The sequence below is a fragment of the Tyto alba genome, unplaced genomic scaffold, assembly GCF_018691265.1.
Source record: "Tyto alba isolate M040663 unplaced genomic scaffold, T.alba_DEE_v4.0 Super-Scaffold_45, whole genome shotgun sequence".
NCBI lineage: Eukaryota > Metazoa > Chordata > Aves > Strigiformes > Tytonidae > Tyto > Tyto alba.
The window spans coordinates 27,463,612-27,594,197 of record NW_024881321.1 but is presented as its reverse complement, the minus strand read 5'-3'; the positions used below and the strand labels follow the sequence as shown (position 1 = coordinate 27,594,197).

The 130,586-nt window shown below is 41.5% G+C and overlaps 4 protein-coding genes and 1 non-coding gene across 7 annotated transcripts in view; 3 read left to right on the top strand and 2 right to left on the bottom strand.

Moving 5' to 3' along the window:
* Positions 1-15,886: 15,886 nt before the first annotated feature.
* Positions 15,887-41,748, bottom strand: GPR180 (G protein-coupled receptor 180). The gene is made up of 9 exons (XM_032997108.2): positions 41,513-41,748; positions 39,089-39,247; positions 35,623-35,817; positions 32,489-32,669; positions 32,233-32,282; positions 28,555-28,712; positions 22,131-22,322; positions 21,696-21,773; positions 15,887-20,008 (listed from the first exon to the last, which is right to left on the bottom strand). The coding sequence occupies exons 1-9, from the start codon at positions 41,658-41,660 to the stop codon at positions 19,850-19,852; spliced, it is 1,320 nt and encodes a 439-aa protein (XP_032852999.2). The 5' UTR covers positions 41,661-41,748; the 3' UTR covers positions 15,887-19,849.
* Positions 41,749-42,011: 263 nt separating this feature from the next.
* On the top strand, positions 42,012-57,758 carry TGDS (TDP-glucose 4,6-dehydratase). Of its 2 annotated transcripts, XM_042805923.1 has the most exons (12): positions 42,013-42,304; positions 43,213-43,279; positions 43,706-43,774; positions 47,439-47,529; positions 48,568-48,710; positions 50,379-50,477; positions 51,309-51,368; positions 53,135-53,178; positions 53,455-53,620; positions 54,149-54,207; positions 56,105-56,202; positions 56,613-57,758. In XM_042805923.1, exons 1-12 carry the CDS (start codon positions 42,228-42,230, stop codon positions 56,711-56,713), a joined length of 1,074 nt encoding a protein of 357 aa, XP_042661857.1. In that variant the 5' UTR covers positions 42,013-42,227; the 3' UTR covers positions 56,714-57,758. The 2 variants fall into 2 exon arrangements, with proteins under 2 accessions (XP_042661858.1, XP_042661857.1); XM_042805924.1 differs by lacking the exon at positions 51,309-51,368 and having other exon boundaries at positions 42,012-42,304.
* Positions 57,759-61,711: 3,953 nt separating this feature from the next.
* On the top strand, positions 61,712-61,784 carry TRNAF-GAA. Its single transcript has one exon. It is a non-coding gene; the product is annotated as a tRNA-Phe (tRNA).
* A 9,292-nt stretch (positions 61,785-71,076) lies between these two features.
* On the top strand, positions 71,077-90,644 carry DCT (dopachrome tautomerase). 2 transcript variants are annotated; one of them, XM_033002008.2, is made up of 8 exons: positions 71,077-71,584; positions 79,393-79,692; positions 81,156-81,256; positions 82,293-82,459; positions 84,077-84,256; positions 84,364-84,499; positions 85,914-86,115; positions 89,398-90,644. In XM_033002008.2, exons 1-8 carry the CDS (start codon positions 71,188-71,190, stop codon positions 89,577-89,579), a joined length of 1,665 nt encoding a protein of 554 aa, XP_032857899.2. In that variant the 5' UTR covers positions 71,077-71,187; the 3' UTR covers positions 89,580-90,644. The 2 variants fall into 2 exon arrangements, with proteins under 2 accessions (XP_032857899.2, XP_032857909.2); XM_033002018.2 differs by lacking the exon at positions 79,393-79,692.
* A 22,549-nt stretch (positions 90,645-113,193) lies between these two features.
* GPC6 (glypican 6) overlaps positions 113,194-130,586 on the bottom strand; it is a 792,969-nt gene continuing 775,576 nt past the window's right edge. The window contains exons 7-9 of the mRNA XM_042806027.1: positions 122,979-123,115; positions 113,842-114,017; positions 113,194-113,396 (exon numbers count right to left, since the gene is read on the bottom strand). Coding sequence (XP_042661961.1) covers positions 113,194-113,396; positions 113,842-114,017; positions 122,979-123,115 — 516 coding nt within the window. The remainder of the gene's footprint in view (positions 113,397-113,841; positions 114,018-122,978; positions 123,116-130,586) is intronic.

Sequence of the window (130,586 nt, the reverse complement as noted above, 5' to 3'; positions counted from 1 at the left end):
TGACATGCGTGGGCAGTAACTGCTGATTCCCAGCTCGGGAGAGCTTCGGTAGAGCCTGCTCGTTTATTTCGGACTGAAGAAGAGCTTACCTCTCTGGAGAAAAAGGGTGTCTATTAACTGTTTATTAATGCGTCTTAATAACCCAAATTATCTCTATAGCGTAGAGCTCAGGAGTAAGAACCATTAAATCTGTTCATGTTTTAAGAGGGATCAGCCTGAACAGAAATCAATTAGCACCGCAGACAAAACCAAGCCCTTCTTAAGACAAGTGACACTGCATTTTCAACATACTTCGGGAGTTAATCGTGAGCGCCGATGCTGTTTCCTCCGATGTTCCAACATTTCAGCATGACGAGGCGCAGACACTCGTCCCCTGGCTCACGTTAGGCGAAGTCCCCATCACCAGGAAGGAATTACCACTCCTTGGCCTCTACTGCTGAGGAAATCCCACTCGATCCCATCCCACAGGTTGGGGCCGGCAGCAGAGCCGGGTGGGCGTCCCGGGGCGGGGGTAGGAGTGGGGAAGCGATCCCACCCGCGGCTGCTCGCCCCGCCGTGGCCGGGCACGGGGACCGGTCCCGGCGCTCCTGGCCGCAGTTCCCGGCATCGTTCTCTCACTGGCGGGGTGGGGTGTGAAGCAGCCCCGGGGCCGGGACCATCCCCCCTCTGCCCTTCCCCGGGCAGCCCGGCGGGGCGGCTGCGGGCCGCTCTCCCGCCCAGACGGGGCTGGCAACCGGACCCTCACCCCGCACCTCCGGTCCCCCCCGGCCCGGGCTGTGGCAGCCTGGGCGCGTCCCCCCCACCGCCCCCTCCTCGTACGATCCCCCTGGCCCCCCCGCAGCGGCTGCAGCCGGCAGCGCCTCCCCCCTCGACGCCGCCCCGGCGCGTCCCCGTGTGTCCCCGGTGCCTCCGTGCCACCCTCGGCCCCGTGAAATCCACCCCGGGGACAGACCGTGAGGACCGGGGAATTTAGGGGGGAAGTCGGGGGGAAGCCGACGACAGAGCTCCGTGGGGTTTTGCCTCTCTCCACCCCGCTGTGGGGGACCGCTGAGGGTCTCGGGGGTGCATTCAGCATCGCGGGGGTCCCGCCTTCCCGGCGCCGTGCCGAGGTGCTGAGTCCCCTCCCGGGGGTGCCGCGCTGCCCCGAGTTGCAGCCGAGGAACCCCCACTCCTTCGGGGGCTTCAACCAGCATGGGATTGATTTATTTTCTCAGAAAACAACAACAAAAAAACCCCCAAACCAACCCGCCCCAAAAAAAAACAACCCTGAAAGGGAGGGGACACACCTGTGGGGTCACTCCCTCTCGGGACCTGTTGACTATTTTAATAGCTCAAGTCAACAGGGCGGCCTGAAACCGTGGGGGAAAACCCCTCTGCGGCAGTCAGGGCTCCCCGCAGACCTGACCCCTCCATCGCCAGACTCTCGCCTGCCTACAGGCACCTGGGACCCCAAATCAGGCAACTCCGCGGCGTACCCGTGTGCTCCCCGCCTTTGCTCCTTGCTTGGCAAAGTACCTCTCGCCCAGGAGGTGGGTGTCCAGCTCCTTGGCCATGCCTCCCCTAGGAAGGATTCCCACCTCCCGCCCCGCGGTGTAACCCACCCCCCCCCCGGCCATGGGGCAGTGGAGGTGAGGGCTCTGCCCTCCCCGGGACACTCTGTGGGCTGGAGGGTGAGATTTGTAGAGAGAGGATGTGGAAAAATTTCGAGACTAAGGGAATTTAAGGCATTCCTGCTGCAGGAGTTGGAGGAGTTGTCCCGGGGTTCTGCTCCGTGGGTCCTTTACTTTCACGTCTTATCTTAGAGACTTTCGGGGTAAAATGCAGACGCTGTTCAGCATGCAGAACTCCAGTGGAAGCCTCGGATCTGGGTGAAACAAGTGATTTCAGGCTCTGATGCTCAGCTTCAAAAAGACGCCCAGCTACACCCTAGGGACAGCTACAGGAGAGGGACATGAGACACATCTTTTTCCCCGGGAACCCCCTTTGCAAATCCCGGGGTGCGCATCTGGCGTGGTTTGCGCCTGGCCAGCCCCGTGGGACTCCATCGCCAGCTTTGGCCCCAGACTTCCGTGTGCTCCTGAGCCAGTTTTCCAGTTTCTCGGGTGTCACTGGGCAACGACATTTCATTCGAACCTGCTGTAATTGCCCAAGTCCGGCTGGTGGTTGGGCTATGGTCATTTTTTGACCAGCTTTTCTTGACCTTGTTACTGTAATTACTGAAGAATAAAGGTATGTTTGAAACTTGTTTTTATGGCCTCAGTGTTCTGCATACAGGATAAACAATACTTGCTCTTGCATCTCATCAGCTAAATTAAACAATTAGCAAGCCACCATTCAAATAGTCCAGGAACCGGTATAGCTGGTCAATATTTACCAAAACATTTTGTATAAACAATGTCCATTCATGCATATCTGCACAAATCTAATTATATTGTCATGTCCAGATTCTTGTATTAAAAATCAACGATATTAACATTGAAATTTTACTGTAGTTTGAACATAATCTCAGCAATTTAAATAGAAAACAGTCCCAAATTTAAAAACAGTCAGAAAGCAACTGCACTAGGTTTGTATTGGTCACAGATACTGGGGAAAATCCAGACGACACTAAGGAGAATGACATCTCTACCACGGATTTCACTAGGACCAGGCTTTTATCCAACTTTTTTTTTTTTTTTTTTTTTTTTCCAGTTGATGCTTTGCAATAAATTAATTAGTTTCTGGGCTCCAAACTCTTCAGTGGGTCATAAATCCTGATGAAAACAAGCTTCCTCTTGAAGTTGCACCTGGAGCACTTTTAGGAACATTTTTTTAAATTCATCTAAAAGTTTCTTTCTGCTTAATAACATGAAAAGTTGAAGAGGATAGCGGATTACATGAAAATTTAGTATTTAATTTACATCTCATAAGTATGCTTGAAAATGCTCTTTTTCTGACATAAGTTAATGACAAACTTAGCTCCTGGATGACCGACTGGGACACGTTATTTAGACTATTAATCAAAACAATTGCTGAAGACATATTTACAGGGGTTTTTTGCCTGATTTATTTGCTCTGAAATCCTCAGTACCAACTTTTAATACATCAAATAAGAGGTACCCAAGGCAAGTTCCTTCTAAATGAGCAGAATATTTTACCTCTAGCTTGTAGTGAAGAAGATCTCTCACTTTTGAAGGATTCGGGTGTAAGATTACAAGGTTTTAGGGAAAGAGTACTCTTTATGAGGCACTGGTTTTGTAGGTATTGTTTCCATATGACCAGTTAAATTTTTGCCAGCCTCCAAAACCCACACTTAAAAGAAAACATTAATTCTCTCCTCTGCTACCTTTCTATAAATTGAAAGGAGGGGAATTAAGTCACCTACTGAAATATTTATTTATGATCAGCTGTGGAGAAGTAATGATAACCTCAGAGCCAGTCTGCCTTAGCCAGGTATTCTAATACTTCTGACAAATATGCCTGTCACCTGGGAGCACACCACAAAGCTCTGATAGAGCTGAACATCTAGTAGCAAACTAATACTAGTTGCAGCCACAAGATGGGCCAACATCCCACCTCGCTAAACACCTCCAGCCGATGGCAGAAGGTATCCCAACCAACCTCCTCCTTTGGACATGCCACCTGTGCTTGCTCTCTCCAGGTTTTCCATCCAGCTCTTTCAAGTTCTGGCCCATGGTTTTTCCTCATCCTCTTCAAACTCTCAGCTGCCTCCAACACCTGCAGCCATGCTCTTCAGCGTTCATTTCTTTTGGGCTTTTGAGGGCATCTTTTCCACATCTACTTCTTCTAGCTCAGAGATGTGACAGCTCCCTGGTGCTATTAACACTGTCTTTTTAGCTAAATCCCAATGATTTGCCTCTTTCACTCTCTCCTTCCCTTACTTTTCCCTTCCCTGGTGACTCTAGAGGAGAAGACGGCTTCATCTACCACTTTCACTGTGACAGCACAGAATATCCCTCTTTGCTCAGGTTCTGTCTTTGTAGTTGTTCTCAAAATGTCTTATCTTCATGATTTTTAACATACCAGCATTAATCCATCATATCTCAGAGTGAGGCCCTAGTTTCTCAGGCTTCCAATAGTTTCTTCCACTCCTCCCTTGCTTAATATTCCTACCAATATCTCCGAGCCTTGACTTTCCCTTACTGTCCTTCAAATCAAACCCTGGTCAAGTCTTACATAATTTAGATTAATGTAAATTCATTTGACAAATATCTTTCGTCCATCTTCTCTCTGTCCTTTTATAACAGTGCCTGGGCCTCCTTCACCCACATGACCACCTCCTGCTGTGCTTTCCTCCTTTGCTCTCCTTTTTGCCACACAGCTTTCAGCAGTTTCAAGGCAACCGTTGTGCTAGCATTGACAACTGCGTGTCTTACCTCATCTTATTTCTTAACTACAGTGTTGCTATATGTGCTTCTGCCTGCCTTGTGCTTTTGATACCATCTTCATGGTCTATTGATTCAGCTTCCCCCTCAAGCATCTCCTGCTTTGCCCAGTTCAGTGTGTAAGGAGTTTCCTATGAGGTTAGCTGTATAGTGTACTCCTTCTAATCTCTCCTTAAAGTTGACCTCTCCAATTGCACCAACAAAACACTCAACAAAATCAAGGCCGTTGGCAGGCTGGATGGCTGCTTATTCTGATATGGGTGATGATTCTACCCTTTCCTCATCCCGTTCACATGTTGGATTATCTCTTGTCTTGTATCACACATTCGACTTGCTCACTCTTCAGTCACAGGAATGTATCTCAGCCTGCATGCACAGCATAGCTGGCTGAAGAGCATAGTTTTAATTCGTCAGGACTTAAAATAAGTGTACTCTCACACATATATACAATTAATTTTATATATATTTATATATACCTTTCATTTCAGTAGAATTTTTTTTTCCACTGCCTGGACATTTTTAGAGAAATAAATTCAGTTTAGAACACCAAAATGTAATATTTCCAAATAAAATACATACCTTACATCTTTCAGTTGATGAGGTAAGTGCTGTTCTGTCATGAGCCTTCTTTAAGGCACTGTCACCAGGCACCTTGTTGAAGCTCCCGGAACATGTAAGACATTTCCAGCACCCAAACTGGCCCAGGACTATGGACCCTGAGACATCACCCTAAATCTTGGGCTCTGAATCCCAGCATTGCAGTAGGCAGCTGGGAAGCTCATAAAGACAACTTACAGGGAGCCTGTGTTCAGGTCAGTGTTTTCAGGGTGGAATTCCAGGGAAGGTCCACCAGAGATTTCTTCCAGGATTTCACACCAGGGACAAATCTTCTCCACGGCACCATATAAGCTCTGTGGGGCAAGCATTCATATTCTGTATGAAGATACAGTATGAAACATACTCGTAACATTTTTGCACAAGTGGATCAAAACGAGTTTCTGAGATGCAGTGTTGGCTACCGACCATGAAATGTCCATTCCCATTTCCAAGGGCAAGAAGTAACAGCTCCTTCCCAACGTAAGTCAAGACTATTTAAGTGGTTTTAAGGAATTCTGACCATAGACTGAAGTGCCAGCTCAAGTCCAAGGTTATTTTGCATCCAACTCTTTGGATATGAATTCTGGGATCAAGCATGGGCTTTAGGCAAACTCAAGAAAGCACTGAGACAGAAAGCTGAAGATGTGTGAGATTCTTCTGATGGACCAATACACAAGAGAAATAGATCCATCTCTGAGCTGAATGGGACGCCATGTAGTCACATAGCTGTGATCCTGTTACAAATTTGGGGAATATGTACAGCATCAATGGATGCTGGAGAAGAAGGGGAGATAAAGCTCCCTTCAGCCCCCCAAGAAATCCATACTCTCGTGAGCAAATATTCTATTACTTTGACATTGTCATTTTACTCGCTCCCCCTGGTTTATCAAAATTTACACTTTGGTGGTTCTGCAGGACATATCCATTTTCTACCTCTAGATTTTCAACAAATCTAAATGAAGACTCTTTCAACAGTAAAGCTCACAATAGTGAGCTCTCGTTGTCATGCTGTTACTCAAAGGACCAACATTCCCATGGAAAGTGGGGACCTCTGAGGAAACACGCATGTACCATATATGAAAATTGGACTTATATATGTAAATGGTTACATATGTAAACGATTTTCACGAATAAGTTGGTGTAAATAGCAATATCCAGTGAGGATATTAATCTCATGGATGTTTCCAGGGTATGTTTGAATATAATGGCAATACAAAACAAAATACAAAAGCGTCAACATTACTTAAATATCATTTCTGAAGACTGAGCAAATTGTGTTACTTTTCCTTCGTATTCTTTACTCCTATCCATTTATTTGTCACTACTTCTATCCCCCTTATTTGCACTGCTATTACTTTTAGCAATCACAATCATCCCTGACATCTGCAGAAGAGGGAAAGGTATAAGAAGTTGAAATGCACAGTGCTCCTCTTGGGACCCCATATAGGTGACAATGTCCATGTGCTGGAGCTCCCCAAGCAGTTTCAGGCTAAGCAAGCCTACATTTCCATGGAGTTGTGGATTGCAGCTGGAAATAGGTCTAATTTGGGGAATTATGTTCAAGATCTGTCTGAAACTTTTCCTTGGGTTGAGACGCTCATCATCTCTATGTCTGATTCATAGGATTGAGCTTGTGTTGGAGTCTTTCCCTCTGGAATCACTAGACTGGGTTTTCCTTCTATACTCAGATGTCCATTTCCATAATAAAAGGCTGCCAGTCCATTTTCCCTCAGCCAGATTTGCCTGAATTTGGCCAAAGACATAAGCAGTTTTCCGTAGGGGACCACTAGAGAGCCCTATATAAGCATGCTGACTGGTAGTGCAACCTTCTCTCCATTAGGAAACCAGCCTGAAAATCACAGTGCATGTCCATGGGCTGACAAATCTGCCAGGGATGGAAGAAGAAACACTCCGTCTATCAGCAATGATCTGGTTGAGAGTGAACATGTTCTTTTTTTCTTTTTTTTTTTTTTTTTGCACGGGATTGTTTTGAAGCTGGATCATTTTGACAGAACTAGGCTGGGGATGAGGAGGTTTTTCACGAACTACACAAGGAAATGCGTGGGGCTGTTGCCCCCCGCCGTGGGATGGCTGGCAGTATCTGGCCAGCGCAAGGGCCAGGCCTTACAGCCCACGCTATCAGACTGTGCCGGCTCACGTCTCAAACCCAGATGTCCACACGGTGCCACAAAGATGCTACCGGGGGGGTGTTGGCTTCCCGGGAAGCTGGCCGTGCATGGCAGAGCGTGGGCAAGGAGAGCCCTGTGGCTTCGGGGACTCAGCCCCACTGCTCAGAGCTCAGCCCCGTGGCTCAGGGAAGACGGGGAAGATGCTGGGGGGTGCCGGGATGGAGGGGCTGAGCCCCAGCCCACCCCCCCCGGGACCGGGGAGCCGCCCCAAGGGCCGCTGCCTCTGCGCCGCGGGTCCCACCCGGCTCTGAGCCCGGCCCCGCGTGTCCGTGGCGGGCAAGAGGGGCGCTCAGCCGCCGGGTGAGGGGCAGCCCGAGTCTGAGCTTGTGAGTAAAGGTCTCAGCAGTCTGCGCGGTTGGAGGGTAGGACACCGAAAAAGTGCGTTTGGGTGCGGCGGGAGTCGCGATTCGAAAAGGTGACCCGCGTGTGAGGACACGAGTGTCTGGGACGAAGTCGTCCTTTTCTCTCCTCATCCCTCCTCTCCCCTGGAAGAACTGGAACAGATGCGCCAAGGGGCTCGCCGGTACAGCCCCCCCCCCCCCCCGCCCCGCGGAGGCAGCGCCGGTGCGCAGCTGGCGAGGGGCTGCCCAGGGATGCGCTGCAGCCGCCGGCCCTGCCACGGCCACGGGGGGACTGTCCACGGGCAGCGAGGGGGAGGCTTGCAGCGTAATGAGCAGCCTTATCGTCGCCGGTATCTTTACAACTGCTTTAGATGACTTTTTAATTGTGGCTTAATGCGTTTAATTATGACAACTCTCGCCCGTTTTCAAGTATGATGTATTAATATTACAGATCATTAACATTGCTAAATTGCTGTAATGACAGAGAGTCCTCAGTGTCCCAGTTAGACGGAGAAAAGACCCGCTCTTCTCATTTGGCTCTTTTGTTACTTGCCTTATAGGAAATTCATGCACGATTCTCGAGTCTTTAAAGCATGTAGGAGCGGCTGCTGCTGCTGCTGCTGTACCCTCCTTATTAAATTATTGATAGAGAAAATCCCCCATGTAAAACTTCCCGAGCCCGAGACGGCACAGGAGCTAATACTGTCTTTCTAATATCCACTTCATCAATGTAAAAGTTAGAAAGCCTCGGCTCTTGAGTGGGTCCCCCCCTCCCCTCGTTCATAATTAGAGCAGACCGTATTTAACATCTGCAAAATAGTCATGCTTATAAGGAATGAGAAATGCGAGATGTTCCATTCTGTTTGCAATGGTTAGACCGTTTTAATCTCTTAACTTCAATATATGTCCTCTAGCAGGCTATACTTCTTGGATTTCATTTTTAGATCCTTAAGGCTGCATATATCTGTCAAACAGACATAATGAATTTAAAGTGCTAATGCCTAGAAGACCAGAAAAAACATTGAAATATATCCTCGGTTGATTAAATTACCACCTCTAGCTACTTTACCTCCTTATGTCCAAACAGATTTCCCTTTTTACTTACCAAGTACCGGATCTGGGAGATGTGGAAGATGTAATTTCATGGTTAAAAATAATAATAAAAAAAATAAAAATAATACTAATTAAGAAAAGCAAACCAGAAGACAACCCCACGCACGGGTCTCTAGACAAGTGCATTTTTTTTCCTTAAACATCTTTTGAGATATGTGCCTATCCGATGGGGCTTGCCACTGACTGGAGGTATTTTTCAATTACACCCAACCCCCGGGGAAACCCTCGGGTGGGAGCCGCTGACTTCGCTGCGCTCTCCTCGGCACCTCTCGCCTGGGGAAATCGCGGGGGGGAGTGGGGCGGGGGGGGGACAAGACGAAGGCGCATCCGACTGCGGCACCCCCTGCCCCCCTCCCCCCCCCGGGGCTCCCCCTGCTCCCCCCCGGGCCTCTGCTGCGGTAGGGGGGTACGGGGGGGGTGACCCGGGGTGAGGTGGGGGGAATGGGAATTGGGGTGGGTGTGGGTGTGTGTGTGGAAGGGGGGATGATGATCCCGGCCCCGAGTTGTGCCGCGCATCTGCGAGGGACCGGCAAGCCCGGGGAGAGCCGGAGACAGAGGGAAGGCGAACAGATTTGTCGTGCTTTGAAATGAAACGTTATAATCCCTCCAACAATCCTGTTGACTGTGAGCTCTAGCGCCGGGAGTACAACACGGCGCAAAAAAAAAAAAAAAAAAAAAAAAAAAAAAAAAAAAAAAAGAAAGAAGATACATTGTTGGATAAACAGCTCCTTATAGGTAAAAACTGAATGGGCCAAATAGATGAATAAGGCGACACAATGGGGGGGGGGGGGGGTTGGTGGTGGTGGTGGTGAAAGGAAACGAGTCGGTGGCAGTGGAAGAAAAAGGTAAAAGTGAACAGAGGAGAGAAAAGGAGAAAAAAGAAAAAAATGTAAATGAGTGAGACAAAAAAGCAAAGAGAAAAAGAAAAGAGAACAAGAGGGGGAAAGAAGTAATATTTTCCTTGATAAAAATGCACAAAAGGGAAGATGAACTTTGTTCTTTTTCTCTTTCTACTCTCCTCTCTCTTTCTGCTTTTCGCCTCGCAGCACGCCAGCCTAAGCTGAGAGCTGTAATGTCATTAAATTGCAAATGCTTTTTCATTTCCGACACACACTGTTTACTTATCTGGCAAAAACATATGTTGGAAGGAATCCGTTAAATTCTGCCCATTGCCTTGGGTAAAAGTGCAATGGAAACGGACCCACTGAGCTTCTTCTTTCTTCTTCTTTTAGCACTTCCCTTATCTACAAGACTGCTTCGCAGAAAACTGGCTAGTTCAATGAAAAATGAAGATACAGCAGGAGATTAGAGAAGAACACTGAGCAAAAAATTCCTGGAGAGAGGGTCACTCCATTGCAAATGATTTCACTCCTCTAGATCTGCATAAATTACTATTTTTAAGGCATCTCCAAAGTCTGTATATTTTTCTCACTCTGTCAAACATTTAATTTCACGCCCCGTGTTCTGAATATGCTAAAATGCATATCTCTGATGCACCTTTAAGCCAGAAAAACGAATGCAAAATTGAAGATAAAATGATGTGATTTGCACTACAAGCCTATTACTTGAGGTATTTACATATAGTTTACCTCTGCAGTTCTGAGAATGATTTATTAAAAAAAAATCTGGATTAAGCTCATATAAATATGTATAAATCTTTGTTTAGAAAATAGATTTTGCAGCTGTTGTGTCAAAAAGTTCTTTAAGATTCTGTGAAGAATTTTCCTTTTAGGCTGCTTTAAAAAAGAGGGGAAAAGGACAGTATTTGACATCCTGCTTTGGCAGGAAGGAAAACACATACGCATACACACACATACACACGTTCAGACATTCAGGATTTTTCTAAAGGCTCGTGTTGGGTGGTTTTTTTTTTGTTTGTTTGTTTGTTTTGGGGTTTTTGTGTTTTTGTTTATTTATTTATTTATTTATGTCACACTTTTCTTCCTAAACTTTTCCGGCTCCCTTCCTCTCCCCTCGCCTCGTTTCGCTGGGACTGGCTATCACCCGCGCTCTCGGTTTTCCCCAGCGTGGGAAATAGCGGGCCAGGTGTATTAAAACAACTGTAGGCTGGGGCGGCGAGGGCGAAAAAAAAAAAAAAAAAAAAAAAAAGAAAAGAAAATCAAACGAAAGCCCCGAAGCCAAGGGGAAGCGGCCGGAGGGGGCTGTCCGCCCCGCCCGGCGGTGCCGGCCCCGCTCCCGCCGCCGGCGGAGGCCCGGCCCGGCCCGGCCCGGCCCGGCCCGGCCCGGCCCGGCCCGGCGGGCGTACCCTGGCGTCCCGGGGCTCGTCCCCCGCCGGCTGCCGCTGCTGGAGGAGCCGCGCCGCAGCTGTGGCCTCTTCGGCCCCTCTCCTTGTCGCCACGCTAAGCAACGCGAAGGAAAATGTCCACCCCCGCTCCTTCCCCCCGCCCCGCCCGGCGGGTCGCAGGTGGGTTGGGTAGGGAAGGGCCGGGCGGCGGCGGGACCGAGGGGCTGGGCTCGCTCCCCGGCCTGGCCTGCCCGGCCGCCCCGGGAGACACTGCTTCGGCGGGCGGGCACCGGGCGGAGACGCTACTTCTGAGGCGACCTAGGTGCGGCGGCAGCAGGCCAGGCCGGGCCGGGCCGGGCCGGGCCGGGCCGGGCCGGGGCCCCTGGCCGGGCGGCCGCCGGGGCCGGGAGAACTCGCAGCCCGTTTCCCCGGGCGGAGCGGAGCGGCCCGAGGGCCCCCCCTGGCGGCACCGGCCCGGGCCTGGCCCCGCAGCCCCTCCGCGCCCCGCCCGGCCTCCCCGCTGAGGGGGGAACCGGGGCGGGCCCCGAGGCGTCTCGGCGAGATTTCTCCCTTCCATCCTGAGCCGCCTTCCCCGGCGGAGAAACTTCCACCCTCCCTGGAGGGGGCCGGCGGCGCCCAGCGCGTCGTCCAGGCACGGCGTCCATCACTCCTTGGAGAGAGAAACCCGCAGTCATCACCCCTGACGCCGAGGAGGGGTGGAGGTCCTCACAAGCCCTGCACTGTCTACGATTGTACTTCACGGAATTATTAACCCGAATAAACTTCTAAACCGCCTTGCGAGACGCTGCTCGCATCGGCTTTCTCTAGCGCGCGTAACAGCCGTGGCTGGGGCGTGAGATGTGTAAGGAGCGAGGGCACCTGCTTGGGATAACCACATACTCGATAGGGAGGAAGAGACTTTTCAGATAACTTCAAGGTTAATTTAAGACTTAGCCGCACAATCTACACTTTGAATAATACATGAATTGCAACGATTCCACCAGGATAGGGTGCCCGGGAAGTGATTTACCTTCACCCTGGTCCTATCATCCTATTTTAATCTCCAGAACAGAAGCCCCAGATTTGCTGCTTCCCCCAACAAAGAAACGTGCTGCAACGGCGCCATCCGTATAGACACACCGCTGCACGTTTTGGTCTCCAGTAAGAGACCTCAGAGATAAGGAATTGAAACTCACAGTCTGTACATCACAAACTCAGCAGTAGAAAACTCTTTTTTTTTTTTTTTTTTTTTTTTTTTCTTTGAAGTCGGTCAGCTCTTCTGGTAAGTGCAAGGCAATTCCTCCCTTGCAGAAATACATCGGGGCTGATGGCAGCTGTCAGCTCCTCTCCTGTCACTGGATAAACTGTTTTGTGCTTTGTCCATCTGTCAGTCCCACAGTCTCTCCAGCCATTGAGAGTGCCAGAAGAGATTGCTGTGTTGGAGGGATAGAGACCACGGTCTGAGCTCATCCCTTGTCCCCACAAAAATCAGAAGGAAGGATCAAATGTTTTAAATTCTTGAGGAGAAGCAGCAATGATCCTCATGTGCCGATGACATCAGTGGCAACAGCACGGCAGTAGAGATTCCTGAAGGCCATCACTTCACATTTAAACACTGGAAAAGTGGAGACATGAAGGAAAGAAAGATGGTCTTGAGAAGAGCTTTATTTTGGCCAGCAAAGGTTAATTTCACAGACTTCTCAGAAACAGATCTGCCAAGCATCAGGTATGTAGTAGCCAAAACCAGTTACTTGTAAGAGGCAGCAGGATGGAACCAAGACGTACAGAGGGCATCCAAGCCTCGTGTGCCATATTAACTTTTAAAACAGTGGGATAGAAGTAGGGTCTCCCCTACAACAAGTACTGTGTGAGGGACATCTAAGCAGTGTCCCCTCTTCAGACAGGGCCAGTTTGCTGAAGCTCCACAGGCTTGATAGTCAAGTGAAACCCTGTAATCCATCACCTCCATTCAATGCCACTGTTTCAAAAGGCATTTATTAATTTCTAGCAACTCCGCGGCATATTCTGCTCTTCATGTGTCAGGACTTTGGGTCTGCACCATCGTTACTACACTAAGAATAGCGTTCTGGGAGTCTTAATCCCCACTAAAACCAACTGGAAGAGCTATGGTTTGCCAGGGCAGGGATGGCACTAAGTAAAGTTTCTGTCCTTTTAAGTTGCTGTTATCTTGATCAAATTCACCACCACACAAACTGGCTTTGTGCTGGGGGAACAAATGCAGATCATGGCACTTTGCACTGAAGGGACAGCTGCACACATGCATGTGGGGAGAGGAACTTTCAGGAACTAAAGCAGCTCTATAAAGACACGCGAGAGACCGGATCATGGTACCGAACATACATTTGCAAAACTGTTGCATTTATCAGAGACTTGAAAGCAGCAAATTCAGCCCCAAGGCACCCCAAGGGGATGCATCAGTGATGGGGGTACAGATGCTTTCTCTCCCCTTACCACTTCGCTAGCAAAACCAGGGTGACGGAAATAACAGATGACCCTGGTGATTCTCGGTTTAAGGCATAGTCCTATCCCATCCTTCACCACTTTCAGGGTCAGTGGTAACTTTAGGGAGCTTGTCACCACTTGCTTGGTCTTCCAGGAGTCAGTAGAGGCTTCCTCTCCTTGGCATGAAGGCTGGAGATGAGCAGCTGCTACCAGGGAAGTGCTGGAGACATGACCGCATGGGAATCAAGGGTAACAAGGAAGGCACAGAGAAGATGAAATATCCATAGCTCTAGATGATGAAATATTTTAAAAGTATCTGTTGATACTGCTCACCTTTATATCTTGCACAGTATAGACACTATATGAATTGTATCCCTTCCCCAAATTCCTCCTCACTTCCTGGCCCGGCACTACCTCCAAGCAATTTTAGTTCCTTTTTATGAAAAAGGAGCACTGCAGCCCCATCACTGTGATCTTCCTGTGTTTTACACACCAAACTCATTACCCTGCATTGCTTCGGTACAGTATTATCTGAATGTATACATTAAAATCCCTGACCCGAATGGATCCTGTGTAGTCTATCGCAGGAATACATATCTGAGCTCTGGGTAGCATTGCCATATGCAGTGTAGGGAACCTTCCATATGGTTTCTGAAAAGTGGTTACAGCACACGTGCACCAGGCACTTTTCAAAGTAAAACAGATCTGTTCATTTTTATTTTCAAAATACCAAAGCAGTAAAATCATGTAATTGAGTAATCACTTGCCAAATTTCCTTTTTTAATCTAATCTATTTTGAATTACATCAGAGCCAAAATGCAAATTAAACTGGTAAGGTTCCAAGATTTCTTTTTTCCCTTTTAGAAAACACAATTTAAGGTACTCATAAGTAAGGATATTTTAAAAACCATTTGTTTTGTATGCTGTAAACTTTGGAAAACAAGTTTCAGCCTGAAGTAAATTTTCATAGGTAATAGGTTAAATAGAAGTCTTACGTAAATTTTGATCTCTTCTTAACCACTCCAATTTTCATTTTATAAAATTCAATTTGAAAATAATACCATTGTTTTAAAAGAGGCTCAAAGGGTCAGAAACCAGGCAAAAAAAGTATCCGCTCTAACAAGGCACAGGCACAGCCATTCAGCTCTAACGTATCAAAAAAGGACAGATTCCTGAGATTGCTCATTTGCAGTCTCCATCAATTCATTTTTTTGGAGGGTGGCTGTTGCAGCAGCATTAAAATCCGAACTCACTCGCCAGCCTGGGCAAACTCGTCAGCACTTGACCACGAAGCGAGACAGATCCTCGCTATCCTACCACAGCCTCACAAAGTCACACAGCTCAGCAGATTAACAAACCGATAGATAAAAGTGGCCTTCCAGAGTACCCGCTGCTGGAAACCTTTGCTCTTTGGGTTGCAGTTGTTCAGATTAAGTCTCTCCCTACCCCCAGGCAGACCTTGCGGAAAGCCGTGTGACCTCGTGGGTTGCCTCCTACCACGGTGCTGCCATCCGTTGCAAAAACTGGCACCCACTCAAGTCACGGCTGTTTTCATGGTGCTTGTCTTTTCTCCCCTAAAGCTCCTTCCTCAAACTGGGATCTGCTCCTGACACCTCCCAGCCCCTTTTGTAAGGCTGCAAAGGCACAACTGACCCTGTTCATTTTAAAATACTTTAAAGTGCCCAGTTCATATTTACCCCTGACACTATGTTGAAAGAGAACTCTTAAAGGAAGAGACTGGCCAATCCTGAGCGTGCAAAGTGCAGCCGAAGACATACAGGAGAGAGAGATGGAGGAGTTAAAAGGCCGATGATAGTTTGCAAAAGACCAACTGACCTTGCAGCTGCCCTTCTAAAGGGGATCTTGCTCCTCTTCAATGTGCCTTTTCTACCCCATCCCCAGCAGTGCCACTGGTACTCATCAAATCCTGATGACCTGGTTCAGTGAGCTAAAACCATTGAGAATGAACTTGGTTTTCCTTCTGCTGCTGCTAGAGGCTGGTTTTTCCACCAAGTTTAACTCCTCAACTCCATCTCACTTAAACTGCTAGGTGACAGCCATTGTCAGGTCAAGGGAAGCCAGAGCAGCGTGCAGTCAGGGGAACAGGGACACTCTTTTTTTGGCAGCTAACAGCCCAAACTAGCTGCAATGTCACACCACACCCTCAGGTCTCCGATGGCTAGGGAGACTGAACACACAGTAGAGAGGGCAAAGGAGAGACAGGAAAAGTGCGAAATCAAAACAGACCAAGGATAAAGAGAATAAGCATACTAGATGCAAAGTAGGGGCTGGACTGTGAGCGTTGATCGTGGGAACAGATGGAGAGATAGAGAAATGACACCCATTACACTCAAAATCATATGTATGAGAGAGCGGGGAGAGGGGAGGGCAGAGACCGAGCGTGGTGGGAGAGATGGAATTTGCAAGACACGAAAAAGATCTGCAGAAAATAATGGTGTAAGAAAAACTGGAATCAGAACTTACTGTTCACTGGAAAATCACAGTCTAGTTGTATCAGCGCAGCTAGGAAAGAACGATCCTTTGAAAAACAGCTTAATACTTTCTCTTTTAATGTTTAACATTTGCAAGGATCACCTGCTCTTTATACATTGCATAGTCGCACAAAAAGAGCTAAAAGGTACAGCATAACATCAGCTTTGGCCAGCCCAATAAACATTTATTGTGTCAACTTGAGGCATAACATTGCACAGAATAAACTAGAGCCAAATCAAATAAAATATTCTTCCAGTTCTGTAGAGGATCGAGATGCAAACAAGAAGATTTTGATACTTCCATGGCTCTCCACTGGCACAGGAACCAGAAAGGAATATTCATTAGATTTGACTATAAATGTTTGTCTTGTGTGGGAGGCCTTAGTATAGTAATATGTATTAGAAACTTGATATTTTTCCAATCAAGCCTTTCCACTTCCATTTACATATATTTAATGGTAAATATTAATTTTCCTACCTGAAGCACTTTACATAAACGTACAATAAACACATTGTACACAGAAGGGGAGCAAATAGCTTAGGGGACTTGTGATAAGCCCTAGAACTGCTCCAGCCTCCACATTGCTGGTCGGGAACAACACAAGATGATCCCTCTGCACAGATTGTGGGGGGGTTTCCTAGACTGAGTTGGTGATCTCATCCTCATTCCTCCTGAACCCGGATCCTCCCCCCTCAACCAGTAAATTGTAATTGATGCCAACTGGAATCTGTGCCAGTAGAAAAGGTGACAGATAGCAAGGAGATGCCCTCTCACATGTAGAAGTGGATTGCTTCAGATGACAACCAACTTCAGTTTGCAGTTGTGTCAACACACACTTATCTTTCCCGAGCACCGAAATGTGTGGGCAATAGTATAGTCTGCAACTGCAGCTTCGCTTAACACAGAACCACATAATGCACAGAAACTCTCAGGTGAGCTGTCTTCCTTCGCCCTCAATGGAACAGTGCTGCTCACCACTGGGGAACACGCTTCAGCCCCTTGCAGGGGGGAGGCAGGAGGGGGCCCGGAGCTGCCATCGCCCTCCCCAAGAACTCCTGGGGTACGCGGCAGCTCTCGGCGGGCACAAGCCTGCACCGAAGCCTTGGGCGTACCGCAGGGGGGCTGCTGTCCCCTGCCATCCCCTAACGCACAGCTGATGTAGGGTGCAGCCTGAGTTCCTCATATGTATGCAGGAGCCCATTTGTGACAGAAAAACTTACACCCCCCCCCCCCCCCCCCCCCCCCGCCCCCCCGGAAAGCACGTTTTAGAAAAGGAGAAAGAAAAAGTTTTCCAGCCAGGATGCACTGATCGAAGACAACTGAAAGAAGGCTGGAAGCTATTCTTTCAAGATGAGGTTATGAAACCACATTGATAAAATGAGTAACTGTGTGAATAAGCATGAAAAAAGCAAGTCTTATCAGCTAGTCTCTTAGAAGAGGTAAGTTAGGAAAGAGAGATAGGCTTTCAGATACTCAAACCACTCTTCAGGCATGATCCAGAGGCAGTAAGATTCAAGCTAGAGTACAGGTAAGTATGAAGCTTTGTAAATTAGTCATACTTGAAGTCTCCCCCAGAAGATATCCAGTACTGAATTAAGTGACATCTTGAATATTATTGTACTCATAGGTGACCTACTGCTACAGTATGCATTAATGATTTAGTAACATAAAATTGGTGAGTGTTGGCTACAAAAGAACGCTAATAGACCTGGGTAGATGTGCATGTCCTTGGTACCACTTACCATGAGAAAGTGATACTTAATTGCTACAGTTACACTAATAGCAAAGTTAAAATTTTATTTTCAAATCATTGGGTTCAATGGCAAACAGAGGATAATGCTACCTGTTGATTTACAGGGCAATCTGAAACAGATTAGGAGACAACATCTTATGCTTCATATTTACACTCAGGTTAACTATGAATTCATGTTATGAATTGTTGTAGAGTATATTTATAGGGTGAAATTAAAATACCATTTACCTTAATACTGACCGATTGAAGTCAGAGGGACTGCAGGAAGAAAGAAAATACTTCTGGAGAATAAAACAAAGAGCGTGCCTATTCTGAAAGTAACACAGAGGTTTTTCTGCATATATTAAAACTTCTATCGTGATGGATCATAAACTGTAAAGCAGTTCTTGTATCTATTAGAAGATTCTATTTTATGTGCGAATTTTATGTCTTATACATGAGGACAGATAGAGCTCTTCTACTGCATTATTGGAGACTTATCAAAAACAGGATACTTTTTTCTTGAGAAGATGAAAAGCACAGAGATAAGCAGGGAAATAAAGACGAAAGTTTTAACCAATAATATTTTTGTGTGGTTATCAGAGGAATGTAATAATTAATCTTTTAATCATTCTGAAGATTGTGTGAAATCATAATATCTCATCTTTTCCAGCCTCAACCTGCCATTCTTGATCTGAATTACAAACAATAAGAAAGGAGATGATTTAATGAGCAACTTTGTCATGTTGCCATTTTGCCTTAGTCAAAGGGAAATATCTAGTTTTGCCTCTAAACTAAAATGGAATAGACTTATGTTTCAACTATGCTCACAACTGAGGCAAACATGAATAGAAAAGTTAGGGCTATTTTAAAGCTAGAACCCCAGTGTCTTCACATTTTCACAGAGATAATTAAATGCATACTGTTAAGAAGAAACAAACATTCATTTACTAGAAAATAAAATCCACGTTGTGAAGAAACACACATGTATGAGAAGTCTAAAATTTGACGAATACTAAACTAAATCCAAAAAGAAAGATTTCAGTCACAATGGCAATAGGTATGTTCTTATTACGAAGGAAAAAAAAAGTCAGCATGATTTAATCGTACTCAATAAATAGGCACTTCAACAAAGTATATATTTACACTGGCTTTCTGAATGCTAGGGCATCACAAAGTAGTATGGCTTTATTACAATGGATGGAAGATGGCAACTACTTAGAACCCAGTGCCAACATGGATTATAACAAATCCAGTGAGTATTTTGTTTTTCAATTATTCATAGAAAATTTAATCCTGATTAAGTATCCTTGGGCAGGAATTCATGGGTAGTTGATGACTGAAACCAACATTTATTTGAAATGCTTCTGTTAATTTAATCTGTGTATATGGCTTAATTATGATTGAATCCTCAATGTAACAGAAATGAATTATATCAGGATTAAAATTCTAGTACCACATCACCCATTCCATTTTCTTTGCCCCTTTTTTTTTTTTCTTTAAAAGATGCAAGCCTGCTGTTTTCATTACCTTTATGTTGCTGTGTTTTCTAAGCCTCCAATACAGCTCATTAGTGGATGAAATTTTTAGTTACATTTATTTATTTACAAAAAAGAAAAAAAAAGGCAGATAAGGCAGATATAAACCCTATTTTCATTCCCATTAAAATTTTAACCAGCATGAACATTAGTTGCAAAAAAGGCTTTTCTTTTACACCAGTAATAAAGGACAGTTTCTCGTGGTCAGTTGTGAACATTTTACATGTGTTTTCTAGAGGACTCTTTTTTTTTTCCCCTTCTTTTATACTTGTACATAAAATGCATTTTCTCTAAAGCATAAAAATAAAAGAACTTGTACTCATCGTTACGCATCACACCAATTTCACAACTGGCCTATTTCAGACTTGTTTGAGCTTGTAGATGTTTTAAGAACTGCATTTTATAACACCTTCAAACCTGGTATTGATATAAAGCGAGGACATTTTTTTGTGTCTGTGAATGGGAGAGAAAAGATTCATTGTACTTTTCCATGATACAGCTCAGTACCACATGCTACACATAAACAATATCTATAAAATTATCCAAATGATGGATTTTTCCACTCCACAGTACTTTTAACAGATTAATCTAGGATCCTCGTCAGACCAGGTCTGTGACCAGGTCTGTGAAGTGCTCTGATATTATTACTCAGTTTTCCAGTGAAACCAATGTATCACACACCTGTGACAAAAATACCTGTATATTTATGTCATTATTGCACATTTATTACATAATGTATTCTTCCTAAACATCTCAGAAGTGATGTCGATTTTTATGTCCAGAGGATACTGTTAGTGGCAACGTCACTGATGACAGCGAAGACACTTCCCAATATAGACTATGAGATAGAAAAAGTCTGTAGAGGATAACCATGGAGATGCACTGACAGAGGATAACACCTATGGTAATAATCTAGAGGCAAAAAAGAGAGAAAATTAAAAAGTAAGCAAAAAAAACCCCACCACCAAACAACCACAATAAATTTCTATCAGCATACTGTGTAAGTGCTTGAGGTTTAACTTTAAAGCTTTTAATACTGCTGCAGTTACAGAAGATTCGAACATGAATCTCAAGTCCAGGATTCAGACTCTCACACCTGGGTGTTTTTAAATCACTAGATAGCCCTGGGCAAGTCACATAAGCCTTCTGGCAGTTTCTGTTCTGGGGAATTTCAGACTTGCAATTCACCACCCATGCAGTTTCACAAGCAGAGGTGATGTTTAGATATTATATTCTTACAACAAACAGTGTGTAAAAAAACAAAGCCTGGAAACACTTTGCACTAGCACAGTCATGGAGCTGTAAGGATAGCGATTTATCACTCTCACTTAGCCAGACCTCTTTTTTTTAGTGCAAGTCTCTTCATCTGTGAAAGATGTGTAAAGTATCAACTGTGTAAAGGTAGCTACTGTTTCTGAGAAAGCAAAAGTCTAAGTTTATGTATAGAGAGTCTTTTAAAATACATGTTTTTCTTAAATAAATATGGTATTTATTGATCATGCACTTTACTGTATTGAAGTGCATTTAAAGAAGGAAACAACTAAATTATCATGAAGTAGGAACTGTAGCTGCACATAATGGTTAAACTTGTTCAAATGCAAGAGCAGAACTATTGTACTCTCCCTTCAGTAAGCTCAAAATCTCAAAATATTGCAAAAATTTCCTTTACTGATTCGACCTCTAGAGATTGTCCTCCTGCCCTGATGATGTTTTCATCAAGCAACAACAAAAAGTCTCTTCAATAGCAGCTCTAGGAGTCTTTTTTTATCCCTAGATTTTTCTTTTCTTTTTCTTTTTTTTTTTTTTTTTTTTTAATCAAATGTAACATTTCATTTACTATGTATTTTTAGTGGAACTTTTTCTTTCCCTTACGTATCCTCTACACAAATAAAAGCTCAATTTCTGAAAATATTTGCATAGAAATGCACAGATGGTTATAGCCATAAAAAAAAAAACAAACTCTACCCTGGAATGAGGTAGTCAATCACCTGAGAATAGTAGTGCACTTTATCTGAACATGGCAGGCTCCACACTCTAGTTCTCTAGTTCCCAATATGTTTAAGCAATCGAGAAGCCCGGTGAGTCCACCTTTGTTTTTAACTGCTCAGGGCTAACAAACCAAACTACATATTTGGACAGAATTCTTAATCTAAAGAATACAGTTCAGGTACAGGTTCCCTGACCTATTTAGCCACATAAAGCTTTTAAAGGGTGAAGACTAAAAAGTAAACAACAAAATAAATTCACTGATTTATCTTTCTACTAGCTTTGTTAAAAGAATCCCCAAGGTGTTTTTAATTAAAAAACAAACAAGCAAACAATAAAACAAAACACCCCCTCCACATTTTCCTTTGACTTAACAATCTCCCCCTCTCCCTCCCTTAACCTAGGAATGATTACCCTTAGATGATTCAAACCCCGTATGCCTTTGTAAAATATGACTCACATTAGCATCAATGAGAGCTGTGTGACTAAGACTTTTCAAGTTGCTTTGGGGTCATAAGATTAACAGCCTAAGAGCATGAGTTTGCTAACAAACACTGAACATGCAGAACAACTACTATTCAAATTCCATCTCTTTTATCTTGCCTGTACATACCTTTTCTCTTTGATATTCTCTGAATATTACAGCAATGGTTGCAAGACATGGGTGGCACAAAAACCAGAGAATGCAGGCCTGAAAGAGAAGATGAGTAGAAGTTATAAAATGACTACATGCCAGCTTAGAAGAAAGAGATGACAGTTAGAGGAACTGCATTTACATTTCTGTCTATTTTATGAACCCATTGTTTAATTTTCAATCAACAGAACGAAAACCACACAAAGAAAGGTGGGATTTCTGTTTAAAAAAGCTCTATACTCCTTGTCAAATTAAAATGACTACTCAGAGTACGATGACAGGGTGCAATTTAATCAAATCAGACACTTAAATGTTAACTTTCTTATGGAGGAAAAGAGTTTAGTGCTTCAGTCAACTGCATGCCATGATTATATTTACAGCAGAAGGGATCAGTTTCCCTGGTGTAACCCATACTTTGGCAAAGGTGATATAGAACTCCCTTTTCAGTGTGCTTCTCTCCACTGTGATGATCTGGTAAAGACCAGCAGCCAGTGACAAAGCTAGGCAAACTCTGAGGCCAATAAGCAGTCCACTTGCTAAGCCATGGTGTGAATGGTAGCTGTGGTGATTCGTATCTTCAAACTGCTCCCAAATTAATAAAAAGCTCTGGAAAAGAACAACAACAGCACAAGGTTACACTAAATCTCAACTACCCTTTCCATCACAGATTAAATTATCCACACAACCGGTCATGCTCTATTCTGCCTGTTGGAGACCACCATGTTACACAAAAACACCCTAGCCTGAACTGCTTTTTGGCACTAGCTATTACTCCAAGTGCAACTGGCAAGTCTCGCTTCTTGTATTCCGTAACTTTCAGAAAGTTTGATAAGTTAAAGTTTCCTCTAATTTGGACAGAAGGAATGTGGCACCTTAGCATAAGATCCAAAATAATCATCTAGTTAAACAGTCGGCCTACTCAGCAGGAAGCCCACTGAAACGATTCCACAGAACAACAGGGAGGTGTCTCCTTCCACTTGGGATCCACAACCTGTAAAGCTTGTTTCAAAGGCAGGAGACTACGCCTTTTCTTTCAAAATCCTAACAGGATTCACTTTTCTTTTCAAAGATGGGGAAGTAAGAGGGTGGTGCTGCTGCCCCTTTTATACAATAGCCTAAAGGCTCAAGCGTTCACCCAGGTTGAACTTGGATCTCCCACAATTCCCTTCTTTGCCTACAGGATATCCAACTCGCATCTCCCACCTCCTTGGAGAGTGCCGCAACTGCCAGGCTATAGGCTGTTCTTGGGTGGGCCACTCTCCACCCCTTCTATTGAAGCTGTGCCATTGTGGAGGAAAGAATTCAAGATCAGCTAGGTCAGAAACTGCGAGCGAACCTGACTCTGCAAGCAAGCGGCTCAGAAACCTCCTAGGGTCTACAAAAGGGAGCGTCACAGGTTCCAAATGCTGTTCCGACATCTGGACAAATGCTCTAGCCAACAGATAACTACATGAAAGATAGTAATCCTCCTTAACTGCACTGCATCCATTTGCTGCAGAATCCAATTCTGTAGCAGTACTGTGAGCAAGAATATTGATAGATTCTCCAAGGAAAAACAGACTAAGAAGTGCCTAGATTCTGAATCTTAGTTAGCTAGAAGGCAGGCGCCTACTTGCTGCATAAAAAAAAAAGTGGGTCTTGCTGAAGAGTATCTTTTTAAGACTTTGGGAATGTTAACGTTATAAATTAGAATGCCCATAAAGTTTAGGTTCTCCTGGCATCACGTATCAGCTGCATGGCATTTTAAGATTTGAATATACACTGGAATCCAGTCCACCTACTGCACACATCTAACTTGCGCTTAGGTTTCAGGTGCCTAATGAAGCAGGCTTTCTGAAGAAAGGTAGGCAAATTTGATTTATATGAGTGAGGTAGCTCTGAAGGCCTTCAGAAACAGACATTGTATGCCTCAATTTAGAAATCTAAATTAGTCAGATTCCTTTCTGAACACATTCAAAGGCTCTCTCACTACATTAACTACATAAAGACAAAAAGGCTACTGAGAATAATTTTTTTTTTTTTAAAAGACATGTAATCCACCTGTGCCTTTCAAAGGTGAGTGTCCTTGAGTCTCATCAGACGAGACAGGATCATTTTCGTTTATAATATCCTCGGAGAGTACTCTCATACTCTTCCCCTACCTTACCTAGGCCATGACACAGCAAACATGCCTGATGTCATTTCAGTCACTCTTGAACTACCAGGACAGAAAATGGAAGGATGGGAGAAATACAGACAAGAAGCATGCACATCTTGAACATCACTGATTACTAGTAAACAATCTGACCAACAGGCTTCAAGTGTTCCCATGATAACATTCTGAGTCACTCCAAGCAAACGTCTTCAAATCATCAAATTACTTGACTGAGAATTCTGTCAAGGAGTAAGACTGAAATAATGCTCCTGAAACCCTGAGATATAGCCGAGTGTTTGGTAAAGTTGTGTGTACAGCACTAGTTTTGGCATGAAATCAATTATTTCCTATCACAGAAGTTATTTCTGTCCAGGTAGAACATGCTCAGGCAACAAATAAGGGTTCTACCAGTTACAGAATCACTGCAGCCTTGTACAGAGCGTTTTCCCTTTTGATATTTACACTTGGGAATGGCCAAAGTATTTTTTCTCTGGACTGGACATAAGCTTTCTGAGAAAATAAAAAAAATCCAACCACCTACGTATAGAATCTTCCTAACTAAAGCATGCATCTGGGGGCAAGAAATATAGGCTGATGGAGATGGAACTGTGATACTGCTTTAAGAAGAAATTTAACCTTAAAGAACAGCACTCATGAGGGTTTGAATTTTCCTTAACGTACACTAATAGTAGCAGCAATGAAGGAAGCCACTTTCATGAGAAGATGACAAAGAGCTGGAGTAAAGGAATTGTGAGAACAAAGTCAAAATCCTCATGGGAAAATAGTGTCTGACAGCAGGGTACGCTCTGGACTAGTCCTTTAAAGAGTGCAAACAGCACAGGAATCAGTTGATCAAAGACTGTGTGTAGTGACAGCAATGTAAGATCACAGACGTCCAGCTTCTTTCAGTTTCATTAGATTATTCCAAAATAAGCAGAAGGCAGAGGCATTAGAGACAGAGATGGAACCATCAGAGCAACACACTGGAAATGTGGACAAGGTGAACATGTGTCATTGTTCTTACCATGAACTGGGACTGCTCTCTCACACCAGAGAAGAGCAGGATCCTATAAATGATAAATCTGTGCTACGGATGTTTCTAGTTTACAATGGAGGAAGAGCTTTCACAGACAAGTGTGATCTTGAAGTTAAAATCTCTTTGGCTGGCTATGCCTGAGAAATTAAGGTCGATAAACCCTGAAGTCCTTTATCTTGACCACAGAAAGGCATCTATCAGCTCACTTAGCTGCAACATCAGGAACAAACTGAAAAAACACCCAGACACCAACCCACTGAAGTGGATATCAGAGACATTGTTTTGTTGGAAGTGAGCAGAACTATGTTTGAACTCTGAGAAGAAATCAGGGGGGGAAATTCTGTTATCCCAAAGAATAGCTCTGCTTAGGCTGTAGACAAAAGAACTGGATGAGCTAGGCAGCTGAAGAGCTGACTTGCACTAGCTATATCCAACATTAAAGTCACAACTGCTTCTTCATAAAGGAGAATGACCATCTTCTTGTTTACAAAATACACTGTTCAAAATATCTGACTTCAAAATGGACATACTTATGACCCATCGCAGTTCACAGTGGACACCAACCACTGTCCAGTACTGGTCTTCCTCTTCAAACGCTAGAAGAATGTTTGCCATGGACATCATCCTGATGTTCCAGATATACAAGCTGAACCTCCACATCCATACAATGCAGAACCAGACACTCTTCTTTTTTTGTCATGAGGAAACAATTATGGTAGAACCCCTCCTCCCCTTCGCTATGCCAACACCAACTTTATGGCAAGCCAAGATAACATATCAATCTCCAGTAAAGGCAGGTTCTCATGGGACAAATGATCTCTGAGAGGCAAAGGGAAGGGGTAAGCAAAAGGGAAATTAAAAGTAACAGCAAGGCAAAGTGGATTAACTAGCTGCTTCTAACCATATCTAGTACTTTGGTATCTGATGTCATCCAATGCCAAAAAATAGTTTTCATCTAAAGTCAGAGGTAGAGCTCATTCTAAGCACACCTTTGGGGTGTACCTAAGAACACTTGTGAAGTGTGACGTCTAATGCAGTAAGATTCTATGTCATTTTGGTCAGGTTCAAAGTGATAAGATATCTTTCTAAAAATCACTGCCTCCACTCTGATCAGCCCTGAAAGTTGAAACTGCTCAGGTCTATTTGATGGGAAAGGTCTGCCATCAATAAAGTTTCGAACAAGGTCTGTGTCTCAGCAGCAGAGCATGGAATCTTTAATGAATACAGAGCAGCCTGGGAATTTTTTGTTCTGAGGCTAAAATAAAGAACAAGTTAAGGCAAAAGGAGATATTGAATAGCATCTCAAAGGAGGGACAAGTCTGCCACCTCTTTGCAGCCGCAGAGACCACAAGAGATTTGCTGACTAGGAGGCTGTGTCCACACTACACTGACGGTAACCTGTAAACACAGCCTGAGAAATTGCTGGTGTTTCTGAAAGAACAAAAAGAAAGAATCCATAGCATCAGTACAAAGAGAAGAAAAAACCCCTGAAAATTTGCTGAGTAATTTGAACTAGTAGCAGGCAAACAGGGTCAGATAGTTTGCCAGTCAAAACTGCAGTGAAGTTGAAGAATAACATTTTTTTCCCAGGCTGTCTACTTGCTTGACTTCTCTGAAGATGAAATGAGGACAGGTAGTGTAGAACACCAATAAAACTAACATGGTTCAATCTCTACCCGCAGCATCAGAGTAATGCATGTAGTTTCCAGCACCCTCCACAGCAAGTCCTCAGAACATCTCTGATTATCCAAGTAAGTCTGTCCAACCTCTGCTATGGGAGGAAACTGACTCTCCCATCTCTGGGAAAGAGCAGGACCAAGAGGAGGTGGTTATAGGTTTTTAGTCATTAAAAGTGTTCGTTGATTGCCCTATTACAGCAGGTCCAACACCCACATCAATCTAGACAGACCAGTGAACAACAGACTAATCCAGAGAATGAAGTCTCGAGCTCACCACCTTTGACAGAGGCGATACAGTCTGGATCCTGCTCCCCTGAGCTCAACAGCCACATTCTGTATTGAAAAGAACCCTGGCCGGAGGTATGTCTTGGATATATTGGACCATGAGATGGAAAACATCCTCTCCAGAAGGGGCAAGGATACTGCTGGTGGTGTCAGGGAACCTTTTCTGGAGACAGGAGACACTGAGATAGGGGTGTGAAACCACCCAGGCAATGACATATTATGATGTCCTTATTCTGTTCCTACAAGACTCCTGCCAAACCTGACATTCCCAATGGTACCACGAGGAGAGATGTGGCAGAGCTGTGTCTTCATGGTGAAAAGGTAGATAGGCAACTTTGTGCCAGTGCTCCCGTGGTACTCAAAGAGCCAATGCAAATGTGTAATGGACCAGTACTGGGGGAAGCAGCATATATGTACGATACCTGTCCCAATTTTTACCACAAGTAACAACCAAAAAAAATCAAGCTGATGATATGGAGTGTCCCTTCTTTGTACAATGAAAAGGAAACAACAACAAAAAAACTTTCCAGTCTCAAGTGACAGAACACTAACACACCCATATGTACGTACAAGTGGAGAGGCATGAATAAAATTAAATACTTCAGAAGTCTTTTTTACTACCAGCATATAAAATTTCTGGTACTAGATGGGTGTCACAAGTAAGGTGGAATGAACCTATCTTTAAATTTCAGCAGTCCCATTGACCTTAATAGCCTTTGGTTTATATTCTTAATTAGCAAGAAATGTCAGCTCCCAGCTACTCTTAATGTTTTAGCAGTCCACTTATTTAGTTTGGAAGCAGCACTAATTACAGATACTACTTAAATGGCACAAAATCTTCAGTATAATCTCTTCCTCATTACTGTCTCCAGTTTCTCCCCACTCTTCTCTTTCTCAATGGCTTTCAGATTCCCTTGTCTTTATGCTGTGATTTAAAAAAATTTGTTTACAAAAGGCACCACCAGGATGGGATCATCTCCATTACAATTTACTTTTAAGTTACTGGTTTACTTGACTTTCTAATTTATACTAATGGAATATGTTTGAATGAAATTATGTGTCAGACCATTTGTATATTTGCAAGACCAATCCTGCACATGAATCTTTCAAGAATTCCCTTATATCGATTGAAAAGACCATTAAACATCCTATTTGAGTGATTCTAAGGGGAGGACACTGATGATTTAAATATATTTTTTTTTGTGACTAAATTTCTCACAGCAGCTTTTCTCATCTTTCCTCTCATGCTACCTGTTGCCACCCCCCACAATGTAGTTCACAACCCCTCAGTTGTACCAATTACATGTTTACAACTATTTATAGGACCACATTATAAATCTGATCAGTAAAATGATCATGCTGAAATGTCTTTTTTCTTCCAATCTAGATCATTTCACTGATCTGGTTTACAGTATAATGCTATGAACAATTGGTGCAACCAGGAGTTTGGAAAACTGTGGGAACTTCTTAAATGGTTTTACTGCTGAACAAAAACATACTGTGGAGCTACACCTTAAATTGTTAAAGTAAAGAGAAGGTGTTGTTACCCATTAGACATACTGGGTGCACATTATGCTGCGGGTTTTTTTTTTCCAGTCTTGATACTCCCTCCCTCATAAAATATTGAAATTAGTTGGTTCACAGTTCTGTCATACTTAATACCAGCTGTATATTTCAGTATAAGAATGAATATAAAATACAAACCTGTGTAACAACAACTATTACAGCAATGCCAGTAGATGTTGGAGTGGAATCCCACTGAAGAGGTCTGCCATGAGATTTCTTCAATCTGCCTATCGTCCAACCCATACACAGACTCAACAATAAATATAGCATTTGTACCTGTGAGACTATGTCACACACTATTGAAAACAAAAGAAAAATAGAGTCACAACATAAATGAAGTACTTCCTAAAGCAAAGAGATATGTTCTATATACCCACAAATGAAGGGTGGACATTTATGTCTTGGTATCAACTTCAGTTATAATTTTGATGATTGTTTGACTAGATGAGGTTGTTTTGCCACAAAATGTGGCTATTTTGAGTAGTTTCCAGTCACCAAATAGATCACCATCAGCTTTCCTCTAGTTATGCTGCAGTTCTGCAACAACACGGGCACAGTGCCACATCCTTCCAAATCCCACTCTTGTGTCAAAGAAGTCTGGGCTCAGGAGTCCATCTACATAAATAGACTTGTAAATGCTAAAGAACTAAAATCATATGTATGTTAATCACATTGCAAATATGAAGCATGATGAAATGAACTCCTTTATTTGCTCTGAAAAACTTTTGTTCAAAAAAATCACATAGTTGCATTGTACTTTAAATTAATTGTACTTTGTCTTAAGGATGCACTACCTTGCAATAGAAAGCTCAAATATTTAGGACAAGTTCCACTCTCAGATACTTAAAGGGTAAAATATAATGAATAACCCTAACACAAACTTCATTTGGAACAACAACTTGTCTGTATTTCATTTTATTAAATGCAAACTACCTTTGCCTCATTTTGCTATGTCTATTTTTTTTTCTCTGTTTGGGAACAACACATACTCCATAAAGTCACATTCTTAATCAGCATCTCAAATCTGTGTTTGAAGCTGTATCTGAATAAAGAAAACTTCAAGCTAGAATATATTAAAGCCTTTACTTGTTGGCCTTGCCAAAGTGCTACTGACAGGAGAAAGAACTGAAGATTTCTTTCTGGGTGATTAATAGCTTTAGACCTGACAAGTTTTTGACTGAAACTTATAAAACAATTTTTAAGTTAATGTTTGAACTTAAGAGTACTCATTGTACTGGCATAGCAGAGATGTACAAGAAAAAGTGATTCTTATATATTGCAAATTTGGTTCAGAAACTAGAGATGGGGCACTACATGCAACAATGCTTTCTTTTTCACTTGATCAATATTTTAGTTCAATTAAATTTTATCCTTATTTGTAATTTTCTCTTACGCTATCAGGTACAAGAAAAGTATTTCTCTGTCACAAAAGTAAACTTCTATTTTTATACAACTGGACTGTATTATAAAAGATAAGTGTACTTCCACATTTACTAAAAATATTGGCACAGAAAATGTTGCCACTGTACAGAAATTAATAGGCACACAAAGGAAGTATGTCAAATGAAGATCAGCTACAATATTTCCCTGACACTCAGCAATACTAGCAAAATATGGGTGTAAACAGACTCCAACACATTTTTCCTGGGGTATATCTGGTATTCTCAGTTTATATGCCTAAATACTTCCTAATGTATTCAGACACCTTTGCTGTTTAAGAAATGTCAAAAGCTTTTAGTAAATACAAACTTGCTCATTCTTTAATAAAATGAACTGGCATTCATTTTTGGCAAAATGATCTTGGAATTACTTTACAATGCTACCTATGGACATATAGTACTCACTAGCAAAAATCATTACGTGAACCCATGGCATGCCAAACCAGTGTCACAAATCCAAGCTAGAGAGATGACTGAACAAATCTGGATGTTCTAGAAAGCATTTTATTTTCTGTCACTCCTTAAGATAACCTGCCCTATAAGTTATAGCCAGACATCATCTCTCAATCACATATTTGATATAGATATCACTCTGCTTCAGTGTGGCAAGAATTCAAATGGATTCCCAGACAAAATGGTGTAAGATAAAATTTAGTACTGGCTTTAATCTTTGACATCTCACATACCTTATCAGAAAGTAGGAAGGTTGAGAGAAATTTCTAATATTATCAATAATCCCACAATATCCAGGGTCAGTGCAAAGTCACATGCTACTGAGCTGATACCATATTTGTCTGATTTCACCACAATTCACCTTTTTTGGCTGTTCAAGGGGCATAATAATATTCTTTGACTTTTCACATTTAGATCTTACAAAAAGTTAGAAGATGACTATTTGTGATTCTTTTGAGTACCAGCATTATTTGTGTGATTTATGTGATTAACTTGGGTAATAAATTAGTCTGAGGGTCAGCTCTTTATACATGGTAAAGACTAAATGATGGCAGGAAAAGAATAATTGCTTAGTATCTGAACAGGTTCCTACACAGAAATTCTGGCCCTACTGTGCTCGACAGAAATTTTACTCTTTGCTTTTAACTCAGATTTCTGTTCTGATATAGAAAAAACGGTAGCACCTTCCGTCTTTCTTCAGAATTGCGATTGACACGGAAGCTTTTCACATTTCTATTACTTCTGCTTTTTTATTGTTTTGGGAACCATGAACCTTAAAACAATAAGAAAGGAAAACTCTTTCAGCTGAATTTCTTAAATTCAGTTATTAATTAAAAAATTATTTTATTCTTAAAACCCTGTGCTTTAAGCAAATAAAAGTGGGCTTTTCACTACAATACATATGCAGAAAATCTAACGTGCAGCTACTCTTTCTGAAGCTCTGGCTGGGTAGTTAATGCTGGGTTTCTCACTGGGGAGGAGTTATGACTACCTCCATATTCTCTATTTAATTTCACTTCAGGAGATGAGAAGGAAAGTTTAATAATACAGTTGCTAGAGAGGCTGAAAGGAGCTGCTAACTCAAATGGTTAAAACAAGAAAGAGGCAATTACTGTGGTGCCAAGTGCCATCAAGAGGCTGTTAATTCCAACTGCAAGCGTCTAAATTAACTCTAGGAAGGGAAATATTTATCTATATAGGCTGTTACTCTCCAACACTGTCTCTCTACCACAGTACTACTCTCTTGGGGTGCTTCAAGCCAAGCAAAAGGCAATGTATTTGCTTGGAAAGAACCCCCCAATGCTTCAAATGTGAACTACAGTTAAACAGCCTGTAAGAATCCAGGAGGAGCATATTAGTGTGTTTTGGGAAGGGATGTTAAAGGAATTCAGTTCCAGTGAGAACTCAAGAGTATCTACAGAGAGTGGAGAAAAATGTATTGTTAACATCAATTCTTCATGTAAGCATTTTTTTTCACTAATCGTATCACTTGTGCTGTAAAACACTCACTTTTTCATATAATCAATGTTAAATTTGCTAGTGAAATGACACTCCCTAAAATGTGATTAAGTTTCCTAAAAAGCTTCACAACTCTAGATCATGCAAACTCCTCTAAACCTTTCATTGTAGTGAAACACTTACTCATGTTATAAGCACGTATTTAAATGTTTGTAGGAAGGAATCTTCAGGCAAGAAAATCCTTTTAAAAATCCTAAGCAATATCAAAATTGTATAACTTTAAATACAGTTATTGTAATCATCCAGAATAAAACCTGTTTTTCAGAAGAGCAACTTTTAGCATTTTATATTAAAAATCCAGTGATATGGTCCAAGATCATAATACAGTCCAACAACAGTATTCACTAATGTATTATACAGATTAATGTGTAAGAATATGTAAGAAACAATAGACAAGCCTACTCACATTCTGCCAGACTTCCCATAAAAGGCGCTCCTATTCCATCTTTAGAGTAACTGATAAAAGAATAAAAAGACAGTATCTTTAAGTGAGTGAGTCTTAAATGTGTGTTCTCCCTTAAAAGTACATTTTGGCAATGACGTAGCTCTAAAAAGTCAGTCCTAGGTTTTGTCACAATCACCACAGGAAAGATCATGTACTGATCTTTACAACACAATGTTCTTCAAGTATTAAGACTGACAGCAAAAATAAGCAAAGATACCTTGAGAAATGCAGATAGTTGGCAAAAGCTGAACCAGCCTGCAACACTAATGCAATCGTCAACACCTTTAATACAGTATGCATAGGTCCACGCTTCTTAATTGTTTGCCATAGGGACTGTGCATATATGCAAGCAGTTATAAAGTATGCTAGGACAAGCAGGAAAAAGAATTCATGTAATCCTGTGGAAAAAAAAAAAGAAATACAGCTTAGTTTTTATAAAGAAACATTGCTACATTGCTACTAGGAGTAAACAAAAAAAAAGGGATTTTTTATATAATCACTGGGAAATACTTAGTAACTGTCACTCAAAAGTGGTAGTACAGATAAAATGAGTAAAGCCTAGCCTATTTTATCCAAGGAAGTCAGTGAACTTTTTCAGAGAGCTGATTATTATTTGACATGACTGGGTATTTTTTATTCACCAATACCTTTTCCAAGTGTAGGAGAGATTCTGTTCAAATATAAATAGCTTTGTAGCAATTACTGAAATACTGCAAAGTGGCATACAGTTTCTTGATAAACAGAAAATAATTGTAGCACCCTTAATCAGTCAGAAACATATTTATTAGAGGGCTCAATTTTAGCTCTTTTTTTGCTTCAATTTTTAAACGCACAATCTGAGATGAGAGAAACCCAGAACAGACTTCTGCTGAATCTATTTAACCGCTGGGTGTCACTCTTGCTCCATATAAAGTAGTTAGTCCAAGAAGCACAGTTGACTGAGACAGAAAACTTTAAAGAAAAATGGAAAGAAAAATAGCAGAGAGAACATTAGTAAGTTCATAGAGTGGATTTTTTTCACCAATCTGAAAAAATGCCCAGAGTTTTTGATATTATTAAAAAACAGAATTCCTCTAATTTTCAGTCTGGCAGTAGTCCAGTAAAGTGCTTCCCTGAAGACCTGGATCCCAGAAACCTTTCCTATCATCCGGAAGTTCTGGAAACCATCATATGAGCTCCCACAGGGTCAAAGCCAGTGAGCTGTAAACAAAAATGGGTAAACAGACGTTTCTCACAGAAAACTTATGTTTTCCTTCTCCAACCTTCCTTGAAACCAAGTGGTGCCCACAGAAGCAGGTTCTGAACAATGTTATTCCTCCAGCAGCAAAACAACTCTGCTAAAAACTTTCCACCAGCTCCACCCAGAGATTAGAAACGGAGCAATTACATATATTTCAATATCTAAGCAGAAAAACATTAGAACTGGGTAAGTTCTGAACAGCTGCTAGCGCTACAACTTCTGTGGCTAAAATTAATCATTTTGGACATACATACAGTGAAATGGGAGAAAGAGCATAAGATAATAAGGACTCATAAGATAAAAATTTCAGGGCCACTCTGCTTCTCTTGTATACTTATACAAAAGCATGATTTATGAATGACAAAAATATTCATTTTAGATCAAATCTCTTAGCCTCCTCCTCTCTCAAGGCAAACGTCTTAATCACAAGGTTACAGTCTCAAGTTCTTTCCTATACTTTCCTTACTATAGTCCATTTAATTTCGATATCTCCTGTGTCAGGCCATAACTTTAGTAACTAAAGTGAAGAATCACCTAACTAGAACCATCCATAACTAGTTTTTAGTCACCTAAAAGAAAGAATCAAGAAATGGAGCTGGATCTTGTCTCTGATACTCTAATGCTGTAAACTGCACACCTCTATGGAAAAACAAGCAGCATTATTCCCCAAAGATGCCTTAACCAAAAAAAAAAAAAAAAAAAGGGACATAGATATGAAATCCTTCTCAGCCTTTTGAAAATAGACACAGGCATGTAAAGTCAGGATTCATGGCAGCAATGCAGGTTTTAATTCTGAATAAACAGGTGCTGCTCTGCAACTGTGGAAGACATGACATGTACAGCTCACCCTGTTTCCTACTTTTTACATTTGAATATGTACATTCAACACATTTACACACCTCTTTACTCACTATGCAAGGTGTTCAGAGTTCTGCTTCCAAGTGCTCAAAGTCTTTCTACAAAATTAATATAGAGTCGAGATGCCTCTCGAGGAGGTCTGTATATCACTTCTAAGGGCCACAAGACATCTTATAGCTGCTTTGCCCATTGTTTTATCAGAAGAATGCTACTACTGCTTTTTGAGAATAAGTGAATTAGCCTAGAATTCACTTCTGGATACAAAATTCACCAAATAAAACCTGCCAACTAAGTTTGTAGATTAAGAAGTTAAAGAGACAGGTAAATCCATTTATAAACCTTGAAAAATAGAGGAGTAACAGTGATACTTTCTTACAGATTCTGCTAAATGTTTCAATTAACATTTTTTTCCTTTCAAAAAGGGAGCTGCCTTTGTTCCCTCTGTATCCCCTTGAGACCAAAAATAACAGCAGGGCATATGATTCTGAGCATAGCAATTAGGCTCATTCTGGATATGTAGGTTAAATCTGCAGATGAAGGCAGACTAAGCCTATTGGGCTCTTCCCTTAAAACAGACCTAGGTCACTGATGTGCTGACAAGGCCTCCCAGAGCAGCGAAGCTGAGCACTGCAATGAAGCATACGTTAGGTTGTTTTGGACTGTCCAAAGCATACAGTTTTATGCAGGCATTTCTTTAGCTGCTGTCTTGAGTCACTTCTAGACGTTTTTCCTTGCACATTTAAAGATTTAAAATTGCATTTCTTAAATAAAATCAGGACTGACAAATATGTGATCTGTGGACTATGACTAAGATACTTATAAAGACCTAAACACTGAACTCAAATTGCACTGGCAAGAAGTCTTGTTGTGTATGTACTTGTGTTGCACAGAATCAAATTTTACCTAGCTAAAGAATTTAATGAATTCATTAAAATCAGGGATTATATTCACATTCAAGCAGAAGCTTATGATTTCAACATGGGAAAAACACCTATCAGCAAAGATGTTAACACTAACTGTCCTTCTGTATTTCTACTTCCAGCTAGGCAAGTTTTGGAAAGTCTAGAGAAAGGGAAGGATTTTTCTGTAATGCCAGAAAATGAATTAAAGTTTACTATCTGTGAGAAAGTAGAATATGAAATATAAGAGACTGCCATCCATTCCCCATACTTTTCCAAACATAGTAAGTATTGATTTGTTTGGGTGATCACATCCTTAACTTACAAATCTAATTTTAAGAAAAAAAGTCTTACCAGATTCCCCTGCGCTAAAGTGATCTAATGGATTCCCTTCTGCATCTGGGTTTAGTAAGACCATTTCAAACTGAATATCCTCGGATTCAGAATAATTCTCCTCGCAGGTAAACTTGTCTACATAAAACACATACCATGTTTCCGGATAAGGAATCTGGGACACTGTCAGATTTTGCTCTGTGAGGTTCACAGTCACTTTGGAAGAAAAGAAACAAACAAAAATAGGAGTAAATACTTATTAGCTTGTTTTTAGAAAACTCAACTTTGAATGAAGGTAAAATTTAAATCTACAACATCACATGCTGGTTACAAACTACATACAGTACAAAACAGTCTTTGTTCTGAAAGCTAGCCATAACACCAGAGACTAGACTTTCAACTTCATCTTTTGTTTCAAGTAGGTGCAGGCAAGGGCTGGTGAGGATATGCACCACACTCCATCTCCCAGCTTTTGGGTTCACTGCAAGGGCTTCCTTCTGCCAGAAGCCAGTAACAGCAAAATGTGTCTCCTATGCTTCGCATACTTCCGTCATCTAGTACAGAATTGATAGTATTAACTACTCTGTACCAGCCAACAGATACTTCTGCAGTATGAAAAGTACCTTTGTGAAACTACTTCTACTCTGTTTTCAAAGGTATTTAGAGCACCAAACAGGAACAGCCACATGTGAACTCGGTAAACAACAGTGTGCATGCTTCACAGGTGCCACTTAGCATATTTTACAGCATCTTCTCCAAACCATAATAAGACTTAATTTCAATTGACAGATAAGGGCTGAGACACCATTGTCTAATAAAATTGCATGTTTCAAATCAGATTTCATTTAAAACCAACTATGTAAGAGACTGAGGTTTCATCTGCCCACTGATCTGACCACTATTTTTCCTAAAACCAACTGTTAACCAAGCACAATCTCTCCAAAATAAACATTTGCTGTAAATTAAATTTGTGGCTCTGCATGTGTGGGTGAAACTGCAAGAACTGTAAGTACTATTACTGAACTTATTACTGAACTTGAGTGCTAATCAGCTCAACCATAAATGAAAGCCATGCCTGTAGAAGAAATAACAATATAATGACTGGACTGTAGATTAATTCTCATTAATTAAGATGACAATGACTAAGGATGAGGAAAAAGAAAAATTTATAAAAAAAAATTTACAAAACAAGCTATTTCTGGGTTTTATGCAAAGGTCTTTCTAAATGAAAAAGCTGCAAACATACATATAAAACAACCTTTAACAAACTCATTATCCCTACATACTCTGTAGACAAAACTTAGAACTAATTTCTAACTTGAAGCCTATGTGTGAAAAACATATATGTAATTTAAATAAACTTGTTTAAACTTCAGGAAGTTATTTTCTGTATTCTGAAGGCATGAACCCACAGTCAACATTAGGATCCAGGAAGCAACCTATGATATGTTTCTTTGTAGCGACTGTCATGAAGTACAAATTTGGACAACACAGGAAACTGGAAAAAAAAAAAAAGTGTTCTAACACAGGCAATTTGCCTTGTGCGGGTAATGGTAAGTACACACTCCACTGTGGACCTACAGACCTTATCAATCAACTATACAAAGTGAAACAGCTCCCTTCAAAAAACCTTAGGATTTTTAAAACCACAGATTTAGGATTTCATATGGTGCTTAATCCAAATGAAAGGCAAACCGCAGCTGAGGGGTGGCTTTACTCTCCACCTCCACTAGGTCAGCTGAGTTCTGACACTGTTACTTCCATCAAAACTAAGGATCACACAGAGCACCTTTAATCAGTTTCCCATCAAATCTGCAAGCTAACTCACAGGAAATTAAAATAAAATTAAAATGCAACTGATTTTGCCCAAGATCAGCAAACAGATCCAACTCCCCCTGTGGCCACATGATTCCTAAACACAGCAGAAATCAGGGAGTACACTGCTGGGACAGACAGGAGCGACGGACCAACTGCCAGTCATTTCAGCAGCGCTTCATGTTCAGCTCAGACCAAGTATAAGGGAAACTACATCCTTAGAAGTGACATCTGCTTAAGATTTTGTTATGACAGTGTTCTGGGATATCAATTCGTTATGCTAAGGATGCTGGCCACATAGAGGAAATGTATTTAAAAAAGAAGCTGCATTCACTTAAGATGTATTTGAATTAAATTTCTAATACTAATTTAATTTTTTAAAGGAAAATTTAGGCTTTAAGTAGGTTTTGTAATACTACAATCAATAAATGGTGCAAAAATTATTATCTCAGTATGTTTATCTTCCAGTTACATAACTGAGTGCTTCAGTATTTTACTGTTCTTTTACATTTAGATGGATACTCAAGCTCTATCCTGATTAGCTTATCTTTAATACTGTATTAAAAAATTTCTAACATGTTTTGTACATCAAAGTGTGACAGGTTTGTGCTATCATTAAAATGAAAATACGTGGGGTTTTTTTGTTTTCTTGTCTTTGAAAATGCCATTTCCATGCAACTGGTAAACAGGAGACTCCTGACAAATGAGAAATGTTCCTTCATAAACACAAGACAACAAGATAACCTACATATTCTGTACTGGTATAATTGTCAGCTCAAATATTAAATACATTTGAATGTGAGATTCAGTGAGGAATACCAAATTACAGGCAAGTTATAAAGTAAAATGGCATAACCCAGATTAATTTTTGCAGATGACTTTAGAGACAGGAAAAAAAAAAAAAACAAACCAACAGAAAACCCCTAATGATTATGAGGTTGTAAAAGAAAAAAAAAAAGAGAGAAAATAGCTTTGCAGGTACAAAGTTACCCTTCTACTGTGTACTTAGGCTACATACTCCCATCTTAAAAGCATTCACTTCAGAAGTTTAGAGGTAACTGCAGCTGGCTCCATCAGTTTGCCTCTAATTTTTTTTTATTCCACTGCAATAAAAGTCACAATTCAAACTGTATGTTTGACTGTCCTAACTATTCAGATTCTCAAATTTTTCAGTTCCCTATTACAATGGTATTCCTTGTAAATTCTTTCAAATATTCAACATAAATTTTTAATAGAAATTTTGAGATTGAAAAAAAAAAAAAGGACTTTTAATCCAAGCAAAGTTAAAGAAAATCTCTGTGCTGAATGAGTAAATGAAAACTTCACCCAAACGTGTATCCTTTCCATGTTGTGTATAAGTGGAGAGCATGAGACTAGAACTGGTCATAAAATCTGGCTGTTTGCATTAAATTTAACATTTGTCAAGGACTGTTCCATTTTCCAGCATTATGCTAAATCATAGCTTACAAAGTCTTCTGAAGCGATGCAAACAAAGCAATTTTATTTCCTTGTAATCATTTTTAATTACAGAAGACCAAAGTCCTGCTTTTACTTAAGTTGATACAAAGTCCAAATTCACTGAAATAAATATTCTACATAAACAGCTAACTTAACAGGGTTCTAAATACACAGATAACTTAATTTGTAAGGGGAAAAAGAAGTAGCAACTCACTTGTCAGCTGAGCTTTAGAGAACATCTCTGTACAGCTGTGATGTTGGATACTGTTCTGTAGCTTCTGCCACTCCTGTGCTTGAAAGAGGTGAAGTCTAGCTGCTTTTGTCACAGCTACTGCAATGTTCTTGATTCTGACACACAGAACAGCATGGTCACCTTGATATTTAAAAAATAAAATCAACTACTTTGCCTTGATGTCAATTAAAAGCAAAAAGTTAGCATGGCATAATTTTTTCCTTAAGTAGCAGCACTAAAGCATCACTTTGTTTCTTCAACTTTTACCACTACTTCCCATAAAAGCCTTTACAGTCTTTCAGAAACAACTTCCATACATCTCATCAACTCAACACTGCATGCATGATTCTCTCTGATGGTACTTAAATAAATCTGCACCATAACCTTTTCAACTACAAACAGCCTTCTCCCCCCCCTTTTTTTTTTGTTTTTTAAACAGAGTTCTTTTTTCCTTCCTCCCACTCCAAATTTTATTTTCTCAAGTTTAAGCAAAGACAGTGCCTCAATCAGTTTAAATAACTGGTTCAAAGTCTAATATTTTATGACCTTTGTAGCACGATTATGAGCATCATAGGGTAGCTCTTGAGTCTAATACCAGAAGGACTTATGTAAATGGACCTTCATGTTGCGGACTGATTAGAGCCAAAATACTTAATTATAGATGACAGACGTCAAATTGATAAAAAGAAAATCAAACTTCAAAGGTGTTCTCTAATGTGTCAGTCTACCTAGAGGCTGCATCTTGACATAGAGAAATATTTTAGCTATGTTAGAACTAACTCATTTGACACAATTTATCTTGTCTGGGTAATTCTACAATCCTCAAGCTTATTTTGAGAAATTCTTTCATTATATATTGCCACAGACTTCTTCAACATAACAGCATCCTAAATTAATGGAGAAGAAAAGTCAATCGCTACTGCGAGAGCATGAACTCATTCAAATTTAAGCAATCTTTGTATATTTTTTAAACTGTCAGACTAATCTTTCCCACCTGACCTAGGCACCAGCTGGATAAGAGTCAATAGACTACCACCAGCTTTAAGTAAGGCTTTGCCATAACAGGTTTAATTGTTTAGAGCCAGTTACAAGATACTGGTCCTGCAATAAAACCTCAAAAAAGGTGATCTCTTGGGATCTGTAAAATATTATATGGACTACAGTTTACTGAAGTTGCTAAGAAAAGATTTTGAAAAACTATCACAAGATTCTAAAAAAAGCCATATGGCTTCATTAAGACCCAAAATACATATAGTTGTGGGTATTCATGCAGAAAGAGGTGTATTTCTAAGGAAATAAGCAACATCAACTTGTAGAATAAATTATATCTGAACACCTAAACCACTTGTCTTGAATCTTAACATTCTTTTATCAGATTTAAGCAGTGCACCTTTTTTTTTTTTTTTTTCCCCCCTTTAGATCTATTTAGAGCATTTCTACAATTATCTTCTGGGACAGTGATAATTAACTGCTTTCAAGTCACTCCACAAACTGTCCCCACCCTATCTATCATCTCTCATTCAGCGCTGGAAGGTCACATTCCAAGTCTTCTTGGCTTATTTTCCTTCACTGGATTTTTTTCTTGCAAACGTTTTTGTTTTCCTCACACTACTCCAGTCTGGGAGGAAGCCTGCGTAAGTATTATCTTCATGGTTGTCTTTTGAAACATTCCGCAGAACTCTTCTGCCATGAAGCTAACTGAGAAAGAAAACAAGTCTAAGCCACAGAAATGCTGAGCATATAGATAGGAAAAGCATGCTGACCAGCACAGCCTCGTTGTATACGGCACTCACCGTGGGGGCATATATCTCTTTTTGCAAAGTAAAACTTCCGTAGCAAGGAGAGTAATTTCCAACCTGTATTTCTGCAGCGGCCATTCTAATAGGATTCTAGCCCATTGCTAAGCGCCTTATGTAACAGTCAGGAATTATTACTAACAAGGCGCTAGTAACACGGGAAAGACGAGCCATTAGGAACAATTAGGTGAGGATTCACATCCTGATGCACGGCGACACCAGAAGCACCAGGGATGCGAAACAGACCCGCGCAGCTTGAAGCCCTGCTCTCAGCTGGCGGGGCTCCGTGAGGGGGGAGAGAGAGCGCGTGGGCAAGTTAGAATGCCGCTGCTCTCCCGGACACTCCCGTGGGACTGGCGGGGGGGGGGGAAGCACAGCGCCGAGCACCCACGCTCCGAGGAGCAGCCACGCTCGCCCACGCAGCGCAACGGGCGGCCACCACCTCCCGCTGCCGCCGCCTCCCACCGCCCCTCCGGGCTCCTCACCCCCCGCGGAGCCGCCCACACCCGTTACAGGGCCCGGCGGCGGGCGGGCTGCCGTGCCGGCCCCTCAGGACGCCGCCCTAACGGCCGCCCCCCCCCCCCTTTCCCCTCCTCCTTGGGGCACCCACCGTGGAACTGGAACCGCGCCACGGGCCGCCACGGCTCCAGCCGGGCGGCGGCGCTGGCGAAGCCGCCCCGCAGCGTCTTGCCCCCGGCGCCCCACCAGCCGGCGGCGCACAGGAGCCACAGCAGCCGCCGCAGCAGCGGCCACCGCATCCCGGGGCCGCCGCCACCCCCCCCGCCTTCTTTTTTTTTTTCTTCGTCTTCTTCTTCCTCCTCCTCCTCCGCCGGCGGGCACCGCTGCGTCACGTGACACCCCCCCGCCGCGGGTTACAAGCGGGCGCGGGACGGGACGGTGGGAGGGCGGGACCAGAAAGAGAACCAATGGGAGCCGCGCACGAGGAGGGGGGCTCGCCCACTCCCTCCACGCCTCGGCGGGGGGGCGGGGCCAACAGAGCCGGCCCCGCCTCTGCCACCGTGCCCCGCACCGCCCCTACTACAACGTGTCCGTCGTTGGGCTCGGCCGTAAGTTGAGACCCAGCCGTCGTAAAAGGCGCCGGTCGGCGGTGAGGGCGGGTGCCGAGCCTCTTCAGAGGCAACGGGCTCCGGTGTTGGTGGCCGCGGGGAGGGAAGGGAGGAAGGCTAGGCGTTTTGTCACGCGGGTTCCCTCTGCGGCCCTTGCCCGTGGAGCACTCCGGCAGAGCTACAGCGTCCGTCGCGCACGCGTGGCCGTGAGGTCGCGGCGCGGGGGGGCGGAAGGGCTGTCGCCGTAAAGCGCGGAGGATGGCGGTGCCGCCGGGCGCCGCGGAGCTCCCGGTGTTCGAGAAGCGGCTGCTGGTGACGGGCGGCGCCGGGTTCATGTGAGCGGCGACCACCCCCCCACCCCCCTCCCCCCCGGGTTTGGGGGGCGCGGGTGGGGTCCGGCGGTGCCCCCTCCGTTGGGCCTGTCCGGGGCCGGTTCGGCGGGGGCGGGGGGGGGGGGCTGTGCTTCGAGCCGACTGTCGTTTCTCCTCTCCGCTCCCCGGTGCTGCGGGCTCTGCTCGAGGCAGAGAAAAATTCGGGTCCGTCTTAAGCGTGAGCCCTTCAGCGTGCTCGGAGTCTGGAGCTGGGGGAGGGTTAGATTCCTGCGTGCGCCTCTCCAGCTTTGGCGGGGTGTTGTGTCTGTGTGTGTCTGTGTGTGTCTGTGTGTGTCTGTGTGTGTCTGTGTGTGTCTGTGTGTGTCTGTGTGTGTCTGTGTGTGTCTGTGTGAATAAGCCCTGAACTCTCAGGGCGAGCTTCTTGTACAGGAGACTGTGCCCAAGGAAGTGCCGCCCGGTGCTCAGGCTGTCATTTCTTGCACCTGGCAGCGCTGTCGGAGAGTTGAGTGTGGAGAGTTAGTATTGTGACTTCAGAGAGTTGGCTGTTTAGTTCTCCCCAATACCCGGTGTATAAACTTAAGTGCATAAAAGTATTTTAGAGTGGCGAGTGAATGTAGCACAGAATAATTTATTTTTGAGTTTTTTTTTTTTTTCGGTGGCTGCTTTTGTTACAGTATGAACTTTAATCTGATCTTTAGTTTCATAACAGTATACAGTTATGGGTATTATTAATAGAATAATATTGACGTTCCTTAAAATATATCTGTGAATTCTTCTTTCTCCTGTATTGAGTACAGCCCCCTCTTCCCCCAAAGCCTTTTGATATTGCTAAACATTTATAATTTGTCATCCCTTTGTTACCTTAAAGCTAACTGTATAATTGTAAAATATGTTTTTCTTCTGTCACACAGTGCTTCACATGTAGTTGTCTCTCTTGTGAAAAACTACCCAAACTATCTGATTATAAATCTGGATAAGGTAAGCAGCTTATTTTCTTTCTTGGTGTGGAAAACTGTTTTTAATGTTTTTAATGCAATCTGTAGAATATTGAAATTTGTATGGATTACTGTAATTTATTAAATTGTTGACTATCAATTTGTTCCTGTGCAAAAAAAAAAAAAATCAACTATTGTTCATGCTTACAGACCTATTCCCATCACAAACAATTATTTTAAAAACAGGAAGCTTTTGAAGGTCTAAACTTCTGTTTAAGAATTTTTGCAGTTAGATTATCTTTGAGTTGTGTGTGTTTAAAGCTTCGTTATGTCTGCTTGCAAAATAGCTTTTCTTTTGAAATAAATTTAAACTTTTTTCTCAAACTTCCTAGTGATTAGGCTGGATCTGAGTTAGCTTATTTGCTTTCACAAGCCCACTTAATGATGCTGTGTGGGTATTTCTCTTTAGCTCGACTACTGTGCAAGCTTGAAGAATCTTGAAACCGTCTCTGAGAAGGAAAACTACAAGTTTATCCAGGTGATAAAGCCTTCTCTCCTAAGAAACTTGCCTTTTACCGATTTTTATGCTTTCATATCAAGGCCTCCTTTCATAACATGGTCTCCAGAGCTCCCCAAACTAGAAGCTACTGCTTTCATTTATGGTAAAGTTCAAATTACTTCTGCTAATTTATTGTCAGAAATGAGCCAGTGTATGTAATGTGACAATCAGGTGGGCATAACAGCATTTACTTTATCTGTTCACCTTATTAACAGACTCCATATTTCAGTCACAGAAATCTTTGACAATATGCAGTATGTTCTGCCTCTTACATGAAGTAGTCTTTTGAAATTTGATATATTTTATTGCATAAAAATATAGAATTGGTAAAAGCCTGATGATGGAGATGAGTGGTCTTAGGGATGATTGTTTCCCTTTTGATTGGTGGTACGGACAAGATGGACTCAGGTTTGGCTTCTCTCTGCTGCTTTGATGCTATCTTAGATTTTGCACCTTCAAACGCTGCCACTTGTCATATTCCATGGTGTGCAGCACACTCGTTCTGTTAGCACCAGACATCGGGCTACATTTTTGCTTTTGCTGCTGTTGATGCTGTGTAGTTCACAGCTGTTTTGGAACAGGGTCTCATGGGAACATTCAAGGTATGCCTTTTCTTAAAATTTTGCCAATTGAATTAGTTTACTGTTTCCACAGTGTTGTCTTCAGACAGGAGATGGATTTTGATTTATTGTTCAGATTCTCACTGCTGCATTTGTATGCTGACTCTACAAAAGTCAGTACTGATGCTGCTGTCTCTGTGCAGCTGGGCTGCCTGAGGTTGCAGGACACGAGAGAAATGCATATAGTTTAATTTTGTGAAATAACAACTTTGGGGCAACTTTGTCAGAAGTAATGGATGTAAATTAAGCATATCTCTTAGATTTGGGCAGGACTGGGACTTGAACTTGTCCTCACCTGTTTGGTGACCCCCATGGCTGTTTACATTTCTGTGAACCTACTTCTTTATTTCAGTAAGTGATTATGTCTGAGCTATTAGGATAAAAGTTGCATGAAGGCAAAGTGGATGTCTACTGAGGAAATGTGTGTCGTTTTGGCATGCCCAAACTGGGTTTTTGGTTATTCTTCCTAATGTTTTTGATGGCTTCTGGTATGTGACATGAAATGTATGAATGCTGTAGAAAAGCCTCGTTACCTCTCTATATATTAACATTCAACTGCATTAAATGTTTAGCGTGGAGTTCTGGAAGGCATCCTGTAAACAGTCAAGCCCCTCTGTGAAGCAGGGGAATAGGTGCAGGAAATGATGTAGCTATATGGCTTGTGAACTAGAGTAGGAATATGTTCTCACAAAACTTACACCAGTATAATAAATTCCAACTTTTCAGCATTGTTTGTTTGCTTTGTAAGGAAGGTGGATCAGAGCTTAATATGCAGCCAAGCACTTTACACTGATAAAGAAAAAATGCACTGGAAAAAATCATCTCTAGTGGACAGGCTGTATGATTAGAACTGTAAAACTGTTACTGCCCTTAGGAGAGAGCAGGAAGGAGAAACACTCTAGTGGTGCCATAGGAAAGAAACCTGTTTTGGAAGGCAGAGAAGTTTAGCAAATTTGTGTAAGGTGCTGTATGAAAGATACAATTTTATCACAATTTCTGTCGTTGCTTAGCACAGATGTATCGAGTTTGAATTTCAGTTTTTAAAAAGAAGTCAATAATCATAGTCATATAGTTCAAAAGAATGTATGAGTCTGAAGTGTTATATTGAGTTTGCATGGCAAGGTTTTGGTATCAGGTGGGGCTACAGGGGTGGCTTCTGTGAGAAGCTGCTGGAAGCTTCCCCCATGCCTGATGGAGTCAGTGCCAGCCAGCTCTGAGATGGACCCACCAGTGGCCAAGGCTGAGCCCATCAGAGACAGTGGTAGCACCTCTGCGATAATGTATTTGAGAAGCTGGGGAAAAAAAACCCTGTGCAATACCAGCAGCAGACAGAAGAGAGGAGTGAGAACATGTGAGAGAAACAGCCCTGCAGACACCAAGGTGAAGAAGTGGGAGGAGGTGCTCCTAGCACTGGAGCAGAGATTCTCCTGCAGCCCCTGAAGACCATGGTGAGGCAGGCTGTGCCCCTGCAGCCCGTGGAGGTTAACAGTGGAGCAGATGCCCACCTGCAGCCTGTGGAGGACCCCACACTGGAGCAGGTGGATGTGCCTGAAGGAGGCTGGGACCCCATGGGAAGCCTGCACTGGAGCAGGTTTTCTGGCAGGACTTGTGACCCCGTGGGGGACCCAGGCTGGAACAGGCTGTGCCTGAAGGACTGCACCCTGCAGAAGGGACCCACGCTGGAGCAGTTCGTGAAGAACTGCAGCCTGTGGGAAGGGCTCATGTTGGGTAAGGTCATGGAGGACTGTCTCCTGTGGGAGGGACCCCACGCTGGAGCAGGGGGAGTGTGTGAGAAGTCCCTCCACCTTGAGGAGGAAGGAGAGTGGCAGAGGTGCTGTGTGATGAACTGACCATAACACCCATTCCACGTCCACCTGTGATGCTGAGAGGGAGGAGGTAGAGAAATCGAAAGTGAAGTTAAGTTGGAGAAGGGAAGGTGTTTTTAAGACTTAGTTTTATTTTCTCATTATCCAACTCTGATTTGATTAGTAATAAATTAAATTAATTTTTCCCCAAGTCAAGACTGTTTTGCCTGTGATGGTAATTGGTGGGTGACCTCTTTTTGTCCTTATCTTAACCCATGAGTTTTTTGTTACACTTTTTCTCTCTCCTGTCCAGCTGAGGAAGGGGAGTGATAGAGTGGCTTTGGTGGGACTCTGACATCCATCCAGGGTCAGCCCACCACCAGTGTATTTACTGGAGTGTTTCAGTTCTGTTCAGTCATGAGAAATAAGAAAATCAGTTCATATTCCTCACATTTCTGACATACAGTACTTCTTTGAAGCTGCTGTTCAGAGTTGTTGCTTGAGAACTTAAAGCATAGGTGCATTTGAATTATTTTTATATAACTGCTTTGTTAATGAAAATACAGAAATCTTCCTCCCCAAGACACCTGTTCTCAGGTACTGTCTTGCTTGAGCCAACAGATAAATAGCAACAGCTTTTTCTCAGCTTGCATTTACATTTAAAAGCTGCTGTTGCTTCTGTGCCACGCTAAAGAATGCCTTGTGTGTCGATGCCTGACTCTCTTCTAAATATATCAAGTAAGAAAAAAAAAATGATGAGAACAAACAACGGAAACCAAAATCCTTGCAAGACATCCAGCTGTCTATTTTGACAAAAGTGGAAATCCGCTTCAGCTTTTATAATGCCACTAGGTGTCACTGTCCGTTATCTGGACTCCAGTAACTCTACCGTGGCAACTTGTCATTTCAACCTCAGCATTCAAGCTACACACCATACTTCTGATGGGTATATTTTGGGGGTGATGCCGTTTCTAATGTTAAATGGTAATATAGATACTAAAATAAGTTTTGCTGAGGCTGTTGCTCAAAATGTGTGAAATTTGTATCTGGACGTATTTTAGAGATGGCATTGATAAATTGCCCAAAACTCAGTTGATAGTGCTACTTGTATCCTGTGCTTCCTTTGCAATGGCTTGTTATGTGATGCTTGGTACAAATGAAAGCTTACTATTTTCTATTGAAACTAATTTGTTAATGAATTATTTTTTTCCTGTTTAGGGAGATATTTGTGAACCTGATTTTATAAAACAGCTCTTCGAAACTGAAAAAATAGATATAGTCCTTCATTTTGCAGCCCAAACACATGTAGGTGAGGATTGTTGCATTTTTTTGGTGGTATTTTCCATTAATATATTTGTTTGAAATATATACTGATGTTTTTTGTCTTTTCCCATCATATAAGAGAAGGATATTGTTTGTCTGTACAAACTACATGATTCAGTGTCTGATGGCCTTTTAAACTTAAAGGGGTTCACAGCCTTAATTTAAAAAGTGCTTCATCTGGCTTGTCTATTTTCATTGCACATAAATGGTCGTGCCCCATTTTTTTTTTTTTTTTTTTGCATTAACATTTTTAAATTACATCTAGACACACATATAACTGTGTACTGATGGAGTCATGAAGACAAGGGAAAAAGAGTTTGTACATAGTCTTAAGTTTTTAGTTGATTTGGCTTCAACCTTGCAGGAAAAAACATGGTGTGGAAGCTGAAGGATTAGGCATAGCTCCCTTCAAAATCCTACATGGAGTCTAAAAAGACAGAATGAATTACACTTCAAAGTGCATATTTCAGATTAACCCTCTTCAGTAATACTGTTAATGAACAGTATCCCTACCATACTCCTTTCATCATGAGAAGAAATCCTCAAAGAATTCTCCACGAAAATGCTTCTCAAAATTGTCAGATTTGGTATGCACAAAGTCATTAGGTCAGTGGGACAATTCTAAGAATTAAGACAGGTGCTAGTTAATTAACAGTAATAGGTATATATTACTGATTCTTACAGCTGTCTTTGAACAATGCTTTTATTACTGAGCTTGGCCCTTCCTATTGGAGAGGGGAAGTAGTTGTGCTGCTTCTTAAATAAACTTAGATAATCCTATTTCAAATGGAACTGTCTGTAGCCAACAAGCTTTTGCTTCTGATTCCAGCCTGTTGTTGAGAGCAAGGATTTTGACTTCAATTAAGTATAGAAAGTATCAGATAGCAAGGTCATTATTAAATGAAGACAATCAAAGAACTAGTGGTAAAGTCCCAGTCTATACTGGAGCCTCTAATATTATGGCTCAATAGGAAGCCATGTCTTGCTTAAAATTAATCAGAATTGTTTGAAATTTTTAATGTAGATCTCTCATTTTGGCACGCCCTGGAATTCACCTATGTGAATGTTTATGGCACTAATGTGCTGGTTGCTGCTGCACATGAAGCCAACGTGGAGAAGTTTGTCTATGTTAGTACAGATGAAGTATATGGAGGTAGCACTGACAAGGTGAGTTTGAAAGTGCATGAGGGTTTTCCTAGCTTTACTTGCTTTTAATAGTGAAAACAAAATGAGTCTTAAGTTTCCTTGGCCTCTGTAAATGTATGACTTTCAAGCTATTTCTGATAACACTGGAACTTACAAAGAAGCACTGGTTGCTTCTAGAAAGCTAAGTATCAATATTGTCCTGAATTTTTTTGTAGCATGTTTTATATTGGATGTATATTACTTAAAGCACTGAGATTAAGGTCATTAATGACATGTGTATACTCCTCAGAGATAGTATCAGAGAGAATGTATTATACAAGTTTTGCCTTGGAGCATTCGTGACACTTCAGTAATGCACAGAGTATGTTGTTTGTTTGTTTGTTTTTTGTTTTTTACCTGCTCTACCTTGACTATGAACTTGACAGGCAGGGAACTGTTTTATACTCTGGCTAAAATACTAACAGAACTGTAGGTACCAACAATTTGAACAGGAAGCAGTTCCTGTATTACTGGAAGAAATATGCAGATGTATCTTGTTGTTCTTTGGAAATCTTTTTGATTCTTGTCAATTTATGCCTGACCTTAGTCAGGAAATGTAATTGAGCTCAGTAAAAAGACAGTTTATATAAATGCTTGTCTTTCTAAAGGTGTTAATAATGACCAAGGAGTCCTGTGCCATAATCCATGAAAATACAAATGTATTTCAGAAAAGACATGTGCACTTTGTTATTGTTGCAATGTCTTTATCAGTTCCTTCAACACAACTTCAATCTGTAGACTTTTATGATGCCAAGGATGTTGTTTTCCTGCATGTAGACCAGTGATTTGGCTGAGACAGCTTCAAGTGAACTTTTTCTGCTTCTGGGCCTTGAAAAGAGCGCTTCTGTTTAATCTGTTTTTTTTGCTCTCTTTGTGAGTCCTAGTAGAAGTTCTTGAAGAGAGTTGTTTTTTGGGGGAGGAAGGTCAAAAAGTAAATCAGGTCAATGAATTTCAGAGGTAAAGGTCAGACAAGAACAGTGAGTCTTTTAATCACATGTTAAGGTGATTGTTATGAATTGCACCTCAGGCAGTGTAGAATCCCTCCTTCCTTTGGTTCATTATTGCTGGTTTTGGGTTTGTTGGGTTTTGGATTTTCCCCCCCCCCCCCCCCCCCCCCCCCAAGTGAGAAGTAGATAGAAGTTGCAGGATAGCCATGAAGCTGCCTGTTCTGGAACTGGTCAGAATTGTTGCAGCCTTGCTTTGAAGGGCTTTAGGTTGAAATTCTACTTTCCTTATAGAAATAAAGTTTATAGAAAAGGGAGAATGGACCCCTTTTATTTCAGACTGAAAGGTCAGTTAGCTAGCTGTGGTGCAATGGCACTCTGAGGCAATATGAGCCTGGAAAGGATTGAACCTCCTTGTGGCAACAGTGCTTATTTTACAAGATAAAATTCTAAGGGCCTGCTACTGTAAGGTACTCTGCTAGAGTTATAAAAATATGACTGATGGTATTCTAGCTGCTTCCTGTGTTTGATAAATAGACTGTCTTTTGTTATCGGTCTTCTGCTGTAAGTGGAAGGCTGACTTTCTCAGACTGGTGTGCTTGGATACATAGGGATTTTTATTTCGGTTGCAACTGCAGCTTTTGTAACTTTCAGAGGTATCTGGGCAAGAGAAATCGAGTAATGCAAATTTTTCTTTTCCTTTTAGGAATTTGATGAATCCTCACCAAAACGTCCAACAAATCCCTATGCCTCCTCTAAAGCAGCTGCAGAGTGTTTTGTTCAGTCTTACTGGGAAAGGTACCAAGTAAGTTGATGCAAGCTTCAAAAACTCTGAAGTCTATACCTTAGTGTCTGTATTACAAAAATAAAAGAAAAATCAGTACTAGTCCACACAATGCCACCTCTTTCCTGATTGACAGTCTTGTAGTTTGAGTGTCTTGGAGGATGTCCACCACTTACTGGTGGAGATATACTGCAAGACAGTGGGGAGAGGTCAAATGTTTTTCAACTTTTTTGGAAATCTGAACTGTAATGTCTAAAAATATTCTTTGATAAAATGGTCAAAGAGAATATTAGCAATTTAAAAAACAGCATTAAGCTTGAAGGAAATATATTTGTACAGAAAGAGAACATGCAAAGTTCAAATTGTATTAAGACTAGGCTTATAGTGAAAGTGGGAAAAAAAAAAGGAATAAACCCCTATTACTCAGATTTGCTTAAGCAAAAATATTTAAAATTTTGAATACTTTTATCTTTTGTTCTCGACATGTTCTTCTGCAGAGTTGTTTTTGGCATAAAGTTTACTTGAATATGGTGTTAATTGGAATAGTAAGTAGTAAGCCAGCCTTCAGTCAACCAAATACAAGTCTGTAACATCCTGTGGTGGTTCCAGAACAAGACTGATTACACCACTTGTAACTTGTGGTGGTTCTAACAGACTGAAAAGGCTGGAGGCCCTTGCCTGTTTGTCAGAAGTATGGCTACCTTAATAATTCATTAACGTTTGTACGGGCTTGCAGATTTTTGAATAAGCACTGTGGGTGTGTCAGTTTATTTATCGATCAGCAAGAAGCCCACAGGTTTTTACTGGTATATATTTTCTTATATAATCACATGCATGTTTAATGCTCTTAAGTTCCCAGTCGTTATCACACGGAGCAGTAACGTTTATGGACCACACCAGTATCCAGAAAAAGTAAGTTAAACCTATGCTTTATTCTGAACTTCAGTATACCATAATTTAGGGTTGTAGTGATCTTACTTTTTTCTCGTAAGAATGGACTGCCTTTTGAAAAAAGCACTGTCTTGCAAGTATGTTTGTCCACACCTGTGATTCTATATTTTGATCTTATGCTAACATGTCTTACCATCAACACAATGAACACATGTCTTTTTGCTTGTCAATAAAGCATCAATGAGAGATTTCTAGTTATTTACACAAATTTTACTACAATGATTTTGTTTTCTAAATTTTTTAGCTTTTAAAGGATATTTAACTGCCTTGTGTCTGGCACAGTTCCCCTACAAATTACATTAACTCACATGTCATCTGCTGTAATTAGGAATGTTTAATAACGAAGGTAAACATTTCAAAAAGTAAACTGTGAGAGAGCAGTGTGTCTGATACAGAAAAGGATGTTTTAGCCTGTACAGAAAATGGGTTAAGATGAAGCTATAGCAATCAGATATATGGTGAGAAGTAGTGCAGAATGACTTGTTGTTTGCGTGTGTCCATACATACCTTGTGGGGTAACTATTTAAAATGGTTATTAGTGAGAGGGAGTTGCCTTTGTAGGCAATACCAAAATTTGCTGTGCTAGTGAATGGAAATACACTGATGGAATGTTAGTGATAATCATAGGTACTCTTTAGAGTTCAGAGCGTGTGTGAAATACAGTTGTATTTAGCAGTTCTAGGGAGGTGTTTTTTAATTTGAATTGCTTTTTATGTGTTGTTTTTTTTTTTTTTTTTTTCCCCAAATTTATTTTTCCCTACATTATTACAGGTGGGTAAGCAGTGGTTCAGTGGTTTTTAAAGCATGTTTTTCACTGATCTGTGTCTTGGAAAATGTCTGGCTACAGGTTGCATGATGTTGGGAGTGTATTCAGGGGATGTATCACTGTTGCTTTCATCTTGTATTCGTTCTCAAGTATCTGCTTTGACTTACTGCTTAAGAACATAATACTAATCTGGGTGGATCTTTAGTTTTACCTAGCACGTCTGCTGCTATGTTTAGAGTAGTACGTTAACAAAATTAGAAGTATTGGAACAGCTTTCTAATGGCTTCAGTTTAAAAGCTTTAATAGCAGGGTCAACTGTTCTGAAGTTTCTGGGTCGTCATGAATGGATCTATGCTTGTAGCCGAATGTAATATTGTAAATCTTTATGCTGCAAGCTAGTGGCTATCACTTGATCTGTGTTTACTTGAAATTCTTTATTGATTCTCTTCCAAATTTAACTATTTTAATGACTCTTACTTTTTGATTTTAGATTTACTGCAACTTGCTGGATGTTTAAACCATGTTCTAAACTGTTGTCAATAGTTATCCCTGGTTAGGCTCTAGTGCACTTCTGTGTGTGAAAAGTAATGGAACCATTTTCTTTTGTAAAAATGTTATATTTGTAGTGGTCAACCAGAAAGATAAGCTTTCCAACACAGTAGAGGCATCTGCTCTTAATTAAAAAAACAAAACAAAACAAAAAAACAACCACCAAAAAAACAACAAACAAAACAAAACAACAACAACAACAACAAAAAACCAACCAAAAAAAAAAAACAACAAACCACCAAAACCTCTCAGTTTCTAGGCTTGATGCATTCTTTGATTAGACTTAAGAAAACTTAAAAGTATTTGAAGGGTTTTATTGAAGTACTTGATACTTATTGGTGAAGCCCCATGTTCTTTGCAGAATAACAGCTTCTAAAATAGTGTTGTAATGTTTTTTTGTTCAATTCCATAGGTTATTCCAAAGTTTATATCTTTGTTGCAACAGAACAGAAAATGGTATGTAATTTGCTGTTTTGTTTGTGGTATTTGTGCTATAAAACTGTAATTACAGTTATAAAAATACGTAGTACAGTTTGTAAAATAAACAATTCATAACTTATTACATTAGTTTAAGGAAATCCTATTATTAAAATACAGGATTGTTTGCATGTCAGCTACTTAAGGTACCTTTAGATTATGGCTAACAGTAAAATTGCTTAAAACACAGCCTGATAAATTAAATGCTTTTATTTAAGGATTAACAAAAATTTCTTGCCTTTTCCTGGTTTTAAGCTGTATTCATGGTTCTGGACTTCAAAGAAGGAATTTCCTTTATGCAACTGATGTGGTAGAAGCATTCCTTACCGTCCTGAAGGAGGGGAAGCCAGGTGAAATTTATAACATTGGAACTAACTTTGAGATGTCCATTGCCCAGCTTGCTAAGGAGTTAATCCATTTAGTGAGTAAATGGTTATGATGCTTTGCTTTATCAGTCGTTGCACAGATGAACAATTCTACTATAAGCCTTTTGTAGCTCTGAGAGAGTTTAGGCTTACAGTGGGTCTTAGAAGATAATTGTAGCAGAATGATGTGCTACCCTTTCTGTGGCGGTTGTACTAAGTAAGCTTGCTGTACAGGCTGTCGTGCGTTGCACTGCTCCATCAGTTATCTTGACTGGGACATAACTGGCATAATGATTAAATACCATTTGGTAGTTTTTTTTCACGCTGCTTCTGTTTTGATCTTGGGAATGTGGCACTAGTAAAACGTAACAATTTCATTATGAATGGTTAGGCAGTGCTCAGATGAAGAAGTATTGTTCTAGATAGTTTTGATAATTTCAATAGTTTGAAAAATCAGTTTAGACAAAAGACCATTAGGTTTTTTTCTAACAGACTTGAATCTTGTTTAGAAAAAAAATCTTTTAAATTTTCAAATGTAAAGACAGTGCAAGATGTGTGGGGTTGATTTTTTTTCTCTTTGATAGATAAAGAGGACCAGTTCAGAATCTGAAATGGAGCACTGGATGGATTATGTCAAAGACAGGTAAGAAAATAGTAAAGCATGTGCAGGATAGCTTTATCCTGAAGGTTTCTGGAACTCTTGCCATATGTCTTTTTATGAAAGTGCTTCTGATTTGCAGGAGGGAAAATTTTGAAGAAGTAAGAGCTGTTTTGCTTTCTTAACTTTTTATTTTTGCTAGTGGATTTGACATCTATGATCTGTACGGAACATTGTATTGAAAACCAGGATTTCCATTTATTATTTGATTCTTTAGGTCAGAGTATATGTCTGGAAGGGGAATGTGTAATGCTAATCTGGCTGCCTTCAAACTTTCTTCATACTTTTCATTACTTAGGTCTGTTCTGGGAAACGGACAGGTTTTATACAGTAGCTAAATCTTAAGGGTAGTTTAGGTAGTTTTAGTCCTTTGTATTCAACATCACTTGAGTGAGATAAATCCCATCATCTCTCATTTAGCTTTAGTATTTTGATGTTCATCTGACTAGTACAGACTTTACTGTGCTTTATAGGTAAAACCCACTCTCCACAGGCAGAAATACAGACCTACGGAGTGTAGTTGATTTTAGATTCCTATCTTAAGTTGAAACTGCTATCTCAAAAGTAGGTGTAAAACTCTGAGGTGTCAAAGTTAGGGCGGGGGCAAAAATGGATAGCTTTTATAAATATGCTTTTGCTATGTGCTTCCGTCCTTAATTTCAGGCTTGGTTTGGCTCTGTTCTTTTATCACCGTTTCTTTTCTGCAGCAACAATGAGTCTGCTTACTTTAGATATCACTCTCTCCGAGTGATTAGAAATGACGTATCTACTGGTAGCAGTTAAGTATTATTATGGCCTTTAGAATTCTCACTTTCTGTTCACATTTGGATTGTTATCATGGCAACACAAGTGTCTTTAAATATACTATTTTTTCTTTTTTTAAAAGAAAATGTTCTTCAGAATCCTATCTGAGTGTATCACAGGACTTTGAACAAATTGCCTTTGGCTCACATGATGTGATTGGTCAGTAGGTCTCAGTGTAATTCAGATCGAGATGTTCCTTCATGTGTATTGGGCCCTGTCTGCTAATGTTTAAACATAAACGGGCTTAGGAAAATTGACCACATAGGAATACATGTTTCAAAAAATGTTGAAGTCTTACAAAAGATTCTTAAGATACCTGACTAATTATTATTTAATTCTGTAATGAGTGACTTAAAGGACATGGGGGTTACTTGCCATGGAAAAATTAGTTTTGTTTCTGCTTGAGACGAGCATGTTTTAATAATGGTGGTAAGTAGATGGTTTCTGTCTGCACATGTAGTTTAACTACTCGGTATGCTAGTGCCAGTAATGCTGGACTAGGCTATCTAACTGCCAGATTGTGGAAGTAAAAATCTGTGCCATGTTTAAATGTAGAGAATCCTTTTCTGTGTTGAATCTTGCAGCCTGAGATTCTCCATATTCAGTATTACTAAGTTTGGGTAGCTAACAAGGCAGTTTAATGGTAGTACTTTGGAAGTCTATGTATTTCACATCTGAAGTATGTGAAAATTTTGGGGCTTTTAGGATGAAAAATGTGAATGCTGATATTAGAAAACACTGGCTTGCATGTGAACGTCTAAAGAGTTGCAAATGCAGTGATTTGCCCAATTTCATTGGCAGTGATTGGAATTTTGCATTTGTTTTTGTGCCAATAAAATATGAATTCATATTTCTTCTAGTCAATTCCAAATAGTTGACTGTACAAACTGAATTGTATTGTTGTAGCTGCACTCAACTGCTGTGTATTTTTTTGAAGGCAATATAATCTGTTTGTGTTGATGGGGAATTTTAAAAATTGAAGCATACCTAATATTGGTTTGAAGACAATGTGAGGTATTGCATCTCTAATGAAAAGTCTAATCAAATTGTTTTCCATGTGCATTTTATATTTCATCAGACCTACCAATGACCTGAGATACCCAATGAATTCAGAAAAGATGCACAACTTAGGATGGAGACCTAAAGTCCCTTGGAAGGAAGGAATAAAGCAAACAAGTAAGACTGGCTTTTACACTAATTGATTTAGAAGTGGTGGGAGGAGGGAAAGGTAGGGAAATAGGTATATAGGCTAGTTAATGAGAAGTTAAAGAGAATTAATTTAATGTTTTCACTTTACATAGATTTGACTGCTTTTTCAGTAGTGTATTTTCCAGATTTAAAAAAAAAAAGTTAATCACAATACAGTAGCGGCGGGTACTAGAATCAATTACTACTTAATGCTAGAAAAAGTCTTGCATGAAGAATCTATAAAATCTAAACTAGATTTTTTTTTTTGTTTATAATATTATAGGTTAAAATGTTGCATAATGAACTACTAGCATGTTAGTCTTATGATGTCTGTGGAATATCTGAATTTCCCTGTTATCTCTGGTCAGCTTGACTCATGAACATTCTCTTCATACTAGTTGAATGGTACAAAGAAAACTTTCACAACTGGAAAAACTCAGAGAAAGCTTTAGAGCCCTTTCCTGTGACAGAGCCATTTGCACAGCTCAGCGGTCCGTAGGGTGGAGGAAAACCTGAAGGAGTTTATTCTACCTCATACAGTCTTTTCTTGGAAGCCTGCAATCAAGTGGCCACATTGAACTCTTAATGTATTCAAGATATATGAACCACGATGAAAACAGAGCTACAGCACGGCACAACTTTGGAAGGCCTTCAGCACTTTATAAGTGGAATCTGTTAATTTCAGCTTTTGGTGCAATACTATATTCTCACTAGGTACTGATTTTAAAGAACTGTACAGGGTGAAGAATATTTATAGTGCTATACATCAGTGTAACTGAAGTCAAATATGTGTTATTAATCAAGGATAATTGTGATTACAGTTTTGGGGACTTTCAATTAAATTTGTTTTAGTTTTGGAATCATTAATCTGTATTAGTTTGTTTTTTTTTTACAGTGTAATATATTGTTTTTGTCACTGTAAAGAGTTGCGTTGTTATAAATCAAGGTGAAAAATGCTGTATTTTCTGGAGAGTATAAATCAGTTGATGAAAGCCAGATAGAGCACCCATATGGTTCAGTCCTTTTCTCTGTTGATGCAGCATTACCTTCTGTAGATGACTCATTGAACTGTTACCTACTCTGTAAGTTAAATGCTCCTTTTTTAAGGGGTGTGAGTGGGACAGGTATGAAGAAGTAGTAGGTGTTCTTGCCGATATTTCTAGAAGCATTTCCTTAAACTTTGCTCTGTTTTACTGTTTTAGATGTTATCTTTTTACTGTATTACTGTCTTTTACGTGTTAATTTCCTTAACTGCAATTGTAACAAACTTGAAATACCGTAACACAGTTAACATTCCAGTGATGTTATTTCCTGTGATATGAAGGCTATGGAGAAAAATGTTAAACACTTCTTTTCATGTGAATTGTGGGTTGGCAGACCTTATTCAATGCAGTGTTTCAGAATTATTATTTTTTTTTTTGGTGACAAACATTTTAAACATGAAACAATATTCGAGTTCTACTGTAGAGTTTGGGGGGGAAACTTTAAAAATATGTCAGTGAATCTTTTTCAAAGCTGATTTAGTAATAAAAGTTACATTGTAACTGGTTTCTTTTAAGTGAACATGCTGAAGAAGTAGATGGTGAGGGGGATTTTTTTTATATTTTTTTTTTTAGTTCTTCCCTTATCCTGAAAAAATTATCTTCACTGTTTTGGCTTTGAGGTGGCAGACATAGAAGGGAAAACTCCTCATGGTTTTACCACTTTAGCTTCTGTACTTGGCACAGGCCCAGACCCTTCTGTTGCCCCTGGGCAGAGCTGCAGAAGCATAGGACTAGGATGCTCTGGTGTACTCAGAAATTGCTGCAACTTCCAAAGTCTCTCAGAAATTGCAAGTGAACTCTCAAAACACAGGTATGTGCAGAAGTCCATTCCTCATCACCCTAAGTGCAGGAAGAATAGAGCTTGGGGCATTTGCTTCAGCTTTGCCTCTGCTAGAGTTTTGGTAGTAACCGAGCGTAAAACTGATTAGAACTGACCCAGGTAGCCTACAGGTAGTGCTGCCTTTGGACCCACAGTGCTCCCAACTTGATCCCAGTTTTTCTGTGTTGCGTGGTGCTGTTGATAAAATGGCACTTCTGGTTGGTAAGAATCATCTTAAAAGGAGACTAAACTAAATGCTTAGGCTTAGCTTGGCACCAAGTATGTGCTCTAAAGTCTAGGAATGGGTTATTGAAAATGAGTTTTCTGTGGCAAAGTAGGATCATATTACTGTAGTAGAAGTGTGTTGCACTTGTATTTCAGGGGTTTCTGATACCTGATTTGGTAGTAATAAACCTCCATTTGGGGAGGACAGAAGTTAAATGATGTAATATGTACTAGTCTATTAGAATACTTGGCTTACCAGATACTTCAGATTCTACTGATGAATCACTTCAATTTCATTGTCAAACACACATTGCTGGTAACATTCAAATTACTTTCTTTTTTTACAAAACTCAATACCAGAAATAGCTAAGTACTCCGAAGATCTGTTTTAGCTGCATTTATGCTTATTGTGGCAGCTGCTCTGGGTGAGCCACATGAAAGTGTGTATCCTTCACATCTGCTTATGCTGGAATGCTGGCGATGTGATGTGTTTTTAATGTTAGGAATAGAAATTATAGATTATTAAATAATTATTTTAAACCTTACAAATAGGTACAGTGTCTCCTGGAATGTTAGAGATCAATTAATTTGTGATTGTGCTATCAGATCAGAAACACACATAAGAAAGCAGTAGTGTATAATTGGTTTATTGAACAGATCTTTTCAAAGTTGTTTTGAATGCTGATGGTGTGAGCTTTGATGTTTATGTAACTATCCAAATGAGTGGTATTACTGGGAGTGGATTTTTCAAAAGGATCTATTTTTAGTGGAAGCTGTTCTAGTTTATTTAGATGTTTTTTAAAGAATTCATTGAATTCATCCTTCTAAGTATTTGAGATTTTTGGTCAGTGTTCCTACTTTTATTTTTATACAAAAATAAATATATATACACATTTTAAAAATACATCAGTATATTTAAAAAAAAAAATGAACCCAGGAGGCTTTTGCTTTGAGCTACTTTGCTGTAGATCAGGTTACCTTAGCAGGGAAATGCTGTGGTAGGATCATTTCTTTCAGAGGGAAAAGTCTTTTTGCTGTTAAAGAAAACAGCTTATTTTGCCATTAACCTGACTTCTGTAGGAAGAAAGGGATGAATGATTGACTAGTGAACTGTTAATGTGGAGAAGCATAATGCTTTTAGTTTTTATTTCTCACTGGTTTTACTTGCAGAAGGCAAAGGTGGTGATGTAAGATACTGTGAACACAGCGGTCTTTCAGTCCACTTTCCTCAAGGTATGTGTCACAGAAAGAAGTGAGGTTACACCAATAAGAAAATAAACGGAGTAAATGTATATGTCACTTAAATTGCTAAAGCTTTCTAAGGGAGAAGGGCTGGCCTTCAGCAAAGGATTTCTGTCCAGGTTCCATCGTGGACAAGAGGCTTACCCTTGGGAAATGATGTGGGGGCAGCTATCAGTTCTGCATCTCTTTCTGGGGTTACTGTTGTGGGTTGGGTTGGATCTTCAGGAGCCAACTCCTGTAATCCCTTGGGTGTTGGGGAAAAGCAGCATTGCTACCCTGTTACCTCGGTGCATTCCTCGCACGCAGCAAATGGAAGAATCTGGAAGGCGGTGGTGAAGGGGGCAGCTGAGGCAGGGCTGGCTGCAGCCCCCCCCCCGGCGAGTCGTGGCCCCTGGGGCCTCCGTGTCGCTATTGCCTCCAGTTTGCAGGGTGGAAATGCTCCTTGCTTTCTTCCTCCGCGGCTTTCTCGGTCTGGCCTTGGCCCTTGCTTGCTCCCAGTTGTGTGCTGCTTGGCATTAAGGGCTCCCAGCTGTGATTGAGGCTGATGTACATTGTCATAATGTGATGGACTAGAAAATAACTTTTGTCCAATCCCTATTCTGGAGGTGTACAAAATAGCACAGATTTATACCACATTTGACACTGAATCATCCTTCTGTTTTTGTTTAATTTTGTTTTACGTTACCTTTAGTTTTTATTTCCATTTCACCTGACAAAACGAAGGTTTCTAAAACCAGCAAAAATTAGAATAACCTCTTGGTCCACAGTTGCTCTGATTTTTGTGGTAATGTGTGAAAACTCTGAAGTCAGTAGTGTTTTGACTTCTACGCATGTCATCACACATTTGGAGTTTATCTGCAGCAAAGATCACAAGATTATGTTCGCTGCATCAGTAGGAGACATGCTTGTTAAGTGATTACATTCATCATTTCTCAGCAAAACAATCATTGCCAGTGGCAATGGAAAGTCATGAGAATATGAGATTTTGTATCAGTATGTTGTTAGCACATGTCTTAAGTACAATGGTGCGTTTTTTTTTTTTTTTTAACCTCTCCCTAACCAAAATTTTTTGTTTAAGAGATTTTGGTTTCAGTCACTAAAATGCTGCCTCAGTCCTCAGCATTTTGACTTGTGAAAATATGTCAACTCCTGAAGAACAGTGGTTGCTCACAAAAGACTTTCCAAAAGCGGGAAAACTTGAGGAAAAATACACTCAAACAACAACAAAGAAAGTAAAAGGCTCAAATGACAACAGAAAGTAAAAGGAAATACGGGGGTGTATGCCACCAAAGATTCATAGGGCTAGCTGGAGAAAAGGCTGCTTCTTCCACGCTCAAAAAAGGAGGTGTTTGTTAAAATCCTGTGTTACTGTGGAAGACAGAGAGGTTTGGTTTTGATTTTTTTTTTTTTGTCTAACAGGAAGGTGAAGGAGTGGACAATCTTGCAAAGCAGCATTTCTCCTCACACAGCATGCAGGGAGCACGAGTAGGGGATGCGCTCACATCTGTAGACCCATGCGATGTGCAAATAAACGTGAATTTGAGATGTGAGTGCCCAGCACCAGTGCCACATCTGCTAACGTGTGTGCTTGGGTGCATCCCCCGCCTTTGACCTGTAGCCACCGGAATGTGATAACAGTTGCTTGTCAAAATAAATGCCTAACTGGCCAGGTGAGAATAAACTATTTTTTCTTATAACTGTGTTTAGATAGGATTTTTGATTTATGCAGGCACAGAGAGCTTCTCCTGTGGAGTGTATATCTCCGAGCAAGGCGATGGTAAACCGAGGATGGAAGGTGCCCTTTCTATTCATGTCTATTTGTGGTACGACAGCTCTGTACAGAATTTGTCAGACTTCAAAATAAAGTCTCTGAAAACGGAAGCAAAAATACTGCCAATTTAATGCTCCTGAACCCCACAGAACGTTCTAGTTCTTGTTACCCCCCCCCAGATAATCCAGGGAGCCGCAGCCGAAACACCTTGATCCTGATACTAAATGCATGTAGGTTACGGGTACACGTAGTTTTGCGCTGCTGCTGCCTCTTGTTTTTGCCTGAATAACGCTGTTCGCGCGGAGCCGCCGTCGGTTCGTTTGTGCCGCTCGTTTGCGCCAATCAGCGCGCCCCCAGCCGCCTTAGTAGCGCCGCTGCGGCGCCGCCACTCCAGGAGCCGAAATAGCTCAGTTGGGAGAGCGTTAGACTGAAGATCTAAAGGTCCCTGGTTCGATCCCGGGTTTCGGCAAAAACAACTTTTCATTCTTCTTTTTTTTTTCTTTTCTTTTTTCTCTCGCGTTCACGTCATATCGTACACGTCGTTCGTGACCACTCGTGAGGAGCTGGTGGCGGCGCGCGCCGTTAAATGGCCCCGCCAGGGTCGCTCTGATACCTGCAAACTAAGATTATTAGAAAACAGATACCTGTGGAATAGAATTACTAAAATCAGTTTAAGATGTTTTAACCATTTAACAATTGTGCTGCAGAACAAATACTGATATTTTGAGGAATTGTTGGAATAACTGTAGGATAAGGCACTCGTAAATAATCTTACTGGAGACAATTTGGCCTTGTGGTGGCAGGCGTAAAGAAACATAAGAAGCTGCAAATTAGCAACAAAACCAGAGCAGGCCAGCCTTGAAGGACAAGGTGTACGTGACCACAGGACTGAGTTTGCACAGAAGTAAGGGTCAGCTGGCGAACACAGTGAAGAAGACTACGAGCCTTCATCTGAAGACCCCCGACGACCATCTGAAGACTCCAACTGACATGCACAAGAGACATTAACATATGCTAATGAGTTCCCAGAAAAAGTTATGAATATGATAAAAATGCAATGAATATGTATGATTAAGGTAGTATAAATGCTTGTTGATTTCATTCTCACACACACACATTAGGAGGAGCTATCCCCTGTGTGTCCAACACCGTATTAAAGAATGTCTGCTTTCTAAAACTCCAAAAATTGAGTAATAGTGAATTAATTACCACTTTCCGGTAACAGGTCTGCCAGGGCATTTGACTGCAGGGCCTGAAATTCTCTGTGCTACTCAGCTGTCTTACATAATACTACTACTACTACTACTACTACTACTACTAATAGCGATGTAGACATTTCCAGTGCTGAAGTTCAGGTAAAAAAATGCCATTTCACCTCTGTTAAAAGTTCATGTGTTGATGCCAGCTGGGTGATATACACGTGGCGTGAAAAAAGCCACGCGGAGGTGATTTGCGAAGGAGGTGGTGTGGGGAATGAGCCTCCCCGTCCTTTCTTCTAGTGCTTCGTGCCGGGGAGCTGAGGGGGGACACGCTGCGAAGCAAGCCCTGAAATCACCGAAAGGCCGTGCAGCTCACGCCGACCCAACGCTGTGTGGGCCCGCCGTCCTCCTCAGCAACTGGCAATGCAGTGTCTGTGAGGGTTTGCCTTCCAGTTGCTCTTTTTAGCTCTTCTAACTTCAGTTTTTTTAATTTAGGGTGGAGGAACTGAAAGCAAAAAGCTTCATTCGCGGTCGCTTCTTGGCCCCCCACTGCCTCCTGCTATAGATGAGGGGAGTGGTGCTAGAAAAGAAAGCAAAACTGTGCGGAGAGGAGCGGGATGGCGCAGGAGGGCAGGGGCTCTCAAGAGGACAGAGACAGAGGCAGAGACAGAAGGATAAGAGATTGCTTCTCACCAGTCCAGAGCAGAGGCAAAAATTTCTGGACCTCAGTATTCCTCTGCTGTCAACAGCTGAAACTACTTCTGGTTCGCAGAAAGCCTATGGAACAGCTTGAAGGCCAGAACTCTGGTAATTAATGTCATCTATCTTTATTTTTCATGTATTTCCCTTAATTTTAATTTTTTTTCCAAGGCATATTTTCAAGGAGGGCATCTGATTTTGGTCTGAAGACATGAAGAAGCAGAAAATTCGTTAGTTCACTTTCTATTTGTTGCAACTGTTCCAAATATATTCCTTACTTTAATCTGGACCTGTCCTCTGTTAAATTCTAGCTATTATTTCTGTTAAACCTTTTCTCTGTTAGATCAAAGACCTTCTCAGTATCTGGCATTTGGGCATCATGAAGCAGGCAAGTCAACACCCAGCTTTGTTTTGATAAACCAAAGAAATCAAACTCTTTGAGTCTCTCATTTTAAGATACTTTCTCCTGCCTTCAGATGATTTTCTGTAACCTTTTTAATATATTGGCACCAGAAAAATGCACAGAAAAAGGTCTTTAAGTACTGGTGTCACCAGTGCAAAACACATCAGTAAATCAGCTCCTTACCTCTATTCAGCATCTTTTATCTATTCATGAGGAGGTATCACTGGTCCTTTTTAAATCACAGCATCACATCAAGCATTGCTGCTGAATCGCTTGTCCGATACAAGGAACACTCACTGCTGATGAATATCCTATTAGTACAGACAGCAGAAGTGTTACTTAGAACCCTACTAATAAGACAGGTAAGAGATAGTATAACTGCTTATATTACTATTTTTTCCTAAAGATTTTTTTATTATTTTATTATTTATTATTTATTATTTCAAAAGAATATTAAGAATGCATACTTTAGTACTCCGGGACAGAAGGAAATGTTAAAATGAAGATTACTTCTCATCTGTATTTTTGTGCATGTAATACCAGAAATAGATACTGGTTTTGCAAAAAACTTTTAATTATTCATCAAAGACTTTAATGGTGCTTTGGGAATGAATTAGGAAGGTATTAATTTCCTGCAGATGTGTAACCAAAGAGGCAAAAGAGGGAACAACTGTTTACTTTTCAGCCTTTTCCATACTGCTGAATAAAAGAGGGTCATGGAGCAAGCTTGGATGTTGGACCTCTGACTGTCTGCTTGGCTTGTGCACTAGCACCCTGGTAGCCAACTCTTTCCAAGGGCTGTTTGCTATGGAGGGACCAGCCCTATGCCGTGCAGACACCAGCCAGCTGGTGCTGCTCAGCTGGGGGGGCCAGGCCATGGCCCCAAGACTGCCTTTAGGGATCAGTCTGGCCATACACCCTCAGAGTTGCACTGGAGGCTGGATCCGCTCTGCCATTGAGTTCCTCAAAGGCCAGGAAAGCTGTGGGTCACTCTTGCCCTCTCCAAGTGCCTGATTTTCATTAGGAGTACCCAGGCACATGGATGATGGAGGGAAGGGATGCCATCCAGAGGGACCTTGACAGGCTAGAGAGGTGCACCCATGTGAACCTCACGAAGCTCAACAAAGCTGAGGCCAAGTTGCTGCACATGGGTTGAGGCAATCCCAAGCACACATACAGGCTGGGCGATGAGTGGATTGAGAGCAGCTCTGCAGAGAAGAATTTAAGAGTAGTAGTGGTTGGAAAACTGAGTATGAGCCAGCAATGTGTGCTCTCATCCCAGAAAGCCATCTGTATCTTGGGCTTCATCAAGAAAAGTGTGGCCAGCAGGTCTAGGGAGCGGGATTCTCCCCTTCTACTCCCCTCTCATGAGACCCCACCTGGAGTGCTGTGTCCAGTTCTGGGGCCTCCATCATAAGAAGGACATGGACCTGTTGGAGCAGTCCAGAGGAGGCCATGAAGATGATCAGGGGGCTGGAACACATCCCCTATGAGGACAGGCTGAGAGTTAGGGTTGTTCAGCCTGGAGAAGAGAAGGCTCCAGGGAGACCTTATAGCAGCCTTCCAGTACTTAAAGGGGGCTACAGGGAAGATGGGGAGGGACTCTTTGTCAGGGACTGTAGGGATAGGACAAGGGGTAATGGTTTTAAACTGAAAGAGGGTAGACTTATATTAGATATAGGGAAGAAATACTTTGATGTGAGTGTGGTGAGACCCTGGCACAGGGTGCCCAGAGAAGCTGTGGCTGCCCCCTCCCTGGAAGGGTTCAAGGCCAGGTTGGACGGGGCTGGGAGCACCCTGGGCTGGGGGAAGGTGCCCCTGCCCCTGGCAGGGGGGTTGGAACTAGATGATCTCTAAGGTCCCTTCTAACCCAAACCATTCTATGCTACGATTCTACGCACGACAGTTATGTGCTGTGATAGTGTCTGAAATGTCTATTTTTAAGCTAAGGATAATGTTACCTGTAATAGCAATTCCTTTCTCAGAGGTTTTGTGACGTTAAACAGAAATTTTGTGGAGCACACTGAAATACTAAGGGTGATAGCCGTGGGGACACTGAGAAGAGAATCTCATTTTTGTTTGCTATGGGATTTGGATAGCATGCACTTAATAAGGCCTTGGGTCTTATGTGGAAGAATAGGATAAAATTAAGAGATAACCTTAATTCTGGTATTTTTAAACTTCTGTCTGTTTGATTTTGCAGGCTTGATGTAGGTTTCTAATGTGATTTGGCAGATTCTGGTAAAATAACCCCGAGTGTTGTTGCTTTATTGCTTTTATGTCACACAGCATTCAGGCATTTTTCATTCAGCTGTATCTTCTTTACACCATGTGTTTGTTAGCATTGCTGCTTTCTAGGTTTCCTCTTGCCAGCAAGCATCTCTATGTCCATTTATTTTTCTATTACCTTGTGCTGGGGTTTAGGCCTAATTGGCAGCCAACCACAATGCAGCAGCTCTCTCTCCCTTCCCCTCCGGCAATGAGAAGGGACAGAGAGCCAGGCTTGGGGTTCAAGATAGGACTGGGATGGGGAAAAATCCCCCTTTTGTGATCACGAGCAAAAGGCAGACTCGTTAGGGGAAGAAAAAAAAGAACATACATTTATTACAGACACTAACAACACATAACAGAGTAGGACAGTGAGAAGCATTGCCACATCTTGAGAACACCTTCCCCCCACCCCTCCCTTCTTCCCGGGCTCAGTTCTGCTCCTGATGTCTCTACCTCCTCCCCCAGCGGTGCCGGGGCAGGGAATGGGGGGTGCAGTCAGGGCTGCTGCTCCTCCCATCTTCGGTGGGAGGAGCTTCTGGAACTTCTTCCCCTGCTCCATCGTGGTCCCCCTCTCACAGGAGACAGTCCTCCACAAACATTCTCTGACATTAATTCCTCCCATGGGCCGCAGCGTTCCCCACACTGCTCTGTCATGGGTCACTAACTTCCTCCGACTGGATTCCCTCCCACGGCTGCAGCCCTTCCCGAGCTGCTCCGGCGTGGGACACCCCCACATGCTGCAATCCTCCCAGCACTGAATTACAGCAGCGGGGCTGCCTTTTCCCATGAGACCCCAGCCTTCTTCGGGCACAGAACCTTGATCAGCTGAGCAGGAGCAACAGGCCATAAATCAATGTCTGCTCCACCGTAGATCTTCATGGGTGGTGGGGGGGGCCGCCCTGCCGTCTCACCACAGGATACAGGGGGGTCTCTGCTCCGGCACACCTCCCCCCTCCTTTCTTCCTCCGTTCCTCCACTGACCTTGGTGTTCACGCAGCTGCCGCGACTCCTCCTCACAAGTCCGACTGCCCATCACCACGTCCCTTCTTAAATACGTTATCGCAGAGGCGCAGCTGATGGGCTCAATTTCCCAAACAGAAGTGGAGCTGACGTAGAGCTGGGGGAGCTTCGAGAAGCTTCTCACAGGGGGCCGCCCCGATAGCCCCCTCCCCTGCCACCAAAAAATTCCACCACTCACTCAACCCAGGACACCTTGTTCCCTCAAGATGAACCCTCTGCTAGGAAGCAAATCCAGGCTACTTTCATGTCTGTCTAACTACAGATGCCTTAGATCATGCCTCTTACTCTATGAGCTCTGGAGCACATAAGTTCACACCAGTTAAAATCAACAGCCAAAATACTTATCTGTTACTTAAAATACAAACAAAAAGGTGTATTTGATGAAAGCTTTGGGTAAAGATTAGCATGGTTTCATTTCCATTCAGATCATTCTGATTATGACCAGTTTCATGTCACGCATATGTCATAGGTCTGTTACCTGGTCTTTGGAGCAATGAAAAATGTACTAAAGTATTATAATATTAGTTTCTTGCTAAGTACTTTTTGTCCAGACTTGAAAGTTGGCTCCACAGAATTAGAATCTGTTCTTTCTCAGGTGAGGTTTAAGACAATGTAAATGCCCTTAAATTAATGTAAAGGTAGTTTGGCAGAACAAAGAATCAGAGGTGTAATATTTTCTTCAAAGAAAAGAAAAAGAAGAATATTCACAATGGCCAAAATTTCCAGAAGTGCTCATCACTTTTGAGTGCTCAGCTTGAGAAATCATAGATTCACTTGGTGAGTTTGCTTCCTATCATATGCTGTCTTTCTTTTCTATGCATTTTTTTTTTTTTTTAATTTGAAAATGCTTTTGTCTGTGGAACACTTACTTGGTTGCTGCTTCTTATGTCTCTTCTTTCCACTTTGACCTTGTCTGGAGTTTTTCTTACAAAATTATCTTTCTTCTTCTATCTCCACAGTTATCACCTGACATTATGAATTACCATGTGGTTTATTCTTCCTACTGGTACATTGATTTCCACATAAATTTATATGTAGAATGTTGTATTTTGGCTAGAATTCTTTCCAGAATTCCAAAAGCTAAATACTTTTCTAGCTTGATGCTAGTCTGTACTTGAGTATAGTAGAAGGAGCCTGAGAAGAAGGAGCCTGAGAAAAAATACTGTAATTGAGAAAAAAAATGTGAACCCCATGCCTACTTACTGCTCAGAAATTCTGTATTACTCAGGTGAGTTGTGTTTAGTGATTACTTTGCCTATACATTTGAGTATTCTTCTTCTTTATTACCTTTCTTGTCAAAAAATTACGCGAGCATATTAATCCCCAAAATGTGTTGGCATCCATATGGATATATTTCTATGGCAACCTTTGATGATAGGCTGAGAAATTTGCTGTTGGGGGTGAACCTGAGCATCAATCTAGACTACAGGGTTGCTGAAGTACTGTTTTCCTGTCTTTTCAGAGTAAAGCCTAAATATTTGAACTAAAATTTAACAGAGTTTCAGGTGTGGTAGCCTGACCTGGTAGCTCAGAAGCGTAGCCAAGGCAGTGCGGTCACAATTTGGGTCACCGGGGCTTTGGCCACTACTCATGTGCTAACATTTGCTACCCGAAAAGTTTCTGATAGCTGCAGACAAGCCATTTTGGGCCGCAGTGCCAACACACAGCACTGCTCATTTTTCACGAGATAGTAAAACCTCATAGTAAATAAAAAGTCATTCAGCATGCTATTTTGTAAACCAGTATAGTGCCCATATTGTACGGCCCTACCAGCAGCTCCTTTATTTAAGCACAGTAGCCGTGGGGAAGCTGTGGGAACTTCTCAACAGCAAGGCACTAAGGAACATTCCGTTCCTGCTGTTTTCGTAATGACTAGTTGAGAGACAACTGTCTTTTTGTACTTTTGCTCAGTGTCACCCGCACGGCGTGTCATGCAGCGGCATGCGGCTGCCGGTGCTGGCAGGCCTGCAACGGGCAGCGACACGGTGATGCCAGGATGCGGGATCTGTCTGTCCTTTTTCTGTCCCTCCAGGTGCTCCCCCCTGGCCAGGGAGGGGTCTCCTAAAATGTTGATGCATTACTGAGGACTGGAGGCTAGGGCTACATCTGCGCTAGTACTACATGCTGTAGTGTGCTCCCAGTTTTGTAAAATTCTGTGGTTGTGATGGAGGGCAGTAATCATAAGAAAAACTATATGTGTGCCACTCTTCTACTCACAGTTTTTTTCCCCTGCTAACTAGGTAATCTCTGTATTATCATCTAACCGCTATGCCTTTTCTCCACACTCTAACTCCTCTGAAAATGACAGATTTCTCCTTCCTCATGTACTACCTTAGAAGCACTTTTCCTTGCCTTATCTTGCCTTGCCTGCCTCAGCACCTCGCCTTTCTTTGTGCCTATTCTTTCTTATCTCATGTAGGCTCACAAATGGCAGTAGCTACCTTCTTCTGGGTGTCTGAGCTGAGCCGGCTTTGATTATAATGGTTGTATAAACACATATTTTAGATAGAGACACTTCAGTTCAGGGGTTTAATCAGCTAGCTGAATCCCATCCATATATTTTGATGGCTCTTTTTGGTGATGCCGATGTGTGTTCACTTTAATTGCTTTCAGATGGTACGTTGCTAACTTTGGTTCAAGACATTGTCTAACTTAATTCCAAGAGTGATCTTTCTCACACCAGAGAGTAGTGTTGAGTAGTATGGAGAGGTGTGTTGTTCAGAGTGGTTTTGAGGCAGTGCCTCCATTTATAACTCGTGAGCTTCTTAAACATATTTTTCCATCAGCTAGACCTACCTACTTTCTGTCTCTTTCACATGTTGTCAAGAGCAGCAGGCAAGAGCCAGCTCCAGGTAAACTGAAACCTAAGGGAGATGAGTTGAAACCCATTTCAGACTACTTGGTAGTGCTAATTGTCTTTGTGCTTCTACATAAATGAAGTAGCATCGTATTTTAGTTTGTCTGGCAAGTAATAAATTTTTTATATAAAGACTGGAGAACCTGAAAGTGCTGATGATGGTGTCTGCAGTGTGGATGAACTCCTTCGCTGCATGATGGCAGTAAGTTTCCTGCATAGATAATAGACTTCTTGTGCCAGAATGGTGTGGTTGAACATCCACGAAAATACAGAATAGTACAGACACAACCACAGCTTTTTTCATGATACTTACTTACAGAAATGGCTAAACAATAGAAATGGGGAGGAGGGAGGTAGAGAAAACTTTCAGTGAAGCAGAGGGAGTTGCCACTTTTTATTCAGTATGGTGGAACTGAACTAATAGCTATTGCTTCAGACTCCTCTCATGATTTATCACTACTTTATTTTGATTTATTCGTTTTATTCCTCTAGCACATAGGATTTGCACTGTGGGCAGCTTTTTAAAGTAATTTTTGTCAATGTCCTGAACAAAACCACTTGTCTGCATGTCTGGTGTGTGTATTGATCTTACAGACTGTCTCCTGCCAGGTGGGTAATAAATGCTCAGCTGTGACAGTTCTGAGAGTCTAGCCGCCAGACCAGCCCCAAAACAACCTCTGGGTAATAATGGGGAAAGGATTAGAACGCAAACAAGGACCACTCACCCTTTAAAAACAATTACATCATTCATTCTGCATGCAAAATGTCTATTAAGAAGGGAACCCTTCTCCACTTGCCACTCAGATATTCACAGTACAAGCACTGGAGTTCTGTGGTCAGCAGGTGAAGTCTCCATCCTAAACTGTTACTACCAGGTTTATTAATTTTTGTTAATGATGCACCTATATCCTCTGTGCTTCTAGTTCATTTTCCACTGCTACTGCTTCAGTGGAAAGTATTTTCTTGCAGTGAATGAACTGAAAAGAGAAGGGGTTTCCTCTTCTATTTATCATCTGTCTACAGGGTTTTGATTAAAAGAATAAACGTGTTTCTTCAGCCACCTCAACTAAAACGAGACCATCAATTTCTTAAAGCTCATGAAAGACTTGGAGAAGTAAATCCGAGGCATTCACTTGCCTGACAAGCTGCCAGAGCCCACAGAACTTGCTCTCACACTGGCATCTTTTCTGCCCTTGATGTCATGTGCAAAACACGAGGATTTGTGCCGTGCTAATCCCTCTAATGAGGGTTTCTCCCAACCTCTATATAAACCCTGCTCAAAGCCGTGGCTGCTGGGCAGGCACCCCAGAGCCAAAGCGCCTGTCTTTTTCACCGCATTCAAGGCAATTAGAGAGCGGGATTAAACAAACACTCAACACCAGCACCCTCAGCAGCGACAGGGATTATCCCGCTTACCCGGGGCATGGAGCCGTGGCAAGGCCATGCTGTCCCGTGGCAGAGATCTCCCTGCTCCGCTCGCTCAGGTTCAGCAGAGGGGCAGAGCCTGCACCCAGCCGTAATGGGTGCCCTGAGGTGGCTCTTCTGGGCTGGGCTGGGCTACCTGAGCTGCTGCTGGCCCCCCCAGGCACAGGCACAGTTCCCCCGCGCCTGCATGACGGTGGATGCCCTTCACTTGAAGCGCTGCTGCCCGCCCTTGGGGACAGAGCCAGGCAACGTCTGTGGGTCCCTGCAGGGCAGGGGACGGTGTCAGGGGGTGCAGGCAGATACTCAGCCCTGGAGTGGCCCCTACACCCTTCGAAATGTGGATGACCGGGAACGGTGGCCCCTCAAGTTCTTCAACCAGAGCTGTCGGTGCACAGGTGAGAGCGGTGCTGGGGCGAGGGGATGGGGATGGATGGGTCTGCTAACCTTGCTCTGAAGGCCAGAAACGTCCCCGGTGGTGTAAGGCATCAAGAAGCCTCCAAATGTATCAGTTTCCTAAAATACTGTCATGTTCAAGATACTATCAGCACTTTTTCAGGGCAACAGAGTCAAAAAAGCATTTTCTCTCATGCAAGATTTTGGGTTTTCCTCTTTGTTCCTGTAGCCACCCATCACCTTTCTCACCAGGTTTTTGGATGTTTCAGTGCTGCGTTCAAACCTCTGTCACTGCTAATCACGGTGCAGCAAACCTGGATCAGTGTGCACTGATCAGAGATTTATTCCTCTCGGTGCAGTACTTTGCAGCACGATATACCCCCGTGCACTGAAAATGTGTGGATGTCTGGCCAGGGTATTTCCCGGGGTTGTTATCTAAGTCTACAGCTCACTTTGATCCAAAATGGGTCTGTACAACCACCAGAGGCCATCCTGTCATTTTCTTCCCCATCTCCAGCCGCTCCTTCTCACCCGTGACTTTACATGGGCTTCTGTGTTCACCTGCTGGAGGTGAAATGGATGAGGGAGGAGATGTGCTTGAAGGCTAACCTGTACAGAAGGATCAGGTCTTAAGAAGACCAGTTCACTAGTGCTGGCAGGAGGGAGGGAGTATGAAGGCAAGGTCAGGGTAGGATAAGGCAACAGGACCCTTTTTCAGCAATAGCCCTGGTTGAAGGAGGGTTAAGATGAGCAGGAACTGCAGCCTCAGCCCAGCCTGCTTCTCACAGCTGGCAGGAGGTGGTACCAGGAGTCAGGCAAAAAGCACATCTCAATCACTAAAGTCACTTGCTAGGCAGATTTCAAATGCAGCCTGGGATTTCTTGTTGGAAACATAAAGTTGTTTGAATTTTCTAACGTGGGAAGAACAGCCTGTTTTCCTTCAACCTGATTCTTAGGACTAGCTGAACTGTTTTGTCTAAAGCACTGCAGTGCTTTCAGCAAGTGCGGATAAGTTCGCAATGCTGTTATCAACTGAGAGCAGAGAGGTAGTGGCAGATGACTTAAATGGAAACATGGAGTCACTGAAGCTCCTCAAAATAACAACAACAGACTTGAGAGTATAAATTGGTTTTTATCTCTTCCTTTGACTAGATTTCAAATGCTTGCGTGGAAGTACTTTTCCAGACACTTAAAAAAAAAAAAAAAGAAAGAAAAAAATTTGGTGTAGGTTTCTTTCATTTTAAAGGTTATTATATACCTCCAAAACTAAAGTCAGGTATCACGTACAGGCACAGACTCAGAGTAAGAAGAACACTGAAGCACATGGGCATACACCAATATTTACACAGTCTAAGTAACGAGGGCACCAAGACCTGGGAGTAAATTGAAGAGTGGTGAAGACAGACATGGTCTGCATAGGCAGACATTAATTTGCTTGGCCAAGTAGAGATAAGCACCGGTACTTGATATTTGCAGGGCTGGGTCCCAGGTTACATGACCAGAATGTAGTGTCCTTTCTTCAGCCTTTCTTCTGCTGAGCTGTCGCTCTCAGCTCTTTAAATGTGTTTTTCTTGCTGCATTTTTATTTCTTGTATTCCTCTTTCTCATTGCAGTCTTTTTTATCTAAATAGACCCGTGATAAAATATTAAGGTGGAAGGCATGCTTAAGGATGATTTTTAGGAAAGTTTCCTGGACTCCACTCTGCCTGATGCTGCATGCAAAGGAATTTCTAGTCTAGGAGAATGCTAAGAAGTTCACAACTGCATGGCATTTGAATTGGATCTGATGTTTTTACAATGCTGGTAATTGTATGTCTGTGTCTGTTAGTATTTTACTGTATTTTTTTTACTCTGTTTTAGACACTGGTTGGCTGGCTGCACGTGAGTGTTTTAAATGGTGTGACATGTGGTCTTTGTTAGGCATCTAGGGCTATGGTACCTATGATAGGTAACATAAATTAAATATGCTCATTGAAAGGGAAATGGAGCAGTGCACATCCCTACTATTAAGGTATCTTACTCCCCAAATGAATGTTATGTGAAAACTGCCTATTTGAAATGGTTCCTTGCTTGTGCAAACTCCAGCCCATGCCAAGGGTCTTTCTAGCATTTTAACAATATAAATGGTTGTGTTCCAGAGTCGTCTTAGCACTGTTTAATTTGTAGTTTAGACATGGTGTAAACAATAATCTATGGGACCTCCAACTGCCATGTAGCTGATTATATTTGGTTAGATAGTGCCATTTAAACCTGTCACATAGCTGATGGCTGTACGGTAGGAAACCTGGAGGAGCTGTGAGGAACAGGGGACAGGATTTTCCAAAGGGGGCATTCTGGAATTCTCACAATAAATTAATCTATTTGGGCTTTCTGCTAAAATCTTAATAGCTAATGATAAAAGGAACTTTGAACATTTAGCCATTTGTTGTAGCTGTTAACTGAGGAAAAATGTCTTAAAATCATATCCATGATTGATGCTGAGTATTTCTGGGGGGGAAAAAAAAAAAGGAAAATCCCAAACACAAACAAATATTGGTGAGTGGTTATTGTGGAGTCATATTATTTTTATAATTTTTCTCAAATCAGTGTAAATTTTCTAAGGCAAATTAAAACGCCCCACATTTATTTTCCATTTCTAGACTTTATCGGATAATATGCATTAGTCTTTCTTTAACTGGAGATAAATAGAATAAGAGTAGTACAACAGCAAGATCCAGCTTTATTTCCCACTTTTTGTACAAAGAGCCATGGTTAAAAAGACAATTGTAAGTCTCTTGTCAGGATGCTGCTTGCTGCACGTTTCACTCAGTGTGTTGGTGGCAGCAAAAATAGCATCTCTAGGAAAAAGATGTGGTTATGGCATGAATGTAGCTAAGAGGTAGCAAAGAGTTTTTAGTTCCTGTCTAATTTCATTTTTGAATCCATGGTATGTGTTCTACAATTCATCTGGGTGCGCCTAATATTAATTCAATTTATATAAATTCTTAAACTTGATGATAGTTGTTGACAGTGTGCAGTACTACGCGAAGGGAAATATGTTAATATTCCTTAATATTATCATATTCCTCAATAAGGTGTATGTGTTGAATTAGACAAAATATTGGATGTACTACTCTAACCCTGAAAATTGATACTTGTAGCTAATTACACAACAAAGCAGTATTTCAGTGGGATAGTTAAATATAATTTAGGAGAATACTGTTTTAGAAGACCTATGAACTAAATGCTCTTTTGAGTTCTAAGGGATAAAATTGTACTAATGGGATACAGATCTAGAATAGCATTTAAAAAACTCACTACAGAAGATTATTGTGAAAAAAACCCCCACTGCAGTCAGTCATGTGGTTGCTAATACAGATTTTGACAGTGATTAAACAATGAATTCACTGAGGAGTTAAACATTTCTTTTTTTTCCTTGCCAATTCCTAAGGTTAACATGTGGACGTGTTCTGAACATTACTCTATTTTTTTTTTCATAGAGGTTTTTTGAGAAAAAAAAAATTAAATCTTTCCACATTCCTGTGCTATATATAACCAAGCTGGAGGCAGAAGGTTGTGTAAGCATATTTTGTGTAAACAAATTGCCAGTTAAGCCATGTAGCTGATATGGTGGCCCTTCCATTAGGTAAAAATTAGCTTTTGAAGTAGTTATAAAATACACTTAATTTACTTATTATAGGACAACGTGGCTGTGGGAAAATACTGAATTATAACCATACCTTGATGGTGATGTTAAAGCCTGTGCTAGGTACAGATCTTCCACATCCTAAAGCCTAACAGTATGTCCAAATGAAGAGCTAGAAGAGACAGAAGAACTAACCATTTGTCTCACATAGTAGCAATCCTGATCCTACCCTTTGGATACTGAAGTCTGCTGGTGTTTCAAAACTAATGGAACTTCTCTTTCAATGCAATGGCTAAAGAAGTCTGAAAAGGGGTCCTTTCTCCCCATCTGATAAATGATGCGTATTAAGCTGGTCTCTGTGGAAGAAAAAGGCATGGCAGCTGCTCAGATTTCATCTTAGTACAATAAAACAAGGCAGAAGATGGTGAGTGTTGGATGGGTTCCTTTTTACTGAAGAAAAGACACTGAGTTGATGGAGTTATTAATTTGTGTTACACTCAGTGTCTGAAGGCCAACCACATGCTATGACTGCTCAGAGGTAGAAAAATCCCTGGCAATCACTGGGGTTGAGAAGCAGCTACAGTGGTATGTGATAACTGGTGTTAGCATACACCAGTGATGTGTATTAACACATACCAAGAGTCATGTCATAAGAAGTGTCTTTTTCTCAGTGACATGCCCATGGATTGACTCACTGGGAGAAGTAGCATAGCCATAGTGCCTACAGAAACAGCCAGATTCACCCAACTTGACTGGGAAAGACCACCATTAATGATGATGAGTTTAGACATGGAAGACAGCTCCTGAGGCAGGTGATCCCATCTCCAGACAAAAGAGTTAGTGGGGAAGACACCCCAGATGACTTTCTTTGCCCAGCAGCAGTACAAGGGTCATTCCTGAAAGCAGTGGAACAAGCGGGGCACAACTGGGCCCCGTCTGTGACATGATCTGTGTGCCAGAACAACCTTGCCCACTGTATTTTCTAGGAACCACAAGAGGTGAGAATAATCTCCCTTGTCCCTGGCATAGCCTCAGAGAAGTAGTACACTGAGTTGCTACTTGTTAGTCACTGAAGGCAAAAAAATGCTAAGGATTGAAACCTTGCATGTTGCTATGCTCCCTGTGTTCAAGAGGATCCTGAAAGGATCTCATTGTCTTACTGAAGATGTCTGCTATGTTCTATATCCTGATGAGATTACTTTTCCTGCTGTCTTAGAGCTGTACCACTGAAGTCCACCATCACCAGCATAGAAGACACTGAAGTTAAGTTGTAAGAGACTGGGACATACATTTCACAGTGCTATCATGTGGGAATTCCACAAGGCAGTAAACAAACATTTTGAAAACAGCAATGCATTATTTCCAGAGCAGTGGCCTGGTAGAGTGCTTTAGAAACACATACTGAAAAAGTGGCTTAGGTGGGACATAAAGAACCTGTGGGTGAGTACTGCAGTTATTCCTGTTTGCAATGTGGTAAGTCCCACAGACCTCCATCAGCTTCTTGCCATTTCAGCTGCTGCCTAACGACAGTCCTGTGATGCATGGAGTCTGCTGAAAGAAAATGACAAAAAGTGACTTTCGATTCCATGAAGTAGTGGTGTTGTGTGCTTTTCTGACAAGAGAATATTGTGAAATAGGCCTGAGTATGTTACAAAAATGTTCAATACAATCAGCAGAAATACTGCAGTGTGAAATACCACTTTGCCTGGAAATTGGGTTCTCCTGTTTGCCAGGGTCTTCTTCACTGCAGTTTCCCTCCTTACTCAGTAAAAGCTCATGTCCCATTGACAAGTGTCTGGCAAAGTGGTGGAAAGAATGGACCTCTTGTATTACTTAATAGATTAGGTGGTTAAGGGAGAAAATCCTGCATAGCATCAACTGGATATAATTAGGAGCTCTGGAAGGGAAACAGGTGAGGAGTTATTGGTCCACCTGGCTACAGATGCCATACAGGTGGAGAAAAACTTTTTTCCCATGAAGATGACTCGTCATTTCGGGATTTTGCGAATTTCTTTTCACAGCCTGAAGAGGTGCACAGAGTATACCTAAAATATGGATGTTGTCCGATAAAATGATCTGGGACATCAAGAGCTGCATAGATTCAAAGGGCTCTTACTGAGAGAGGAATAGGCACCATCAGAGCCCCAACAAGTGACTGATGGAGTCTTGTTCTGGTACCAAACCAGACGGGACAAACCTGCTCCTGCACTAACTTTGATTCCATTAGTGCTGTATTTCAGTGTGATGCTTATTCAACACTGAGAGTAGATGGGTCACCTGAATTACTGGAAGCATGACTGCCAATCTCAAAAAAGGCTGTTGACAGATTTATTCATGGTTAATTCATGCTTTGCCTCCCTTCTCTTAAAAAGGGTTGAACTGTACCTTTTGGTGTCAGGGGACAATGGCTGCTTTCCAGAAGTTCATGGTCCATCTACTGAAACTTGTGCAATATACACGGCCTAATATGGTAGTGTTGAAAACTTTTGCTTTTTCTGGCATACGTCTTCATCCCCTAAACTGATGCAGACCCCTGGCTTTGGGTGCATTCCATCCTAGCTGAAACATGGCAGCCGAGCTCAACTCCTCCTAACTGCACTGGGACAAAACATAAGCCATAACCTGGAAACTGTCCACATGGTATGCCACTGGGCTGTGCACGATCCAAAACCTAGTTGAAGTCTTCACCCTTGTGGTGCCTAACCTTAGCACTGGTCCTAAGCTTCATGACAGTATGTAAGCCTATACATTTCAGACCCTCTGAGGTAACCATAAGCTCTCAAAACCTACAGTTAAGAGTCCACATGTCTTCTTGGTAGGTCTCACAGGAGTCTGTCACAAATGTTTAGATCTCAGCAGCCCGTATCCTAAAGCTAGCCATAAGCTACACAGACATTCTGGTAACAGCCCTTGTAACCTTGGGGGACTTTGAAACTGGTAATAAGCCCTGTAGCCCCTGACAATCTGAAATCTTACTTTAGTGTTAACTGTTGTTCTGCTCATAGACTCATCTCTACACCCAAGGGACGTCTGCCCATCCAGGAACACTTCATAAGCCAGTTCCCCGTCCCCACGTTAGCCCGAAGCCTGTCCTGGGTCTAGCAGTGACGATATGTGTGGGGAGCAGTGACCCTTTGTGGCATTTGGGAAAACAGTTGGCATGGTTGTTGTGGAGCGAGTGTGTACACGGGGTTGGAGGGAGGGTGGCGTTAGGGAGTCTCAGTGCAATTTTTTGAGAACTGAGTGGAGATCCCAGAGGACCCCTGGTTGCCCCTCTGCTCCCTCCTTCCCCTGGCAGCAGTGCCCGCTGCCCTACACCACTGCTACGCCAGCAGCCTGCCTGCGTGCGGGCAGGAGGCAGATGTCCGCTGCGGGAATGGTCGGTTGTCCCCCCGTCTGCCCCCGGCAAAGGCAAAAGGATCTGCAGCAGGGCCTCTCTGCTGCAGCTGGCAGTCTGCCACGCTGAGTGAGAGGCCACGCTCACAGCAAGCTCTGCTCTCCTGGGCTCTTCTGCCACATTAGAGGGTCTGAGCTAATAGCCTAGAGCAGACCTGATTATGTGCCTTAGGAACGATGCCAGCGGCTTACTGCAGTGTTTCTCAGGCTCTTATTGCAGCACCATTTAATAATGCTTAAAGCGTGACCTGCAGCACTCCTGGTGCTTGTCCTGGATCGTGTTGTGTCCCAGATACACTGTTAACAGACATTAGTTTTTCCTAAGTTTTGTCCTTGAGAGAACTGTTTTGTTTGGGGATTCTTTTATGCGCTTAAGGATCCATGTGAACCGACCTTTTTTTGGGTTTGATCCTGGAAGTACTTGATAGCCAGTCGAGCAAAGCACTTCATCACTTGCTTAACCCAAAGTGCTCAGCCCACTGTTCGGTGAGACTACTCACGTGCCTGAGGGCTTTGCAGAGCTCTGAGCACCTTGGGGCATCAAGCCCATTACCCAGCACTTCACCTTCCCAGCCAGCTGAGTGTGGTTCTTGGCCCTGCCGCGGTGCTGGGAAGCGAGCCATCCTTCTGGTTAGGCAGCTGGCAAAGCTGCCAGTCTGCTCAGCTGCTGTGCCTTCCAGGAACTGGCGTCTCTGCGGAAAAAGAGTGCTAATTCTTAATTCTTCTGCATTTCACTGTTAGTTTTCCCTGATTCATAATGTCATGACTGCTCTTTCCCTCTTGATTCAGGAAATTTTGCTGGCTATAACTGTGGTGACTGTAAGTTTGGCTGGACCGGCCCCAAATGCAACGTGAGGAAGCCAGCAGTTGTCAGGAAAGATGTCCACTCCCTGACGGCAGAGGAGAGAGAGCAGTTCTTCAGTGCTCTAGACCGTGCAAAGACAACAATTCACCCAGACTATGTAATTGCGACTCAGCACTGGTTAAGTCTGCTTGGTCCCACTGGAGAGGAACCACAAATTGCCAACTGTAGTATTTACAACTACTTTGTTTGGCTTCATTACTACTCAGTCAGAGACACGCTACTAGGTTAGTGCTTTTCTTATCCAACGGGCTCTGCAGGTAAAAGAAAAGGTGAAAAATATCATTGCTGAACAAAGGTAAGTATGCTTAACACAGCTGCGCTACTCCAGTGAGTCCCACTAGGAGCAGATCTGTGGAGTGGAACAGTTGGTGGTGAGAAGGTGGTGGCCATCCACGGTTGAGGGAGGTGTGCTTCAGACCTGCTGTGGTCTACACCCCCCCCCACCCCATGGTGACCAGACGCACCTCTGGTGCATCTTCTGTCTGACAGGGAGGCAGTTCACAGGCCCCACTGCTGGGTGAACTGAAGCGTGGTCAGGCAGGGGCTGACTTCAAAAAGGTGTTCCTAGTTCACAGGACAAGGTGGATGCAGCAGCAGTGGGAAAGGGGCTCTGCAGTGGTGAAGGCAGAGACCATGTGGGGACATTGGGGACCAGAGTGCTACTGTTTTCTGTGGCCTTTGGCAAGGTATTAAGGATGAGATTTGCCTGAATAACCACAGCCAAATTTTGTAACCAAACTGGGTTAGAGGTTTGGGTATCTAACCCCATGCTTTCTCCAAATCCTAGATTCCTAGTCCTCATTGTTCTTCTAGACAGAAGTACCTAAGCCAGCCCCACTTCGCAAAGCCCAGCTCTCACAGAAGAAGGCACCAGTATGGCTTTTCTAACTGGCAGTCCTACGTGCAAGCTGAACAGCATATATCTAACTCCTTGCTAGATGGTATCTGATATGCTGCAGTTGTTTTTCTTCAGTGTGTCCTTCTGACGCTGTTCCATTTCCCAAGGCTGAAGGAAGCAGTCTCTGGCCTAGCAAGTGCAAAGGTCCTTCAGGGGACAGGAAAATCGCGTGGAAAGGGAAAGTGGCAACTTCTAGTATTGCTGCAGTGATAAAAAAATTCATATGTGTGTTGAAGCTTGCTGCAGTGATTAACAAATCCATATGTGGTTCGAAGCCTCTAGCCTTCAAGTGTCTTAGTTCTCATGTGTAATATCAAGAGCACAACACAAGAAATAACAAGCACAATTTGAAGAAAATTGGCAAAGGATGTTGAATTACTGTTGTCAGGTTATGGAAAATGCTGAGGTTCTCTTGACAGATACATGGTGTAAGTCCTGTAGCTGAGCAAGAGAATAAGATAATGATGTGGTACATATTAGCAAGAAGCTAAGATTTTAAATGATAAAACTGCTTCTTAAAACCAAAACCCATGGAAATGATAAGAAATCTTCACAATATCCAACTTTTGGTGGAATGTGAACTTTTGGGAAGCACTGAAGTGAATATCCACAGAGGAGTTTGTTTCACTTGTCCCATGTAAGTGGTGTAGCTTTTGATCTGTGTGCTTTTTCCAAAGGTGCAGAGCTGCAGGTTTTTGTTTAAATCTACTCCAGGCAGTAGAAGAAGGTGCTGTCTTTCTCTCGAGCCTCATTTGGTGCCTAAGTGCTTATTTTATCTTCCCTTTGTAGGGCCTGGCCACCCCTTCACAGGTATCGATTTCTCCCATCAAGGACCTGCCTTTGTTACTTGGCATAGGTACCATTTGCTGTTGCTGGAGAGAGACCTGCAGGTTAGCTGAACAGCCTTTCCCTTTCCTCATGCAGCTTCTCTCTTTTGCTATGTGACTTTGTTGAGCCAGCCAAGGGTAAGGTATTTCCTAGGATAGATTCTTACCCAAACTCCCAGGAGTGTTTGTTCACTGATCCTTTTTTTGTTTAAAGTGAAATTAGTGCTTTCAAGATACTGAGGACTTAACAGTTTCTCACTGTGAACAACACCGTGAAGGTTATCATGGAGATTTTTTTCTTCATCTCCACAACAGCAGACAGAAGATGTGAATTAACACTCTTTATTAATAAAATCAAAGCAACACTTACATGTAAAACTTGGTAACATATATTGTTCCCTGATGTTGAAGACAGCATCCCAATAAAAGCAACTTTAAATATTACCACCCTTAAATGTGCCACATGATACATTTAATACATACAGATATTCAGCAATACATCTTTTAAAGAAATATATGTTAACGTGCCCAACAGTCAGTTGCTGAATCAGTGACTGATTTCCACTTGTGTTCCTTCTACATTGGCAATGTTACTGTATTTCAGCCTTGCGGATCTCTAGTGAAAATGATTGGTATCAAAATAGCTGCAGGATCTTGCATGAAATCGTATCTAACAAGCAAGCACAAACAAATGCACTGTATTCCTCTATTCATACAAGTTCAGATTCTTCCCCACAGCTAGCTAGCCTTTCTGGAGCAAAAGCAAACCACATGCACAATTTTACCCATGACCCACTTACCTCACTCCAAATGCCTCTTAGCTGCTCAAGGCTCAATTCATCTCTGTTCCCGCCTGGTCTCTGAGTTGGTAGAAAGCCTAATGTGGGCCAAAAGAAGTGCAGACCAACAGGAGAGTGTCTTTGCTTGGACTGACTTAATGCTCCAATCTTTTGAATGGAGTTAGAGCAGCACTGTGAGATGCATGTAGTTGAAATGCAGAACGAAAAGCAGAATATCCAGTGAAACAACTTTCAGGGGTCTCTTTCTTTCTTTTTCCTTTGAAGGTGATTCCCTGCTAATGCATTTCTGTCCGTTGCAGCGGCTGGTGGGCAACGACTCCTTCGCGCTGCCCTACTGGAACTTTGCCACAGGTAGAAACGAGTGTGATGTCTGCACGGACCAGCTCTTCGGAGCATCGCGGCTGGATGACCCGGGGCTGATCAGCCTGAGCTCCAGGTTCTCCCGGTGGCAAATAGTTTGTAACAGGTACGAGAATATCTAGGGAAAGCTTGCATACTGACCAAACCTCGCTTTCGTTCAGCGTTGAGAGCACGGGCTGCTCTCTCAGTGTGAACAAGCAGCAGGAAAAGAGCCAAGACATCTTTTTTAAAACTGAGAATCACGGTCGGTTTGTGTGTAGATGGTGCTGTGTAAACTTTCCTCTTTGGTATTATGGTAGTATATTTTTTAAAGATGATTCTTTTGCTACAGGATTTTAGTCAATTCAGCCAATTTGAGACTGCCAAAAGTCTGAAGAGTTTGCACATTGCCAAGTATCGTTTTAAAGAAGAAATGCCTGTGTGTTGGTTCTCTGTAACAAACACCCAACTGATTTTGGCAGCAGAAGCAGAAAACTGTTTTGGCATATAGGAAGCTAGAGATAGGCTGAAAAATCTGTTGCCTTGTATTGGGTGAGACCTTAACCCTGATATATTTAGTGCAGTTTGGGGATTGACTTTGAAGTGGCTGAGTTTGCACATGGAAAACAAAACAGAGACAGCCAGGAGCTTGCTGCCAGCTTCCTTAGGCATATACTGATTCGGGTAAGAGCAGGGCTTTGACAGGGGATTCACATGCAGGATTGGGGCACTACAATATAAGATGCTGCTGGTTACAATACCCATGTAACATTCTTCTGTCAGCTCCAGGGCAGCATGCAGTCAGTCAGTTGGAGATACTGAGAGCTCACGGCTTTTCAAAAGAGCCTCTTTCTCTGGGTACCTAAGGAGCTACTTTAAATTCTAGCTTTAGGCTTTAAATCTTGCCCCTATTTTTTTCTCTAAGATAAATAGGGCTTTGTTTTTCCTTAAAAACTGAAGTGACTAAACTTTTGCCTTGCCAAGGTTAAACAGAGAAGGGCTTTTGTTTACCTCAGGGGTTTCTGAAAATGCCGTTTCATTTCATATTGAATAGCACAGAATTTTTCACAAGTGTTACACTGTTTTTGTCCCCTCCTTTCCTCTTTCTCTTCCTGATATAAAGAACTTGCTCCCCATTAGCTAGTGGGCAACCTCAGCAACAGCAGGATGTCCTCTAGGCCTTGAAAAAGAGGATGCAATGAATTGCAGTTGCTTTTCCTGTAAAAGGGTTGAGGGATGGAAAGTGAAATCCTGTTTTCTGTCTTTCCTTTCATTTTCTCAGCCCACCCCACAGTGGGACTTTCCTGGGTTTTTTTCCCTCTTTGATAAGAGTTAAAAAACTAGTCCTTAGGACTGAAAGTTTGTCAATTCAAAATTCAAAAGACTGTTTTAGATTGTCTGGCAAAAAATGTTATTCCAAAGCCCTCGGGAGGGGAAAAGGCATGAAGGGAGTTGTACTTGCCTTTTCTAAAGCATCTGTGGACAACAAACCTGGTAACTCTTGGTCCAAATGACTGATGGTCCACAGAGGATGCAGAGCCACAGAAAGCCATGGCACGGTGTCAGTCCTGCAATAAATTCAGCTCCCAGGCCACGGGAGGTGAACTGAGATGCCCGGGGAGTTGTCAGTCCCTAACCTCTTCTCTCTCACACATATAGCCAAGGCCTCTTTCATGCTATGGGGGAAAAAGCCAACAAGTCATGACCTTCTTCTGACTTGTGCCTCTTTCCATGTCACGCTCAGCTTGGATGACTACAACCGCCTGGTCACTCTGTGCAACGGGAGTGATGAAGGGCCGCTGCGGCGGAGGCCGCCCGCGGGCTCCAGCGAGCGCCTGCCCACCGCGGAGGACGTCCAGAGCTGCCTCTCCCTGCAGGAGTTTGACAGCCCCCCCTTTTTCCGCAATTCCAGTTTCAGTTTCAGGTTTGTCTTTCAGCTCTTCCAGCTCTTCGGCTGGGTCAAGGGTTTTCTTTACGTGCTCATTTGTCAGCAAAGTCTGGTTACTTGATGCTGCTTTTACCCATCCACAGGAATGCGCTGGAGGGCTTCGATAAACCTGGTGGAGCCCTTAACTTGCGGATGCTGAGCCTTCACAATTTGGCTCACTCATTCCTGAATGGGACCAGTGTTCTCCCTCATGCAGCTGCCAACGATCCCATCTTTGTGGTATGTCTTTTTCCTCCAGAGTGAGTGGCAGTGGCTGTGGGTCAAAGTCAGCTATCTCACCAGAGACTTGCAGCACAGAAGTAAAGTGAATTCCCTAAAAATAAGTCCTTTAAACAGAAAAGGAGAAAATATTTATCTTTTTCTTGAACACTGCCATGACTGCATAATGGTCAAATAAAGAGGAGAGAAATCTCACAGTGATTTGTAAAATACAAAATAAATTTCTAGGGAGAGGAGCTAGTCATGTTGTCCTGAATCCTTTCATTAGGTTGTATCTAAACTTAATGGCTTATGCCTGACAATTCCACAGCAACAAGATAAACTGAAAGTGGGGCTAGTTATTTTAGAGCAGTAGACCGAGTAGTTTGTGTCTTTGTTTCAAAATTCACAGGCTAAAAGGAAGTGCATCTAATTTCAGGGTCTCTTGGGAAATAGAAATAATGTGATTTCACTGGTGCAATGGTACAGTGCTGCACTGCAATGAGCAGCACAAACAGCAATGTGCAAATAAAAAGCCAACAGTTGACTCTGTTTACACATCTTTCTCTCCTAATAAGATCATGCCAATTTATTTTCCTCTGTTAGATCAAACCACAGTGATTATATGGACAAATTCTAATACAAATAATTAATTTCTTACTTTCACTTTAAGTTTGCAATCTTTTGTTGGAGAAATTAGTCAGAATACTTATGTAGTGGCTCTCCAGCTTATTTCCTTAATAATTATTGAATTCCTACATTCATTTATTTCTTACACAATGAAATCTTCATTTCACTGAGGTGTAATTTTATACTCAAGATTATTTTCTGTAGGATATTTTCTAAGTTTTTTCCAGGGTTGTAATTAATGGCTACATTAGAAATTAAGTTGAATTGCCTCAGACATTTGTAATTCTTGTCTGAAACAACTTTCATGTATTAGTGCTTTATAGACTTATAAACTCACTGGTCAAGACCTGACCAGATTCATGGGTACCTGGAGCTGTGGAGCTGGTGGCTTGCTCTAAAATGAGCATGAAAGAATCAAATTTCCTACAATTTTCCATACCTGTTCAGAGATGAGAGAGATTAAAATACATTTGAGAGGTACATTCACCTGAATGAGCTCAGTGGGCCCCCACCCGAGAGGATGGACCTGCCTGTTCAATACCAGCTGATATTAAATTGTCTGGAGAAAGAGCTCATTATGAACAACAGCAACAAGGACAAATACAGCAAGATATCCCATGCAGGAGATCAGTTTACTCAATTCTCATGAGCTTTCCTGGATTCCCATTCTGTAAATCCCACCTAAATTAGATTACCCTCTTCCTTCTCTTTCAAAAGCTGCTGCCACCTTAGGTGAGAGTGTTTTAAATGCTGTTGAGTTCTAACAGAGCTTAGTAAATGTGTATACCCACGCTTGGATTTTCAGGTTCTTCACTCCTTTACTGATGCCATCTTTGACGAGTGGATGAAGAGGTTTAAACCACCTGACAATGCCTGGCCCGAGGAGCTGGCTCCCATTGGTCACAACAGACTGTATAATATGGTCCCTTTTTTCCCTCCTGTGACCAACAATGAGATCTTCCAAACTGCGGAGCAGCTCGGCTACACCTATGCCATTGACCTGCCAGGTATGTCTCAAAGGTGTTGTCGTGGTTTGAGCCTGGTCGGCAGCGAAAGACCACGCAGCCACTCAATCCCCCTTCTCTTCCGGCAATGAGAAGGGACAGAGAGCCAGGCTTGGGGTTCAAGATAGGACCGGGAGGGGCAAATCACCCATTATGGTCAAGAGCAAAAGGCAGACTCGTTAGGGGAAGAAAAAAGGAACATACATTTATTACAGACACTAACAACACATAACAGAGTAGGACAGTGAGAAGCATTGCCACATCTTGAGAACACCTTCCCCCCACCCCTCCCTTCTTCCCGGGATCAGCTCTGCTCCCGATATCTCTACCTCCTCCCCCAGTGGTGCAGGGTCAGGGAATGGGGGGTGCAGTCAGGGCTGCTGCTCCTCCCATCTTCGGTGGGAGGAGCTTCTGGAACTTCTTCCCCTGCCCCATCGTGGTCCCCCTCTCACAGGAGACAGTCCTCCACAAACATTCTCTGACATTAATTCCTCCCATGGGCCGCAGCGTTCCCCACACTGCTCCATCGTGGGTCACTAACTTCCTCCAACTGGATTCCCTCCCACGGCTGCAGCCCTTCCCGAGCTGCTCTGGCGTGGGACACCCCCACATGCTGCAATCCTCCCAGCACTGAATTACAGCAGCGGGGCTGCCTGTTCCCATGAGACCCCGGCCTTCTTCGGGCACAGCACCTTGATCATCCAAGTGAAATGAAACACAGGCCATAAATCAGTGTCTGCTCCACTGTAGATATTCATGAGTGGCAGTGGGGGGCTGCCCTGCCGTCTCACCACAGGACACAGGGGGGTCTCTGCTCCGGCACACCTCCCCCCCTCCTTTCTTCCTCCGTTCCTCCACTGACCTTGGTGTTCACGCAGCTGCAGCAGCTCCTCCTCACAAGTCCGACTGCCCGTCACCACGTCCCTTCTTAAATACGTTATCGCAGAGGCGCAGCTGATGGGCTCAGTTTTCAAGCAGAGGTGGAGCTGAATTGGAGCTGGGGGAGCTTTGAGAAGCTTCTCACAGGTGGCCACCCCTATAGCCCCCTCCCCTGCTACCAAAAATAACCCCACCACTCACTCAAACCCAGGACAGGTTTGGAGGCTGTTCCAGGCCAAGCAATGAGACAGCTCACGTTTTCAATGACACTGGCTTACGGAAAATAAAGCATCTTTCACAAAACTTATAGGTCTATTCAACTGCTCATGAGCAATCACATATTGTAGCACAGGGAGTTAACAACTCACCACATAAGCCATGGTAACTACAAGTGTGCACATACTTTGCTCTGCTGCAAAACACATCAACTCAAAACAGCTCTGGCATTCATGATGGTGCTCCACTGGAGCTGAGGAATCATTGTTTTTGACTCCTGCTCCCAGCACTGTTCATGCCTGTTACAGGATCCTTTAACCTGTCAGAGGTCAGACACTCTGCCAGGGAGCTTGCCTGGCTAATGTTGGTCATCAGAAAATACTTGTTTTGCACAGGCTCTGACTGATATTGCATTATGAATCTCATTAGAGGTCAACTCCATTAATCTTTGGATACTCTGGAAAGACGTAACTGGGTGTTTTGCCCCTAGTTTTAAAGATTTTCCATCCCCATAGGTGTGATGTGCCTTAGGGTTTGTCTGTTCATTTGAAATTACCTTGGACTTAAATGATATAAAGACAAAACCCAAGAAAACAAAGAATTTATGCACAAATCCCAAATTTGCAACACGAGTTACAAATATTTGTAAAAGGCACAAGTGTAAGAAATGCATGAAAAACATGCTTCAGCTGCTTTAACAAAGATTGAATCTGAGCTGTTTCTTTCTCTACCTCAGGATTCCTTTGAGAGGCAGTAGGTGCTTATCTAACCTATGTGGCCAGAAACGTCTTCTAAATGCTTACCATGTATCTGTGGTTTTAATCTGTGGAGACTGTTTAAAGGTCTATAGACTGCAAAAGATTGAAACCCTTGTCCTCAAACCGCATTCACGCAGGGGAGCCCTGACTTTTGGAGACATGCTTCTGCAGTGCTTTTCTCAGGGGCGTCCCCAGAATTTCCCCTGGAAATTTAAACTTCCCCTTTTATGGAGTTTAAGTTTTCCTCCCTCTGGACCACTGTCCCTGCTCCCGCTTTGGAAATGCTGCTGCCCCTTGGGTATGAGGTACCCAGAGAGCCACAAAGGCAGCTTGTGATTCTGCTGCTTCTCAACTCCCACCTAAATAGTTATCTCACTATGAAGCAGCATATCTATCCCTGCCTGCACGGTCAGTGTTCAGAGAATAAAGTTTTTACAACAAACCCCTTCTCTTTTATCTAAATATATAAATTGCTAATTCTACTTCATGTAACCACATTAAAAATCAACATAGGTAATACATTGCTGGCTTTTACTTGAGAGATGGTAAAGTGGTAAACAATTAATTTTGGGATCTTACCGAATTTGGGCACGATTGACCTCCATTCTTTTGTTGACAGAGATTGCAGATTGGGGCACACAACTTTTAGTTGCTTTTATAGCCAGTGTGACAGCTCCTTGAGCTAGCAGGATTTAAGACCATATGTCAAATACCTTTTAAATACCTTAAATCCTTTTGAGAGTTTTTTAGTGAATATTTAGTCAAATGTAATTATTGCAATCTCAGTATATGTAGCATTTTTCAGGACGGGACAGCAGGCAGTTGTTGCTTCCGGAAGCATAAATGAAAACACAAAGTTATTTAGCCAAGCGAAGCAGGATTATTATAAGAATGGGCAATATTATCTTAGAAGACAGTGGTTCCACAGAAGCGGTTCAAAATCAGAGGATGTGATCTGGAGCCGGTCAGCAGAACCACACTATGTAGTGTTTTCAGTTAAAAGTTTGACAGTAGTCTTCTTTGTGGTCTATAGGAAAATTTGAGGTTTTTCTGTTGACTGAAATAACTTGGAAACAGCTATGATGAAATGTCATTATAGAAAGAATTGCTTAAATCATTCATAATTTTGTCCAATTTAGATAAGAGAATGGTATTTTTGTTTTGTTAGTGTTAATCTTTCCCGTTCTCAACACTTCAACTTGTATGAAAGGTTGAAGTTTACATTCAGCTGTAGAATTCTCTGGCAGGAAACATCTCCGGCTCTGGTATGTGTGTTGGTTACACGGTGCATTACCAGCTTCCCCTCTGGTCAGTGGGTCTCTAAGCCACACAAGTAATCAAATTACCAGGCTGTGGGATATCTTCTTTCTTCCATGTGATTTGAGAAATGAAATTATGGGCTGTCCTCACTTCAGACATTTCATATTTCCAGGTTCACTTGACGAAACCCAAGCATGGGCTGTCACGGTTGGATCCACAATTGGAGGAGCACTTACAGCTCTGGCCACACTCCTTCTGCTGCTTGTACTTTTCCAGCGCCGAAGGCAGAGAAGAGGTTTTGAACAACTGATGAATGTGCGCTTCAGCCCCAAAAAGTACATGGAAGAGGCCTAGTGTCCTTGCTTAGTGTCTTTGCTTATTCTTGTAGGAAGTGACCTTGATTGTCTTACTGAGAGCTGAGAATTTATCACACACTCCTTTGGCAGCTGACTACATTGTTCTCATTCAGGCTTTCCTGTTATCTTGTGAATTGTAATATATGAGGTCCCTGGGTACATATGTACAAGGCCCAAGACAGGCCAGACTTTTCTTATTACCAAACATTATCTGGAGTGTGTGACACTTGTAAATCACCCTCTATAGATTTAGATCAAGACAGCTAAAGCTCTAAATAGAAGAAAATCAACTTGAATAACCAAGATAATTTTTTACCTCAATGTATTCTTGATTTCATTTAGCGGCTCAGAGATGTGCGGAAAGTTATTAACTCTACATATATATTTGGATTACATATTATTTTACAGTTACCAATAAATATTCTGAATAGCATAGTCTTTTTTTAAGGTTCAAAATGTTTCATGCTGTTTGACAAAATACAATAGGACCCCTCTGATTACAGTTTATTTCAGAAGCATGATCAATTCCGTATGTTATTTCCAATCAAGCTGATGTTAGCAGTAGGTAAACCTCCAAGCTCAAGTTCTCCTGAAATTTAAATGCAGGAGTTCCCTGACAGCTAGAGATATACTTGTGCTTTACCTCTGTGTTAGGGACCTGTGACAGAAGTTGAAAATGGTGCTTATCCTTCTGTATTTTGTCTCTGCTGCACTGTTTCATGAATTTAGACCCAAATCTCCAGTCTGGGACCCAGGACCCAAGACTGAGATATCTCTCATTACCCAGGTCTGCAGGTAGGGGATGAGGTTTGGATGAGGCACTCCCTAGACCCCATCTTAAACATTCCTTTATATATTCCCTATATATTTCTTTATTTAGACATAGATTTTAACCATATTTGGGTGGCTCTCCCATGCTATCTCGAGAGAGGGTTTTTACACAGCAAATGAAGTCCTGAATGGATTGTGTCAGATTTGGTGCATAATATGTTACATTAATGGAGTGCTCAGATTTTGCATTTTGTAAGGTCCTGAGTCTTAGAAAAACTGCTTTTGTAGTCTTAAATAAAAAATTCCAGTTAGTAATGCTTTCTGGTGTTTCTTCTAGGCCTCCTCAATACTAGCTGTATGAACTAGAAAGAAGATCTCAGTAGGTCTTCACATATACCTAGCTTTGAATATGTGTAATTCACAAAACTTGCCTCTAAAATGCAGACTTTCTGGGACAAGGAAAAGTTATGATTTGCTCACCACATGCTCAGGTATTCCTTGCGGCATCAGGTGGACAATGATCTCCTGCTGTTTCTGCTGTTCCGGGGTGCCTTTGGGGGGCCTCAGCGCACTTAGCCTTGGCTCATGCCCAAGACGTCAGTGGTTGGAGCGTTTTTGTACAGCCACTCAGCCCAGTACCCTAACTCTCAATTCAGGTTGCCTGTCAGGGGTTTTTACTGTGTAGGGACCGGCGTTGGTGCTGAGGACATCGGCTGAGGTCTCCAGAGACCTGGCTTCGGCTTGTGTCACATCAGTTGGACCCTGGTCAGTGTTGGTTTGCAGCTAGGTCTGAGGTCTCCACGTGCCCTTCTCAAGGGGCAAGTGTCAGCCACTTTCCAGCACTACAAGACTATGAGTCTTCACATGCAACAATTTCTGCTCAATACTGATTTAGAGAGATGCTGTTGGATGCAGATTGACACCTTTTTGTCTTTCATGTGATGTGAATGACAAAGTTTAGGAGACAGACTAGGCTGCCACTTCCACGGGTAAATTAGATTTTTCCTTGGGCTCACAGGGCATAGTGTGCGCCCAACTGGCTTCCCCACCTTAGAGGTTTGGATATTGATGACCCAAGTGTTTGCTTTGCAAGCTGCCCTAGTTATGGGCAAGTGGCAGTGTCAGTGAGGTAGGGAAAGGAGAGACAGGTGAAAAATGTGAAAAATGTAGTATAGCAGCCAACTTGTTAGACCTGATATTGCCCAAGTGCGGATGGGTAAAAAAAGTGAGAGTTGATCAGTTTTCACTTGTAAGTTGAGTAGAAAGGTGTTTTCCTTTCCAGAAGAAAAGCAGTGAGGGCATTAGATTGATACTATGCACATGCAAAATGCTAAGGTCAAAGATCTGCATGTTACTCTTTCCAATCGCTGGGCCTTAGTTTAATAATTAGGGCTTTAAAACTGTGACTGGTTTGAACACTTGCTGGTATAAATCTGTCTGAAGCAAGCTGTATCGAGGGCACAGCCTGCCCTCTCGTGGCTTACTAGAAAATTATCTGGTGACACCAGAAAGTTGTTTTCTCCCTTTTTAAAAAGACAGTCTTGGTCTTGCAACCGAGGAAAGTTGTGTCCTTGGTGAAAGGAGGAAGCACAGGTAAGCTTTATATGAAATGCTTAAAAAGGAAGAAAGCTGAGAATAGGAACATTACAAAACGGTTGGAGGAAATCCTGCATCAACTCTGATTGTAAAGGTTGGTTTTACATGTTTTAATGTTCCACTCATCCCAAACTACAGAAAAAGCATTTTTTTATTGCTGGTTTATTCAGGTACTAGTAAGTACTTGTGATCTGTTGTTGAATAAATTTTATTAAAGCTATTACTGCCAGGTTGAGATGAAAAGGGACTCTTCTGTCCCATAACTGGAGGCAAAGAGGCACAGATTCCTAAACTGAGCGAAACAATACTGAAAACACACCATCTCAAATCTCCACAGAGCCCAGGACACCCTGGGATTTTGGTCCTACAAATCAGTGCAGTGTCACCTCAGCTCCTGGAGTCTGTGGGGTGGGGGCACAGAGGGGGCACCGAAATGGGGATAGGGAGGGCAGTGCCCACCCAAGACAGGTGTCACTGGTGTCCGTGGACCACCTCTGCCCATCGCTTTTTCCTCTCACGTACATAACTGAGCAGTCACCGAGCCCAGCCCGGGGGGGAAGGAGGAGGGACCAGCACATCCATCTCCGTAGTCACTTTTTACTCGAGGCACTTTGCTGGCAGATGGGAGCTGAGCTCCTGAATGACTTCAAGATGAGATGGGTGTAATCATCATCACCTCTCCCGCCCCGACTCCCCTTTGAAATAATTCCTTCTGAATTGGTGCTTTCTTCTGACAAAGGGCTCCGAATCACACAGGAGCATGTAACACGCAGATGCAAATGAGATGTTTAAGCCCTGGAGAGGAAGAGGTGCTCAAAAACATCCCTTTCTCAGCCTTTTTGTTATCCAGACCTCTGTAGCTCCCAGCTCTGCCTCTAGGGCTATTGTGTGGATTATCTTTCTGAGGACTTTAATTCTCTCTAGCCACTAGTTAATTGCTCTCTCAATTGGCTGTACTGGATCTGTGGGCAGTTAATGCCTCTTTCTGAGTCATCCACTGGGTCAGATGCCTAATTTTTTGACTCTGTAGTAAGCTGGTGGCAGCCACATCATCTCTGTCAGTCATGGCCTGCGCCTTTGTGCAAATGATTATCATGAAAATTCTCTGAAGGAATTAGTGAGAACCTGTTTTCTGCATTAAATTAAATCTCACTGCTGGCTGCTTAGCTAATGCTTGAAAAGGAATCTGTTCTGATTCTGCCGCTGATTTAGGAAAGAAGCAACGTAAAGCAATCACATCTTATGGTTATTACTGTAAAATTGGAAGTTGCAATGCCAATACTGACCTTCTGCTTCTTTTAATTGCTTACTTTACATTGCTTTTAGGAGAGACATTCTGTGCCTGTGCTTGTGAGGGGAGGAAAAGAAAGAAGCAGATTTGAAGGCTATCAGCTAAATTTAGTAGTGAAGATACACACTTACAGAATCAGGCACGTTGGCTTGTGGTAACTAGGAAGGAAACTTAGTTTCCTGAAGTACCTGTTTTGGCCCTTCATGCAGTGTATGCAGCCAGTTAAGGGCCCTGCACACAGATGCCTAGAGAAAGTCAGGTTATGAACAAAGCTGCACCTATGATTCTGCAGCTAAGTCATGGCTATGGGGCAACATTAATTATCCAGAGCTTTTTGCTAAAACTAGGCTTTCTAAGACCTGGGTGGCCAGAAGAAATGGTCTGGCACCTTTTTATACACCAGCTCTCTCTTCTTGTGAGGGGGCATCCACCTCCTGGCTGAAAGACCATGAACAGCAAAAATTACCTCTAACCTTTGTTTCAGATTAAGCCAATGTATAAGCCATTGCATTGTATATATCCAAAGTCATGGTCCGATACTAGCAGGGGACCCTCCAAGGGAGAAATATGAGAAAAAAGCTCCAGGTATGCACCTAACTGCAGAATCTGCAGGTCTGGTTCCTTTTGCCTGTCCTGATCTTCTTCACCGATTCTGTCTGCCTTCATGATGATGTTACTATCGCCATGTGTTCTCCCTTCAAAGTGTCTGGAGGTCACCCTTGTGTTGGGACAGATGGGATTTGCAGATAGAAACTAAGCTACTAAATGTGATGATGAGTGTGGGAGACCTGAACACGCCAAGCTATTCAGCAGAGAGGGAATAAGCAGTCAGGTCACTTCCCCAGCAGATGATCCCACCCTGTTTGTCTCTCCTCCCTTCATTGCCTTGCTGTGTCTAGCCTGTTGACAAACCCATGAACCCTGAAACAACTTCAACAGGCAGGATGGAAAGAAAGCATGGGCTGACTCCAACCACTGCCCTTGGCAGCAATTGCAAGTAAAGGAATAAAGTAGGCCGTCACTTGAGGCAGTCACTCCATCTCCAGCTCAGATCTAGTCTTTTCAGTTCTCATCTCAGCCGTCAGACTTTCTCACAGACTAGATTAAAAAGCTCCTTCTTCAGCACTGTGGTTCTGCCTGTGGTGGATCTCCTTCAGTGGTTCCTGATTTTCTGTGGTCATGTAGCAGAGAGCTCAGCTGTCTGGTTTGATATGGTGAATTGCATTATGTGGCTAGATGCCTAGGAGACAGGTGCTTAAATGTTCAGTGGTGTGGCCACAAAGTCCCATCTTGCGGCTTCCTTTCACTTGGTGATTTCGTTGCTGTGTTCCAGGCTGCTTCCAGGCCTGTTTCCCAGCCACCCATCTCTGAGGGTTTGGTCCATCTGGTCTCTTATTAGATTTTTTCACTTCTGCCTTAGAAGAAGGTCTCCTGAGGTTTTACTGGCTTTTTTTTTGGTGTCTTTTGCTTGAAAACATCTTTCAGCAGCTTCATTTTTATGCGGAGGCGTTATTGTTCAAATATCTGTAACAGTTTCACAGTTGCCTCCTCTGCTTGAGTTAACTGAAAAGCTACTAAACACGTTAAATGCTCAGAAACTGTTATTGTTGGGAATAAGGCTGATGACTGATTTCTTTTGGGCTGATTTCCACCAATTTCAGATAGAGCCTGAAGTGCTGATTAAACCTTCTTCGCTGGGTTTCTTTTTCATTTTTACCAGGGGCTTTCAAACTCCAGCCTAGCTTTTGTCAATGAACTCTTCCACTTTCTTACATGCTGCTATGTCCTGCCACCCCATGGTCAGTGGCTGCTCAAGATGGGGAGACCTTGCCAATGAGCTGCTTCTTTCTCTGTTGCTCTGGCTGGCTGCGCACGGCAAGAGCATTGTGAGGAGAGCCACCGTGCTCAGCCCTTGCAGGTGCACATCGAATTTACTTACAGTCCCTAGGACCTACGTCAACAACTGGCTTCGTGGTTAGCCGGTGCACTCTTGCTTGGCATGCTACGCTCTCGCTGGTCCCCTTGGCATAGCTGTCTGGCAGAGATGTGAACAAATGGCTTCATTTAGAGCAGCTCTAAGACTGTTCAGATTCGTGTCACATCCCAAGGCGGCTCATCTCCTCACTGAGCATGGAGACAGGAGCTTCGGTGAAATGTAGAAAGCATGCTTCTTCTGCAGCTGCGTACGCCGACTCGGTGTGCCAAATCCTGTGGATTTAGAATTCATCTCAGAGTTTTGAAAAATGCCACTTGTGAAGGCAAAGCACAATCCTTCCTTAGAAAAGAAAAAGCTGGATTTTAAATAGAAGGAGAAATGATCCTTTTATTCAGGCCAAGTACAATCTTTCCTTCCTCCTTTTCTTTTCCCTCCAACACTTTCCATGTATAATCCTAGATTAAATCTCATGATTTTACAAAACCAATAAAATAATTTGTTTTTAATGTGGAATTTGTTGTTTTTAAATGCAATCTCCCAACTAAAAATATCTGATCAGGGACATGACAAATGGAGAAAGAGACTACAGAGCTCAGTATTCATTTACACTATGTGCATCTGCTGGTAAAAAAGTATACCCTAGTGGCTGTGCTAGGACAGATGAACAGAAAGGTAAAAGGTATATTTCTATATAAAACTGAAAAGGGAGGGAAAAAAGCGGTACTTTTCATTTCAGTCTTGCCTGTATCTAAACATTTTAGCTTGCCCAGGCTGGAGATTGCTAGTCATGTTTTTCTGATGTATACTTAATTGTGTTATTCAGACCTTAATTTGTGTCAGCTCATCACAACAGCCTGTCTCATGCTCATTTTTGCCTTAGTTTCTGTCAGTCATTCAATATCAGTATGGTTTTTATCTGGAAAGCACATCTCTAGTAACACTGCACAAAATTGATCCCTCTACTTTTCTGTAATATTCCATGATTTATTTCATTTGGAAACAAGGATAGGGCAGGTTTTACAGAGCAAAGTGAATGGGAATGGGAATTTATTGAACAACAAAATGACTACTTGGAGTATTGCCTTTGCCCGACAAGTTCCAGTAAATTCATTTTGCAGCCAGAGAATGTCAGGCTTTTTTCCTTTCACACTTCATGTATTGTGTAGTGGAGCAGCTTGCTCTAGAATAGAAATCCCTTAGTTTTCAGTTGTGGCTGTGGTACTATTAAGGATCTCTGAATTTAGGGAGGTGTCACGCAAATATTTCAACATTTCAGGGCACTGTAACTACATACAGTGAGAACTGCTGAATTGGGAAACAAAGTTTCCCAAGCTTCACAACAGTTGGGAAAAGAAAAAAAAAAAAAGCCTGTCTGAATTTCTAGTGTGTTTGCATTGCAGTGCAGGATTGTCCCAGCTGTATGTTTTCTGCTGGGAGGTGCCCAGAGTTTTACCCCTGCTGGTCCAGTCTCCCTCCTCTCTTCCACATTGTTTGCCTTATCCTTCTGGCTTTTTCTGCCTTGCTTTACAAATATAGCTATTTCACCCTCCTCTAAGTTATCTAATAATATTCATAGTAGTGGGAGAAGGTAGAATGAGGCTTAAACCTAGCTGTATTTTAAAAAAGCATTATAAAAGGTGTGGCACAAATAGTTGCTCAATTTACTAACCATTTGTATTGTATATACTCTCAGGTGTTCTAAGTATAGTCAGGGTTACAGATAAAAGATGGAAGTTTTTAGCATCTAGTTAAGAGTTTGTGAGGAATTTCTGTATTTATATTAATTTAATTGATTGTTTTGTATTAATTAATGTCTGTGCCAAAACTGAATAAATACATAATTGAAGAAAGTCATTAACCAGAAAAAAAAAGCCCAGCCAAGAAAGAGAAACTTAATCTCAAAAAATAAAATCTGGAGCCATACTTGGCATCTTCATCTGTTTCACTTTAGGGATATTTTTACTGATACTCAGCTCAAATTTTTCCTCTTAATTCTATTATCCTCTGGCTTCTGGATTTCTCTCCTCTCTCTCCCATAGTGACCATCTCATAAAATAATGTATTTGCAGTAATTACAAAAATCAAAGCGGCTTGTTGCAGTAGGCTATTCCCTTCTCCAAGCCTCTCACATTTTTAATGCTGTCTCTCACTGCCCCGTCCCCAGAGTCCCCGGAGCCCCCGGCTGTGTGGGCTGCCCAGCCCTGAACTCCCTCCCATGGGTAGGTCCCGGTCAGCTGAAGCTGATCTCAGACATGAACTCCATCCAGCATGTGGAGCTGCAGAAAACCAGGCCATCGTCCCTCTGCTTATAAGATAATATCAGTCCTCCTGCAGATCAAAATTCCAGAGGAGTTTTTTCTTGCGTTTACATCACAATGCAAGTACTTGACACCTGCACATTCTTTATATTAGCTTGGCATCTGCATTTGATGTCTCTCAGGTATGTCTGAGTTTTGCAGTGCATCAGAAAACATTTTCTTAGGCCACAGTTTTCCCTGGATTAGTGACAACAGTCAATTGGATTTATTAATATTTGCCATCTATACTACACAAACATTGAAGTGAATGGATATGCATTTCAGAGATGCAAATATGATATTGTGTATTAAAACAAGAATGTGCTAATAAATTTAGTAAAGCCTCAGAATTTAGTATATCAATATTAGTGCTAAAGCTGTTTTTCAAATATAATCTCTAAAATGTAAAAGAACAGACCAGAACCTTTACTTGCCATTCAAATAAAAGCATCTGTTGTTTTCAAACAGTTAGCTTGTTATTTTTCCACTTTTTTTAATACTTTCTCACATTTTATTTGCATTCTGATGAGACAAAAAATCATAATAGACTTGTAATGTTTCATACCATCATGAAACAAATATCAGAAATCTGGCAAAGAAAATGGCCATCATAGTATTTCTAGACTAAAAGACTTCAGTGGTGTTTGAACAGGCAGCTAGATTTTGGACACCTAACTGAATCAAATGTCTAGCAATTCACATTTTCATCTGTCCCAGCAGGATTTAAATCAAGGTACCATTAATTAATAGAACCTTTTGGTAGGTGCCCGAGAAAAGAATAATAATTAAAAGGAGTTATTAATTGTCAGATTTTTCATGATTCACAGAAGAATCTACGCACCGTTGCAGGTAATGTCTCCAGGCAAGTAGCAGAATTTTAAATTGATGCTTCCACTAAGCTCTTCTATGATAAGCAATTGTTTTTTCCTCCTTGTAGAGCATGAAACATACACAGCAAGGTTTGCCTTGTGTTAAGAAAGCATACTACAAAATTATTAGAACCTGGAAATCATTCTTCAGAGGCTGAAAACTGCAAAATACTCTTTTTTGTTTGAAAACCCAGTGTTTTGGTCTAGAATAGGGAACACAGCGGCCCGCTCTAAACAAGTGAGTACATTCCCAACCCTGCTCAAAAAATTTGTTCACAAATACTGTTTTAAAATGAGCTGGTCTCTCCCAATTCAGTGACAGATGCCCCCAGAAGGTAGCAGGCTTCATCCATCTTAGACACCTACTGTGGGTGCCCAGGGGTGGGTGATACAGAACCACTGGAGATGCTCAGCGGTGCCATGCATTGGCTCCAGCCCCTACCCAGGAAAGGCAGTGGTTTCTTGCTGCTCTGCCTATGTGCCAGCTGCACACAGCTATCTTGGAGGCAATACAAGCTGTGACCCAAATTTGCCCCACAAAAGAGCCCAATGCCATTTGAAATAACCTAAAAAATCCAAGGTGTAATGAGTGGGACCAAAAGATGTCGACACGGGATATACAACAGATCCAGTGGGCAGTTGAACCAAACTCTGCAGTACCCAGAATGGCAGCAGTGCCTCAACTGAGACAACAAACCCCCTCATCAGGGTGAGATTCAGTTCACCCCAATCTAGGTTTGCACCAGGTTAGGTACAAACATTTGGGATTCAGCTACCCAAATTTAGGAAATTGATTCTCTTGCCTGAACTTAGGCCTTTAGTTCCATTTAAGGTTCTTGAGGCCATCCCACCTGGACATCTAGTTGCCAGTCTGGAAGGGTGCAGGGCCTCTACAGGTCCTGTGCCATGTGTGCTGGCTCTGGGTAGATGTCTGGCTAGCCTAAGATGTTTCAAGTGACACCAGACAGCAATATGTAGGCAGCTGAACAAAACCCTTAAACTTAGAACCAAATCAACAGAAGAATTTTAAGGAGGCTGTACTGACAGTTAAAAAAAAAACTAGTATGAAATTGTAGACTCCACTGCAGGAACTAAAATAATTCAAATTAAAATGGAGAAACAGACCCCTCTAATTTGCCAGATCCCACGTTTCTTAAAGAACAAGACTGATTTACATTTTAAGACTCCTCTATCATGTGTGGTTTTATGAAAAAAAAAAAACAAACAGTTGTTCAACATTCACAATAAAATGCTACCATTAAATTGACTCCCATCTGATTGACTTAGAACTAATACGTCAGTCAAAATAACAGCTGAGTATCATTTTTTAAACTATCTTACGTGTAGTCATAGAAAGCTCTCACCTTTTGCAAGAGAATAAATAAATAACTTCTGCCTGAAATTCCATCCTTAGATGTCATGACTTTTGACACTTCCACAGTGTTCTTCACTTCTCTGACAGATTTTAGGGGAACATGTCTGGCACATAAATATAGCCAGAAAAAGAATGCCATAGAATGAAATCCTCATAAATTATTTTAAAGAATCATTTTACCTCATGATTCTTCAGTAGCTGACAATCATGGGATTAACATTGCTGGCCCGTAGAGAGCACTTTTCATTTTGCAGCCAAGAAACCACAAGACACAAGGCAGGTACTTACTTCAGATATTTATTGTAGTCCATCAGAGAGTATCAAATCCCTGTTTTCAAACCACCAATATACATTGCCTTCATGGTGTGAGTGAAGGGTGATGAGAATGAGAAGAGCTGATGAACATGATTTATATTTGTTTAACACATATTGGGTAAAAATGAATTGGACAATTTAAAGTCAGAGCAGTTATAGTTTTATTCTTTATATGGTAAAGCAATCTAACAAAACCAATACCATAAAAATAACTAGAATGAATAAGGCATGTCAAAGTCTTCACTGAGGTGTCAAGTATATATATACATACAGTACTGAATATTAAGCAACAGTGTAAAAGATCGCCCCACACTTTATTACTGTTTTAATTATGAACTGACAGTAAGTGTCATCAGTGTTGTTTGAGAGATAGACACCGAGGATATAAGCACAGGTTTAAATGGTTAGCATCACACTTGTTAGATATGTTTCTCCTGGTACTGGAGTCAACGGCAAACTCTCACTAGCTTCAGTGGAAGGAGGACCAGAGAGGCTGGGGAAGGCATTTCTGATCCTCCATTGCATAGTCCTCACAGAGCGTAAATTACATTGTCCAGATTGCTGTAACGCTTTTAAATTTTGGATTGAGCGAAATTACATTGGGGACTCCTTATCCATACACCTTGGGAATAGTTACCTCACCAAAAATGACTCTACTTCTGATCACTGATCTTTAAGACTTGGATCTAATACTTGGCTTTGTGCAAACCATCTACTATGGCACTGTGCATGTCTATAATGGTTTCTAAGCTGGAGATGATCATGAAACATTCACACGGCTTATTATACCATGATGCTAGACCAAGGATCCTCTGTACTGTCAATGGTGAGAAGTAGGAGCAATATATAATATATGCACCTACAGAGAATATATTTTCCTATTTCTGTCTGTTGATAGTATAAGCAGTCAAGATCTCATGGCCTTGGGTGGCAGATAGTTTGACTCCCTCATTTCTTTCTTGATGTTGCATGCCATAGTTGTTGCTGCAACTGGATACCTATAGTAGATGGTCTGCATATCGCTTTGTGTGTTGTATCCGGAAGACTTTCAGGACAATCTGTCTGATCTTTTTTCAGCTGAGATATTGCTCTGTCTGCATGGAGAGTTAGTTAATTGTGGATTCTATATTCTAATGCTTTACCAGTCCAATTATGGCAAGATTAATATAAAGGTCAATATATCTTCTTGTTTAACTGAGAAAAGTCTCTTTATTTCTCATTATAAAGACAACTGGAAAAACTGTGTTTTCTAACGTTTTTAACACAGTGTTTTTGTGGAGATCCACTGATAAAGAGTTTGGTGTGATTTTGCAAAGAATATCCTTAATATCTAATAATCAGAATTAAACTTTCATCTAACGATCAGAATTTTATGTAATGGTGTCTTAACAAAAGCAAAACTTTGGCTAGTAATCAGTGACAATCAATTAGACTTTCCAACAAGCCATTGCAAATTTAAAATATGCACATGAGTAAACAGTAGAATAACACTATGAGAGAAATAACTTGCCTTACACTGTCATCAATGAAAATACGTATTCATTAATATATGTATACTATGAATCAGGAAAACTAACAAGGTACAATCTGTCTGAAAAGCTTTATGCAGATAACGATTGCAGGCAAAAGGCAGGGCAAATAAAATTAATCTTTAAGAATGCTAGTTATTGTCTCAGTCTGTTACTGAATATTACAATCCTATACTAACTCTCAAATGTGTTGTAAGCACTAAAAAGGATTTTTCAGTAGGCAGCAAAAGAAAGTATTGATTTAGAAAATAAAATGCATGGCCTTTTTCAAACACCTTTGTCTAGTAACATAATATTGCATCAGGCAAAATTGCCTTGGCTGAGCAGCAATGCCTGTATTTCAGGAAGATGTGTTACAAAGAATGAGTTTAATAGGAGGTCATTCATTATCTGGTAGTAATTTTAAGGTACATGAAAGAAGCAGGCAGAGCACTGCAAATATATATATATATGTAAATGACTGTTAATACCACCCTTCCAACAAAATATCCCTGCAGTCAAAATTTTCTTACTAATGGACAAGAGCACAGCAGTTTATGGTTTAACTGTTCTGTGATTTCCAAATATCATCTTTAACATCCTTGACATGACAAATTGTGAAAAAAACAAGCTTAAGAAACACAGAATTCATTATAAGTCTTGAGAGAAGAAATGGTATTTACATTACTGATCACTGCTTTGTGAAAACCACATTAATGGTTGTGCACTGGACTTAGTAAAGACTCAAGGGGAAATGGAAAAGCAATGGCCTGAACAGTACCATCTGAGATTGTCTTGAAAATGTCAAACACTTCTCTTCTTTTTATCCACAGGGAAATCCGAATGTATTTCTACTAATCAAAACTTTCTGGAGGAAAGTATGTGGAAAGGAAAGATGTGATAAAAAAGACCCAGTGGCTGTGGGGGTAATCCATCAGGTGTTGTTGTGTCATGTCATTCCTGGGTGATGGACAGTGGCAGTATAATTATAAATCTGTAATTCAGTTAAGGAGGGGTTCAGAGGTTACCATTAGAAGTAGGAGCCACTTTCTGTGGATTATGAATTTCATTTTTAAAAAACCAGCAAATAGGATAACAGTTTTGATCATCAGTATTTTATCCAAACCATTGTTGGAGAATGTATTTTCATAAATATAGAAAAGTCATCATTTAACAATTACTGTAGAATGAAAAGAAGGAAGTAGGGGTTCTAAAAGGCTCAGCAACTTTTTGCAAGTTTTTTTGTGTTCAAATAAAAAACAAGAAATAATGAAATTCATATCAGTAAAGCCCCAAAATGCTGTGAACGAGATACTATCTAGGTTGGTATTTTTTTCTGGATAGTAGTCTTTTTTTTTTTTTTCCATTTTCCTTACTAGTACCAGCAGATGTTGCCAAATAATTGCTGCAGACTCACCCTTTTCCACAGTTATTTCAGAAAATTGCAATAAGACTTATAGAGACACAAGCTACAATCACCTCTAAAGCAAAAGTCTCTGCCTGGGACTCTCCTTAGGTCTTTGTCAAGCATCGTGGTAAATGGAGTCCTTGTCCTTCCAATACTCTTTTATAGCATATGTACTTGAAATTTACTGACTGGTGGATGTATTTATAAAGATAGATATGTGTGTATATGTGTAAATAAATGTGTATACAGGGAAAGAAATGCATGCTCATGTGTGCTGTGTGAGCGCGCCATTCTCAGAAATGCAAAAAGGAGAACAAAGTGGAAGAGCAGAAGACCTAGAAAACTGGACAATGAATGGGTGCTTTGCAGCTAGGGCTTTCGGTTTCTGCCACATTTCAAGAACCAGTCCCCAAAAAGCAGGTCAGGGAAAGAAAAGGATTTCCTCATTATGGAGTCACAAGAAATGCCGGGAGATACAGAAGAAGCTGCACTTAATTATTTTCAGCTTCTGAAAAGTTATCTTTTGTTATAACAATCAGCTATTTTACAAGAGGTGTGTTAGCAGTTTGTCAGCTTTCATCTGTGTATATTAACCTTGCTTTCTCTATCAAACTCTTAGATGTGTATTTTCCTTTCATTCATGCAGTAAGGGCTGAGACTGACAAATTACTAAGTGTATTAAAGATTAAACTAGAAGGGCATCTTTATCGCAGTTCTCACTCTTGAGGCACTGTATTAATCTGCTTTCTGCCCTTCGGTGATGTGTACCTTACTCCTCGCTAAGTCTCTGAGCTGGCTTGAGCCCTGTGCACTGCTTTCACCAGCCTTGGAAAGGCATCTGGGATTTCAGGACAGACCCATTTGAGCTCCATCCCTTATGAATATGCCCATTGAAGGCAGTCGCCTTATGTGTTTGTAGCTAGGGTAGTTGACAGGTTCAAATGTCTTATAAGGAAGAATATAAACATAGCAGCATTGGGCAGCATTCAGAACACTGAACACGTACAGCAGAAGTACAACACCTGGTTGAACGTCTAGTTACATCAGGGTTGGTTTCATGCAGGAAAAATGTCATTATGTCGTGACTTCCCCATATGGGATCCCTCTCCAGGCTCCTCATTCCAGGACTGGCATGAAGAAGAGGCACCATTGTGCAAGGACAGGAGAGAGACTGGGTGAAGCCTGGATCCCTTGTCTCACCAGTGGCATTTACCTCCAGGCACTTAAGTGAGGTGCCTACGTGACAGACCTTGTCATCCCAGGCTGCCTGTACAGGGAAGAGAGGTAAGCCTCTTCCCAGATACGGAGGTGCCCATCTCCCCATCTCTTTTGACTAACTCTAGAGATCCAGAAAGACAACCCTGCTGAGCAACATGCTTCCTGAAGCTCCTAGTGCTAGGTGGGACGACCTGAGGCCCTAAGACACAGCTGGTTTCCATGCAGACAGATGGAGTGAAAGGAAAAGGAGTTGGTGGGAGAGGATTTCAAGCCTGAGAGAATGTAGGGATTGACCACCAGGAAGGTCTTGGTGCTCTTGGCACTATCACCTCTTCTTGCTTCCAAGCTCTAAGTCTACAAGTAGACTGAAAGTGCATTTACAGCTAATAAAGCAGAGCTTTCATAGTCTGTCTGTTGTAGTTAGTAATTGTAAGGCTGTATACAATTGTAGTGGGAAGAAAAGTCTAGTGTTGCATCCGAAGTAATTATTATAAAAGGCTATATACAGAAACAAATTCAATTGCATTAGCCCTACAGAAAGTGATTTAAGGCATTTTGCACAAAAAATATTGGGCTCTGTGAAGCCTATTTCACAAATGTATCAAAACGATTGTATATATTTTTCTGTTTTTGTCCATGGTACATTACTTTTCTGAAGTTACATAGCCACACAGAATCTTTTCCTTAAAAGTTCAAACTTTGCCTTGCTATGCTCTTATATATATATATATATATACTCACACACTGCCATATGCTGCTAAATACTGTATCTTTGTAAGTTGCTCTTGGAGATGGGAGAACTTGGTATTTTTCTTTAGTGTTCATTCTGATTGTAACTCTCCCAAAACTGAAACTGTACCATTTAGTTTCAGGTATGATCTATAAACAGGATCTGTAGGTTTTTTTTTGTTTTTTTTTTTTTGTTTTTTTCTTTGTGTCAGATTAGGCCGAAATGTTAAAATTGATCAGTAGAAAAGCAGGTTTAATGCTCAGTGAGATTTTTTTCAACCCAACCCTATTTCTGTCTAAAACCAATTTTATTCTAAAGTTGACTTGCGTTCAAATATCACCCCTATCAATTCACATTTAACTATGTTAAATACTAATCTAGAAATACAGCATCAAAACCAGAGCTAACAATTTGCATGCTTTCAAGCAATGTTCATACGCATGGAGTCATAAAAGTTTAACAAGCAAGTATAAATATCAATTGATACCCAAATCAAGACATCTGACCTACTTAACCAACACCCTTTCTTTGAATTTGATAAATGTAACAAAATTGCTAGTGGAAATTAAATTATATTGCTCACCAACAAAACAAAATAACCTGGGAGGGGTTGGTATATAAATGTCCATCAATTTATATCGTTTGACATCATTGAACATCTGAATACAAAATCTTCATCTGTAAATTTTTGTTCAGATTAGGTAAAAGTTGAAAAGAAGCTTCAGAATATTTTGGAGATGCAAGTGCTCCTTTCTCTCCCCTCAAGTACACGCACATATTCACAAATTATTTACAAAATATTCTTGCAGCTTCAAACTCAACTAGCAGCACAAACCTGAAATCCGAACTCCTCCAACATCTTTTTGGGTAGATTTTGAAGATTGATCATCACTCTGTAGATTTTACAAGCATTCTAAGATTGATCAAGTCTGTGTTATCTAAAGACTGAAACAGTTAATCTGTAGTTACATTATATGCATATAATGTAATATGCACATAGCCAATATGAAAGTAAATCAAATGAAGCAAAGAATGTTAAAATAAAATAAAAGGAAGGAAAAAACCCTCCAACACTCAAAACAATCAATTACAGAACTGATATGAATTATTTCCTGATGTTACCCATTCAGTTAATCTTGCTATAGAAAATCCACAAACTCTTTGCCATTGGCCTTGCTGGCTCATCAGCACGGCAGACAATAACAAAACAGAAACTGTATGCTATAGTTACAAGGAAGAAACAGAATTTTGTCACAACGGAATGAATAAGCCAAAATGTAGTCTATAAACTCTAATTATACACTAGATTGAAAGAATCATCAGGATTTATGTCAGATGATCAAGAACATATATCCAGCAGAGCATGTTTAGAATAGAGAATAAAAGCTAAGGGCAGAGTCTGATAAAGCCTGAAAACAACCAAAAATAAGTGGACCCAGTCTCTTTGTTGCTACATCCTCTGTCTGAAAAGAGAAGCATTAAGTGCTACCAAAGGCACGGAGAACTGGGGAAGGGAGATAGAAAATCTAGTGAGCTAAAAATGACTGAAAAGACAGTTCAGCTTGGAGAATAAAATGGTCATAGGGACACTGGTGACTCAAAGACAGAGAGGACGTGTGGCATACAGGAGGATGAGCCAGACAGGAAGCTTTAGTTAGATGTGTTTATCATCAGGAAACACAGATTCTCCAAAAAGGATTTTTTTTTTTCTGGAATGCACTAGCTTTGATGAAACATTAATTTTGAAAGGTTTTTCAGGCCCAGGATGATACTTTGAGGTGAGGAGTGAGGAAAGAAGGGAGCAAAAAGAGCACAGCCAACCTGTAACCTGGTGTTTGAGGTCTTTAGTGGAATGCGGGAGACCCCTACGAAATGTTAGCTGAATGATTGGAGTTTGGGCTTTCTCCAAAGCCCCCACAAATGATGTCTTCAGGCTTGAGAAGAAAACTCACTAGATGCATAGTGGAATTGAGTCATTTTTATGAGAGATATGAAGGACCTTCATGCATAAATAATGTATATTTTTAGAAAAAAAAAGGACTGCTGACACACCGAGATCTGTTTTAGGTAATAAGGTCTTCCTCACATACTGAAAGACACAGAATTGGCCAGCATACCTGGAAACTAAGAAGAGAGGGAGAAACCTTGCAGCAGATTACAGAAACGCCACCGGCTTGTGAAGCAATATTTGGTCCTTTGCTATGTCCATGAATGGATGGTTATAATTAAATTGCACAGAAAATTCACAGACAGTAATTTGAAAGGAAGAGTTGGATAGCAGTGAGGAGTACCAGCGGTCTCTCATGTGATTTTATTGTTAATCTCCCATGGTCATACATCTGCTGAGTCCCACTGTGAAATCATTGCTCCCCTCACTCGTTCCTCAGTTGTGTTTCTAACCGTCATGGAAGGACAAACTCCACTGCCCACAGAGCAACTTGCACGCCTGGGAGGCTCCTTGCTCCAGGTGATCTGTGTGGGAGCTCAGCAGAGCCCTGGAGAGCTATAAATGCAGGTCCAGGAGTCAAGAGCAGCAGAACTATCTAAATAGCTAGACTCTCACTTTGAAGAAGGTGAATTTATTTCCACCTTCCCCAACACTTGGAACTGAAAGCCATACACTTTTCATTTCTTTTTTTTTCTGAGGAAGAAAATCATACTGAGGAAGTAGATTTGTCTTCCCTCGAAATTTGGCTTTGAAAGGTCCTCAGAGACACTGACAGATGGTACCCCACTACATCTGAGATAAATAGTTGCCATTCTGTACCTCTTTTTTTGTTAATGATGAATGGATACTCCCTTTCCCTATTCCCTCTCAAGAAAAAAGACAACTTCTTTTGGTAATGCAGCTGTTCTGAGTTTAATAAACAAACTACACCACTGGATGCTTCCTAGTGTTTAAAGTATTAAGCCTCGTAGATTTCCTGGTGCCAGAATAAAGGAGGAAAAGAAAGAAGAAATTTTTTTTCCAGTGCACCATGAGACAAAATCCTTTCATGCATGTTACGCTGCTAAGAATCAACATTACATAATAAAAAATAAGGGTAAAATGAGAGCTGATTGAAATATTGACTCATTTTCTTCAAATGGTTTGATTTAACCATGTAGACTTCAAGCTATGAACAAAACTACACGACTTTCTTCAAATTCTGGACAGTCCAGACACCTCAGCTGTGGGGAAGCTGGACAGAAAGGCTGTGACTGCTTTGGAGTAAAGTTTGGAAACTTACAGGGGAGTATGCTAATGTCACCTTTTTTTTTGTGGACAATGTCACTGTTCTATTGAGAGTCAGAAAGAAACCAAATATGAACAGCTTCCAGAAAAAAAAGACTTACTTTCTGCTCCCTGATTATAGTAAAAATCCTTAATGACAAAGCTCTCATTTGCTTTGTCACAGGGACATGATTTCACACAGATGCAATGCATGTTTGTTATATGATCATGTATGATGCACAATCAGAATTGTAAACTATGTAGTCAGTTTAGTAGAAAAAAGTAGTCAGTGCTGTAAATGAACACTTCAAGTTACATTGGCAAATTACCCTCAAGTGATTGTTTGGTTATATTGGTCAGCAGATGTGAACAGGATAGACTGCTGAAAAATGTTCTGACTGAATTAATTTGAGACCGTCTCTCTTGCCTGATGCTAGAATTTTATTTTAAAAATTCTTTTCAAAGGTCTTAGTTCTCCATTAGATCTCCTATGCTGTTGAACAGATGAGAAAAAGGTCACTATCATATTGTACATCTTTCATGTACCCTACTGCCATAGTACTTTGGTCTTTATCATTGTTTTATCCAAAAAGGGTCATAATTACACATGTTAATATGATCCTCACAGTCCATGTGAGTAGCTGTTACGGAAACTTTGCTCTGTTCAGTGCATCATCTGCCCTGATTTTCTTGGAAGTAGGCATTTCTGTGCCTGTTATGTTTTGACAATATATTCTCAGCCCCAGCTAAGACTTAGCCGTTGACTGTTGAATCTCCAATTGAAATTATGTTTTTTTGCAATTCTATGTAATATTCCACTGTTGTTAACATTATTCATTCTCACCTAGCAGGCCTGAACATTTATTAGTTAATATAGTAAATACAGTAAATACAGCTTTGTGGCTTTTGAGATGTGCTTTACTTAATATCTAAAGTCTGTCCAGACATTTGTTTCCATAATGGAATCTGTAGAAACCCGATTCTCTCAGCAGAATAATTCTAAAATTTAAAAATTTTAATGGATTATATTTGAAAGTAAATTAGAAACAAAACCCACAACTTGCATCAGTGTTGTAATTTATTTTTCATGTTAAAGTAATAAAAGTCTCAGTGAATACGTATAGTTACATTTGATAATGATTCAGTCAGTTAGTAAACTGAAGGCAACTGCTGCCTTCTGAGATGCTGTGCGTGCAGTCCACCTCCCAAGAAGAGCTTTAGCTCACAGCCATTTTGCATGGAAGCAGCTCAAACTGGTTCACAAATCTGTGGGAATTGTTCTTCCTAAAAATCCCACAGAACTGGGATGATTTGTATGGCTGAGACTCAGATTTTGGGAGCTTTCCATGGACAGAGCTCTGTGATGCCTCTTAGGCAATTGGAATAGATCAGCCCTTACCAGAACCACGAGGCACAGGTTCCTCAGCTCTTTCACTTTAGCAGGAAATCTCTAGCCTCTTTTTGTCAATTCTTTCTGACTGTCTTTTTTGAAATGTCTAAGTTTAGCCAGAGTTCAGGTAGTCTGCACTGCAGTTACAGTAGTGTGTATCAAGTCATCAATAAAAAAATCTGCAGTATACTGAACACTAAAAATTTTGGGACAGCGCAAAAGCAACTTAATTAAAATTAAAACAGAAAATCTCACAGGGGTCTAAAGCATTGGTTATGTTATTAATTGCATCTATTTTTTTATTAGCCTCCACTTTAAAAGAACGTAAAATGTCAAGAACTTCTGGATTGCACAGCATAAAAGGTTTACACAATCAAAGGATTTTTCCTTAGGACTTAGGTCCTCTTCTTTGGACAGGTAATTGCATTCTTTATAATGTCTTACTTTAATGGCTGCTAACAGAAGAGAAATATTTAAATTGTGGCACACCAAAAAATTACCTCAGAAGAAGAGTTATTGGATGTAAAGGATGTGCAAAAAGAAACATTGGAATTTATGTAGATTCTCACATTTATGAACATGAATGCTCTTTCTTTTCTTTCCTTCATTCCCAATTTCATTTGCTCTGTAGACTTAATAGCTCTCTTAATCTTGGAAAAGTGCAATGTATGAAGAGAGTAGTCAACCTTTAGGAGCTATTAAAGTAATGTATGCCCAATACCTCACACAAAGGCATCTCCATCTCCTGACAAGATATCACCATGCATAGTAGGAAAATAAGAGGAGAAATAATATGGAAGACATAAATTTCTGGCAAAACTCCCACAAGACAATCACATTTCAGCAAAGATTAGTCTGGTTTGTTGTTTCACTGGCAGTTTTTAAGATCCAGTCCAAGCAGAGCAGGGCCCCTCCTGCAAGCTCCCTGAGTGAGAACAGCCTTCATCAACCCCCTAGTTCTTAGGAATCCCTCTTACTCCTTGCCCACATGTCTATGGAGGTCTACAAATAGCTGAGAGCACCCTGCACACCCAGTTTGGTTGCACCAGCTGAAAATAGTCATCAGATCACCTAAATGTGGGCCGATGCTAACACAAAGACCCTAGGAGTCCATCATCTCCTTAACCAGCAGTGTGGAGCAGGTACAACAGAGGACTTGCCTCAGAGGGCTTAGACTTTGTTACCTGTCAATAAGCTTCCAGACCCACCATAATCAGATGGAAATAGTATCAGTTACCACTGAATAGGGATAAATCAAAATGACACTCAACTTCTCCTGAAACAAAGTTTCTGAGGAGGAGAAGCATAGAAAGGGTGTGTATATGGGTAGAAAGAGATGGACCAGGGGAGAGTTTTAAAGGACTCTTCTTGTAGGAAGCTGCATGTGCAAGTTCAGGAAAAAAATGAAAAGGAAAGATCCTCTGCTTGGTACCTGATGTACCAGGGCCAAAAAAAAGAGCCTGTGAGAATTGACTTAAACTCTGTTGTTTAGCCTCCTGAAGACACTCAATGCTGAATCACAAGACCCGCTCCAGAGGGAACCATCAGAGAAGCAGGAATCACTGCTATGGCCCGTGTGAGATATATGTGATCTGAACACCTAGCCAGCAATTCCTGCACACCATGCTGGGTCCAGAAGAATAGATCATTATACTTTGAAGTAAACAAAAAAAATGGGAAAAAAAGAATGGAATATAAGTGGCTCAAAACTGATGCTTTTTGTTATTAGACATTCCATATAGATAGTTTGTAAGTACTTTTTGGTAAAAGTGCCTAAGTATACTTTATCCTAACGTGCCGTGTATTTTCTACTTTAATTTCATGCCTAAATCGATAGCTAATTATAATTTGACAAGAAAAAGAGATTGCAATGGATATGATCTACCTGCTCTGCTGTTCAATTGTAATGTGGTTGTCTGACTTCACAGTGTTACCACAATTTGTCTATACCATTTCCAGAGTCACCGTAAGAATCAGGAAATAAATTTCTAGCAAATCATTTCAACACCATGCAGAATTGTCCGAGAAGCCCTTTGTCTGTGGCTGATGGAAGAGGGAAGATTTTGATGTCTAATTGTTGACACTCATTTGTCCAGGATTTAAACAGCTTCCATCCTGGGTCTTATGACCAGATGCAAATTAGGGAAACTTTATCCAGGACTGTGGTCATTTAGGCAATGATTATTAAAGCAATGTATCCTTGAAGAATCTGAGAGTACAATTGCCATCACAAATAACATCTGTGTCCTTCTCTAGGCCTGTCACACAAACTTGCATGCTTCCCATAAACACACGAGAGATGTTTTCTCCCCCACCCTGCAAACCTGTTAAGAAATGGACAACTGGATATGTAAAAAATTATCTTGATTTTCGTGCTCACCAGTCATTAAAGGGTTACTTTTCAGAGCAGCACAAAAAAAGACGAGCTGGTTGACCAAACATTATTTTTCTTACAAAGAAGTGTCAACCCTGAGCTTGTAATTAAGAAGTTAAAATCTGTGATTTATATATATTTATATATATAAAAATAGATGATCATACTAAGACTAAAAAAGTGAAAGAAATCTCCATGTCAGTACTTTATATTTGTTTGTTCTGAAATTTTGTAGAAGAAATCCTTGTGACACTGAAATTAACTGATATGAAAGATGTAGTTAGGTGTGAAACACACTATTGATCCGGTCGCTGTTAGTCCATTAGAGAATTGCCGTCTTGGTAGGATAATGAACATAGTAGCAGAAAGTCCTAATCGATGTCAGAACAGTGAAAAAAGGAAAGAGATTCTATCACAAGAGATTATTTTCTGTCCGAACCCTTGAGGGGACATTTGTCAGGAGCGTTGTTTAGCATTACCACCATGGCTGATGGTGAGCTAAGTGGAAATCTGTGCCAATTGTGTAACATGGATAAATACTAAAAGAAGCTAGGTGAAATCGTGCTACTACTCAATTTTTTACTGGGCATTAAGATTTAAATCCTAAACAACTGTAACATGATATTCTGAAGCTAGTGGATGTACTATCATACTAAAAGATAAACTTATTTTTCAGCTTCTCTACCTTCATACCAATCTGATGTGGTTGGCAGATGAAGTGCAAGACATTCACCGTTGAGACATACTTTTGTGTTGGAAAAAAAATCCAGACTTCCTCCCTATAGCAATGATCATTCTGATGACTTGAATCATTCTACAGAAGTTCCTAAAGGAAACCTGGCTGTTAGTGAAGAACGGTTGCAATTTTTTGTTCCTCTCTTGTCTTTTTTTTGTTTTGTTGATATTCTGTTGAAATGCAGCAGCCTTAAGTCAGGCCTGATTCTGAATGGAAACTGTTTTCTTGGTTTCTTTCCCCCTCTTTTTTCTCATTAGGGAAAAACACACACTGTAAGATCCTTTTTTACTTTTGCAGCATAAAAGGAAATGAAGCTCAGAAAGTCTCCTGTAATAAAGGTGTGAGAAAGAATTCTCTCAAGAGTGGATATCGTCTTCAGAGATATCTGAAAAAAAGCAGGAAGCAGTTCAGTCTGGCACCTGGTACTCTTTGGGAAAACAAAAAAGGGAAGCAGGTTGCAGTACTGCTCTCTTCTTGTAGAAAACTGCAAGTGTTTGTGGCATGGTCCATTGTCCAAGAGTATAAGAAAAGAAGAAAGTTGGCTGTTTCTATAGCTAAAACAGTTTCTCTGACCAGATCCAGGATTATCTCCACTGTCTTTGCAGTACGAGAGTGATGAGGACGATGAGCGACGTCTGCAGTGAGCAGCCTGGCTGTGTGGCTGAAGCCTCCACCTCCCTCCTGTCGGAGTCGACCGGTGGCGCTTCGGTGGTGATGAAATCGAACTCGGTGGGACAGATGTCGTCCGTGCAGCCGCTGCCGCTGCCCGAGCCGCTGGTTTCGTCACCTGGCACAAAGGAGCGAGGGAAACAACACGAAGGCCATGGGTTACAGTGTTCATCCCTTTTCTCTGTTCCCTTTCCACCCAGTACCCCGGTGGGGATGAACATCTTGGGAATGGGAAAGTGTTGGTGGGAATGGGAAAGTTTAATTTGATAAAGCATCCAAATGAAAGCCACTCTGATTTAATTAGGTGATTAAATGCTCTTCTGAAAAAGGAGTGGACTGCTGCCATTATGGAAAACCCTCAGTGTCTTGCTGCTTTTGACATGAAGATAAGCGAGAGAAGCAAAAGAAACAAATATATAACTGGAATTTCATGGGACAGAAAAAGACTGTTTTTTAATGTTATCAGCAACACAGAGAACAAAGACAAAAGAAAGCCATTGCAATGCAACCGATTTATAAATGTGTTCCAAAAATGCACTTATTGACAGTTAATGGTTTCTTACTTGCATCCTGGAAGTTGACATCATTTCCATTATACGCATTCTTCAGTTTGTTAGTCATGACACGTAAAGCCATAATTTGTTGTCGAATGAAGGTGTCTGGCCTTGTGATGTCCACATCTACTTCTGGATTGTTGATCTGGTTGGTCAAGCCATCGTTCATAATCTCAGGCAAGTATCTATATAGCGGGATGAATGATTAGTTTAAAATGCAGTAAGTTTCAGAAATGTACAGTAAATGCTGTGCTAAGCAATTTGACACTGATAATGATTACACAGCTCTTAAACAGCTCCAGTGAAACCATTTAAAAAATATAGTTTTTAATTTTACATACTCTAAAGGATCTTTTTAGTAGCTCAGCTGCATGGACAGCAGAAAGGATTTAAGCTCTCCAACCTCCTAACTCTCCACATACACCCCAGCAAGTGCACTGGCTCTGTGATCTATGGAAGAGGTTCACCAGCCAGCAGTAAGTCACTGCATGTTCAGATCCTCTACTGGTATGAATGGTTGCACACTAAATTAAGCGTTAACAGTGCATGCTTCTGGTTTTATTTCTTTTTGCTTAAAAAATATGAATTCCTTTGTTTTATATAGCATATTTGGTATTCTGAGATAGTTTAGAAGGCTATCTTGAGGCATTACGGCTCTCCTTGTTTAAAGGAAGATCTTGATTAGTTTTCTTCTCCAGTTTTTCCTTGCATCCTTTTTTTGATCACTGAACAACATCCCCAGTTTATCCGACATCCAGGCCCATAAACGGTGTTGTGAGTTTACCAACACCAGTGCTCTTTGATTTTTTAGAAACAGGCTATACTTGCATCTCCCATGTGCTTTGTGCATAACATATTTAAGGTATGGTATTTCCTATCCATCCACACATCTGAATTTTTATTCAGGCTCTTAGCTTATTATTTCTTGATTACTGCAGCATTCCCTTCTCTGACCTTGGCAAATGCAGTCTTAAGCTGCTAATTTAGGCCTGCTTTTGCAGGTATCTCTCCCCTACAAAAATCAGCTTATGCCTCCAATCATCCCACGGTCAAAGTCTTCATCATTTTTTATTAAGTATGCACACTTTGTCCCCTGCTGCTCTTTGTCCTCAGGAAACTCTCCTTATAGGCATCTGAAAAACTACCTTTTTTCCTGCTTTGAATCTCTGTTAAAAATTATCTGTGTGTTTTACAGCTGCTAGGCTGATAAAGGTCTGACATTATTTCTCTGTGCTGGCATGGTATCCTGAGAAAATAGTGTATCACTGCTTCCCTGTTTTCTCTTGTCTGTATTTACCTACTATCTTTGTCCCATATTTAGACTGCAAGGGATTTGGGGAAGATTTACCCCTTATTCATGTTCTTTATCAGGATATGATCTGTTTTGTAATTCGTTTGCATACCAGGATATCCTACTGTTGTTCGTGGGACTCCTCATGTGGGTATGTGATCAGCCAGTAATGATAGCACAGCCTAGCCTACTAATGCAGGCATTCATGATGCCTGGTACCTTATATAGTTTAAGAGTATTTCTCTTCACTCTCACTTGTGCCAGCCCAATTCTCTATCAATATTAAAATTTGTCATTGGTGCTAGTGTTATGTTCATATTGGTCTGGAACATAAATACATACCTTAAAAATAAATGTGAAAGTAAGGAGAAGAAATTACTTTTGCTGCTGAAGTCACGGTTAAGGGAAAATAAGTTTTGTATTGCTTCTGGAGGTTCACAAAATGATGACTGCTTTGCTGCACCAGGGAAGGGTTTAGTCTCATTGTAAAAGGTCCTTGCTTTACAAGATGAGACTCATTTGTCATCAGTGGCCTTTGAAAGTTTACATGAGAAAAATCCTGGGGGAGCATGAACATGTAAGAACAAAACATGACTGCCAAACATAACCAGCCTCAAACTGCATGTCCCGTTGTTTCACTAGTACCATAACGAGAAATAACAATGCTGTGGGGATCCCATCCAGACTCCTGTGGTACAGGCTTAGCTATGGTGAGAATACAGAACCACCTTTCCTAGTACGGAGGACTGCAGACTGCAGTGTTATGAATCACCAAAGATAGGAACTGGAAATAATTCTGCAGAGCTGCCTGGAGGCAGCAGGACAAAGACCTTGGCATGCAGGGAATCTCTGGGCTGCAAAGGAACAGCACCTCCATCTGTCACACGTCTCTACAAATGAAATGGCTGCTGTAGATAAATTACTCAGCATAGAAGTAAATCAGCGATTTCAAGGTGCAGTTGATTAAAAAAAGTAAGAATGTAAGAACTGCCCTACTGGCTCAGAAAGAATGTCCATCTTGCCCAGTATCTTGTCCATGACAATGGCCATAACAGTTAGCAGCCAGGAGTGATTTGAAATTGCCAAGCGTTCATGTGGATTGCTTTCCTTGTTTATGTGGGTTAGCTGCTCTTTATTGCTAGCCATCCATGAGAAGCTATGGTTAGCTCTGAACGGTGGTTAACAGGCTTTCTTTGACTGATTTGTGTTTGATTTAATCTTGCCTTATCATCAATAATAAAAGAAGGATGTACTGACTGTTTAGTGAGCTTCTTATATGGGGACAATATGAGTTAGTCTGGAGATTTAAGGCAGTTACAGAGTGCTCTGTTGTGTGCTTTTTATCGAGGTTCATATTCTGCACTGTGATCAGTGTGGATCTGATGTCCTTCTGAAGACCATCTAAATTTAAATGGGCCAGGGTATTCACTTATAGGAAGTGATTCAGTCAAACTGTCACACACTTTACAATGGCTGCCTCAGGATCTGGTGATCCTCAAAGAATTCCTGACATGGAAGTGCTTAACCTCTCAGGAGAATGGTCCAGTGCACCTCACCTAGATGTGTAAGCAATCCATACTGGCTGTGGGTCACAAGAAATCCATTACCTTATGATTGCCTCAGGTGGATACTTAAATTGCTAGGTGAATGAACCTCTTGTCATTTAGGGCATAAGAGCAAAAGAATTAGAGAAGCTGAAGATTCATCTTTAATTTATACAGATACCAAAACTTGTTTGTCTAAATGCAAGTGTCTGCATATGAGCATATCTAGTCAACACAAGATCTAGTCAAAACTAGCCAGGAGTTTATTTGTCAGCAGAGTGGGGGCAGCTGTTGGCATCCCACATGCCTTTGGCCAAATGACTAGTTCATTAGATTTCGTCTGCTGGGATTTAGCTGCACAAACATAGACATCTGGTGCCATTTGAATGCTCTTGCTTATTCTACCTCTTCTTGTTAATAGCCCTGAAAGGTGTGGCTTTCTGTATCCTATCCACATGCTTGAGGGGGAGATCTTGGACACCTGGGGCAACTAAAATTATATTTGGTGTCTTTCTTTAGGAAGCTGAATTGTGTCTCGGGTGCCGCTTTAGTCACCAGGGCGCATGCTGCTTGGTGGCCTGCTGCCGCTCCAGCAGGGTTTGAATATCCTGTAGGTCCAGTGTCTAATTTGCCAGCTCCATGAAGGCGTCTTGACTATTTAGATCATCTCACATAGCAGTAGATCAGTGTCTTTGGGCAGTGGAAAAGTGCCTCACTGACTACACTGACAGGATACCGAGGCTCTCTTCAGGCACCTTAACACTGGTGATTTTTAAAACGCTCAAGCAGTCCTAGCCCAGCCTCTGGTCCAGATGGGAGGTAGTGTCCTGTGTCATATTCATCTCAGATGTGCTGGAGAGTCTCAAATGGCACTACAGTCACTTGGGCAACACAAGTGACTCCTTATTGTCTCACCCACAGGCATCTACATTTAAGTGCATAAATTTACATGTCTGAATGTGCAGTTGGATTCTGCCCTCATTACCGAACTAATTCACCTGCTTCCTCTGGGGGAGAGTCAAAAAAGAAAAGGCAGAAAAGCCTATATTGAATGTAAATATCCTTGAATTGTTTTCCTTTCTTTAAAGGACTGGTTCAGATATGAGAACACACAGTCCAAGGTGTTCTGTGAGTGACAGCCTCTGAGAGGCAGCCTGGCACATGTTCTGACAAAAGCATTTTGATGTGTGTAGGGTAGGGTTATGTCACATCGAACTGGAAGCCATGTCTTGGGACCACTTTTTGACAGAAGATTTGTTGCTGGCTGGGCAAAGTTGTTGAACACAGCTGCTTTTGCTGCAGCTCTGTAGGTGCAGACACCCCTGTGAATTTTAAGCTTTGCTGCTGCTTCTGCTCTCATTAATGATCTCTTTGTAGGCCTGGTCATTACAAGAACTGTATGCCCATTATAAATGAAAAGAAGAGAAGTGCCAACCTGAATCAGTGTCTGTTCTTTGCGTCCTCCTAGCAAAAAAAAAAAAAAAAATCAGCTTTCTTAGCCCTCTGAGTATAGAGAAGCTGAACAATATTGTTTGCTTTCTGCTGTTTGCTCCTTGCTCAGAAATGTCAGGATTTTAGTGTAATTTACATTGTTTTCTAAAATATTAATGCTTTCTGTTCCTCTTAGCTTTTCCAAAGTTCTTGCTTGTCTCAGCAGACACAACAAAGATGTCTTTTGGCACATCATAGCCAAGTACCACAAAACTGATCTAAAACCAATTTTTTTTTTTTTTTTTAAATAACCAGTTAATGTTCCAGGGTGCCTGTTTCCTTTTCAAATCTAAAAATGACTGATGAATCTTTCAGGTCATTTATATAAAGGCTGTAGCTATGAACAGAAAAAAAAGGAGGAATCTTCTGGTTTTTAAGACATCTGCCTCATAGGGCAGCTTTCTCCATATTTTTCTGCTGCAGCAGCTGCTTACAGTATGACTGGAGCATCCCACCTAGGCAGTACTGGAGTTTTTCCAATTGCACAGAATTGTAGGCAACAGAGTACAAAATACAGCATGGGCTTACTCAGGCTGGGCTGGGTGTAGGCAGTCACATCTGGTCCAGAAAGATAAGTGCAGTGGCAAATTGGCTTGTTTGGCTAACTAGATCACCTCATATGATTCTGTTTGCTCAGGAGGTAATCTCCATAGGATACTTTCAGGTTGTGGTTTTTTTTTTTTTTTTTGTTTTGTTTTGTTTTGTTTTTGTTTTTTGTTGTTTTTTTTTTTTTTTTCCTCCATCTTGGAGAAAAACTTGAGGAGACAGAAAGAGGGAGAAAATGGCTCATCTGCCAGTTTGTTGGAAGAAAATGCAGAAATAAACTAGAGCCACTAATTAAGAATAGGCAGTTTTCACACTTACTGAGAAGTGGTTTATTCACACTTTCACTAGTGTGAAACTAAACAGTTATCTTTGCCTACCTCCAGGTAAAAGACATTCACTTGTTCTCACTGCAAGCCTTGCTGGTCAGCAATGAACAACTTTCTCAGGGCTGGCAGTGATCTGGTGAGTCTTTCTTCCCACCTGAACTTCACCAGGAATTAAAGGCTCTCTGCCAGGGAAGTAGGCACTCCCATATATGTGGCAGGAGAAGAAGAAAATTTCAGGCCAGTTGAGACTCCATCCTGTGTTCATTTTGGTGAAATACCTTATACTTTTGAGCTAGATGTTGAAAAATAGTGTTCATTTTTCCTTTTATTCCTCACTTTTTCTATTTATTTTCTGTTTATAATTACTGTCTGATATGTAATTCTATTTCTTCTTGATTGTACTTAGAGGAGTGATAGGTTCATGGAATGGAATGCAGGATCTCATCTCTTCCATAGATTACTGCCTTTCAGAGCTAAGACATACCAATAAGGCTATTGTCTTGGTGAGTATGAGCACCATGATGATAGTACATGAGCACAGTCTTTCACATGGTTTGGCTGAAACGAGTTAGCTGAGTTGGCTGAAGCAATTCAAGGTTCTTCTCCTGACCACCAGAGCTGCTGCAGATTCGGTTACTGTTCTCACTTCAGTAAAATTCACTTATTCAAAGGCTAAGACCTTGGATTTGGTTTAAGTCTTAAAGCCCAAATTCCATCATCCTTGGGAAAATTCCGTAATTTCTGGAGAGCATCTATTAGTGAAGAGGTTATCAGCTGATGTTAAGAACTTATCTGTGTATAGGGAAGAAGCTAAACTTTTAAAGTTTCATCTTAATGATTTTTTTAGATTCTAAGTATCTTTAAAAAATCTATCTCTGTACATCTGGCAGAAGACATGAATTCTTTAAACATTGTGTTCAAGTTCTTTTGTGAATGCAGGTATGATGGGGACTAAAAGGCACTTTGTCTGAAATAGCTATTATTATTTTTTTAACATGGATTTTTCAAAGAAAGAGATTTATCCACCTAATAAATGTTTTCCCATTTCCACAGCACTTGGTTTCTACCTGATGTGACCTGATTAAAACCATTCTTTGTGCAGGATCAGCAACAAGCCAAGTGCACCCTTCCAGACGCCAAATGGATGACTCTGTTACCCCATGATTATTTGCGAATTGGCGACCTTCATTTGGCGACCTGGTGTCACTGTAAATTAATCATGCTAGCAAAGTGGTATATGGGGAATGTAATAACCACAAGTGACCTTGGTGTAATGCCTCTCTCAAGAGAAATCCTAGCTTTCATTTTCTGTGATCTCAGGTTTGTAACTCTTTTCCCCTGTAAAAGCAGCATCAAAAGGTGATGTGCAAAATGAAACATGAGGCATTATGTCTATCTAGCAATTCAAAGTTTCTAATTCTTTACACCACCATAACATCTGATCAAAAACCAGCAACAATCTCCTTTCCCAACAGCAGCCAACACCATGTTGTCTTTCTACTTGTAGAATTAATGTATAGGAAAACAGGAGGCAGCTAAATTTCCTTTTTTTTTCTATTATAGGCCGTTGTCACATTATCTGGAATTCAAAATGCAGCTCCTCATATAGCACAGGGGTGCTTATGACAAGTGACACAGTGAACACAAATGGCTATATACATATTGGCCAGATTTTGCCGCCCTTGTTCTTGTGAACTAGCATTTGATATCAGATATTAATCAGTATGATCAAGGAAACATTTATGGTTTTTCTTTATGCTGCAGTAAATGTCTTTGTTCACCATTCAAGAGGTGATTTTGCATCTAAAGCTAGTTATTTTCAGTAATATTTTCAGTATTAATTCACATACAGGCCATGGCATTCTCTGGTATCTCTATGATTTATTACTGAAGCATTTATTGAATTCTGTTACTAAGACTGTGATTACGCATTTCCTCTGTGAATGGATATGAAATAGAAACTGGACTGAGAAGCAGTGTCTGGGCCTTCTGAAACTGTATTTTCAGGTGATGCTTTCATTCCACATCCAGTGAAATGTTTGTGTTAAATTAATCAAGGGCATTATCAGCAGAGAATAGCTTTTCTCAGTGGCTCCAGAACATTAATCTCAGAAGGCATCATGAAAATAACCAGTCTTCTCATAAGACAAATATTGCAAAAGGAGGGTGAAAAACTACATGAAAAAAATGCGCCTCCATAACTCCCAACAAACGTGGAAGTTGTGCCAGACCTTTCAGTGCAAGAGCAGCAGAGGGATGAAAACTAACAGCCAGACGTGGTACAAACACTAGTGTTGGTAATGGAAACCAGGAGGGATATTAGCAGGTTTGACTGCTCTTTTGAAGAAACAGTAGCATAGATCTCTTACTAATGCATGCATCCTGATGCGATGCATGGCATCCAGCTGGGAGGTCTGGAAACTTCATTTAACTGCTTCAGCACACCAGCCTGGGGTCCTATCTCACAAAGCCTTCTGATAAGAAGAGATATAATAAAGGAAGATAGAAACATGATTTTATTTCTCACTTCACACTACTCCTTTGTGGTGAGTCCTGTAATAGCCAGATGTTCCTCCTAGCTGTCTTTCTCAGAATCCCCAAGGGCTTTCTCTGGGTCTGGAATTTAGGAACTGAGCATTGATTTGTACTTTTGGATAGATTTGCTCATGTGGGTCTCAAAGTGGGTTCAAATGGGCCAGCAGCATCTCCAACAGACCTCTGCTCTCATCTGTAAAATTAATTCTTTCTAGCATTATGTAGTAAGGGTAGGAAAAAGGGCATGTGTTCAGTTCAGAACCTCCCCCTGTAAAGTGTGCTACTTATAAAAATGATTAGATGATGGGGTGGGTGCAATCTATTTATGTATCTGTCCATCCACTCATCCATCCATCCATGCAAAATGTCATTTAACAGGTTTGTGAGTTTTTTCCTGTGTTGTCTTATTTTCACCAAGTTTTTATACTTTATGTACTTGCCTCACTTCTTATTTTCTTGTATTTTTGTTTGTTTGTTTTGTTATTGGTTTATTTTTCTATTCTGGCTTCATATGTATCATCAGGTAAAAGGAAAATAAAGATTCCTGAGTGCCAGAAAGTATCAGTGCTCTCCAGATTCAGTGCTGACCAGACTCTCAAACCTCTCCACTCCTCTTGTCTCCCAAAAGCACAGGCTACTGCTGCAGACCTGAAACCTGACTGGTCCCAGCATGGTCCTTGAGCCAATTCCTCTCTCTCTCAGCAGGGATAATCAGATCGTCTCCTCTGTTAGCTGGTGAATCCACACTGGGGCCTTTGGAGACACCTGCTCATCTCCCAGCTCCAGCCCTGCCACAGCCAGAGCCAAGCAAACCTCAAAATTAAAACTCAGAGAAAACTCATCACAAACAAGGGCAAGATGACCACAGTACCTGATGAAGTAACATAAGGTCAAGCCTTCTACAGAAGGTAAGTAGGAGTGTTACATTTATTCTCTGCTTGATATTTTTCAGGTTTTTGTTTGGTTTTTTTTTTTTTTCCCCCCAGAAAATAGCCCTAAGCTTTGCCAACCAATAGCAAATAGAGCCAAAATTCCAATTTCTGTTTCATCCCAGTACGATATCCCAAGAGTGCAATTGCTTCACAAGCTGTCAGTCCCAACACAGGGATGCTAAATGGAGCTAAAGAGCTCTTTGAAATCTCAGTATAAATTATCCTCCTGGAGCTGAAACAATGAACATTTTCTGTGGTCACATGCTGACACGCGGTGCCCATTTACTCTGACTCACACTCTGGCTTTAATGGCACCTTGACAATAAATAATCTCGGCTACAAGCTGTGTGTGAACAATTACTTGTTCTCCCCATTTCTGTTTCACTCTTGTAAACAGTTTTGTGAAATACTCTCAGTTTCATGATTGCTTCAGGCCAGAGAGGGATTTGGACCGAGTGCGGTGGAGGGGGGTCCACCTCACCTCGCCTTGGTGTGGCCGTTCCAGCAGTCCTCCTCGATTGACGGACCGGCTGTCACTCGCTCATCCTTGCAGATTGTGTGGGGTAATGTTGACCAGAACTTTTTAGAGAGCTTTAGCTTTTCTTTAATGTCTGTTACCTGATTAAGAGACGAGAGGGAAAACAGGTTAAAAACATCAGCCACGCTAACATGTTAAATAATAAGTTGTTTAACTCCATAATGGTGATGATGGTGAAGGTTAAAAGGGCTGAAGGTGCTAAAACTTAAATTCCTGTATTTACAAGCAAGACACTCAGCATTTGGGTTCGGAGAGTACAAATAATCAAAGTCACCTTTTTCCACAGGCAAGACATTAATAAAAGCGTGTTACATCTTGCTCTTTCTAGTCTCCATTTGTCTAAGGTTTTCTACCTATACATATTTCTGAGAATTAATATGCCTCACAGTGTGCTGAATGTAAATTCAGTTAAACAGTGTACATCAGATAAAATGACTCACCCACCAACTTGGTCATGTCTTAGGTAAATATTATATTTAGAGCTACATATGCAGGTTCTAAAAAAATGGTGCAATGCTGAGGTGATGTTGAACTGATTTAAGATACACAGCCTGAATACACTGCAGTGCATTTGGATGTCAGTAACAGCAACAAGTTTTTGTATATACATGCATGCAGAAACTATATCCATCTTTGCTGTATGGTGTAGATAAATATCTGTAGCTGGTTACAGAATTTATGTTCAAGAAATGTTGGGGCAGTATCAAAACAGTTTCTTTACATTATAAACTCCTTGAACAATAATTTAATTTTGTATGATTCAGCAAGCAGGAACAAACTGAGTTTCCAGCATCTTAATAAATAAATGCTCTGGCTAAAATGTTATCAGTTCTTGTTTTGCGTTTGGTATACTAGAGTGGAAAAGCTACAAGAATAGATAGAAAACACAACAAAGGACGGACTATAAAGGATGAATGGTGCCAGTGTTTTTCTTATGGAAACAGATGCATTTCACATTAAGTTGTAATAGGATTTAGGGGAGCTTGTTGAATAGCTTTCAAAAGAAATTGCCAAGCTTTATTCTTTAAAAAACCAAGAAATAAAAGCTCTCCATTCTTCCATTCAGTTTCGAGATTGGCTTTTAGGTTGTTGAGGTACAATATTGCACTTGGCTATTTATCTCTTTTATCTTTTGTTCTGAAGACATGATAGCTCTCTGAGCAAATGGCCCACGCTGCTTTACCATGCTTAAACTCTGTGGAATGTCACTTTATAAGCCAGGAGATAGAAACAGCCCAGGATGTTATTTCAGAAGCACCGTCTGCATTTTCATCTGTAAGAACTAAGTAGGACAGTGTTTGGCTGCATGGGTTGTTGGTGTTTCTTGCCATGATAGACACCTTATAAATCTCCTCCACACCCCTTGCCAAGTCCTAGTTGTTTTGTTTTCATGTGAAATAGCATCATTTGCAAGCCTTTAAAGTCTCAATAGGGGAGACCTGTCAAGCCAAAAATTAAAATTCCAGTTTACAGACCATGGGCAAGCCTTCAGCAGAAGTGGGGGATGGTGTCAGGATACCTGCCCTTTCTGATGTCTTTGGTGCATGGGACCAGGGTCTTTGGGCAGATCCCAAAGGTCCCTCTTCTCCCCCTTCTGCTCATGCTGAGGGTTAAAATCCCCAAGGTCCCTACTGGTACAGCTAACCAGCCCAAGCAACTCAGTTAAATTGCCCAGTGTTCACGGAGAGGTGTGTAAACTGCTATTAGGCCACAGTGCAGTAAATCAGATAGAGAAATCCTATAGGTAACACAGGGAGGAAGATTTACTAGGGATTTACATTCATATAAGCTTGGGAAACATGCAAGTCAAAGGGCCAGATTTTCTCATTTATTGCTTGTGCCTGGATAACTATTTACACAAGCAACATCTGATTGATATTCCTGGTGAGTAATTAGTTTTCAGAGCAGTAACTTTGTTGCTATCTGGAAGTTATTTTAAGCTATTAGAAACTCAGCTGTTTACAGTTATATTCAGATTTCTACCTTATTCAAATCAGAGCTGGTGCTCTAGGACTTGCAGACTTCTATTTTGAACCACAAGTGAGTCAACGTCCATTGGAAAGTGATTTCCCCTCCTGGACCTTGTAAGGGCTGTAATTTGGAGTACAAACCTTATATTTTCATTGATGTCAGCAAAAGAATGGAGAGAGGTTCTCACAGCTCACATGCTGCACATGTTCTCCAGATACTCCCTGAAAATCAAAATGAAGACTCCCACTCCCCAGTCACTTCTGAAGATATTAAATGATGTTTACATACTCTATATGTGTACTGCATATAGAAAACAGATCATTAAATTTCCTAACAAGAAAGATTTTTTTTTTTTTAACTGACATTACAGAGGTACATCTGGTAAAGTAAGATGGTCTTACTTTACCCAGGATTGTTGGTAAATGACAGCTAATTAAATCTCACAGACATCCCCCTCAGGTGTCATTCCCTTTTAGAGCCTGAGGGGAAGGGAGACATTTACGTGACTCACAAAAAGCAGCAGTAGCAAAAATGACTACAGCTTAGGGAAAGGTTACCATTTGCAGCTCTCTCTAGGTGCCTCCAATTCGGGTGCATTTTAACAGTTTTTATCCCCCTCAGGTGTTTTTCTTCATAGCTATCCCCCCTGTCCCTACTGCAGTATTTCACCATCGAGCTTTAAACAACTTGTGGACAGCCTGCAAAATCTTGCTCTTTTCTGCTGTGTGACCAGACCTCTGTTAACCCTCTCAGCTTTTGGAAGTTTACGCATGTACTTAAACAGTTCCTTGAACCTCACCCTGAAACTGGTTTTCTGAGAGTGCAGTGTGGTTTCTGACAGCCTTGAAACAGGAATTACGAACACTGATTGATTCACCTCCTCTTTCAGGGCGTAGCCTGATGGCCATGTTCACTTCTCCACTATGAAAGTTCAGGCAAGCAACGTCTTTGTAGTGCTTCTAATGTAACTTTAAATGCAGAAGAGAATTAGGTGATGTAATGCCTGCTATGAGATGTAAAACTTTTGCTTGTGGGTTTCAGTGGATTCAGTTCTGGGACCTTTTCAAGCATGACCACAGAAAGTCTCTTATTAGTCCCCATGGTTACAGCATGTTCCTCCATACACCATTTTGATAACTGCCAGCATTTAAAAATATGTAGCAGATGTACAGTCCCTCAAAAATGAGATAAAAGCCACTACGGATTCAGTTAACATTGCTTGCTTGTGGTTTACAAAGTCAGGCTACTGTATCCCCCCAGTGACCTGTGGCCTTGTAAATGATTCCTTGGTATTTCCTATCATTTGAATTAAAGATTAACTTTCAAGCTTGGTTAGACTTCTGTGGAAACACTTAAATACAAGACATATGCAATTTTGATACTTTACGTATTTCCTTTCCACTTTCTCTAGCAGAGATTTATTCGGATTAAGACAGCTGGATCTCTTTGGCTGCAGTTAGCCTGACTTTCCCTAGCTTTCTTCCTGATGTAGCCCTGATATTATATTGAACTACTTTTTTTCAGCTACTTTGAAGGTACTAAATTTGTTTCGAATTGCAATACTTGCTCTCTCATAAGAAAAAGGATATAGCAATAGCCATGCAAAGAGTTAAATTTTTAATTTATTGGGAGATATATAGAAATGGATATTAAAACATCCTGGCCTTCATCTATAATTGCTAACAGAAGAAAGCCATTACTTTGTAGGTGAGAAAAGTTAAATATTTGCATCATTTCCAAAGAGAAATTCATATCCAGAGTTATGGAAATGTTATAGTTACATGCCCTACATTGGAAATACAGTTAATTTCTTATTTGGGCCACTGACTTCTTATGTGATTGAGGCAGTCACATATGCCATACAGTTCCTCAGAAGAATTTGGAACAGCACCCATGAGTTCAGTTCCAGCCCTACCAGCATGGGCTCAGTTATATGCAGGTAAATAAAGCTGACCAACATTTCTGTCTCTACTCGCCTTGCACTCCAAAGCAATGAAATGAGATAAAAAGCAAGCCCATCATTTTAGCAGGAATCAGAACTTAGCATTCCTTGTTTTAATTCAGGGCATCTGGATAAATTGAAAGACTCACCAGAATAATCCAAAAATGGATTGAAAATACCATGCAAAACTAAAAGTGAGATGGCTATGTTTTATAAGGCATGACAGATCCCAGAAAGACACTTGATTGTGAAGTGGGCAGCCAATTGCCCATGGAATCCACTTTGCTTTAATTTCTGATAGAAGTGTACTCCTTTGGCAGTGGGATAATGCGTGCTCAGAAGCAATGGGGGCCAAAAAGCAAATTTTAAAGGTGGAGGCCCTAAAATAATTTTTAAAAAGTAAATTCCCTGTTTTCCTCCTCCTCCTCTTCCAAGTACACCCCTGGCAAGTCCGTATCATAGTCCTTCCAGATTTATTATCTCCACCAATATAATTCCTACTCTCACAGATAGAGGAATATCAGATGATGCTAAATAGTGTTCAAAGATGGTGGAATGCATCCAAAACTGACCCAGGTTCAGTGCAATAAATGAAATAAACAATAAGGAGTCTTGCTTGTGTTCAGAAGAAATGGTTCTCATTATCTGTCTTCTGCTTCCTTCTGATGTTTTTTGCATTGCTTTTTTTTTTCTTGTTTATTCTCCAATTTGGGAAGATATTCCTTTTCAGAAATATTTCAGAATATTCAGCTTGCCTTTCTGTCAATTCCTCCTCCCTGGGGATGATCAGAAACACCTCAATGCAAGGTCCTGTTGAGAGTTAAGCCTTTATGTGCTGGAAAAATGCACAAATGTTTCTGGCTGCTCACTGGACGTCACTTCTCTGGTGTACCAGGGTGCCACTCTGGATGATGTACCATGGGTCAGTATGTGGAGGCGCAACTATTTGGAAGACATTTCAAGTGGATGTTTTTGGTGAGGTGCTGTAATTCCAGGGACTTCAGGCCGGGTATGTAAAGTGTATCCTACTGGTGTGTGGCACTAACAGAACAGCTACAGACAGCGAGTAGAAAGAGGCCTGGGGCTTTGTCTTAAAGAACAGACATGAAAGTAGCCATCACAAGCCATGATCGTGTCTGTGTTGTTTCTTTAGTCACATATGCCTTTGCCCTTTAATTCACAAGCAACATTTAACTAACGCCCCTTCTTCATGTTACATTATTTCCAGATGAAAAAACAGACAGTTTTCTACTGCCTGCTTCTTGCTTTCCCCCAGACATGTCTAACATACCCAGCCACGCACCCAGCACCCTTGCAGTATTTATTAAAAATGATGTAGACCTTGTATAATGATGGGCAGCTTGGTAAGAGATCAATGGATACGGCGCTTGACCACCTGAGCTGCATGTGGGATGGTGAAGAGCATGCCCTTTGTCCTGGGCATGGCCAGGTAGGAACAACAAACAGATCATCACGATCTGATTTGTGTTATGCCGTACCAGCAGAAAACTGCGCTGGACTTTCATAGATCGATCAGTATTTATGTCCATTAGGGATTTAATCTGAAAGCATCCTAAGACTAATGGCCAACAATTTGTTTAAAAGGACTAGGTCAGCGAGCACATATTATATATACTGTTTCTAACTGGTTGTTATATTTATGTCTCTGCTACATGCGGGTGTCACAGTCAGGGCAAGAATCATATGTCACAAGCAGGATAGTATAAAACAGCTGGGTATTTAAATTGACACACAGTTTTCCTTGTAAACTGAGCTTAATGAAAAGCAGTTAACTCAGTCCCCTAAGTTTTAGGGGCTGCCCCTTGAGAAAGGTGCGTCTCCTGTATGTCCTTTGCTGCATCTGCCAGCTTCATACAGATGTCTCAGAGGCACTAGGCACTTGTGTATAAGCAACTGAAATGGGCTCCCTCTATCTCACCCAGGTGTTTGAATTTAGCTAAAGAGGATCTCTCTCTTGGAGGCTTTTTAAAGGCATCTTCATTTATCCACTGATTAGATATAGGGAGCTTAGGCACATGTTTTTGTTTAGAATAGCTCATTAGGTGCACAAAATTTCGATGCACATTAGGTACCTCAGCGAGGGCGACCTGCTTCTCTTTGGAACAAGTGATGCAGAACTTTATTTGCTCTATATGGAGATTATATTTTCATACATTATACATTTTCACGCTTTCTCACAAAATAAATTTAGATGCCAAGCAGTTGGCGAACCACCATGGGTTATTTTTCAGCCTTTTAAAAAGTGAAGTGCGTACGGCAGGGATTCAGCAGGGTTTGAGCATCGCGTCGCCCCCGCTGCCGGGGAGCACCCTGGATCTGGGGGGTCCTGGAGATGGCAGTGTTGCTCAGCCTTTGTGCTGCTGACAACCCCCCCAGCGCTCCCCCCCCGCCCCCCCCAGCACACCCGCGGTGTTTCCCAGAGAATAAGACTGTAGATTGTTCCACTGAATATAAAACTGACAACCCTGTTATTTTAAACTCGAAAGTGACAGGCTGTTATTTTAATGAGGTCTGCCAGTGCCAAGGTTAACCAAAGCTTTATTTCCCCTACAAAACGTTAAGGCTGCGGTTCTAAAAAAGGGGCTGTGAAATTTTACGGTTATTGATACTTGCTCGGCACAGGTAAGTTCTGAGAATTTCACCTGGGTGAAACTTGAGCAACAAATGCTTTTTGTTTTTCTGCCTCTCTTCCTTTTTTTTTAAATTTGACTTTGTGACTTTAAATGGTCCGGAGCTGTACCGATAACTGCCTGCTCATGATTCATGTTTCTGCACAGAAAAGCAGATGACAGCTCTTCTAATCAAGAACTAATGCCGAATCCCAGTTATAAAGCACAAATGGGCACTTGGGTAATTTGTGAAATAAAACAAATGAGCTAGGCGACTTTCCAAAGCAAGACTTTTCTCACCAGAGTATTTTAAAGTGAAATGAAAGGATTTTTTGCTGTCATTGTCTCTAAGGGCTACCCATGTCTTTGACAAGAAAAAAGTTAAGTCCTTCAATAACAGTAAAGAATGACTATTAGCCCTACTGAATTCTCAGACTAATGGATATATAACTATACAGAGTAAGGGTGGATTCAGCTCCCATACTAACAGTCCTACACTTACGTATCCACATTCACAGTACAGTCCACAGCAACCTGGCACTGACTCACTTAAGTTTCTAGTGCCATTTGAGATGCCTGCAGTGACCTGGGTAAGTCTCCCATAGGTTGTGAGTGATATGTGGCTACCTGGTGTGCTGTCTTGGATGACCTAGTTGCATTTTGTTTCATTCAGCTTTGATTTGAAACAGGCACTTTAAAGCAACCCAGGTTGCCTATTGCATGTTTTTTTTTAAGGAAAACAATTTATAGCATTCTGCATGAACGCTGACATGTGCTTGCAGAAGTCTCCTTGCCATCTGTGGCCTGGCAATGCTTGTGCCACATCACAGTTTAGCTGGCTCCAGAGGCAGATGCCATTGCCTGTGTAAGGGGCTAGACTGTCACTGTTCAGAATCGACAGCCCCATGCTCAAAAATAATACAAGCAAAGCAAGTATGTGCCTATGGCACTGCTATCTTTTTTGTGTCTTAACCCTCACCTGGAGACCCTACCTCCATCAGTCTCGGC

Coding starts and splice junctions, on each gene's coding strand:
- TGDS (XM_042805923.1), top strand. CDS start 42,228: ATGGCGGTGCCGCCGGGCGCCGCGGAGCTCCCGGTGTTCGAGAAGCGG. Junction 48,711..50,378: donor ATGGAGGTAGCACTGACAAG/GTGAGTTTGAAA, acceptor TTTTCCTTTTAG/GAATTTGATGAATCCTCACC. Junction 53,621..54,148: donor CTAAGGAGTTAATCCATTTA/GTGAGTAAATGG, acceptor TCTCTTTGATAG/ATAAAGAGGACCAGTTCAGA.
- DCT (XM_033002008.2), top strand. CDS start 71,188: ATGGAGCCGTGGCAAGGCCATGCTGTCCCGTGGCAGAGATCTCCCTGC. Junction 81,257..82,292: donor TGCTGGAGAGAGACCTGCAG/GTTAGCTGAACA, acceptor TGTCCGTTGCAG/CGGCTGGTGGGCAACGACTC. Junction 84,500..85,913: donor CCAACGATCCCATCTTTGTG/GTATGTCTTTTT, acceptor TTGGATTTTCAG/GTTCTTCACTCCTTTACTGA.
- GPR180 (XM_032997108.2), bottom strand. CDS start 41,660: ATGCGGTGGCCGCTGCTGCGGCGGCTGCTGTGGCTCCTGTGCGCCGCC. Junction 39,248..41,512: donor GGCGCGGTTCCAGTTCCACG/GTGGGTGCCCCA, acceptor TTAAATATCAAG/GTGACCATGCTGTTCTGTGT. Junction 20,009..21,695: donor GAGAATATCAAAGAGAAAAG/GTATGTACAGGC, acceptor TTTTGCCTCTAG/ATTATTACCATAGGTGTTAT.